Genomic DNA, 116,117 nt, shown 5'->3' on the forward strand with positions numbered 1-116,117 from the left:
GTAAGCAGATCCTAAAAATGTCGCAACTGCCGTGTTGATCATATAAAAGATTGAAAACGTTAAAGAAAGTTTACTGCTACATGTACAGTTTTCAATTTTTTTATATTTTGTAAACCTTTTTACTTCTTCATTGGATATCGTCCGAAATGAATGTACATATGATGAAAGCCATTTTACTGTAAAGAAACTGTTGATAACGAATCTTTCCTTCTGATACACTTATACATATTCCTACAACTTCAAATGGTTTTCTTTTAAAAGGAATACAAAAATAAACTATGTTACTTGAGATCACCCAAGTTTTTGGATGGGTTCGTGTTGCTTAGTCTTTAAGTTTTCTATGTTGAGTCTTTTGTACAATTACTTGTCTGTTTGTCTTTTATTTTTAGCAATGGCGTTGTCAGTTTATTTTCAATCTATGAGTTTGAATGTCCCTCTCGTATCTTTCGTCCCTCTTTCCTTTACTAAGAATTGAAATGAACACTAGATGGTAATCTCCATGGACTACAAAACAACCATTTGAATGGCTGTATATTGTTTTCATACAAATAAAAAAATAGAAACAGAGAGAAAAAAATCACAGTAACTGTAATGATTTGTGCGATCTGGACATGGTTTCCAACGCGTTCAGCTACTCTTCTATGTCTTACTTTTCTTGATAGAACGGATGTTTTTGTATTGATCGATGCTTCTTACCCGGACTTAGTAATTTTAATAATGATCTCTCTAAACCTGTATATCATATACCTGAAAATAATGAATAGCACTTGTAGTTGTATGATTAATATTTAACTAATTATATCTTCTTATTTGATCGTATAGGTCGAGGTCACTTTATAATCGATCGTGTTCACGCAACATATCTAATCGAGTTCAATTTCTTCTCGCTTGGATTAGATTTAGGCACTTGTCGAGTTAACTTCAAATTCGGTTGTATTCAGACTCGGTCTAAATCCTTACATATTCAGTTGTGAACTGTTAAACATTGATTTGCGTCCTTTCTCGTCATAGTTGTACATCGTCCGATTACATCGGATTTTTTCACTTTATCTTAAATTTAAAATAGAGGTACGAAACTGAAAATCGGTAAACTCCTATTGCCTCGTATTGACTTGACCGAGATCACTTCATATTCAATCCTGTATGATTCAGTCTCGATCGAGATGACATGATACTCAATATTTTGCGATAAGACTTGGTCGAGTAGGCCTCATATGGCGCCGAAAAGAGTTTACGTAAATAGGAGAATATCTACGACTTTTTCTGAAGACCAGAGTAAAATGAAAATAGTTAAGGTTATTTACAAAATAATCCTTTTTGACTCTCCCATAATGGTACATGTAAATTCATTAAAAAAAAGTAAAATCACTAAAACAACTTAAGTCTGAGGAAAGTTTAAATAGAAAGTCCCTTATCAAATGGCAAAATCAAAAGCTCAAACACTTCAAACGAACGGAAAACAACTGTCATATTCCTGACTTGGTACAGGCAGTTTCCTATGAAAAAAAGGGTTGATTAAACCTAATTTTAAAACGCTAAAACTCTCACTTGTATGACAGTCGCATAAAATTCAATTATATTGAAAAACGATGTGTGAACAAAACCGTATGGTTTGAAACATTGAAAAAACCTATACGTATATTCGTATATAAAAGGCTCCGACATGACAAATATGAAACAATTCAAAAGGTACAGCGCAAATAAAAACAAAACAATTTATGAAAACATGGTTAAACATTTTTAAAGGCTCTAACCCTCCCTTAACCTGGGACAGTTGTTTAACAGTGCAATATAAGAACAAACTATAAAAATCTGCTGAAAAGTCCTTTATTTATCAGAGCGATACAAAGCAGGAAAACATATGAAAACATAGATATGACGTAGCAGGGTATTTATATATTCCTAAAAACCAAACAAAAGCTCAAAAGACAGATCTTAGAGTACTTGTTGTTACTGAACGCTAGTTCAAAGCCAATAACACAACTAATAAGAATTTTAAATATATCGCAGATTAAAATATCAATCAGTACACATATCCAACATTTATGAATTTAGTTTTAGACGTCATTAACAGCTAGTAAAACAATATGACCTTGTGTAATGCCAAAACAGGTTGCATAATCTTGATTCAGATATTTTTTTAAATCAGTTAAAGAAGTTTGAAGAAATTAGGAAGAATACTATTGAGTTATTATCTGGCATGTTTACATGTGTATAAAAACTGTGTTTATGTAAAATGTAGACATCCAGGAGTCTAAATGTATTCAAAATAATATTTTAAAAGCCAATCAATAGAATTTTCTTGAATTATACTAGAACACACTGCTGATATTGATGATCCGTGACTGAATTGAATAAGGGTGTCTACTCATCCAGAACTTTTATTATTCAAAATGCTTTATTTTGAATAGTTATCAAAGGTACCAGGATTATAATTAAATACGCCAAACGCGTGTTTCGTCTGCATAAGACTCATCAGTGACGCTCATATAAAAAAAAATTGAAAAGTCAAACAAGTACAAAGTTGAAGAGCATTTAGGTCCCAAAATTCCAAAAAAAAGTTGTGCAAAATACAGCTAAGGTAATCTACTCCTGGGAAAAGAAAATCCTTAGTTTTTCGAAAAATTCAAAGTTTTGTAAACAGGAAATTTATAAATGACCACTTTATTGATATTCATGTCAACACCAGAGTGCTGACTACTGGGCTGGTGATACCCTCGGGGACGAAACGTCCACCAGCAATGGCATCGACCCAGTGGTGTAAAATAGTTATCAAAGGTACCAGGATTATAATTGAATACACCAGACGCGCGTTTTGTCTACATAAGACTCATCAGTGACGCTCATATCAAAACAATTGAAAAGCCAAACAAGTACAAAGTTGAAGAGCATTGAGGTCCCAAAATTCCAAACAAAGTTGTGTCAAATACAGCTAAGGTAATCTACTCCTGGGAAAAGAAGATCCTTAGTTTTTCGAAAAATTTAAATTTTTGTAAACAGGAAATTTATAAATGACCACTTTATTGATATTCATGTCAACACCGGGGTGCTGACCACTGGGCTGGTGATACCCTCGGGGACGAAACGTCCACCAGCAATGGCATCGACCCAGTGGTGTAAAATAGTTATCAAAGGTACCAGGATTATAATTTAATACGTCAGACGTGCGTTTCCATTAATATATCCACCAGAACTAGAAATTAAAGAGACAACAGACACGGCTTCCTCCGCCTCATTTTTAGACTTATACCTCGAATTTGACATACACAGTAATCTTAGTACCAGAATCTATGACAAACGAGACGATTTTGATTTTGAAATTATCAATTTCTCCCACCTTAGTAGCAATATACCAACTTCACCTGCATATGGAATATACATTTCCCAACTTATTCGGTATTCTAGAGCTTGCAGCTCCTACTCAGACTTTGTAAAACGTCACCAGTGTCTGAGCAGAAAGTTGATGAACCAGGGGTATGTCAAAGAACGTCTCGTCCTTTTTCTAAAAAAGTTCATCGGAAGGTACCCAGAACTTGTTGATAAATATTCCGTATCAACTTCACAAATAATACACGATGGTCTTGAAGTATAGATTTTGCGTACTGACGTTGTTTATCATCTTAATAACGTGTTATATTATTCTTTTATTTGTCTTTATTAATATAACTTTTACTGTTAAGTCTGTTTTTTTAGATATCCTTTTGACGTAACTCTGTGCTGATGTATCCCATCATACTTTGAACGACAAAATTATTTGATGATGTGACTCTGTACCTATGTATCTTGTCATACCTTGAATGACAAAATTATTTTATTTATTAATATTACTTTTACTGTTAACCCACTGTTTTTGTGATATACATTTGACGTGCCTCTGTACTTATGTATCCCGTCATACTTTGAACCGCACTATTATTTTATTTATTATTATTACTTTAACTGTTAAGCCAGTTTTTGTTATATCTATTTTGCGTGACTGTATTTATGCATCCCGTCATACTTTGAACGACAAAATTATTTCATGTCTACCTGTGCGAATTTCAAACGCGCAATTTTCACCAGTACTCAAAACCCTCCTTCCTTGATGGGTGCATTTTACATAGACAAATAAAATCGTATAATATAATCAAAATGAGGATGTCAATTTGATGTATGCCTTTTTGTGCTTCTTCGTTACATTTGTTGTTTTTATAGTGATTAAGATGATAACACAATGTTGACTGCTGTACCCCTATTTTTGACATTTTTACCTATTGTGTCTGTTTGTTTTGTTCACGTATCGGTTACAATATAATGGAATTTGATGCGACTGTCATACAAGTGAGAGGTTTAGCTAGCTATAAAACCAGGTTCAATCCACCATTTTCTACATTTGAAAATGCCTGTACCAAGTCAGGAATATGACAGTTCTTGTCCATTCATTTTTGATGCGTTTTGTTATTTGATTTTGCCATGTGATTATGGACTTTCCGAATTGATTTTCCTCTGAGTTCAGTATTTTTGTGATTTTACTTTTTTCGTCTACATAAGACTCATCGGTGACGCTCATATCAAAACAATTGAAAAGCCAAACAAGTACAAAGTTGAAGAGCATTGAGGTCCCGAAATTCCAAAAAAGTTGTGCCAAATACAGCTAAGGTAATCTACTCCTGGGAAAAGAAAATCCTTAGTTTTTCGAAAAATTCAAAGTTTTGTAAACAAGAAATTTATAAATGACCATTTTATTGATATCCATGTCAACACTGGAGTGCTGACTACTGGGCTGGTGATTATCCTCGGGACGAAACGTCTACCGGCAATGGCATCGACCGAATGGTGTAAAATAGTTATCAAAGGTACCAGGATTATAATTTAATACGTCAGACGCGCGTTTCGTCTACATAAGACACTTCAGTGACGCTCATATCAAAACAATTGAAAAGCCAAATAAGTACTAAATGACCATTTTATTGATATTCATGTCAACACCGGAGTGCTGACTACTGGGCTGGTGATACCCTCGGGGACGAAACGTCTACCAGCAGTGGCATCGACCCAGTGGTGTAAAATAGTTATCAAAGGTACCAGGATTATAATTTAACACGCCAGACGCGCGTTTCGTCTACATAAGACTCATCAGTGACGCTCATATCAAAACAATTGAAAAGCCAAACAAGTACAAAGTTGAAGAGCATTGAGGTCCCAAAATTCAAAAGAAGTTGTGCCAAATACAGCTAAGGTAATCTACTCCTGGTAAAAGAAAATCTTTAGCTTTTCGAAAAAAGTTTTGTAAACAGGAAATTTATAAATGACCATTTTATTGATATTCATGTCAACACCGGAGTGCCGACTACAGGGCTGGTAACGCAGTGCCTAAAATGGACACTTTTCTGCCATAGTTTTTGTCCAAATCCGTCTTGTCTTCTTATGCCGTTTCTTACTATATATTGTACTTTTCAGGGAGCAGTAAAACAGGTGTCAAAGATGACTAGTGATTTGATTTTGCCTCTAATGTTTTAGAGTGTGCGTTTGTCGCTTAGGCTGTTTCTAAGTTTTTAAAGAAAGAGCTAATATAATATCATGGGTATGTATCTTCATAATGAATAATTCCCAGTTCATTTTTTTGCTGATTCAGCAATAGCGCGGTTATATTTCAAATCATTGAGCCTGAGTTTATATAGAGATAGGTCGAAGCAAATATTTATTTCTAAATATAGGTTTGGCGTCAACTTAAAAACAACTAACATATTTCTTTGATTTTATCACATATGTGGTTACAAAGAGGATATCGAGGGGACCAAAATGTTTTGGTTGAATGTCGGTAGAATTCACGAAATATCGGACGAATTTTGAAATCTCGATTCAATTCATGACAAATATTGATTACAATTTTACAAATATCAAATTTCTCAGAAAATCTAATTTCTCCCTACCTAGTAATTCAATAAAGGTAGTCTTAAGTAGATTTCAGCCCTATCTACAACAATTTGCTTTTACATGTAATAGTTGTTAGTTTTGCTGCATCCTGTGTCAATCCTACATTACATTAATATCCTACATGCTTATTTGATTTTCATGACAATTATTGCATCTTTCCCTCTTCTTACGATCATTTGATAGTGCATAAATCTTGAAATGTGTCTTATATGCCATTATATGGATGATTACAATGATGCTTACATCAATCTCATTTACGATAGTCCTCCTACACATTGATCTGATTTGTGTCTCTTACTCTGCTAGTGATACTTTACATGTACATGGAAGTGGATATGATTTAACAATTGTAGATGGTTTGCTTTTGGTTGCTAAAGTTATCAAGATATTTGGACAGTACATTACTTGTACAATTTCCATAGACAAGACCAAACTTAAATTTCTAGAAACTCATTTGTTGGAAAGTTATCATTCATTACCGAACTTTATATTAATTTTTTGACTGATGTTTTATTGACATCTAATGATATCCCGTGGAAAATGTCTCTAGCATATTCAGAAAGACATCAGGTTTATTAGAAATCCAATGTGTTTAGACCTCAAAAACAAGTCAACTGACATAAATCCAGGAGTACTAGTATTTAAACTGCCACGGGTAAAGACATGTTAGATAAAGGCAAACATTTGGAAGACAAAGTGCTACATGTGTGTTTCCTCAATTAATTCCTTCATTTCGTTTTGTTTTCTCCTTATTTTTTTTCTTTAAAATGTTTTAAGTCTATCTTCTCAACGATGGAAGACATTCAATGTCTTATTCTAGCTTCGATTTGTTTAGTGTTGATTGAGCAAACGCTACCAAATTTGATGTATTTAGTTCTGGCCGCAATTCCATTATGGATTTGATCCCATAAGACTGTCAATGGGGCTTTGACCACGATATTTATATGTAGCTCTTATTTTTATTTATTTTGTTTTTTTTTAAATAAAACATTGAATTGGCAACAGAAGTACACGACAATATGATACAAACAAACATATCAAAATTCATTAAAAAAAATATATAGATCTACATGTATGCGCGTGACAATTTTGCAAGATAACAATGTATAAGCAAAGTTTTTGGGTTTTATCCCTTTGACCAAATTGCTCTCAAATAAGTTTTTTTTCAATACTCCATTCTAGTAAATGTTATACTCCAAAATATTCAACTTTTTCAACATATGTTGTCAAATACCTTCTACATGTATCTATCACTGGTGGTAAGCGGATGTTAAGTTACGACCATCCGAAAATGGGAGACAACTCTAGGGATAAATTTTTCATTTCCGATTTTCGTGTAGTTAAAGATTTATTTGAGCCAAACCGTTTGTCTCAAACATACTTATCGTCAGTGCATTGATATTGAAACAAAATTTGATACGTAAAAACATTCCAATTATCGTAAAATAGTTATTCAATAATTCGAACATGGTGGTCGTAACTAAAACAACGAAAGTTTTCAGGATGGTCGTAACGTAAAATTGTGATGGTCGTAACTCTTCATTAAATATGACCGAATAAGACAAGTCAAGAGTTTTAAACGTGTCTGTAATAATATTATTATATAAAATTATCTGATATATTTGTGTAGTTGATTTCACTCAATAATAAAAATTAAAAAGGGATGAAGAGAGGGATACCTGTAAAGTGCGAAACGGAAGAAAATTGGAAAGAATCGAAAAAAAAAAAAGCAATACAAAATGAAATGACCAGTCACTGTTACTTAAAATATAATGTATAAAATTAACCAAGCGGCAAATAGTTATAAGCGGTTTAATTCAATAACAATATAATTTTCTGAAAAGTGGAGAATTCATTTTAAAACCAGAAACACAGCCCTGGTTATGATTATTCTTAGATACTAATAAAGAAAGGAGTTTTTAACAAATTTGACATCACATGAAAAAATAGTATCCTGATTTTTTTCTTTAGATTTTGCATCTATTGAAAAGTCAAACTTTTTAAAAAGTATTATTTACCTACTAAGTGGGATTTAAAAGAAAAATCTACTATTTAATTCTGAATACGCCTATTAGTACCATGCTATCCGCTATACACCTTTGTCTTTCTTATGGAAAATACCATGAACCCTGGACCACAGGTTATTTATTCCCAATTCATAAAGGGAACGATGCATCCGATCTTCATAACTATCGAGGAACTACAATTAATGATTCATTGGGGAAGCTTTTTAATAAGATACGTGATACACGTCTTTGTAAATTCTTAAATAACTATCATATCATTGGTGATAACATCTAACCATATGTGCATTCTAAAAACTATTATTGATAAGTATTGTAATAAAAAAAAGAAGGTAAAGTGTTTGCCTGCTTTGTTGATTTCCAGACGCTTTTGATACTGTCTTTCACCCAGGGATAAAACTTAAGCTATTGGATATAGTTAAAGAATAGGGTAACGGATCTCTTTAGAACTAGAGTTGGAAACAGGGAGACAATTTGAGTCCAAATTTGATCAAAATATTCATAAATGAACTTCCTGATTGACTCAAAAGTTCCCCTGATCCAGTTGTTGTTAAATCACGACCAGTCCATTATTTACTATGTATGCTGATGATATTGTTATTTTTTTCAACTTCAGCAAAAGGACTTCAGAGTAAACTTGATGGATTAAGTCCTTGCAAAGATTGGCGTTTGAAAATTAATCCTATTAAAACCAAGGTTCTTGTATTAATCAAGGCAGGCAGACATATCAAACATGATTTTTTTTAATAACATACTTATTGATATACCATAAGCTACGCAAAGACTTCTTTCACTGAATCCAAGTTTAAAGAACAGCCTTCATGTATTTCAGCATACAATTAAACCTATTTTCTTATATAGTACTAAAATTTGGGGATATTTCAACCCTTTCAAAAAAAAAATTTAAATCTATGACTACAAATGTAGATCAGGCTTATCCTAAGCTTTTTTTCAGAACGACTACACATTAAATTTTGTAAATATTTACTTGGTGTTACCAAAAGAGCAACACATTTTGCTACTCTTTCTGAACTCGGTAGATTCCCTCTGCATTTTGACATTGCAAAGTCTATGATAAGGTACTGGCACAGGCTTGAAAATTTGGGATAATCTTTTAACTACTAGAGGAGACATATTTAGAGTCAAAACTACTACACGAGTCAAAAATTCTTTCATGGTATGGACCCTTAAACTTCTTTCTGAAGAATATTAAAGGGGTTAGCAATTTACATTGTTTACTGTATGCTGATGATAATGTATTTTTTTTTTTGACTTCAGCAAAGGAACTTCAGTAAACAATATTCATACTAGCTTACAGCCAGGATAATATTTAAAAGATAGAACTTTATGCTTCAACTCAGCGTGCTGATCTTTTAAATCTGAATACATTCATACAATATAAACATACAACATAAACATTATTTTTAAACTGCATATGTATGTGATAGTTGCCGCAATACATTTAGTTCTACCTTGTAATATTATCCTGTCTACAAGCATGGCTACAAGCTACAAATAGTTTATCTTCCTCTTAAATTCAACGCGTGTAGCAGTGTAAAATATATATCAATGATATTCATACTTTCTAGGTTAACACAATGTGCATTGCGGCACCATAGATTAAGTTTTTATTCCGTACCAATTTTTAGAACAAATATCATTGATATAATTATTATACCACAAAACCGTCATGCAATCGATAAGAAATAAAGACAACACGTTAAAAATACCAGGACTCCGAAGCGCATTTGTGGGTTTTGATTTTAAAGCATGGACGACCAAAAGCCGAATATTTGAAAGCCAATGGTTTATTAAACCTGCAATAGCTGGTTAAAAATTTTAAAAAAGGATTGTTCAAAATTGTATGTTCAATAATTTCATCTGCCGACAAGATTGCAGGTAATAAAAAGTCGTAAATAAAAAAAAAATCTAAAAGCAAATCTGAGGAATACACGTGTATTCAACAATGTGATGTCGTAACATACAGTAAATGATATATTATATGAATACTCAACCCTAACATACTAATTTGCTTATTGCGAGTTGATTAGTTTTCACTGTTACTCCTAAATGATGGTCGTTTGGAATATATCAAAAATGTATGTTTGATAATTCTTTAACTTAATTTCTGCATACAATTATCAGAGTTACAAATTTAATAATATTGTTTGTTGTAAACTTTATAAAAGCTTGTGTCGGTTACGACCATCATCAAAAATACTATAGTTGAAGTCACGACCATCATAATTTAAAGTTACGACCATCATGCTCGAATTTTTGAATGACTATTTTGAGAAAATTGGAATGATTTTATGTGTCAAATTTAGTTTCCATAACAACGCACTCACAATAAGTGTATATGAGACAAGCGGTTTGATGCAAATGAACCTTTTACTGCACGAAAATCGGAAAAGAAACACTTATCGCTAGAGTTGTCTCCCGTATTCAGATGGTCAGTTACTTTTAGTTACGACCATCTGCTTACCACCAGTGATCTATTGGTATTCATATTTATTAGTTCACGAGATGTATACATTTTCTATATGTGTACAAATGTAATCTTGCATTTTCTTTGCTGAAACTCTTCAGCCCCCCAAAATATACCTCCAACTCGCTGTTTAAAACAAACGTTGTCTCTGTCATTAGTGTGTAACAAATATACATCTTGAGACGTAAATGAGGGTTTGGATGGGGTTAAATGATTAAAGAATAATGCCCTTAAAATGAAGATTAGAGAATAACGGTAAAAAAAAATGAAGATTAGAGAAAAAAGGGGTTAATTTTTTGAAGATTAGAGAAAAAAAGGGTTAATTTTTTAAAGATTAGAGAAAAAAGGGGTGAACATTAAATGTTTACAGAATAACAGACCCCCCCATCCAGTCTCTCGTAAATGGGATATTGTAATAAGACTCATTTGTCTCTGCAATAGCATCACACTCTACGCTTAGTGTGCAGCATTTCAATACACGACTAGCTTCGCTTTTATTGATGATGTTTTGTAATGCCCGCGTCACACTGTCCCGATTTTTACGCCGATGGCAACACGATAATGGAAATTTTTAAAATCGGGACAGATCGTATCTAGATTGGTCTATTCGTAGTGCCATCTTTAACCATCGTAGAACCATCGGCCACTTTTTCTAGCCTTCGGGGACAACTTCGGGAAGGGTTCTAAATTTTTTAACATGTTAAAAAATCCCCGAAGGTGCGTCCGATGTTGAGGGTTCGTATTGAGTTCGTATCACCATCCTCACCATCGTAATGTCACCGGGAATGCATCTTTGCACATCGTATTGCATTCGTGTTTCCATCGTTTCCATCGGGCAGTTTTGACATTACGATGTCTACACGAATGAATCACGAAGATACCCGAAGGTCTTACGATGGCAACACGACTTCGTGAAGACCTCGTAATCCCGTCGTGTTGCCATCGAATAAAAGTACGAAGGCGACAAGATGGAACTACGACGGCAATAAATCCAGCTAAATGTAAGTTAATTTTCGCGCTAAAATACATTTAAAGTGCCATGCGCGATATGCACTGGTCAGTCTAATACGACAGTTAAGAAAGACGTTCACAAAACATGGAGCTCATATCATATGATTCTATGAGAACAAGAAAGGCGACATCGTTGTTTCTATTAATTCAAATGGAACAAGAAGAGCAGCTATTACAGGCTCGGGATTTACTTTTACAAGTAAAATATTATTTTTTGTCAATTTTTCATATCAAGTAACATAATGAAAATCATAAACGCGCCTCGAACACCAACACTGCAGGTACACGTATATAGGGAAACCAACTTTTTCCTCATTATTCTGATTTTTTATGTATCGTCTGAGTTGTTGTCACACGAATGTTTACTCCATAACCATTTTGTTTTCTATATGTCATATTTTGCCACATTTGTTGCTTTCCCCACATCCTTCCTTTTGTCTATATTATTATGATATTCTCCTGGAAAGAGCTCTTTTTGAATAAAAGGAAAATAAATCAACGAACCCATTACCTTACCTTTAAGATAGATCAGTAAACATGGGCATAATTATGGGTGATTATTCAGACTAGTGCACACATTTTACAGTTCAAACAAGGCAATGCCGAGCGTGGCATCCCCTCGTATGTAACATATTGGGGACAAATATGGACACAATATTTGTATATGACACATGTAGAAAATGGTAAATTGAATATGCATATTTGATACATAAACTATTTTTTTAGAAATCAACCAAAACATTCAGTAACTGGAAATACCTTTAATATTGTCTTTAGAACCAGCAGGTAAACAAATGAGCAACCAATTTCCTGTGTATTATGCTATTTCAAGGAGAAAAAACAAGTCCATGTGCATGACCTTGACCTTTGGCCTTAAACGTAAACAATGTCAGATCATTACAAGGAGGAACAATATACCAAATGTGGTTAAAATCTTTTGAAGCATATTGGTTTTAGATAGTCCACAAGGGTGATATTGCCTTGTATTACAACTGTCACTGTGACCTTGACCTTTGAACTTTAAAGTCAATAGCGCTTAAGATATTCTTAACGAGTAACACCATACATGTACCAAGTTTTGAGCATTTTGGTTCTAGAGTGTCCATAACAATTTTATCTACACGCAACTTACATGTAGTAGGCGAGGGGATAATAAACTAAGTTTTATAAGAATTAGGCAAAAAAATCGATTTCCCGCCATGCATGGCAGACTTGTACAGAAACGATATGTTATCGAAATTCTGTTCGTATCTTTTAGACATCGTAAGATATTCTTATCGCGCCATCATCGTAATCCATCGTGTAGCCTTCGTAATCCATCGTGTAGCTTTCGTGATCCCTCGTGTAGGCTTCGGCTGAGATATGAAGCTTAAATACCCGTCTTCGGTTAACCTTCGTATGTCCATCTTTTGCTATCGTATATAATTTCGGCACCATCGTATAAACTTCGTTATTCATCGTACTTGCTTCGGTCACTTATTGGTATTTTAACGAGATCGGGACCAACTTCGTACGAACTTACAATTTTCGCATTCGGGTGTCCATCGTATATAAAAATCGGGACAGTGTGACGCGGGCATTAAGAAATTGATTTAACGCTACTAAAATACTTCATTTTCTTGAAAATCCAAAGTTCCCCATAAACAAATAAGATTCGTTTTTTTTCTGGCATCAGCTTTTTATTATCGCTTTTAGTAATTACGGAACAAAGTCTAGTGTGTTTAGGTTACTTTTTCATTGAACTAAATTTATTTAGAAGAAAAATATACTGATCACGAACACGCTACACACAATTAAACGGAAGTCCAGGTAACACAATTAAAATGAAATGTGGGGCAGATTTCAATGAGTTAGTCATCGAATGAAAACTTAAATCAAAAGACAATGACAATATATCAGGCTATATATCCCCGTCTAAGAATGGTGAGAATCAATTCAAGAGAGATAATCAAAGACTTCCTTTAAAAAAAATATCAAAAAAAATATCAAAGCAGTTCACTTTTAAATAGAACGCCTGTAAGCAAAACCTAATGAAATTATCCTAGGGAGAGTTGGGCGGCGAGAGCTTTTGTGATTTTACTGAAGTTTAAAAAAAAAAAGGAACGTACATGAAAGGGCGTAACCATTTAACTTCAAAAGGGGGAGGGGTTATCCTTATGGTTTTGTTTCTTTATCATATTTTTTCGCTCAAAGCGAGAAAAATTTATTTATTTCTTTCAACTGATCAATCAGATTATTTTTTTTCAATATTTAACACTAAGTTATGAGGGAATTTTGTCATCTGCTTGACCAGAATATTGTTTTCATCAAATTTAGGATTAGAACATTTTTCTAGAAAAATAAAACCTATAAGTTAAATGGTCGTTCTCGAAGACTTTTGTTTACTTTTGCATTGAAATATATTTGTAACGTAGGCATTTTGAAAGTATAATATGTAATTGAACATATTAATGAGAAGACGAGTAGTTTTTAAAAAATGGTTACTGTGCTGTCACATCACTTGTCAAATGAGAGGTAGCATAAGAAACTAGTTAAATCTGCCGCATTCTACATGTATACATTTGTGCTGAAAGCCATTAGCCTCTGATCCAGTTGTTGTTGGTGGTTGCATGGAACTGTTATACTCCTAACTTTATATAAGCTTATCATGTACATGAAACGCATGATCTTCACCTTTAACTGTACGCATAACAAGCTGTGCATATACTGCTATAGAAAGAACATGGCAGACCATATTAAAATATTCGCTCAAAAAAATGCTTTTGAAATGACAATTATAGTTCTACAGTATATTCAAAGACCAGGAATATTTTATTTACTATTTATATTTTTTTAGCAATAATATAGAAGATAATGTGTTGTTACCAAAAATGACATATTTTTCGAATTCTGAATCTTTAACTGTTTGTTGTGATTTGAGTGTGAATTAGAACTTTATTAAATTTTGCAATTTTAAATTTGACATGTAATTTTAAATGACCTATATAATATTTTACACTTTTGACACGATAAAATTCTGTGGGGCATTCGATATGAAGAAAAACAACGTGACGTTGGAAATATAATTTAATAACTTTTGAAATACCAGATATGTCAGTTATATTATAATGGCACTGTAATATTATTTGTTATAATTGCACCAAGTTCATCAGTGTCAACCAACCTGAAAGTACACCAAATGAAGACAGAAAAATTTAATTATCCGGATCTTTTAAGTTTGATTTACATTTCTTGAAAGAAAAAGTAATATGATAACTAAATATTTAAAGCACGCTCATTTCTTAAAGAGATTTAAAATTGAATTTTAAATGAATTTTCTCTGAATGTCATCCTTATTGTCTCAGTATTGCATGCTAATTTCGTGTAAAAGGGTTATGAAATTATGTGCAACAACCAAGAAAGTTCGTGTTGAACAACATTGGTTCATCTAAATAGTACACAAAATATTTATTTCATATAATTTTCAAGGTTCAAATAAAAGAAAAAACTATAAGAAACATATTAAACACAACCAAACACACAGGAGCCTATAAAGAATGAATGCTCTGCAATTGTGATGAAGTCATTGATCCATTGAAAAATACCTAACTAGGAGACAAAGTTGACCGCATCTAATCCATTTAACTTGAAATAAAGGTTAACAGAGACACAGTTAAGTTTGATTAATGTCTTGATTTACATTTAGACATTACTTAAAAGGGTAGATTGAGAACAAGAATAAAAAAACAAATAGGAATGAATTAATGTTGCGATATTTAACTTTCAATTTCTCTGTAGCAACATTTCAGCAACCACTGCATATTGAAATGATGCCTATCAGTTGATACGATATTACATGACTTGTATTTCCTGTTGGTTGAATTAAAATCATCCCGTTGTATGTTTACGGACGCCATCACCAGTTGGTTGACAGTAGTGAAATATCCGTGTCACAGACAATAGCGGATATGTTCCCAATGTCGTAACTACAATCCCGTCCCCATTTCCAGACCTTCATACATCAGCAACCCGATGGTATGCATTATGTTTATGTTTTGTGTTGAAATAAAATGTGTTAGTGTTAATCCAAGAAGGGGTATTCTTGTAGTATTATGAACTGCATTTTGTGGCCCTTTATAGTACGCTTTTCCGTGTGAGCCAAGGCTCCGTGTTGAAGGCCATACTTTTTGACCTATAATGATATTTTCTTTACATATTGTGACTTGGATGGAGAGTTGGCGCGCAAACCACAACGTCTTATTTATATATACAATTCCATAACTCAGTCTGGATTTCAAAATGATAGATAATCAGGAATCTGTTTTTATGACAGTGCTGTTTTTGAAACATCGATTAAAACTACTGTAATGCATGCAATCGTTATTGATTAGACATTAGTGTTGTATCCTAACAAATTTTATTCTAAAAATATGAGATGTCAGTAAATTGATTGTCTGCCACTCCTGCTCTCCCCCACAAAAGTTATATTCATACTGTTAATGCATTTGTTTTTCTTACACTATTTCATTAACATCAGTAGGTGTGTTTTTACTTAAGGGCTCTTTGCAGACAGGAATTATTAGTAATAAGTGCTATTATAACAATATCAGGTCTGATTTTATAAGTGTTATGTAATGAAAATTTTCTCAGAAATGAGTAAAATCAAAAGAGTGTCCCCAGGTTCCAATATAGGGAACGTATTTTTATTGCCATATGTGGGCATGATTTTATTAATACAATTTTGACCTCCAGTGTAATTCATGAATTGTTTGTTTGATTTACGTCTCGTGCTTAAAAGTTATGTTTGATTTATTAAACTGGGATGGATAGATGGATGGATGAATGGATATTTGAAAATAACCTTAAATCTCGGGGGGTGACCCCCTTCCTATATATACAAGGTGATAGGACCTGCTGCTGGAATTAATCACATTTTCGAGCTTGAAAATATGCAAATAGGTAGGGAAACTATCAGAAATATATGATAAGGTCAATAATGTGACCACTGTCATTATTTTTCCCATCCGAAAGTCTTGCCTTAAGTAAACATTGCATTAGGAATCCTAGCCTCCAATATTCCACTTTTCAACAAACTACAGGAAAAAAGTACATTTTTACCTACGCAATATATAAAAAGGGTTGGGTAGCAGAACCCCAGCGAAACCCACAACCAAATAAGTATGTAAATAAATTCAAAAAATAAGATCGATTGTATGACATTTCGGAAGGTTATTCGGAGCTAGTAGTAGATCTAGGATAAATCAGAGCAAATTCAGCTAAATACCTAAATTTGTAAATCCGTCTATTCAAACACTATCTAGAAAGCACCACTATAGACGATATTATTGATTACAGAAATCCAACAAGATACTTGTATACACTTAAAAGTAAATAATTCATTAAAAGGTTATACTACAACTACTTGAAAATTTATTTAAATTAAGAAGATGTAAAACATCAAACTAATTAATTGTTTTAATAAGCACCACTCAAAATTAAATACTTAGAAAGATGGAGGAAAAGAAGAAAGGAAAATCATAATTTTATTAACATTTCCATATTGAATTCTGAACTTATTTTTTTCAATTAAAGTTGATACAACTTTTAGCCGGAAACTGTAACTTATCACGTGATGAATAGAAAGACCTAAGAAATAGTACCCAAATAGAGTCGGTTATAATCGGATTAATATTTACTGGTAAAAATATTGTAGTTTTCATGTCTTTTAAGACGAGGCAGTTAATGTTATGAAATTCAAGGCTAAACATAAGATTGCATCATCAATGCACAGATAAACAGGAAATATATTTCCGCACATAAATGTACTAAAAAGTCTCTTTTTTTAATGTTTAACCGAATAAAAATTTAAACAAACATAAAATTTTAATCAAAATTCTGAAAAGCATACTAGTTTTAGTTGAAATTAATTACTTTGCAATGTCATACTTGTTTCAACTGTCAAATAAAGGAAAGTGCATTAATAGTACAAAATAGTACTTTAAAATTGAATTTTGCAGTTTTATTTTGACAAAACGTTATTATAAATGCTAGATTTTAATAAAACTTCTTAATAAACCTGGCACGTATATCTTGTATATAAAACGTTCTTTGTTTGCAACTTGTTTGTCAAATTCATAGGAAAAGATAGTCATTTTGTACTGAAAAAGGTAATAACATAACAGAGCAACTTATATCCTAGCTCTGAAATAAATGGGATAAACAAAACTATCATTAATAATATGTTACACGTAAAAATGGCTATCCGAGTATACGACAATCGTATCATCATGTACATGTATTTTATTACTTACTGCAATGAAGCAACATAGAATAGAATAGTTCCTGTGTTTTCTTTTCACTTTTAGTTCATTTATATGTTTTGGAGTTTTTAGTCCATTTTCACTCAATAAGAAAATTATTGTTTAGGGGCAGACTGGGCAGCGCGCCCGGGTACGGGATTCTCTTGCTGTATTGAAGAGCCATTGGTAGCCATATAAATAAACACAATACATTACATATCCAATAGAAATGTGAAGCTTTTATATACGTACTACATGTACTATGTATTACATAAGACATTAAATATTTCACAGTATTAATGTCACCTAAACAGTTTAATTTTGATTTGTTTTCATAATGTTCAGTAAAATTCACTTGAAGTTTAGATCCCTTCGACGGCCGTCCGTTATACGGAGGGGTTTAATAAGTCTCAAAATGTTAAATAATGGTGTCATTGACCTTTCTTACCCAGTTTTAAGTGTTTTTATGTTATATATTTTCATAGCGTGATATTTTTTAATCTCAATTTCACTGGCACTTGTCTGTGGAAAAATGGTTTAACGGTATTGTATGAGTATTTTGTTTTTTTAGTCCATGTTCATTTTTTTTTTTTTTTTTCTTCTTCAGAATTGTCAGTCGAACCTCGTTGTGTCGAAGTCGAAGGTACCAGACGAAAGTATTCGACTCATCCGAGGTTCGACTAATCCGAGGTAGAGTGTGACGTCATATATTTGAAATGTATGAAATACCAATATGTGATTTCTGTAAACTAGATGCATGTTTATTGATCATTGTGCTTTTTTCGATATGATAATATATGATTGTGTATTTATGTTCCGTATTTTTAAGATTCAACACACAACATTCACAAATAAAATCAATACACAAATATTTACAAAGGTCAGTCACTATTAATTATGGAATCACTGGAGAAAATATTTTCATAATTAATCTTTAAAGAATGTGAACAGTTTATGTTCATAGATTAAAAAGACCGACTCATAATAATTAATAAAATATTCTAATCCTTTTAATTATTGTTCTTATTCTAATGGTTAATTTTAATCTCAGCTTGGGTCATTAAAATTCGTTTCGTTTTTATACCAAGTGAAATATATTTTTCAGCGTTTCGCAGTATAGCGGAAAAATACTGTCTTAAAGTTTCTATAATATTTTGTATTGGTCAATGATGTATGATTCGATAGGTCAGGTGACCTAATGTTTTGTTATGTTAATTTGTTTTTCGCGGGTTCTTGAAAAAATTGACTAGGCGGTCATTCTAGCCGTAGACATCGTACAGTTAAAACTTCCTTTTTTGCATAAATAAAAATGTTGGTTTTTTTTTTTATATAATCATGATCATGATGAAGTACGGCATCATTACCCAGAAACGGTTCTTGCATTGCTCCGTGCGCAGGTTTCCAAACTTTATAAGTTGGTTTTTCCTGGGCGGCGAGTGTCTGTTTATGACGGGTATTCATAATATGATATTTATCATTTGGAATGTTCTTGGAAGTAAATAGATATTTGTTACTATTGTTGCCGGAAATATATATTTTGGTTCACAAACTTGTGTGTTAAATTACTTAGTATAGATACTATTACTGTGTTATATATGATGTATGCATATGTATATATGAGATTATTGTATTGTACTGAATTAAAAATTTGATTAAATGATGGCTCCAGTCTGTCTGCACGGCAAAATGCATATTTTAGTTGAGTATAATTTAGTGGCCAAAATTATTGTGTAGTTAGGACATACGGTGCATTATGTTTGCGCGCATTATCATTACATTTGCGCGCAAAAATCATTACGTTTGCGCGCATTATTTTTGACAGGTAAACTCAGGTAAAATACAGGTAATAATACTAATTCATTTATTAATTTGAGCAATTATTTACAAGTATCGGTACCCCTTCCCTCAGTGTAAGTCTGCTAAGGCACCTATTTTGAAAGAATTCAATCAGTAATATTTTAGGGAAAACACGGTTAATAATAATTATTTATTCATTTATTTGTTTAATCGTTAACAGTATCAGTATCCATTCCGTTAGTCTAAGTCTCCTAAGGCACGGAAAAAAGAAGATAAAAACCGCATATTTTTTGATTTTCGGATACAATTCAATAAGTCAAAGGTGTATGCAAAATTTTAAGAAATCTGTGACATAGCCCATTTATTATAGCTTGACCTTAAGCTACAACAGGGTTTAAAATTGGTTTTAGAATTCAATATGAACAATATCTAATTTGAATTAACAAAGTATTTTCAAAACTAATAATTGATAGTCATATAAAAAAGAAGATGTGGTATGATTGCCAATGAGACAACTGTCCACAAGAGACCAAAATGACACAGACATTAACAACTATAGGTCACCGTACGGCTTCAACAATGAGCAAAGCCCATACCGCATAGGCCCCGATATGATAATGTAAAACAAAGCAAACGAGAAAACTAACAGCCTTATTTATATAAAAGAATGAACGAAAAACAAATATGTCACACAAACGACAACCACTGAATTACAGGCTTCTGACTTGGGACAGGCACATACATAAATAATGTGGCAGGTTTGTGGCGGGGTTTAATAATAATATCTGTTATGAAAATATCAAAAAATATAGACACTTATAATTTAATATATTTTTATTTATATTTTTACCTGAGATTACCTGTAAAATGAATGCGCCCAAATGTAATCAAAAGCTGCGCGCAAACGTAAAACATTTTAATCCCCAAATGCGCGCAAACGTAGTGCGCCCAGGACATAGGTTCAGCACATTCAAGTTCCGCTTGGACGATCAACAAGGTGTTGATTAGCGGTCATCATAAACATGTCATTTTAACTGTTTTACAAACAAGTATGTTTACACAGCTTTAATCACTTATGGAATTTGGAGATGACTTCTGGGTAGTGGAAGATGGCGGACGTACACTTTTAGCTCACAGATTTTACAACGTTTTAAGTGTTTTAATTCACCACAACATATCACCTGTAGATACTGTAGTACTGAAGCACCATTTTATCGTTTTACATCCATATTGACTATTTTATTAACTTTTATTCACCAATTTATCACCTGACAAAGGCCACAAACAAGAGACGCCATCTTGAAAATAAATTGAAAATTAACATTTTCGTGACCCTGGCTGTGCAAAAGAGACTTTTAACTTAGCTCACACACTAGATAATCCACACCCATTTTGAGCTCACGTTCGGAAGAACTTTTATGGAACTTTTAATGCATTTTTAAACATTATTCCAAGAGCATCATTGTCCAAGTCTTCATAAAATACTGAGTGGCCCAGTAACCTGTATATATAAACATTTTTATTTATCATTTGTGTTTTTATTGACTATATAAAATATCCGCATAATTTTAATAGATGTTTTAACCGCTATTGACCTCTGGAGATCACATAATCCTCAGTCACTCATATTGAACATGACAAAGGAAATAAAAGCAAGAAATAGTGGTTGTAATGAATTAAGTTGTGAACGAACAATTAGCACAAGGTATACAACACGAAAGAGAAACAGCTTATCAACAAATGATCAAAGTGTGCCATCCAAACAATCAGGAACAATACAAAAACCTGTGCCATACACAACCAACCTTTTAAAAGCTGCATCACGCAAAATCGATGCATCAAATAGAGCATTAGATGTAGAAACGGAGGTTAAGTTTAACAACATTATTCTAACATTTACTGCAGGGGCTTATGAACAATTTAAATCTGCTCTGAATGGCAGCCTCATTGTTGCAAAACTGAACACAACAACAACCACCAAACAAGACCGACAAGGTCTCATCGTTGAAGAGTCAATCTCAATTCGATCCCACAGAAAACAAGCATACAGAATAAACTGTTATCACACTACCTCATGTGTTATGATAAATGGGCAACAAACTGAACTATTTGTGACTGATTTAGCACCTGAAATTACCAAAATTATGAGTAAGAATAAAGAACTTAAATCTCTGAATGACAAAATTAGGTCGGCCTGTGAACAATTCATGAACTTAAAGGAAAATCGGAATGATTCTAATGAGAGCAAAAGTGGCAAAGTAGATAAACAAGTTGTACACCTAGACAAATGTATATCACAAAACAATAACAAACAAGTGCTATATGCCCGATCTGCTTTACGTATTGTGACGAAAGAGCTGTTGAATGTGCAAGCTGTCTAAATTGGTATCACTATGTCTGCCTAAAATTAACAGACTCTGAAATTATACAATTTGAAACTAGCTCGACTGAACTCTTTACATGCAATAGCTGCGCACAATTACAAGATTTTGTGGACCTTGAACCAGGTAGAGGTGGAGATAATATCATCTCTGATGATGATGAAGTCACGAAATTGAAAACCTTGTATGTAAGTCCAGGAAAGCATAACACTTCCAATATGTTTCAAGATATCCAAACCACAAATCATTCTGAAAAGCAAGGCTGCCAAATTGGTAATCAAATCAGTGAAAAAGTAAGCCAGAACACAGCATTGACTTCCGAAAATCGTCAAAATGTAGAAAAAAGGGGCACTATACATGTATCACAAAAACATATAGACCAGCCTATGAATACTTCACACACAGGTATATGTTCTTACTTGGAAAAACAAACACCTCAGCCTAGAAGGAACACTCTAGATAACTTAGGACAGCTAACATTTTTAACACAGTACCATCAAGAGACACAAACTTGTCCTTCTCTACTTCCACATTTGGGTCATGAACATTGTAAAAGAGATATTGATAAGAAAACGAAAGAAACTCGAGAACATGCTACAAAATTAAGAAAAGTGGAAACTGAACTAGCACAATATAAAAGTCAGCTATCTACCACAAAATCGTACATTGCTAGTTTAGAATTAAAATTAAAAGAAATGGAAGACTCTAATAGAAAACTCAAAACAAAGATTCTTTTGATGCAGGATAACAATCCAAAAATAACCTCGGATCAACAAACATCTCAACATATAGATAGCTCAAATGACATTAAATTACTGCTCCATGAACAGCGTATAAGACAACTTGAGCATGAAAACTTAAAAGTCAGTATTCGTATGGAGAAACTAGAAACATTGAGTTCAATGAACCAGGCACATACAAAGAAACCTAACAATAAGAAGGCTAAATCTCACAACATAAAGAAGTCAAAAGAACCCGCTTCACACACTGCTTCTCCGAGTTGTCAAGTCACTAACTGTCTATCCGATACAGTAATAGATCAAAACTGTAACTTGAATGCATCGTTAACTCAAACTCCAATCATGCAATCATCAGAAATTCATCCAACGCAAAGTACATTCAGCTCGGCAACTTACGCCCAAGCCACTAACATACCGCAGTGCTCAAATCAGTCAACCATGGCATACCCAAACAATAATCATCATTTTTTAGTGACAGGAATGACTCAAATGAAACCACCTTGGATACCACCAACAACCACTCAGAGAGTTCCCATATCGATGCCAATAATGCACCAACCGACCCTGCAAATGAGATCATATGCGACACAAATGCCGATTGTACGCTCAGCATTATATCATACAACATTGAATGCTTCCCCAGCAGTAAACCGTATTTAGATAAACTGTCAAATATGGGGGACATCATAATACTTCAGGAACATTGGCTCTACAATTTTGAAAAATTTGAAATACAGGATTTTCTGCCAGGTTACAGCTGTTTCGTTAAGTGTGTTGATGATGCAGATCCTCTGCCTCCATCGCAACGTCCTAGAGGGAAAGGGGGTACAGCTATTTGCTATAAGAACAATATTGCTCATGCTATAGAGGAACAACAAGATGGTAGCAGTCGAGTCACAGTAGTTAAACTAAACTGTAGGACTAAACCTCTCATAATTATTGGTGTATATATGCCGTGTAGCGGTTCGAAAAATGCAGATGATGAGTTCAAAGCTGTTTTAGAGGAAATAGGGGAAATAATATATAAATTCAAGCCTACCTGTGATATAATAATAGCTGGTGATGTAAATGCCTCAATAATGAAGGAAAATTTGAGTCGGAGAGACAAGTTGTTTTTAGATTTTATCCATGAATTTGAACTTCATATACCAGAAAGTAATGAATGTGACACTTATTTTCACCATAGTGGGAAATGCTCGTCAAGAATTGACTATATATTACAAAGTAACCACCATATCATTAATCAGTTTGTGAACCTGGAAAGAGACTATATGAACACTTCACAACACGATCCTGTCATGGCTCTTGTCAAAGTTAGTATTACGGCAAAACAGATCGAAGAAAACAACCATATTAATTCTAAAAAGATTAACTGGGAAAAAGTAAATCGAACAAAGTATCAATCAATGTTATATGAAAAACTCCAATTAATTGACATCGACAATCTTGATATTAATATTAGCAATGTAAATATCTTCACAGAAATGCTATGTAACATTATAGACACTTCAGCTAAGGAATGTGCAAAACCAAATAAGCAAAAATCTCGCCCTCGAAAGAGATACTGGCCTGATGAAATCAAAAAGGCATGTTGTGAAAATAAACACCATTTTTGGAAGTGGAAGATGGCTGGTCGTCCAAGAGACCAGGAGAACATTCATTTTAGAAACATGAAGAATGGAAAACGCAAACTTAGGTCAACTCAGAGGCAACTAGAAGCGGTAGCCAGAAAACAAAAGTTTGAAAATATAATGACAGCTAGGGAAGGTGACCAAAAACTATTCTTTAAGTTAGTAAATGATCAACGAAGAACTGGTATGGAAAAAACAACACAACTGAAATTTAAGAATGGTATCTATGACAACCCTGACTCAATAAGGAAAGGGTGGGCTGAGTACTTTTAGGAACTAGCAACACCTTCAAGCTCTAACTACGAAGATGCTCTATATAACAACCAAGTAGAGTTAGACTGTCTCTTGTTTGAAGATACATATATTTCAAATCTCGAAAATAGTGAAAAAATTTCTGTAACTGAAGAGCAGGTTGAAAAGGTGATTAACACTTTAAAGAGCGGTAAAGCAGCCGATTGTGCAAACTTGACAAGTGAACATTTAAAGAACGGAGGCCAAATAGTAATATCAGCAGTAACAAAACTAATCAATATGATATTTCATGTATGCTCAATTCCAGATCTACTCAAACTAGGTATAGCAACGCCAGTTTTTAAGCGAAAAGGGAAACCACTAGATGACCCCAACTCTTACAGGAAAATAACTGTAACCAGTATTCTAAACAAAATACTAGAAAAATTATATTTAGAAAAGAAAGATGAAACACTCAAAAATGCACAGAGCCCACTACAACGGGGTTTCACTAAGGGTATATCTGGACTAAACGCAGCTCTGATACTTAATGAACTAATTGCGGAGGCGCAGGACATGCACAGGCCATTATATGTTGCCTTTCTTGACGCCCAGAAGGCTTTCGACCTAGTTTGGCACAGCTCATTACTACGAAAGCTACATCAAAGTGGTATTGAAAGTGACTCATGGCTGATGTTCAAAGAATGGTATAAAGATTTAACATCTCAAATTAAATGGGAAGGTGAACTATCAAAGGTATTCTCTGAGCATCAAGGGGTACGTCAAGGTGGTGTTACCTCCCCTGCAGCATATAAACTTTTTATTAACCCAATGTTGGACCATATAGAGACTCAGAATCTAGGAAGTTATGTTGGACCAAATTATTGTGGCACACCAACAGTAGCAAATGATGTGTGTCTGGTGTCAAACAACCCGGAGGATCTGCAAGCAATGCTTGACATACAAGGGGATTATGCAAACAAAGAACATTATTGTATAAGTAAAACAAAATCATCTGTGGTTCAATTTAATGACAAACAACCTAGGAAATTCACCATGAACTCAGAAGAGATTCCAACATCACAATCTGCTGTGCATCTGGGTATAGAAAGAGATAATTCATCAAAGTTTGGCACAAAGAATGTTAGCAACGCAAGGATCAGTGCTGCTAGAAAGGCAACATATGCGCTAATGGGAGCTGGCCTCCACGGTCTGAACGGTTTAAACCCCACTGTATCCATCCATATCATCCGTATATTTATAATTCCAAGACTTATACATGGACTTGAAGTAGTTAGATTAATGATTAGTGATATAAAAGCTCTGTCATCTTACTTCAAACAACTATTAAAACGTATTCAGCATCTACCAGAAAGAACAGCTGACTCAGCAACTTATCTTTTGTCTGGCCAGATGCCAATAGAAGCAGAAATTGATAAAAGAACATTAACTTTATTCGGAAATATTATAAGAAATCCAAATACAGTGGAGTTTAAACTAGCACAGAGACAGTTAGCTATCAAGGACAGAAACTCAAAAAGCTGGTTCACTTATGTGCAACAGTTATTGGAGAAATACAATCTTCCCTGTTCGTCAGTACTTCTACAAGAACCACCAGGAAAATTCTCATGGAAAAACTTAGTATATAAGGCTGTAAAAACATATTGGACTAACAAAATACATTCGGATACCCGTGAAAAATCATCTCTACAATATATAAATTTTGAACAATTAACCTTTGATAATCCACATCTTGTGTGGAAAAGTGCAAAATTTGAATATTTCTCAATCCAGAGGGCAGGTATCAAATGCAGACTTATGTTAGACACTTATTTACTTCAAATCCATAAACAAAAATTTAATAAGTATGAAGTAGACTCAACCTGTTTATTATGTCAAAATGGTGCTGAGGATAGGAAACATTTTCTAATTCAATGTGTTGCTCTTGACAGTATAAGAAGTCCATTTTTGAAAACACTACATGAAAAAACCACTGAGGTAGTAAAAGATGTGAAACTCACTGATGCAATTTTTGAACAGTCAGGTAAGTTGTTGACTGTACAGGATATCAAGTAATTCCTCCATCTCGACAAGAAGAATTTGAGGCCGTGAGCAGAGGCCTGTGCTTTGCATTACACATTGCGAGAAGTGATAGGATTAAGTCATTACAATAACTGTGGTCATAGCAGTGGTGCAATATAGTGTCACAGGGTGACAGGAGCATTGATTATTTAACTGCAACATATATAGTGAAAGCAGAATGCAATTTAGTGTCACGGGGTGACAGGAACATTTATGTTTAATTGTATAGTGAGAGTATACATATGATAACCGTGAGAGTGACGGAGGATTAATGATCTCATTAGAGGAATTAAAATAATAATAATTTTAATTCTAGGATCTATATCTTATTTTAATAATAAGTAGCTCCCCAGACGATTAGGTGGTGTTTCAGTCCAAAATTGAAGAACAGTAGTGGACTTATTACGTTGTATAAACAACGGTTCTCCAAAATAGTGGAGGAATACTACAAAAACAGAACAGAACAGCTTTACTCACTTTTGGAAATGAATAGGTTAAACAAGAAAAACATCCGTTAAGAATTTTATTTTTAAAGTTTTTATTTCTTTCGATTTTTTTTTTTTTTAATTTTGAACTTCGAGACATCGGGGTCAATTTACATCAATTTTACATCGACTGGACTTAAGAATTACCTCGACTTAACCGAGAATTCGAATCATCCGAGTTCAACTCATTAGAGGTTAAAATGCATTGATCAAATAGAAATTATGTCGGGACCGAGAAATTACTTCGACACATCCGAGTTTTCGACACAACCGAGTTCGACACAACGAGGATCGACTGTAATTAAATGAGATCAAAAAGTCATGAAACTGAGGGTTTTCAACAAAATTGTGACTTGAATGGAGAGTTGTCTCATTGGCAATCATACCACATCTTTCTATATCTATATGTTCTCACTTAAATCACAAAAATGATCAGCAAAGCAAATTCTATTAATAATACTAATATTGATGAAATAGCTAGTAGATTGACACTCTTTATACATGTACGAGTCCATAAATGAGGATGTTTACCCCCTTTTGCGTTTTGAGTATGAACTAAATAAGATAGAAAGAATCAAAACCGAAAAAATGATCAGCCATTGAAGATTTTTTTTTTTAGATTTTTGTCATTAATTCTATTCTCGTATATTATGTTGGAGAGTGTCCTTTATCAAATATGTACACAGCTAAAGGTGAGTGACACAGGCTCTTCATAAACCTGGGAAACTGACCTCAACAAGGCGTATGATTTTGGGTTTTTTATTTCTTTCTATAAACACATATTTGTTATATTTGTTGCATTCCTACTGGAACCAATTGATCTCTTTTCATCGTGATTTCCTTAAATAGAGACAAGAACTAGAAAAAATATGTTATGCCTGGAGGATTTCAGAAAAGGTATCTATCAGAATTCATACTGAGGTACTGGACAATTTTATAAAGCCCTTTCCCTTTTTTCCAAAGTCTGTTTTTTTTTTTCTGTTTAATTCCCTTATTTTCACGTTTCTGTATACTATGAACATACATATACTATGAATAAAGAGTAGTTGTTATTAACTATCAATTCCAACTTTCTTCTCCAACGCGATCACTTCTATATTATATTATCATTTAGAGCTTGGTTTTAAAGTATTTAAACTGTTGTAGGGAGAATTTTTTAAAAGATTTTATGTCAGGAGATTTTCAGAAAAGGTATCAAAATTCGTAGGTACTTGGAGAATTTTTTGAGCCCTCTCCCTTTTTTCAAAAGTCCTTTTTTTATTTTTCTATTATATTCCATTATTTAGGCGTTTCTGTATTATACTAAAGTGTATTTGCTAATGACTATCAATTTTAAGTTTCTTCTCCAAGGCGATCACTGTTATATCATATTTCTCTATTAACGCGAACATTATTGTCCTGTCCCCGAGTAGTCGGCCTACTTCGATTTGTCCGACTCGGATTGACTCGAGATAAAAGATCGGTGTTTATGCGCATGTGCGCAACCTTTCCGAATCGAAGTCATAAAGGAAGATCTACTGAGCATTGAAATTTTAAAAAAAATCATGTTTCAGAGAGAAAAGTTTGTTAGTAAAAAAAAATCGTTCTGAGAAAAGAAAATCTGTTTTATTTATAAACATCACCGACAATTGATACACACATCAACACTATATGTTTATTAAAAAAAAAAACAGTCAAAACTAAAATTCTCCTTGTCAGTCTTTTTCTTCGGCTGTATTTTGTCAAAAAACATTTATTTTGTATCAATGTTTTTTGTTTCCATGATTAATTTATTGTGGAAGGAAGAGAAGCTACACACAAAATGAGGTCTTCTCGTTTAATAGTATAGATGTTTCCATGAATTGAATATATGTGCAAGTTTAAAACCGGAAGTCTTGTATGACTTATAAGTTGGTCTGATGACGGAATCAATATCCGGACGCCTTTTTTTCATTTTTCTCCCAAAATATACCAAATTGAATAGTCATATGAATAGATGACAAATGCGACTATGCATGGTACCTATGGAACACAGAGGCATGATGATTAATTTATTGTGGAAGGAAGAGAAGCGACACACAAAATGAGGTCTTCTCGTTTAATAGTATAGGTTACAAGAGCGCAATTATTCGTAATGCATTTTCCATAGGGTACCACTGGTGTTCCGTATTTTTTTCTCGAAGACTTAGTCTACACACACTAGGGAAAAACGGGTAGCAGTTCCTGTTACTAGAAATGCCAGTCTTGCATTACAACCAAAAAATATATAGTGTCATGCGGCTCAAATTGACTTAAAATGCAGTTGAAAAAGATCGTCCATTTTTTTTCGCTTAATGAAAAAGGCATATTTTTTATGGCTCCGACGTGCAGAAATGGAAGATATTTTCTATACTTCGTAAAATGTGAATATGATTTTCGACAACTTTTAAACCTAATTAGATAAGCTTTCGATTAAATGTAATTCCAATCCTGTATCATCCAATCAGTAGCCGTATAGGATTCTATTCTGAGTACCATCTTGTAACCTATAGATGTTTCCAAATGCGACTATGCATGGTATCTATAGAACAAAGAGGCATGATGATTAATTTATTGTGGAAGGAAGAGAAGCTACACACAAAATGAGGTCTTCTCGTTTAATAGTATAGATGTTTCCATGAATTGAATATATGTGCAAGTTTAAAACCGGAAGTCTTGTATGACTTATAAGTTGGTCTTATGACGGAATCAATATCCGGACGCCTTTTTTTTTTTTTTTTTTTGCATTTAAAGAAGTTAGTGGGGTATAAAAGCACACCCATAAACATGTGAACACAGGAAATATGTGTTTGCTGTAATAGCGGACAAGAATAAAATAGCTTATGTTCTTTGTGTTGATTTCACCAAATTGTTTCTGATTTTTTTTCATGGAATGATGTCTAAGACTTATTAGGTGTATCCCACATTTCTGTTTGTTAATACTGTAGAGTCAAATATGCCTTAAAATATATCATCTCGAATTTATAAAACTATTTTTAATATTTATATATAGATTAATTTTGTCTTGCAAAGATAGATATTACATCTCAAATTGTCTGATTCGTCTGAAAATGTTCTATATTTAGCCATGTAACTAGATGCCTGAATGATGAATGTAGCCAAGTTTTGTTTTAAAAAAAATGGTCCAGTAGTTTCAGAGGAGAAGATTTTTGTAAAAGTTAACGACGACGGACGACGAAAGACGATGACGACGACGACAACCACGGACGCCAAGTGATGAGAAAAGATTAATTGGCCCCTCGGGCCAGATGAGCTAAAACAGAATCATTGATAAACAGTACAAGCATCAATAGACAACCATTCAACCAGTTTACACAATGAAATAAATCACACACAAAAATATATCTTTAAATACAACAAATAATGTAATCAAGCATACATTTGCACAGGGAAATGCATTAATGGGCGAAGGAAGGATGAAGGTTTCTTGGTCAGCGTAGTCCTGGACGACAAGATCACCTCGAAAAAAAGCGTTCCTTCAGTGTTGATAGTTGACCTACTTGGATCCAATTGGCTTCTGTGTTAGCTTGTGTCTTCTTAAGGATTGCAATCAGGATGCAGATCTTTGGGTGCGCATGCATGGTTGGCGTGCTTCTTGAAATTGCTGTGCCATCCCTCTTAGTGGTTGTTGGTGCGTGGTCCTTCGTTGCTGAAATGTTCCAATGTTGACGGTTGTTTCTTTCTACCCAGTACTCTGTGACATAATCGGCAAAAGCGGTTGTGTCGATGGCAATCTCTTCGACATCTTCTAGTGCTATAAACAATACATCTTCAACAAGCTCTGGTGGAGCAATGGGTAACACTGCTGCACGTCTTAGGTCTTCGTTGTCTTTGTAACTGGTGGCGATATTTGTATATTAACAGTATACACAATAAGCAATCGCACATGCATATCTTATGTTTCAGATACTGAAATGACTGTACAAAAATACAGCATACAGAAATCAATATCACAAAATACAACACAGAAAAACTGACATAAAAACATCATATACTACAGTTAAAAAGACAAGAACTTATGTGCGGTAACCAATTCCTATGTCACAGGTGCAAACAAGCGTTTTATTCATGAAAAATACAAATCGGTAACACATACTTACATTTATTACTGATCCAAATACAGTCTTAAGGTGTATGGTTTGCCCATATTGAATCTAAGACATTTTGATTTGGTTTTACTCACACTTTTAAAATATACTGTAACAGTTTATATTTCAATTCATTACAGTCACCGTAAATCGTTGATTCGAATTAGGTTTTCAATGTCTTAATTTATATATAAATTCCTCCCACATTTTCTACATGATTCTATCAAGACTTCTTTGTATTATTTCTTTTATGAATCTAACATCTTTAAATCGATTACTTTCATGACAGCTTTATGTAGGGTGAAGTGTTGTATACCATGTCCCATGTTTGAAACTTGTCTTTTAATAGTTTTCTACTCAGTCGTGTTTTCCTTTATGAATATTCTATGTAATCAGATAAGACATTTTAATATAATCTTCTATGAAAAGGTATTAAAAGAATTAAACACAATGAAAACAGACGTTTACCGTTGTTTAAATCTGATAAATTGATTAAGAAGACAAATGTATTCCGATTTTTTTCTCGTATATTGAAAACATCAAACAATGAATTTCGCCTAAATATATATATTGTACCAATTGAAAGCTTGGTTTTACGTCTTCACGTTCAATGTACCGAACAAAACTTAAGGGAACCACATAAACTTTAACGTCTCCTGCTGTTATGGTCTGACCATTAAGGTTAACCGACGATTGGACTCAAGGAGAAAAGACTATCAGGTGCTGATACTTTAATTAAGAACAAATCTGACATATGGTAAAAAGCTTAAATACAAATAAATACAATTTTACAATGTGTTGAATTAATGTTATAATGTATGAATAAATAAACTCATCATAGATATCAGGATTAAATTTTGTAATTACACCAGAGGCGCGTTCGTCTACAAAGGACTCATCAGTGACGCTCGGTTCCAAAAAAGTTTTAAAAGTCGAATAAAGTACGAAGTTGAAGAGCATTGAGGACCAAAATTCCTAAAAGTTTTGCCAAATACAGCTAAGGTGATCTATTTCTGGTGTAGAAAAGCCTTAAAGCCAAAAAATCAAAAGATTTGTAAACAGTTAATTTATAAATATGACCATATCAATGATAATCAGCACAGAAGTACTTACTACTGGGCTGGTGATACCCTCGGGGAATTAAAATTCCACCAGCAGTGGCATCGACCCAGTGGTTGTAACAATGTCAAAAATAATTGATTGTACAGTCTGATCAATCCGAGAAAATGTTTTACTTTCAAGAGCAGTTAAATTTCCAGTGTTTCACGGAGAAAATGTTTAAATAAGTGCAATGCAGTTTGAAGGCTTCAAATACGATGTTATAGAGTTAACTCACTCTGTGGTAAGCCACGAATCGTGTCCTAGATGATGTTTGTACTTCTCCAGTTCTGGAATGACCTTGCAATTCGAGATACGTGTAAGAAAGGGAAAGGTAATAATGATACGATGTTTTAACGTTCTTACAAATTCTTATAAGGCTTAAAGATGAATAATCCTCCTAGACTTGAGCATATAAGCAGATCAAAAGAACTATATAATTGAGGAACGGCGTAACAGAATAACTGCTATGCAAGGATCACCGTCATATTAATCAAAACTAATTGAAGATGACACAATTGGGAATAAGAGTTACATATTAGACGACAATTCTACTACCTTAAGATCTGAGACTGCAAAACCATGTCAGAAAACAGGCTAACAGACACATTGTATCAGTCAACCAATTCGTGCAGGCGACCGTAAAACTTCTGTGTGTCTATGAGTATTTGTTCCGTTCGTCCTCATGACTATTTTCGAGTACCTTAGATCACTCCATGTTCTTTGATGAAGTTTGTGTTGCTTATTCTTTAGTTATATATTTTGCGTTTTGAAGACATTTGTTTTTCATTCGTCAATTTTCGTGTTTACCATGTCTTTGGTGGCTTCTTTTCGACGTATGATTTTGAATATCGTTTGGTATTTGCCTTCTCTCTTTTTTATGACTACTGCACAGCTAAGCAAACAAGATATTGATATGCAGAACAACTAGTGTACCATTCTTAGCATTTATATTAAATGATCTTATTGTATTCATTAACGAGTTTAAAGGTGACTAGTTTGAATACTTATCTAGGTCATCAGGAATACCCATCTTTTCATTTGATTGTTATACTTTAATTCAATAACGCAATATAATAATCAAATCAAATCTTTTTAATGTAGATAAGTTTGAGACTGAAAGGAAGTTTTGATCTTACTGATCTTTTCAAGAAGACGTATTACCATATCTTTTATTCAGTCGTGTGTCAATTTAAAACAATTTAGACTTAGGTGGATTCAAAATCAGTAAATTAAATGTTGTTTTGGCACATATTAAGTCTTTTTAAACGTTGCAGATTTGTTAAATATAGATTCTACCTCTGTATCAAGTGGGTTACGATATATCTCAACTTGAGACATTTAAATTTTCATTTTAAACGCGATGCTCGCAAAGCTTTGAAATATTGAAATTTTACCTTTCGAAAGTGGAGAAATACATATATTACATTGCACAAAATTCGGTCTCTGATCATTTTTAGACGATAGGTAGTCAAATGTTTTCACTGATCTGCAAAAGATGTATACTTGAAATGGGTTTCTTTTTTTCATCAGGTATGGTGGGTTTTTTTCCTGACGTCACAAATTCAGAGGAAAGCAAATGCAACGTGAAAAGGATAACCAAGCTTTCAACTGGTACAATATATATATTTGGGCGAAATTCATTGTTTGCTGTTTTCAATATACGAGAAAATAATCGGAATACAGTAATCTTCTCCCAAAATTGCTCAGAAAGTATGTTTGGTTAACCATATGTATTCTAAAAAAACTATAAAACATTCTATATTGGTTTAAATTTCGATCATTTTTATGCCCAACCTACGATAGTAGAGGGGAATTATGTTTTCTGTTCTGTGCCTCCGTTCGTCCGTCCGTCCGTCCGTCCGTCTGTGCCTCCGTTCGTCCGTCCGGTTAAAGTTTTTGGTCGAGGTAGTTTTTGATGAAGCTGAAGTCCAATCAACTTGAAACTTAATACACATGTTCCCCATGATATGATCTTTCTAATTTTAATGCCAAATTATAGTTATGACCCCAATTTCATGGTCCACTGAACATAGAAAATGATAGTGCAAAGTTCAGGTTAGAGTTTTTGGTCAAGGTAGTTTTTGATGAAGTTAAAGTTACATCAACTTGAAACTTAGTACACATGTTCCCTATGATATGATCTTTCTTATTTTAATTCCAAATTAAAGTTTTGACCCCAATTTCACGGTCCACTGAACATAGAAAATGATAGTGGGAGTGGGGCATCCGTGTACTATGGACACATTCTTGTTTCTGAATTAGTTTTTATCAAAACATTTGAGTGCTCAACACTGTATACCATCATTCCTTACGTGAAATTGAAAAATCGTCTAAAAGAAGTAAACCACAATGGTTTTCAACATAATAATAATACCATACGCTATAAATATTTTACCTTCGGATACCATACGGTATATTTTGTTTATAGTACATAGATTACCTTAGCCGTATTTGGCACCACTTTTTGGGTTTTGGGTCCTAAATGCTCTTTATCTTTGTACTTGTTTGGCTTTATAACTATTTTGATATGAGAGTCACTGATGATTCTTGTGTAGATGAAACGCGTGTCTGGCGTATTAAATCATAAGCCTGGTAGCTTTGATAACTATTAACACCACTGGGTCGATGACACTGCTGGTGGACATTTCGTCTCCGAGAGTATCACCAGCCCAGTGGTCAGTACTTCGGTGTTGACATGAATATCAATTATATGATCCTTGTTATAGATTTTCTGTTTACAAAAGTATGAATTTTTCGAAATACTATGGATTTTCTTATCCCAGGCATAGATTACCTTAGCCGGCGTATTTGGCACAACTTTTGGGAATTTTGGGTCCCAAATGCTCTCCACATTTGTACTTGTTTGGCTTGATAACTATTTTGATCTGAGCGTCACTGATGAGTCTTGTGTAGACGAAACGTGTGTCTGGCGTATTCAATCATAAGCCTTTGAAACAAGTGGTCAGTATACTGGAGTTTCTTTTTGACAACTTATTTGTTGAATTTGGCGGTAAAAAAACTTCAAGTTGTCTGCATTCCTATCGGAAAGTACTGTACGGCTCTCTCCTTGACGACCTATTCTTATTTTCACACGAGTCGATTTCCCCCACCTGATTAGCAATATACCAACTTCACCGATATATGAAATATACATTTCGATATTCAACAGCTTGCTGCCGCTTCTTAAAATTTGTTAAACGTCACAAGTATCTGAGCAGTAAGTTTATGAACCACAGTTATGTCAAAGAACGTCTCGTCCTCTCATCTAAAAGAATTCATCGGAAGAATCCAGACACTTGTTGATAAATATTCCGTATCAACTTCACAAATTATACACTTAAAGTTCTTGAAGTATAGATTATATGTACTGACGTTGTAAGTCATTATAATTACGTACCATGGAGTTCTTTTATTTGTCTTTGCTAATTGTTACTTTAACTGGTTAGTCTAGTTTTGGTATAATCTATTTGACGTTTCTCGGCACTTATACATCTCGTCTTTGCTATGGTAATTATTTGTATTCTTGTCTTTCAATTTTGCTAATCTAAGACAACAGAAATTTACCGCTTTTCAAAAGTCATAAATCGATTGAGAGAAAACGAATCCGGTTAAAAGTTACTTTTAAAACCGAGGGAAACACATCAACTATTAAAAACAAACCATAGGAACAACAGGAACACTGAAGTGCAACAACGACAAATGCCAACAAACTTTAAAAACTAAAACTGACTTGGTACAGGACATTTTAATAAACAAATGGTGGGTTGGACCTGGATTGATGACTAACCAAACCTCCCGCTTTTATGGCAATGTTTAATATAACATTAAAATGACAACATTACATAAAGACAACAGTAGTATACCGCTGTTCAAAACTCATAAATCTATGGACAAAAAACAAAATCGGGGTAACAAACTAAAACTGAGGGAAACGCATTAAATATTAGAGGGGAACAACGACACAACATTAAAATGTAGCACTCACAGCAACGGACTAAGCATTAGACAAAATCCGATGAAAATAACCAATATAACATCAAAACAAAATACATGAAATTGGGATAGAAAAGTACCGTAACACGTCTTATAGTACACTAAATATAGGAGAAAACAAACGACACAACGGAAACACAACGTAAAAATGTTACACACACAGAAACGAACTATGATATAACAATGGCCATTTTCCTGACTTGGTACAGGACATTTTTAAAGAAAAAAATGGTGGGTTGAGCCTGGTTTTGTGGCATGCCAAACCTCGCACTTTGATTGCATTGTTAAATATAACATCAAAATGACAACATAATAATACAGGACCACAATACACAATACACATGACAGGATTTCAATACAAATAAATGGGAGAACATATAGGACTGAGAAACACACGCATAATATCTATCAAAAGGTACCAGGTTTTAATTTATCTATTTGTGACATTTTCATCAATTATGCCTGTTTGTTTTGTTCACACATTGTTGTCAAAATAATGGATTGTTTGGCGACTGTCATATAAGCATAAGGTTAAGCTAGCTATGAAACCACATCAACAAAATAACATGATAATTTACTGGTTTATAAATTCATGATTTGATACAATACTTTTACAATAATACAGTTAGTTCTCATGTATAATGTTATGTATACCCGAAATAAATATAAAGAAATCATGGAGATTGTTTTCACATTCAATGAAATTCTAAAATACAGGTGCTGCTCCATTAATATTCGGCCATAGCATTTGATATTTCACAAATGTAAATAGATAATACACCTCTGAACTGTAATTATAACCAATATAAGTTGTATCTTTTTTAAATGAAAAGTCATTTTATGATAAAAATAACAATTTCACAAATAATAACATCGTGTCGATAGACAGTTAAATTCACAACCGGTTTCGATTGTCAAAGCTGTGCTCAAAGATAAAAGGAAAGCTCCAACTCAATACAATAAACTTTGAAATGAAGACATCCAAAGACTCAAATATACTTTGTCAGACTTTGACAACTTCTGTAAATTCAGGAGGTCGCATAACAATTTCAGTCTCCGCTTTCTCTGCTTGTGAAACATTTGTTTCAGGTTCGTTTTTGTTTCCCATGACTGAATTGCTCGGCGATTTAGACGACGCAAAGCCAGTATTGTTCGTTTCTGAGTTTTCTTCTGTATAACTGTCGGTGGCATTTAAACTATCTGCCTTCAACGCTTGAATACATTTCTGTAGATAATAAGATATGGTACAACATTTTAAGTTAAAATAAAACATATGCTAAATTTAAGGTTGTGATGCATGTATATATATATTTAATATCGTCTCAAACGTCACAAATACGTGTATCTTTTGTTGAAAAATCTGTGCTCTTTAACAAATTATATGTGTTTCCTTCAGCATTTATCAAAACGTCATTCAGAAAATATTTGTGTCTCAAAACTGCAATACTACTTTTATATTCTAATATCAAATCGATATCAGTTAAGGATTTTGAACACTTGACATTCGTTTAACATTGTACATCGAGGCTAACAATTTATCGCAATAGAAAAAAAATGTTTCAAAATTAAACTAATTAGTTTAGTCAGTTTTCAACCGTATTATTAATGTTTTGTTTTTTTTTTTAAATACAGTAGTGAAAACAGTTAGAATCTTAAAACTTCTTCTCTCAAAATACCCACATTAGTCGTTAGCTCTTTTTGGGTTCGTCAACGGTATCAAACAGTAAAATATATTTCGAAACACTCAGATCGTTACTTTGGTTTTCTTTCTATTTGTCTAATTAGCTTCTTTGAATTTTGTGTGCTTTGGTTTGATCTATGAGCAAAGTCATTTCAACTTATTTTTACAGTTTGTACATATTTTGTGCTGTTAATGAACGATATACTACTAATGCCTCTACTTGTATTCCGTCCTTTGGTTAATTAGAGATTCTTTGTGATTTTATCGTACAAGGATCTACAACTCTGACTTTATCGAAGTTTCATTGTAAACACATTGATAGAGTTCCGAGTGTTGTTTAGTGAGATTCTGATTAACATCGAAATACTGCAATTATGTTGATAAGTCATAATTTTTGGAAAAATAATGATAGAAAGAATAAAACACAAAACCAAACAACAACACCTTCTTAATTTGATAGTCAGTGTGGTTTTAAATCTAGAACAATTTATATTAAGCCATTTGATTGGAAAAAACTGTCGATGTACAAATTTATTAAACTGATGAGTACTATTGTGTAATTTAGGTAAATTTATATTTAGATCTTTTAAGCTTAGATCCGAAATGTTAAAATAATGTTTGTTTATTATTACAACACCTTCTGCTGTCACATAGTCTGTGTTTATGTATGTATTATATGTATTATTGATGTTGATATAATTGTATACCTATAGTTTATATAGACGTTGGTAATAAAGATATATAATCCAGATTAACGTATACACATGCCTTTAATCATTATTTTAGATAATTATAGTATTATGATGCATTTTCTGATGTAATTAGTCAATGATGTACAAATCGGACAGACATGATAATACATTGATATTGACACGGGAACATATGTTAATAAAAAGGAAGAATTTTGTCTACTAGTTAAATTCAAAGTTGGTCCTCTGAATGGGAACCGTTTACCTTAGATGATTAATAGACTTTTTGTTTTATTATTGTTCAAAGATCTATTTAGATTCTCTTTTAATTGTATATATACTTCTTGTAGTATTGAGCTTTTACTAAAAGTTTTGTCTCTGATTATTTGCTAGCGTTGATACATTAGTATTGATAACTACCTGCTTGAAATTTCCTTTCCCTTTATAAATGGCATGGACTGCTCCAAGGATCATACAACAGGAAATTGGAGAGATTGAAATGATCCATCCAATCTTCTCTGCCCATTGCTCATCATATCCAAATATAGAGTACGGGTACACATTTAGAGCAAAGTAGTAGATAAGCATTCCCTGTGTAAAAATTATACATGCAAATCGGATAAAGTATGACTAATTGCGATGCCAATTTGAAATACATGCGATATTTTAAGGACAATTTGGGAACAGTCTTGGTTTGTCTGATCGTTCCGCTGGTTGATAACGTTTGGGTTTTTTTAATTCCACTCTTTCAATTTACCTTTTTGACATTCGTTTAAGTAAATGATTATATAGAATATACCATACTAGTTTACGGTCTTTTTATTTTCTTCTTCTCCGTGAGATCACATTGCACCATTTAAGATAATTTTAATTAATATTTGCATTCCAAAACTGTTTACAATTTTAATTTCTTATTTCAAATGAAATGAAAAAAAAAGACCAATTATTCTCGTTGATATTGCTTTGGCTATATCTATGATCAAATATGGTTAGATTTTTAAAATAAAGCATCATATATTTTTTCTTTAATTTAAAAAACGAAACGACAAATTGAAACTTTTTCATTTACAAAGGTGATGTAAAATATAAAAATGTTAAATATACAGATCAGAAATTAAAGGAAAAATTTATTCATTCAATGTACCATCGCTTTTGAACACAGGGTATGTTTAATTTGAAAAATGTCACTTTCTTAACAAATAATGAATACATTGACTGCGGTATCGATGAATGTGAAGAAGATCGTTTGATTTAACCTATCTCAATATAGCAAGAAGTCGTTGAACTTCTTTTTCAAATATCAAAGTTCTTCAACATTTACATCTGTATAAGAAGAAGTTAACCACAACTGGGCTTGTCTTTAAGCCTCATGTCATGTGTCTACACTAGCCTTCTGCTACTTATAATTCACACAATGATTCAAAGGTCTATCCGTATGTGTTGAATACAATGGCATGAAAGCTTATTACATCAGCTATTTTAAGGTGCGTTTTAATACTTGTAACGACAGATGTCATGTAGGATTTTTTGTCAACGTGCACTAGTTATGACTTGCAAAATAATGTTGGTTTAGTCTACTCAGTATTGTAAATCTGTATTTGAAAAGGTTATTACTGAAAATGTTGAAAATGACATTCTTATATATTTGTATGTACATTTAACTATTCGAATTCAACTCTATGAAGCAAAACGTTTGACAATATCTTTATATAACATGTGTCAGAACCAGTGTAACGGTTTGCTATGAAGCCTTAAATCTGTATAATTGATGAGTCATTTACTTAAGGCAAAGATGAATGATTTGACACCAACAATTTAAGGGATATACATTTTGTAACTTTATTAATAATAATTATATTTATGCAAGTAAAATTTTTACTTACAGCAGGAATCAAAGACGCAAGCCCATACCAGGCACTCATAAAAACACGTTCAACCGGTAGATAGAGGGATTCTTGCTTCACTGAAACATACAATTGTATTTTGATAAATAACCATTTGTTTCCCCGCTGGTCAAACCATAGTATTATAGCAGTATAGTTTAAGGAATGACTGTGATATTTTCTCTGTCTATGAAGAAATAACATCAAAAATGTGGTGCACACTAAATAACGCGCGTAGCGGCTTATTCTAAAGTGTGCACAATATTTGTTCTAGGTTATTTTGAATAGACGGGAAAAAATATTACAGTTATTTCTTATGATTTAACTAAACCATGAAAAACTTTGATGACGTTACAGTCGCATGACAAAATTATGTCTATGAGCTAATAAACATGTCAGCCAATCAGAAGACGCACTACAACCAAAATTAAATTATATTCCATTATATTTATTTTTTTTGTTATTGCCACATAGCAATTTTCCATTGCTGAATTAATGGAAAATTTTTAAGCATATTCTTTATTGTCAAACTCAACAGGGAGTAAAGGCAACATTACGTGACTACACACTTTGTTCAATTTTAAGAAGAAGATAGATATATATTCGACCGGTCTGTACCAATAACGTAATGTCACTATTTGTACCATGTAATTTAATACAAAGTGATATTTTAATCTTAGATACAGTCTCTTTTTGTTAGATGTTATTGGTGTGGAACTAGCTAGGATTACTCTCAGATCTGTAAACGAACTCAAATGAAAATTAAAAAAACGGACTCTCTCAACAAATGGCAAAAATGAAAATCTCAAACGCATCAAACAAAAGGAAAACAACTGTCACATTCCTGACTTGGAACATGTTTTTTCTTATGTAGAAACAATCCCTTTTTAACATATTTTTTATAATAATTTATAATATATTATAATTTATGTTGGGTTGTGAAACCACTATCTAAGGTTAGGTGATGGTCGGTCGCCGACAGTATGTCAATAGCCGCTATATTATGTACATATACTAAATTTTTGTAACAAAAACTAAGAGTAATATTAATAATTTTAAAAAAGTAATTAAAACCCCACAATTCTCTATAGCACTAATTTTTAGTCGGAATTGTCTCTCTTTATATAGTGTTATGTAAGGTTTGTGCTGCAAAAATCAAAAACACACATTATTTAAGATATATTTTCTGATTCATCACTTTGACATTGAACAGAATCCACAGATTTGGATAACACATTATTCTGTTACTATATACATTAATTTTTTCGATAGAGTAGTAAAATCATAAACATTCTAAACTCCGAGGAAAATTCCAAACAGAAAGTCCTTGAGCAAATGGCAAAATCAAAAGCTCAAACACATTAAACATATTAAACGAATGGATAACGACTTTCTGATTTGGTACAGGCATTTTCTTGTGAGGAAAATGGTGGATTAAACCTGGTTTTATAGCTAGCTAAAACTTTTACTTATACGAGAGCTGTGCTGTTATAATAATTTTGTTTTCATACCATATTTCAAATTCGAATAAAAAACATATCTATTTATACGCTATCAAACTTTTACTAGAATAGTATCATATAATAATTCCTTGAAGTTTGATTAAACAGAAATTAATGTTACCAAACTCTGGGTCACCTAAACCCACATCCGCTGTCAAACTTTAGAATTAGCCATTTGTTATCAGATATCATGTCAACTTTTCAATTGACAAAGATCAAGCTTATAATACGCATTGTCATCCCGACAATAATGAGGTACAAAAGATTTATATCATTCATAGGGTTTCGTTAACTTAAAGGATCATAGGGCGATAAGATATTGAATTGTCTCTTTTTTCGAGGAAAAAGTTGCATTCAATTTTGTAGAATATATTTGTGAACCAACTTGAATTTGAAGAATCCAATATTCACGATATAAATACATTTATATACAGAATTACAGAATTCATAGTTTTTTTTGTAAGGCACGAAAAAAAACTAAAAATATATAGATTATCATATTTAAAACGGCATATATGTAAAGCTATGTTACCGATTTCAGTGGCTACGTCATATGTATTAAGATAAGGAAAAACAACATTTTATTATTAAAATAATCTTATGGATTACATACGGGTTACGTAAGAAGTCAATTAATTTATGCAATAAGACTTAAAAAAAAAACATCATTCCGGTAACAGATGAAATGTAATCAAAGGTTATGATAATGATCAACAAAAAATATAAAATGATACTAATTTAATACGTGTCACTTTCTCATCTTATCACAAATATAGTCTGCTTTCTAAATGTGAACAGTAATGTATTACAGTGTACTTATTATAAATTAATTGAATTAAAATGTACGTGCAATATAAATGGGCTTGGATATTTCCGATGTCAAAGGTTCGCTCGCAATACTGTTAAGAAAAAGGTTGACACACATATGCATTTGTTCTTTTTTGGTATTGTTATCGTTCAGCTGTTATAAATTGTACTTATTATAATTTATTTTCTGTCATAAATTAAAAAAAAAACGATATAAGGTAGTGTACAACTGTGATTACACTGTCAATTAATTCATCTCTTTTTGTCTTTTCTAAATACTATATTCATTTTGATCATGTTAAAATGCCATTTAATATCGAACTAATGATGTATGTTGTCAGCGGTGCGATTAAAGTTGACAAAGTAATACGTGATAATCGTCAGGTTTATGATATAGGTAATTTTTATTTGTATGATACTGCAAAATATATTTTTCAATGCGAAGTTTTCTACTTTTCATATGGTTTAGTATATACAAATTATAATTACTGTCATTGATTTGTACTTTTTTGTTATTTAATAAAAAACAATTCATTTATTGCTGGTATAAGCATTTGGTAAATCAATCTCATACAGAGAAGAGAAAACAACAAAGAAAAAAGTATTCAAGGTTTACTTCTACGAATGTATAAATACAATTAACTAATGATATGCAGTACTTATTGTCTAATGTGTCATATGCTTTTCCTTCGCTTTATTCAATGTTATCTCTGTTCCGTCCTTGGTCAAACTAGTCCATATGTTCATTTAGTCCGCCATACATGTGTGTCGCACACTGTCTATTTTATATCTTCTGCCCTATATTGTGTCTTCCTTGCTACCATATCCCATCTAGAAATGAAGCTTCATTAAGCTGATGATCAACCCTTATAAAAGGGATCTTTCAATTTTCATCCACCACAAGCACTTCTACACAAATTTCGGATTCGTTTGTGACAAAAACAACAATTTTCAATATCATCGCCATAAAAATCACCACAGGTTGAACATATTCTTGCGTATTCAAAAATTTTGATCATCGGTACTTCCATTAGGTCACATGGCGTACATGCATGGTTTGATAGCACATAACAAAACCTCATGCAAAGAATTATGATGCACATTTTTAACCCAAAAAGTTTCTGAAAAGAAATTAAAAGAAATATGAGGATTATTAGAAAAAAGTAGATTTTTTTTTTAAATAAAGATTTAAATTTTGCTATGAAATTTATATCTATGATATAATAAAAATATATGAAAACTTCAAGAAAATCAAATGATGTTATTTAAAGGTTTCATAAGAAAATGTTATAAGTCGTGGATAAACTAACCATTTCTGCAGCGTCAGTATAAAGTAATACAGACATGTAAAGAACTGGTGCTATATATATACTATTCTACACCTATGATCACCTCGTGAAGGTCATATAGTACACATTTCCGGTTTTTATTCAACCATCAAAGGCATATATTACCTGAACAGCTGTCACGATCATATATCAAAGACATGTCTATACCCCCAACACTTATGTAAAAGTACATTAATTCGATTTTAATCCTTTTGTCACTTGAGTTAAAGAAACGCAATACAGTATTTTCCAGCTGTATTTAAGTTGATAAATGCATTTACTACGACATAAATGTTGTGACGCGTTCATGTCATTGCGTAAATGTACAATTTCACGATTGATTTTGTAATGTACTTTGCCCATATAATGTATGTACACTAATATTTAAACAGCGAATAAAAACACGTAAAAAACTATATAATTGTAAACAACAGGGGGAAAACTATTTCACCCAATAACATTTTTTACGCAATTTTCAATGAATGATTCTCTTATGTAGAAAAAATGAACAATAGGTATCTTGATGACCACAATGATTTCTACCAAAAGCTTTTGTAATAGTTTACCAATCTTTACACGCCAAATTACTCCCCAAAGAAGATATTTGATGACAAATTACACATATGAAACTTTTAACAATGGACACTGTTGATAATAGTAATGTGTATATAAATACACTGTTTGTATTCTTTTTGTAGTATGTAAAGGGTTCGGTTATTGTGATGATTAAATATTGCTAAATTGGGATGGATCGTAGGGAAAGTCGATTTTATTGATTTAATTCTCTTTTAAAACGTATACATCGGTGCACATGACAGGTAAATGACACGTTTCGTTTCTTGAATGATCTCTAGCACTGAATGCATATTATTTTTTTTAATAGGACACGATGAAAACATTAAACCATGCAAAGGCCTTTACCTCAACTCTTATAATGTGTCAAATAAGGGTCTCACATAATTGTTACAATATGTCATCAGAAAAAAGAAAAATATAAGATGATAATATACTATTCCAAAAGATTTACAATTTTGGTATTAATAGATTCGTTATTCATTATAAAACTCAATTAAAAGTCATGTTGCTGTTTGTGATGAATAACTGTATATTGTTACTTACATTTTATGTGAAGATACATCTGGTATATTTCTTCTACTTCTCTGTGATGGAGGAGTCAGTTGTTCTTGTGATTGGAGATTTACTCGATAACGAAGTTGGAGTCTGGGGCGAATCGTGAACCAGCAGTGGTGTCAAGCAAGTAGTTGCAATAAGAAAGATATGTATGATAGACAAAACACGCGTTACATTCGCATCGGTGGCGAGTGTTACTTCCGAAAAACTATTATCAAATCCAAGTTAAAGCGCCTTTGTCAGGAAATTTTGCTCATTTACTTTATTTTTAACACCATATTTCTTTTTACTATACAACAGGTACGAGTTATATAAGAATTCATAATCCTTTGACCAAATACTGATGTTCTAAAAGATTTTCCACGAAAGTAGTCCATATATATAAACAATTCATAAATGTTGTTATGTTTCTGTGAAATATACATTTTTTCCCGATTTTTGTGTTCTTCATAATTCAGGTTGTTTGGATTTGTTGTTTAATTTTCCATATATTTTCATGTCGACTCCCTGTTATAGCTCACTCTATGATATGAATTTTACTTATATATGAAGCGGTGATCTATAATAGCTTTAACTTTCGTCATGTTGTCTCTAGTTAATAGTTGTCTGATAGGCATTTACCATATTCTTTTTTCATATTGTAAATTTTGAAACAATATGTAAATATTAGATTAGTTTCAACGATATGTCCTCTCTTTTTCGTTAAATTGTCTAATTATATTGCTCTCTCCTTCATTTAATCTCAAATTTGTAATGTACCTCCCCTACGTCACACAACAATTGATGATAACATAAAACATTATTTCAAGAAACTGTTTTTTTTTAAATATATTTGATATTGATTATTCTTTTGCTTCTAAAAACTTGTATTCTGCATGTTTTTCTATATCCTTTCCAGTCGATTAACTAAAATCATGCTCCCACCTTAATATACATATTATAATATTAAAGACAAATAAAAGCAGCAGTAGTATACCGCTGTTCAATAGTTGTTTAACGGTAACAATTTCATATACATTTTGAGTAGTTATTTCAAGGATCACTAAATGAACAATAATCTTACTGATTTTTATCGTGTAAATATAAAATAAGCCGATTCATTTTAATGAAATTTTGTCTGCGTGCATATAGGTAAATGTATAACAAGAATATGCGAATACTAACTTATGTGTAAAAAATCAAGATTTTGTTATAAGTCTTCAAACACAATAATATAACTTATGCGGATATTTGTAGTACATATCTCTTTCTTATCACCCAGTTCAGAGACTGTTTATGGATAGTGATAGCGAAATGATACTTGATATGTATTGACAATTTGGAAATACTTCCATAGAAAGTTAAATAAATAACTTAATTTTACATCCTGAGCTGATACTGCTCAATTATCATATACTACTTGTAGATTTTTAATATGTAATGTTGCTCTTTACTTAATCAAAAATTGAACAAATCCATGTCCTAGTTGTTGTGCCATTCGTATTCAGCAAATTATTTCAACTTTCGATATAGAAATAAAAATGTTTTAATGACACTATGGACACATGAAACTTGTAAATTGTTTTTTTTTCAGTAAGCATTAATTTGATCAGATTTTTGTCTGATAATTATTGAGATCGATATAAACTGATTAAGCGATGTATATAAACTGTCATTTGGTCTGTTGTGTCATCCATGGTTATATACAATATTGGGTTGTCTCTGTTTTTATCCTTTTTTCTTTGGATTGTATCTCGTTTTCCAATGGTTGTCTTTCTTACAACACAGACAAGGGCATAGACAAGGAGGTTGATAACAGTAACCCGTATTTGTCGCGTATATGGCCATTTCCAAGAGGACATTTTTTTTTAAATAAAACTGACTGTTCTTTTTATTTGTTTTATGTTATAACGTTTCTAGTCTTTGTTTTTTTTTTTTATATATATTCATTTTTGGTATATTCTTATTTAGAAAAAAAAGACAATTTGCTTGTGCAACCTATTTGCCATATTCTAAGATCTAAAGACGTGTTATTGTGATGCCTAATCAAAGTACTTTTCAACATGAGTAGCAAGGCGGGCACACAAGTGAAGAAGAAAGTGCTGACTTTTGGGGGCACATAAGTCCTTTTTCTAATATAAGAAATGAAAACGATCTTGTTGTAATCTTTGTACTTACAATATCCTGTAATAATTGGCACTGTACTAACGATAATCAGGGTAAACACCAGTCTATCTACGTAACTGTTAACAAGCATGTAAACAAACAGTCCACCCTGAAAGTGTAAGTAAATATTTGTCTCAATATGTTTAATTGATGGTATTACATATCCAAAATTCTCAATTTTATCATAATAGTGTTGCTATGGTCTTAATAATGAGTCTTGCACTGCTCTATTTTCACGTCAAGTCAAGAATTGCATGACATTCTTTGATTAAGTGTTTGTGAGATCAACAACAATTTTCAATAGTTAAAAAAAACTTTAACACAATAGAATAGTTATCAAAGGTAGAAAGTGTTTTATTGCTTTAACTTCAATGCTATTAACAGATAATATATCATTTTTAATTAAGGATGGTACCTATGAACATGTTTTCTTAATTTGACCATTCACCATTTCATGAAATTTATTTTACTGTGATACCCGCGAACTTATAGTTCAATAGTATTTGTACCGACCCAGTGGTACTAAATAAAGAATCTGTTTGGTGGTGGTTTTAAGAGTTTAATTATTTATGGGGTTAACCTGCACTTCTTGTCTAAGGATAGATCACAGATAACAGTTCAAAGAAAATAACTTACTTGCGTTATAAAGAGAATACTAAGCAGAAACGATGAGAAACACGCAATGCCAATAAGGTACTCTCGTCTTCTGATCCTCTTCATGATCATCTTGGGTAGAGATGGAAGCAATGACTCCCAGATAACACACAGATGAATAACCTATAAGATACATTTATCATTGTATAACTGTAAACATTTATTATCTTCGTTACTTTTTTTAGTCCAGATCACAAATAGTGTAAAAATTAATAACTCTGGAATGTTTCAGGATCTATGAGATATTTTAAAATTTCAAATATTTATATCATTCTTACAGTAACATTGAAGGATCTGCACATGTTAGGAGTAGACGCATGCATCACATAGCTAGTAACCCATTTAAATGAAGGAAAACGAAAACCGTTTTGATTTTTTAACTATGAACAGAAATTCAAATATTCATTAATCCTTTCAACGTTATGTTTATGAGGATGATCGATAATATCAGGACAACTGAATATGAACAGTAATAACAAAAAAAATCTTTAGTTAAATTATTATTTATTTTCGATTTTGAACTGATTGTCTCTTCCTTTTTTTCATGTTTTGGGGTTTTTTTTTACGATTTTGTCTGCTTTTTATCACTTTATGATTTTAATTGTCCCTTCGGTATCATGTTTTAGTAAAGTCAATTAAGCTGTGGTGTAAATATAATGTCGTCAAAATGTAGGATTTGACATATTTACTATTTTGGCAAAATCAAATATAAGCAACATCTTTAACCAAAAAAAAGTTTTGACCCAGATATAAATCTTTCCATTAAATATAATGTAGCAAAATAAGCTTAAGTAGTTGCTCATCTTATCTTAATTATCAGTAATTTTTGCAGCAGTTTGTACTTAAATACAAGAAGTGAAAGCAATATATGATCGCAGCTAAAAGTGTTTCTCTCTTTACGTCCGATAGCATATATCAAGGACAAAGAAAACAAAAAAAACAATGGTAGTTCTGCAAAATTACTCGACTTAATTGAGCCAGAAATTACATCGGTAAAACGGAAGTATGTTGTAAATATATAGATGCAACAACTTTGCCATGCAACAGGCCACCTACAAACCCCTCAATTGATTGTATAAGGCCTAGGGTTGTCTATCGTAAAGAGACCATGGAAACCTTTGACAAATTTTACGTCCCTTTTTTAATCGATTTAATTGGACGTGGCTACATATTATGTATTCTGCTCAGTTGAAAAGAGCGATTGTCCATAAGATATAAAATATGCAAAACTGACAGTTTCTTCAATAATATATATAAACGCAACCACTGTAATTAGATGAATAGATTCTATTCGAGTATAACACAATACAAAATGTAGATCGCCGAACTGGGTCATCGATAAACCGAATCCCCCCCCCCCCCCCCAAAAAAATAGTCCAATACGAAGAATACAGTTCAATCCTTTCCTTAATTGATTAATTACCTGGTGGATCATCCCGAACAGAAAACAAAACATAAACAAACATAATGCTATAACTGGATGATGTCGAACAGTAGAAAATACTCCAAGAAACAGGTATGATAACCCTTCAAAACAAAAAATGTATTTTGTTATGGTTGAAATCTTTGTAATTACTAGTATACTTGTTATAAAAGATGTTCTCATGTGTATTATTAGAGCAAAATGCATTGAGTGTTAGTAAAGGCAGTATATTTGGTTACATTGCTTGCTAATAGAACCGCAAAGTCATTATTTAGGCACACTACCCTCCTTTCCAAGTACGTTCTTCCTACAGACATATAGATTGGTGATATGTTGGACTAATCTTCTCTTAACGATGGGTAGAATACCTAACTTAACGACTTCACAGTTCAGCTAGTAAGTATGCTAAGTAAAGATATTACCTTTACCTACACACTAAAGACATTTTGCTGTACATTCTTACATATTTCACATTTTCACAATTCACTGCGATACCTTTTATCTGGGTGACATAAAATGGAAAGTTGACCGGTAAATTGTAATCTATGGTTTGAGCTGGTTTGTAGTTACAATATCATTTTTGAAAGTGTTGCAGTTACGTCATACATACATGTATATATTATTAGAATATATATACTAATAAAGCTTGTTTGTAATTGATGTTAATGATGGAGTCACGTCCAAGAAATTTGACCCTATATACAGTAAAATAATTGTCACGCAGGTGTTTGTATTATATTTAAACCGCATATCAATTCATCTGGTCTATAAATGTACTTTTGCGGTATTGTAGATCATAGAGAATATGTTAAAACAAAAAACCAAACATATCCTGTCTCTCAAAATAAAACATAATTGTTTAAAATAATATTATTAAGATAAATCCGGTAATATAAATGTATTTGTTATATCAACCATGGGAGTCCACTTTGGGATAATGCGGTCCTTTTCCCATTCCATAGCATGTAAACATTTTACCAAGATTTCAGTTTGACCTTCAGGATTATTAAGCGTTTCTGATATAATAAACCTAAATCTAGAAACATGCATCGGACTGTATAAAGTGTTCATTTTCTAGCATTGACTCGACACTTCTGATATTTAACTGTTAGTGCCAGCGGATAACATCAGCTCAACAGTTCGTCAGTAAGCAATTACACATTCCTTTTAAAAGCTCACCGTTTAATAATAAAGAAGTAAATAAGTAAGGTGTAAACTCCCTCATGAAAAATTGAACGTTAATTAAGTAGATCATATAGTTGCTATAACGTTACTTATAGTTCAGACATCACTGGTTTTCAGTTTTCATGTTTAGGTCTGAGTTTTCCTGATAAAGGTCTATCGAGCGCTTCGGACGCACGAAAATTATGAAGCGTTATTTCCATTCATTTCATTCTGGTTTGTGTAAAAAAATATAAAGAAACTCAGATGCATCTCTCTAGACCAACTTAACTTCAATGAATGAGATATTTTATTTTTTATTATATTTATTATATAGGTGCGGTCAATCATTAATGGCGCTTTGAACGCACTAAATTAATCAAGTACTGTTTTAAAACTTCCTGTACTCCTGTCATGTAATGTTGTCATTATAATGTTATATTAAACATTACCATAACAGCAGGAGGTTTGGCATGCTACACAATCAGGTTCAACCAACCATTTTTTTCTAAAAATGTCCTGTACCACATCAGGAAAATGGCCATTGCTATATTATAGTTCGTTTCTGTGTGTGTTACATTTAAATGGTGTGTTTCTGTTGTGTCGTGGTCTCCTCTCATGTTTGATGTGTTTCCCTAAGTTTTGGTTTGTAACCCGGATTTGTTTTTTTTTCTCAATTTTTAAACCAATGTGACCTTATGTGTATTCGTCTTTTCGTGTATTCAAAATGCATATAATCCGCCTTCATAAATACAATGAAACTCAATAAATGTAACCCCCCTTCTCCCCTTTTTTTGTTGGATGTCTTTCAAACAAATTTGTTTAAAGAAATGGTTAAACTAAGTGCCACAATTTGGTTGGAGGTTACAGAGAAATGCTGTTAATTAAAGGACATTTAGGGCTAAACTATTGATTAAAGAAGAACCCTACAACATAGTTGTCCATCTTCAACAATGAGTGAATAAGCGACTGGTACACGCTTCATATCGACCCGAGTGTGAAATAACGCGAGAAGATTAGTATCATTTTTTGTTACCTACCTGGTTTGATACCTCTCTGTAAAGCTATAAATCCTTCATCCCAACTCATATCGTAATATGGTTCCAGTGCAATATATGTTACCACTGGGAATATACTGTAGGCAATGATAAGTAAAGCAACGGCCCTATAAAAAGAATAAAAAAAAAACTTTCCCTTCAACATAGAACACGACAGTATACAAAAACAATCTAAAAAGGCATGAGTTTCTAAGGCTGAATAAAGTTTCGATAATCAAAAACGTATGCAAAAATTAATTAAATGGAAGGAAAGCAGTAAAATGTCACACCACCTTCGGCAAAATAAATAAAGGTCATAGTAGGTTACAGGAATAGATTACCTTAGATGTATTTGGCACAACTTTTAAGAATTCGTGGTCTTCAACTAATGCTCCTCAATTTTGTACTTGTTTGGCTTTATAACTATTTTGATCTGAGCGTCACTGTTGAGTCTTATGTAGACGAAACGCGCGTCTGGCGTATTAAATTATAATTCTGGTACCTTTGATAACTATTAACAGAAATTCATCCTGTGTAAAGGGTAAAAAGGATCATATCAAAGAAACAAAAAGACAACTTCATGTAATTGCTTAATCTCTTAAAAGAAGCGAGATTGGTAGCTTTCACATGGTAAGATATGCGTGCCTCACCTGTAATATGAACTTTATATGACAAATTATTACAATCAAGATTACTTTGACACAAGCAGTTGAATTTCACATTTGACGATTTAACTGGTACCTACAGCTAAACGTGTTTATCTTGTTAACACAAAGGTAATCGTCCTAGATACAGAGTTTTAAATGTGTAGAATGACAGTTTTACGTTCATTACCAACCTACCCATACGCATGGTTGTTCGACCATCAATAAATCATAATGGGTTATAATCGTGAATAGTCTGGTCACTACAGGACAAGAGATTAATGAAATATTTATTAGTTCCTTGTTAATTTCCACTCCATAAATGTCAGTCCTAGTTTTGACAGTTAAATAATTATCTATTATTATTATAACCTCATGTTGAATCATTGTAATGAACCTTTGATCAAATTACGATGCCTTATTTTCTATCTGTCTAGAACTATGAATAAGGTTATGTACTATACAATAGGCTTTGTAATTTTAATACCAATAGATGAAACGTTCATTGTAAGGACGACACTTTATGTTATAATGTGGTATAGAATATTTCTTTTCCCCTCAAGATAGCTTGGTGTGTTCAGTAGAAGAGAGAGTACCTCAGAAAAAAAGGGTTTTATTTTCCAGTCTCATGAAGGAAAGAGACAACCTTGTCTTATCGGGGCCTTTTATAGCTCACTATGCGGTACGGGCTTTGCTCATTGGTGAAGGCCGTACGGTGACCTATAGTTGTTAATGTCTGTGTTATTTTGGTCTTTTGTGGATAGTTGTCTCATTGGCAATCATACCACATCTTCTTTTTTTATATATCATGAAGGAAAGAGACGAGTAATCATGTAGAACTTGAAAATATGACAAGCTACAAAAAGGCCAGTTTTTTTTTATGAGTTCTGTTTTGAAAAAGACCAGATTTTATGTAATGTATACAGGAGTACACAAGACAATATGGCGCCAGTTTTCTAGTAGTCTCCTGAGATGAAGATTAAGTACAACGAGACCAATTATCTAGAAGTGTTTTAAGAGAAGATATGAAACAAGGAAGTCACGTTTTTCCAGTCCTTCGTACGAGATGACTTGTTTCAATGAGGCATATTTTAGACTGAGTTCAACGAAGCCAGATTTCAAATAGTGAAAACAAGAGTACACTGTGGCCAATTGCTTATGTGTCTTTGAATCGAGGGCCATGTACAACGCACTCACTGATCTAGTAGTCTAGTTACGAGATTGCAAGTTACAACGAGGTCAGTTTTACAGTAGTGTGCAAAAGAGGAAAATGCAGTGGAAGCCAGATTTCGAGTAGCTCTGTTAAACATGTTAAAGAGGGAACCTAATTTCAACAATGCTAGATTTATAGTAGTCTTTTCAAGAGGGATCGGGAACAATGGACCGTGTGCCAGGTAGTGTCTTTCAAAACTAGTATAACTTGGCCATCTTTCCAAATAACATTAAAGGATGTTATTATGTATTAAACAATAGCCAATTAAATGTACTAAACAGCAAAGTATGTTCGTTATATAATAACATTTAAATAGCAAGAACATACAGTAGGGCGGTGTATAAACAAAATAGAAAAATTACCAATGATCGATATAAAAAAATCATTAATTATGACAAATATTTAACGCTCTATCGCGATAAATATAACTAAGCAGTCAATGTTGCAATCCTTTTCTTTTAACGCTGTACAATGTAACGGCCTTTGGCAATAATAGATGAACATTAAATGGTCAGTATATCAACGGAAATCAATGTTGACAGGTCCATCTTATACTGAATTCAAATGAATATCAATTAGTTTGGATCTTTCATGTATTGTCATATAAAACAACATCACGCCAATGTCACATTTATCTTCGGAATTTCTTTTTTGAAATAGTTATTTGTTTTTATAGTGTAACACATGTACATGTCACTGTTGATGGCTGTACCCCATCATTAGACAAGTTTACCTTTTATGTCTGATTGTTGTAGTCACACATTGTTGTCAATATTATGGAATACTATGAAACTATCACACAAGTAATAGGATTTGTTATCTATAAACCAAGGTCAAAAATGAAAAGGCTGTACCAAGTCAGAAACATTCGTTTGATGTGTTAAAGCATTTGATTATCGATTTTCCCTTTTGGTGTTTCTTAGAGTTCTTTAAAAAATATATATATTACTTTGTATTTAATCAAAAATCTTAAGAAATAAAAAGGCAGAGATCACCGTGACCAACTATACAGAAAGCTAAACAAAATTCCGCACATTCTGCATATACATATATTGTATGCTCTATCAAACTATTCGGTCAAGAAACGTAACTTTGTGTTTGCATTTTCGTTTAGAATATTTAAATTTTGAGATTATTGAAGAAAACAGACAAAAATGGGATTAACTGATAAATGATATTGCCGCATTCAATGGGGTCGTCATCAACTATTATGCAATCTTTTGTTCCCGCCTCTTATAAAATTATAAACAATAATTCCATGACCAATATGTTTAGAAAGTGTTTCTCCAAACCATTTTGAAGCCTTTTAATCGTTTTTGTTTCGAACTTCACTAATGAGCATTCTGCAGACAAAACGCCCGTCTGACACAAATACAAAATTTCAATCCTGGTATCTATGATGAATTTATTTATACAGGACTTTCCGTTTTTAATTTTCCTTGTAGTTCATTTTTGTGCTGTTTTATTTTTTAAATAGGTGCATGTGTAACTGACGAAATATTCTCAAGAAGCTGTTCGAACTAATTATCTACAGAGAAGCAAGTTTCTCTAGAGACATATATTATTATAACAAGTTACAAGGAATCTATACTGTAACAAAAAAAAAACATCGACCTGGTCACTACCGGATATGTCAGAGAATACCGACTGGATACCAGGTTTTTGTATATGTTAAGGCAGTCCAAACTATTGATATGCAATGTAATTGACGAAAGTTTCTTTAAAAGAAGTACATGTTAAACACACGACATTGCATGAACATTATGATAATATAGTATGTAATTCAACCAATTATAGTCAAAATCAGCATAGATGCCAGGATCGAAGCCAGACGCGCGTTTCGTCTAATAAAAAACCATCAGTTTAACGTTAAATTTTTACTTTGAATATTGTTGTTATAATATGCTGCTTGCTGAAAAGAAAAAAGTTACTGCGAGCAACTGAACCTATACCTAAAGTTTTGTTTTACTTATCATACCAAGGACTTTAGTAAAGAATGTTTTAAATTCGGACGAGCATGGCGAGGGAAAATTTAATAAAGGGGTTATCAAAAACCATAAAGTTAACAATGGAAAACATCGAAGAAAACCAAACACTGCATACACCACTGACGATTAAGCAACATGAGCCTTACTCGAGAGCACATGAACTGATGAGGAGTAAGCATTTCACGTTCTTAAACACATTTTACGTGTCACGGTACTTTTCTATCCCAAATTCATGTATTTGGTTTTGATGTTATATTGGTTATTCTCATCGGATTTTGTCTAATGCTTAGTCCGTTGCTGTGTGTGTTACATTTTAATGTTGTGTCGTTGTTCCCCTCTAATATTTAATGCGTTTCCCTCAGTTTTAGTTTGTTACCCCGATTTTGTTTTTTGTCCATAGATTTATGAGTTTTGAACAGCGGTATACTACTGTTGCCTTTGTTTATATCTATTCAAACTAACATGAAGGTATACTATACCACATGTAATTTTCATATACTTACGAATTGACAACCACTTTCTTGTTATAAATTCTGGTTCCTAAAAGTGGTAGGACACCGGACCACAAGCCAATACTATTCATGTGCAGCAGAAGTGCATCAACCCATAACTAAAACAAGAGTAATGAATGTCATTGTGAGTATATTCATAATACACGAATAAAAGTAATTTGTATCTGTTTTGTTTCTTTCTATCGAATAACAATTTAATTTTGGATGTAACGGGTCTTCTGATTGGCTGACGTTATTTTGTTATGAGCCTATAGACATAATTTAGTCATGTGATCGTGATGTCATCAACGTTTTTCATGGTTTTCTACGGTTTAAAATGGAATTTAGAATAAAATTATAAGAAATGACTGTAATATTTTTTCTGTCTATTCGAAATAACATAAAAAATGTGGTGCACACTGTTAAATAACCCGCTACGCGCGTTATTCAGTGTGCACCAATTTTTTTATGTTATTTCTTCATAGAACACTATAATACTGTTGCCTTTATTGATATTATATGGTTTAATGTAAAACTTTATCTTGTCCTCTATACAGCTTCGCTCGCTCTCGTCCCATATGGAATGTACTGACCCCGTATATATTGCATTAGGTCACTAGCAAACTCCGTAACTAAGAACGCTGTTTGTTTGGATATTGACATTTACCTTGGTCTTTTGAGAATCATTGTCTCTTTTGCAGTAATATCACATCTTATTATTTTGTAATGAATGATATAATATACAATATGAAAAAAAAAGGATTCTGTCAAATGAAGGCTGTTTTCAATTTGTCTTCTGTCTATTCATGTTTACACATCAGATATTTTCTTGAATGATTGCAGATATCCTTAGGAATATACGATATATACTAAGAGTACCTGTAAGGCACAGCAAAGATAAAATAAAAATGTTATATCACGGCAGATAATTACTTTTAGAAATCAGAAGAATGTCATAGATAAATTATGAAATCTTGTAAACTAATATTGAACAATATGTTACTACTCTATGTATTCATATATAGCAAAAAAGAGTAATCTTTTCTTGCAAAATTATGATTAAACATTAGCTTGGAAATTATGTCTCTTAAAGTCGTGAGCTACAAATCATATATGTAACAAGGATTTGTGAGACTTACTGAAGTGACAGCATTGTGGTGTGTGGGTATTTGTTTTGTGTTTATGTGTGTTTCTTACTTCCGGTGATCCCAGATGAACAACTGATACTGTCCTGACGTCTTGGATTTCAGTTATTTCATTTTCTCCAGTCACAACATAATGGCGGGAATAACTGATCAAGTTGTCTTTCAATCTTCCATATACCAGAACTACCAGCAACAAAATAAAGGCTGTTGTTGTCAGACCGTATACAGACTGAAAAAGTATTATTATAAAACAATTTTTGACAATGTTGTAGTTTCAAAATTTGTTTGACACCATAAATCCGAAGTAAGACATTTTAAATTTGACTTTAGGATTCGTATATAGTTATCAAAGGTGCCAAGATTACGCCAGACGCGCGTTTCGTCCACATAAGACTCATCAGTAACGCTCATATCAAAAACGTTATTAAGCCAAGATTACGCCAGACGCGCGTTTCGTCCACATAAGACTCATCAGTAACGCTCATATCAAAAACGTTATTAAGCCAAACAAGTACAAAGTTGAAGAGTATTGAAGATCCAAAATTTCAAAAACTTGTGCCAAAAACGGCTAAGACAATCTATGCCTGGGATCAGATAATCCTTCGTTTTTTGAAAAATTCAAAGTTTTGTAAACAGGAAATTTATAAAAATGACTACATAATTGGTATTCATGTCAACACATAAGTGCTGACTACTAGGCTGGTGATACCTTTGGGGACAAAAAGTCCACCAGCAGTGGCATCGACCCGTGTTTTAATATACAGCCAAAAGTTTATGTGACTTAACTCGTCGTCACTCCGTCCATTCGAAGCTTGAGCTTATTTCTTTTGACCTTAATTGATTGATGTGAGAAATCATACATCAAGCTCGATATTAGGTGCTCCCAATGATTTAACTTTCTGACAACAGAAATCAACCGACCGCATCTTGTAAGGGAACCGTTTATATAAAAAAAATGTCATTTCAAATCTAGAAAAGAAAAAAACGCAAATATACATGTCTTATTATCGCAAATAATTTTATTATATGATATATAGGAACTTTCTCTAAAATGTATTTCTTTTTTTTTTACTTTCATATTTTAACCAAAAAAAATATGTAAAAAGATTTATTAGGGGATGTAGGTCAAATAATTTAAGTTAATAAATAATAGTACAGATTTTATTTTTCATTTAGTTATTTAAAAATGTTCGGGGACAACAATTTATAATACTGAAAAAAGGCCCTTGAATTACTGATGGTAAATATTTCGTACTTCTTTTCTGTTTAGAGGTAGAATGCTTTTAAAGTCTTCATATTTAAGGAAACATTAAGTAACATCTCAACTGTTGATTTTTCTGAAAACATCATTAATCTCGATTATATATTAACAGGTACTAAACTTTTGTGTTTGAAAGATCGGGTAACTTTTCCTTCCTTGTTTCAGTACAATAAAATCTAACTTTAAATGTATAACCTTGGCAAATATAGCTGTTCCTTTAAATGTCAGCAAATATATCACTATCCACGTGGCTAACAGACAGAGCAGAAGATACCATATCATGTGACCAGGCTCGGCAATACCATCTGATCTCTGCAAAAACTTCTCGCTGAAACAAGTTATTTATTTGATTAAAATATTAAATGCTGAATCGCAGTCACTAAAAAGTTATAGGTTGTCCTACGACAAATCAATATGTTTCCGAGTTTTACGTCATATAAACATTATTATACGTATTTTGTGAGATATAAGAAGAGATGGTTTCTCAGTGTTACGTCATAACACACTCGTTAACATTTTGGGAGATTTTGAGCTAAGATTGATTTTATCGAATAATAGCTGATTAAACTGTTCTCGTGTGCACTTTAAGTTTGGTATCGCTGATGAACTCCCATTACAATTTCACAATACTTTTTGTTTCGATTTTTCACATCTTAAGTTATATATTCTTTTAAACTATGTTAGATACAGTTTGGTGAATAAGAACTCAATAGTCCGTAAGCCGTCCTTTAAATGCACAATGTCTCGCCTACAATAAAAAAAAAATCTGTAAGTTTGATTCGGGTATAGCGAAAGGTCATTTTCAGCGAACTAGGTACTTTTGGCTTGCATCTAACTGCAAGCGTTCAATTTGTCTAATACGGTTTAACATTGTTTATTAGTTTGCGTTTTAATCTAACACGCCAATCATGAAAAATCAAGTGCGTTTCCTATATTGATTTTGTTCATGCTAAATAAGAAGATGTAGTAGGATTGCCAACTATAAAGTACAAACCAAACAACGATGAGGGGAAACAACTTTCAGGGAACTGTTTGCTCTTTTAAATATGATAGTTAGGTGATGAGATTTTTAAAAAAGAATGGGTTTAACTATTCAAAATGTAGATTAACCCTGTAATATAGAAAAGTCATAAACTTCTTCCAAGGCAGGAACTTTGTGAATGGATGTCATATGTGATATCCGAATGTTCTGTTATAAGATATCTGATGGGTTTTGCTAAATCTATTGTCAATTTTTATGAAATTAATTAGAACTGGAAATACTGTATAGGCCCTGTGGATTGTTTTCAACAATAACAGTTTGCTCTTTATATGTTGCATTTGGTATTTTCCTTATGTTGTTGCTATCTCGTTGGCACATCTTTATTTATTTAATAAAAAGTTTAACAAAACTACAAAATTCACTAGTCGATATAATGTTTGCTTTTAAATAAAGCTTAACACAACTGTGATGAATTGGTGTACAAGTGAAAAGTAAAATCACAAAAATACTGAATTCAGAGATAAATTCAAAACGGAAAGTTCCTAATTAAATGGCACAATCAAAAGCACAAACACATCAAACGATAGTAAAATATGGTTACAGCAGTCAAAACTGTGTTACAATCTCAAACAAACAAACATTTACAAAAACATCATTCTATCAAATTAAAAAAAAACACATTGACGGGATGTATAAGTACCGAGCCCCGATTTTTATGTTCGGTTGATAAGAAAAAAACACTGTTTCTCTTCTTGCATAATCTTAAATCATTTAAAATCAGCGTGTGTTGTTCCGTTAAGTGATAATTGTATTATTCTCATCTTCGATATTCTTCTGTGATTTTTTTTACAGTAAGTGTCACGAATAATTCTGATGATCCAAATGATGCATATCAGTTCATGTATATTTTAGTATTCAAGTGGTAGTGTTACGTAAGTCTAATACGAGTATTCCAGTAATTGCATTAGTATTGATGTTATTGTCTCCTACAGTAAAACGGTGGAGAGTGTCTGGTAATGACTGTTACACAGATATGATCTGAATAATAAAAGTCCCATATACAGCTTGTTTTAACACGTTAGCTATTCTTCAAGCTGCAGAATCTATAGAATTTTTTATATATCTTTATTCATTTGCATTTATGTAGTATAAAAAAATATCATTGTCGTTGAAGTGACAATTTAATATGACCCTTATACAAAGAATGGTTTGAGATATAAAAAGGAGATGTGTTATGATTGCCGATGAGACCATTTATATGCGGTATGCGGAATGCGGAATGAATTTGAAAGAATCAGATTCAAAAATAATAATTTTATAATCGGGATGTTCTATTGTATCTATCAAGTAATGTTTTCATAATTACTTGAACTCTGTTATGTACATATATAATCAAAATAAGTGAATCATTTACCACATAAATATGATTTGTTCAACAAAGTATATAAAATACGAAACCCTAAACCAGAAATAAGGTTTCTGAGCCCCATTCAACAATGAGCAAAAGTCCATAAAACCACATATCTACCTTATCTGCAGATAACAATGGAATAATATCAAAACATTTCGCAGCTTTGGCTTTTGTGCGATTTCAATCAAAAATTGTAGACATTATGCGGTTTGTCAATTTACGAAAAAAATGCAGATGTCATTTTATAATTCATAAAAAACAAGCATCCTACAAATGAAGGTAGATATAACGTCTGAATTATGTGCTGGATAAACAGTTATGAGATCTATGATATAAACTGCCTATACTTACTGGAAATATCTGTTAACATCTCCATATTCTGTTGGTCTGTAAAATAAAATATAGATGTATGAATTGTGACATTGTCAAGAGGAGAAAATAAAATAACGACAGTCAACACTTTGGTGACTTGCTGTTACTATTCTACTCGTTCAATAAGCTTATAACATTTCAAACATGAGCGTGCAATATTTTTTGGTATTTCACCAGTGGAAATATCCCATGAATTGATATCATGTAGCGTTAAATAGTTTTCAATTAGGATATGTATTTTCAATTTGTCAAAATTGTCCAAAAAAGTAACAAATGAATTAAACAGAAACTTCCCTTAAATAAGATAAATAAAAACATCAAGATATAAAGAAATAGGAGAACCACTGCATGGCAAGGTTTTTGACTTGATGCATATAGATTTATGACGGAGTTTGATTTATTTTTATTTCCATCCGATAACAAGCTTGTTCAAAGTGTCTACTCGGGACAATATTCTTAAGCTTTAACCTTAATCGAATAACCCAATCAGCTCGGAAAACAAAGAGACATATTTAAAGTTCATGAAACTCGAAATAGCAAAAAGAAAAATTGTTTTACAGAATATGACATAAAGGAAACCTTGAATGATTACCGATATGTCAATGTTCCAACCAAGGACCAAGAAGATGATAATGGAAATATCTACAAGTCGCTATAAACCAAACAACGGTATAAAAAAAACAAAAATACCGTATTTGAAAAAAGGGAGCGAAAACAAAATCATCAAACTAGAATTGATAATATCATAAAACATTAGGTTAGAGAAAGTTCTTCAATTTGGAAAGAATTGTGTGGCTGGACTGCCATAACATTTCCATTTGTATATTATAGGTGTTATTTATGTCGGTTGGTCAATTGGGAAAGAATTGTGTGGCTGGACTGCCATAACATTTCCATTTGTATATTATAGGTGTTATTTATGTCGGTTGTTCAATTGGGAAAGAAATTGTGTGGCTGGACTGCCATAACATTTCCATTCCTATATTATAGGTGTTATTTATGTCGGTTGGTTAATTTGGAAAGAATTATGTGGCTGGACTGCCATAACATTTCCATTCCTATATTATAGGTGTTATTTATGTCGGTTGGTCAGTTGGGAAAGAATTGTGTGGCTGGACTGCCATAACATTTCCATTTGTATATTATAGGTGTTATTTATGTCGGTTGGTCAGTTGGGAAAGAATTGTGTGGCTGGACTGCCATAACATTTCCATTTGTATATTATAGGTGTTATTTATGTCGGTTGGTCAGTTGGGAAAGAATTGTGTGGCTGGACTGCCATAACATTTCCATTTCTATATTATAGGTGTTATTTATGTCGGTTGGTCAGTTGGGAAAGAATTGTGTGGCTGGACTGCCATAACATTTCCATTTCTATATTATAGGTGTTATTTATGTCGGTTGGTCAATTGGGAAAGAATTGTGTGGCTGGACTGCCATAACATTTCCATTTCTATATTATAGGTGTTATTTATGTCGGTTGGTCAATTGGGTAAGAATTGTGTGGCTGGACTGCCATAACATTTCCATTTGTATATTATAGGTGTTATTTATGTCGGTTGGTCAATTGGGTAAGAATTGTGTGGCTGGACTGCCATAACATTTCCATTTGTATATTATAGGTGTTATTTATGTCGGTTGGTCAATTGGGAAAGAATTGTGTGGCTGGACTGCCATAACATTTCCATTTGTATATTATAGGTGTTATTTATGTCGGTTGGTCAATTGGGAAAGAATTGTGTGGCTGGACTGCCATAACATTTCCATTTGTATATTATAGGTGTTATTTATGTCGGTTGTTCAATTGGGAAAGAAATTGTGTGGCTGGACTGCCATAACATTTCCATTCCTATATTATAGGTGTTATTTATGTCGGTTGGTTAATTTGGAAAGAATTGTGTGGCTGGACTGCCATAACATTTCCATTCCTATATTATAGGTGTTATTTATGTCGGTTGGTCAGTTGGGAAAGAATTGTGTGGCTGGACTGCCATAACATTTCCATTTGTATATTATAGGTGTTATTTATGTCGGTTGGTCAGTTGGGAAAGAATTGTGTGGCTGGACTGCCATAACATTTCCATTTGTATATTATAGGTGTTATTTATGTCGGTTGGTCAGTTGGGAAAGAATTGTGTGGCTGGACTGCCATAACATTTCCATTTCTATATTATAGGTGTTATTTATGTCGGTTGGTCAGTTGGGAAAGAATTGTGTGGCTGGACTGCCATAACATTTCCATTTCTATATTATAGGTGTTATTTATGTCGGTTGGTCAATTGGGAAAGAATTGTGTGGCTGGACTGCCATAACATTTCCATTTCTATATTATAGGTGTTATTTATGTCGGTTGGTCAATTGGGTAAGAATTGTGTGGCTGGACTGCCATAACATTTCCATTTGTATATTATAGGTGTTATTTATGTCGGTTGGTCAATTGGGTAAGAATTGTGTGGCTGGACTGCCATAACATTTCCATTTGTATATTATAGGTGTTATTTATGTCGGTTGGTCAATTGGGAAAGAATTGTGTGGCTGGACTGCCATAACATTTCCATTTGTATATTATAGGTGTTATTTATGTCGGTTGTTCAATTGGGAAAGAAATTGTGTGGCTGGACTGCCATAACATTTCCATTCCTATATTATAGGTGTTATTTATGTCGGTTGGTTAATTTGGAAAGAATTGTGTGGCTGGACTGCCATAACATTTCCATTCCTATATTATAGGTGTTATTTATGTCGGTTGGTCAGTTGGGAAAGAATTGTGTGGCTGGACTGCCATAACATTTCCATTTGTATATTATAGGTGTTATTTATGTCGGTTGGTCAGTTGGGAAAGAATTGTGTGGCTGGACTGCCATAACATTTCCATTTGTATATTATAGGTGTTATTTATGTCGGTTGGTCAGTTGGGAAAGAATTGTGTGGCTGGACTGCCATAACATTTCCATTTCTATATTATAGGTGTTATTTATGTCGGTTGGTCAGTTGGGAAAGAATTGTGTGGCTGGACTGCCATAACATTTCCATTTCTATATTATAGGTGTTATTTATGTCGGTTGGTCAATTGGGAAAGAATTGTGTGGCTGGACTGCCATAACATTTCCATTTCTATATTATAGGTGTTATTTATGTCGGTTGGTCAATTGGGTAAGAATTGTGTGGCTGGACTGCCATAACATTTCCATTTGTATATTATAGGTGTTATTTATGTCGGTTGGTCAATTGGGTAAGAATTGTGTGGCTGGACTGCCATAACATTTCCATTTGTATATTATAGGTGTTATTTATGTCGGTTGGTCAATTGGGAAAGAATTGTGTGGCTGGACTGCCATAACATTTCCATTTGTATATTATAGGTGTTATTTATGTCGGTTGGTCAATTGGGAAAGAATTGTGTGGCTGGACTGCCATAACATTTCCATTCCTATATTATAGGTGTTATTTATGTCGGTTGGTTAATTTGGAAAGAATTGTGTGGCTGGACTGCCATAACATTTCCATTCCTATATTATAGGTGTTATTTATGTCGGTTGGTCAGTTGGGAAAGAATTGTGTGGCTGGACTGCCATAACATTTCCATTTGTATATTATAGGTGTTATTTATGTCGGTTGGTCAGTTGGGAAAGAATTGTGTGGCTGGACTGCCATAACATTTCCATTTGTATATTATAGGTGTTATTTATGTCGGTTGGTCAGTTGGGAAAGAATTGTGTGGCTGGACTGCCATAACATTTCCATTTCTATATTATAGGTGTTATTTATGTCGGTTGGTCAGTTGGGAAAGAATTGTGTGGCTGGACTGCCATAACATTTCCATTTCTATATTATAGGTGTTATTTATGTCGGTTGGTCAATTGGGAAAGAATTGTGTGGCTGGACTGCCATAACATTTCCATTTCTATATTATAGGTGTTATTTATGTCGGTTGGTCAATTGGGTAAGAATTGTGTGGCTGGACTGCCATAACATTTCCATTTGTATATTATAGGTGTTATTTATGTCGGTTGGTCAATTGGGTAAGAATTGTGTGGCTGGACTGCCATAACATTTCCATTTGTATATTATAGGTGTTATTTATGTCGGTTGGTCAATTGGGAAAGAATTGTGTGGCTGGACTGCCATAACATTTCCATTTGTATATTATAGGTGTTATTTATGTCGGTTGGTCAATTGGGAAAGAATTGTGTGGCTGGACTGCCATAACATTTCCATTTGTATATTATAGGTGTTATTTATGTCGGTTGGTCAATTGGGAAAGAATTGTGTGGCTGGACTGCCATAACATTTCCATTTGTATATTATAGGTGTTATTTATGTCGGTTGGTCAATTGGGAAAGAATTGTGTGGCTGGACTGCCATAACATTTCCATGTCTATATTATAGGTGTTATTTATGTCGGTTGGTTGTTATCTCGTTGACGTTTATCCAACAGCTTCTTTAATAGTTATCTATAACGTGGCTTTTTTATAAAATTTCATGTTGATTTTCGATGTTACTCGATTATCTTTATTATTGTATATCAATATAATATTTCCCACAGAAAGTAACCAAAAGTTAGCGTGCAATAAATTCTAATATTGCACTAGTGCAATAAATCTTCAAAATTGATGACGTCATCAACGACAAAATCTTAGTTTAAACCAATTTTTACTTTTAAATATTATATTGCTATACAATAAAAGGGTTATTGCATGAATATTGGGGAATATTGTCCCTCGTAGAACATATATTGCACTCGCAAACTCGTGCAATATAAAATTCTACTCGGAACAATATTCCCCAATATTCATGCAATAACCCTATAATATTAAATCATTAGTACAAAATAAGAACATTTTAAAATGAAATTATATAACTTCACTTATGAATTGATGTACCGTAAAACGAAGACGTCAGATAGATATAAATTGTAAATACTTAAAATAAATGCTTGAGGGTTTGATGCAACTGTTTTAGATGTAATAACAACACAAAATGCATCAAATACAAGTAAAAAGTAAAGTAGGATCTAATTTAGAATCGGGGAATTTTAACTTATTCATAAGACCATGAACAGTTTACACGAAATTACACCAAATATAGCACTATAACGGCTAGACAAATATAATCTTTGGTCTGAAATAACTTTGTCTTTTTATGATAACATTAAGTTAGACGAGATGGTTATTTTTGTCATATGAAAATGAGTGAACTAATTAGTATGTGACCATTAGCGGTGTAAGTTAGTAATTTATTGGCTTATCTATACTTGCACGGATATTTACATGAAAATACTGATGTACTTATCATTGTCGTTTCAAAGCAAAACATGTGAAAGATAAAACTGTTCCTATTGAACCTAAAGATTTCAAATGCAGATACAGAACTGGGGCATCGTTATTTGGGTAAGCACGCATCAATAAGGATATAAGTATGAATACAAGTACTGTTTTGCTGAACACATTTGATTGCTCCTAGTTAAGTTTTCTAGTACGTTTTTGTATTTTGGGGGTTTTTTTTTTGCCAATGTCAGGTACGGTTTTCTTCGGATTACATAGCAGTGGCGATAACTTGTCACATGTTCAATATTTTGCCGAATAATGCATATCCTTACCTAACAACACTGGTGTTGCCGCTTCTAAAACTGTCGAAGGATACAAAGGAAAAGTAAAGGCTGTAACTCAGTTCCAATCCTGATGTTAAACATCGTATAAATGTCATTACAAGAAGAGCTACAGCGCCTCCTGTAAAATAAATTAGTTTATTTTTGATTTCATAAGTATAATTTTGATTGGTAAAAACATTTTATTATATTTAGCTTGTTATCAATTAAAGCATATACTAGTTTTGTTACTTTATTTTTTACAACAACCTTCAGGTATTAACAATTACATGTACTTTCTTTATCATTTAGTCTCTGGTGGAGAAATGTCTCGTTCCTAATAATACCACATCTTCTTATTTCTATACGTGTTATTTAATCAGTTTCAAAAGAGGGACGATAGTTATCAAAGGTATCAGGATTATAATTTAGTACGCCAGACGCGCGTTTCGTCTACATAAGACTCATCAGTGACGTTCAAATCGAAATATTTATAAAGCCAAACTAGTACAAAGTTGAAGAGCATTGAGGATGCAAAATTCAAAAAAGTTGTGCCAAATACGGCTAAGGTAATCTGTATCTGGGATAAGAACATCCTTAGTTTTTCGAAAAATCATATTTATAAACATTTATAAAAATTTATAAAAATGACCACATTATTGATATTCATGTCAACACAGAAGTGTAAACTACTGGGAAGGTGATACCCTCGGGGACGAAACGTCCACCATCAGTGACATCGACCTAGTGGTGTAAATAGTTACCAAAGGTACCAGAGGGACAGTCAAACTCATAAATCTAAAATAAACTGACAACGCCATGGCTAAAAATGAAAAAGACAAACAGAAAAACAATAGTACACATGGCACAACATAGAAAACTAAAGAATAAACAACACGAACCCCACCAAAAACTAGGGGTGATCTCGGGTGTTCCGGAAGGGTAAGCAGGTCCTGCTCCACATGTGGCACCCATCGTGTTGCTTATGTGATAACAAATCCGGTAAATAGTCTAATTCGGTAGGTCACATTCATGAAAGGGAAGGTGATTGCAGTTACGACGTAAGGAACATATCCGATATTATTTGTGAAACGGTTATTCCATAACGGTCAACCAATCCGTGATGGCGTCCGTAAAATTTAAGAAGGGATTATTTCAACTTCACCATTTGAACTCTTGGTTTAATAGCTTCCTTGTGAGCAGCAACCCTCTATCAAGAAAATCATAATAGGAAATGCAAGCAAGGAAATATCGTATCAATTGGGAGATATATACCCAGTATGCAGGTGCTGCTGGCATGTTGCTACTTAGAAATGGAAAGTTCACAATTGGAAAGCTGTAATCATCTCTTTTGTCATAAAGTTTTGTTTTCAACCGACCCTCTTTGTCAATTTCTAGATGTAAGTCAAGATATGAGGCCGACTTAACTGTATCTGTAGTATCCCTTATATCTAATTCGATGGAATAGATGCGTTCCACATAGTCACCAAATTTTGAATTATTTAGTGAAAGAACATCATCTATATAGCGGAAGGTAGAGTTAAAGGATATTGCTAACTTCTTGTCTTTCTTTCTAAGAAGTTCCTGCATGAAGTGAAAATTGACGAGACTGACTAAAAAATATAAAGCCGAACTTCTGCTGTCGTAGACTATATAAGCAAAAAAATTACCTTTTAAAAATGGGATCAAATTGCTGAAGATACCAACTATTCCGTGTCTGTAGATAGCTCCTAGCTTTATTTGAAGGTAACATATCGGAATGCATATCAGGATCAGCAATACATAATACGCCACTAAGAAAAGAACTGAAAGAAAAAAACACATTAGTATAGTATTTCATAACATGTGTAAATAAGTTGATTGTTGTGTGTGCAGTTTATGCATATCCAGGACGTGAAGACATTTTCAAAATAAATCAGACAAGTAGGCTCTGTTAGTGTGTTGACGGTGATGAAGTGCGGGAAATGAAGGATTCAGTTTTTCCACGCTCTATAAAATACAGTAAATGTTTTATTTCATTTAAGGTAGTTCAATTACATTACGTTCTTGTATGCCGGAAGTATACTTATTTATGTTTATTTTAAAATGATATTCGATTAAAAAAAGAAGGTTTTCAGAGTATATTAATGAAAAATGTCTATTTCCAAGCAGTTTTATCAAATCAAGGAAGTTAAATTTGTTTTAATCAAATAAACAAACATAAAATAGGAGATGTGATTTGTTAATTAATTTCTCAATTTCCCATCAAAGACCAAATTACAAAGATGTAAACAAATTTATATTAGTATATATAGGATAACACTTCTGTTTCCGACAGGCACTGTATATGTGTATACTTTTTGAGTACATTTTGTAAGTTTGTTTGGTATTTCACATTTATACATTGCATTAACTATTTTTTCGTATTGATATTTCTTAACCTGATTACATACAAAGAATATTTTAGAGTTGACCTGTTTCTGATATTTTCTGCCATGTGCAAGAAATGACCTAGTGTCTTAAAATTTTCGAAAATTGTAAGCGCCCAAATACATTAATATACTGAATTATACTTTTATAAAAGAAAGAAGATTGAAATTAATTTAGCCTATAAGAATTAACCGTTGAAGGAAACAATTTATTTAAAAAATGAATATTGTATCACAAATGTCTTTTTATTTAGTGTCATGGAGAGATGTTTTATTTACATTTATTCAAGACCTGAATGGTTCTAGATATAGTATAAAATTGAGAATGGAAATGGGGAATGTGTCAAAGAGACAACAACCCGACCAAATAAAAAACAACAACAGAGGGTCACCAACAGGTCTTCAATGTAGCGAGAGCTTTATTTTGGGAATTAAATCGTTAACAAAACCACATTTTGTATGTTTCCGCTTTTTATTCTAAAATAAGAACACAGTCAACGCTTGTATTTCCCATACAACTATAAAACGATGCATTCAATACAGATAAATACATTGTTTTATACTGCAACCATGAAATTTCAATTTTCTTTTCCAATGTATTGCCATGTCATTGTTATGTGAAGCACGTACTGTCTGAACTGTTTTATTCTATTAGGAAAATAAAACTATTGAATGCCTCTTCATTGTCGTCACCCAAAAGTACGGACTCTTATGAAATATACACGGACATGGGGATATATTAAGCTATTATATGGCTATAAACTTCTTAACCAATCAAAATTGTCAAAATTTGACATACGTGATGTTGTTTTCATTTCAAAATAGGATATGATGAATAAATTAATGAATTAATGAATACTGTCATGTTTAAACTGTAAATATAGATGACGTTAGCCCATGGTAAAATGAACGAATCAGCTTCACATGACCGTTAGTTAATTTGATTTATTTTTAGTGTAAAAGTAAGAAAATGTGCTAGGATTGCCAATGAGACAACTGTCTTACATAGTCTCAAAGAAGTGAATGAAACCAATTAATAGTCAGAGTAAGCCCTTTAACCATGAGAGATAAAAACATACCGTTCGGCTACAAAAGGCCCCGAAATAAAATATATTCAACCCTATCTTGAAGTTTTGAACCTTAATACGTTCAAGGAAATTGCCAAATAATTATCTTTCTTTAAAACTATTTAGTCCAAATGAAATCCTTTTAGTTTTTAACATTGAATATTGCGTGAAATGTCTCATTACGGACAGTAAATACAATACAGCTATTGCTGTGATTCCGTGCTATAAGAATGTTAAGTAATTTGTTATGCAAATATAAATCTCCTCGCGTATTGGATTTATTGAATTTATAGCCTTAAGTAAATTATGTGTTCATCATATTAGTAACAAATCACAAAAGTAATAATATACTATTTGTAATTCGAAAAATTGACTCGCAGATAAAGTACTTTTCTTGTATACACATAGCCTTTATTGTATCATTCAGTAATTCATCCTCATTTGGTGATGAACTTTTGGTTCTGTTTTCTGACGAAGCTATTATATGTAGTTAAAAGAAAAAAGATACAAAAAATAAGCAACAATCTTCAGTCATGAAAGGACAGAGATCATTTTGGCCAAAAGAAACAAAAAGACAAACTACAGTGCTTTCAATACTACCGTACACAGAAAATAAAGATTGAACACTATGAAATGCTTTCAAAACATTCTGCATATATTATTTCATAGATTGTATGATCTATCAAACTATAATTCATTTGAAAAACAGTAATATGTGTTTGCATTTCCATTAAAAGTAATGCGATTTTGAAATGATTGAAGAAAACAGACAAAATTAGGAATGATTGACAAATGGTTTGTCGCATTCTATGTCATTATTGAATCGTCTGAGTCGTCATCAACTATTTAACAATCTTTTGTTTCCGTCAGTTGTAAAATAATAACCAATCATTTCGTGAACAGTTACACCAAAAAGTTTGTATCTCCAAGCTAAGATTAATATTATCTGCTATTTGAGGCGGCTGAAAAACGACACTGAAAATGTTAAATTCTTTACAAGTCTTAAATGAAGACAGTAGTAGTATACCACTGTTTTAAATTCATAAACTGATAAGGAGAAAACAAAAGCAGGTAGCAAACTAAATCCAAGGAAAAGTCATCAAGTTAAACTCAAGTAGTAACAGTAAACTATTTAACATTCAAAATTTAAACTTTTGTTGCATTGGTATTATAAGGTCTCAAAACAAAAGAACGAAAATTAAGAATCTTCTAAAATTATGGTAATTAACCTTTCATGAGCTATTTAGTCTTGTATGAAAAAATAAATGGGTGTTATGGGGCAAAATATTTTACATTGTATTGTATGGAAAAACAGCAAGTAGTCCGAACATTTGACACAAAATCCAAAACCTCACCTAAGTACATCCTTAATTGTATTTGCCAAAACCTTTCACAAATACGGATCCTCAATGCCCTTAAACTTGGTACCTTATATAACTTCAACATTTATATCCGAACGGCACTGTGAGTCTTTCGTAAACGAAACAATCGTCTGGTGTGCACAATTATGAGCTCGGTATCTTTGATATGTTTATATTATTCTAAGATAATTTTAGATGAAAGCATAGACGAAACTTAATAAAGACAAACGCGTTCCTTTAAATGAACTTTTTCCATCAAAATTCAAATATAATTGAATAATGTTCTTTGTTCGTCTTTTCTACAGACGTCTTTGTGAAGGAATGAATGGCAAGAATAAGTATTTCATGTTCTTTGTTTCGGAATCCCAAAGGCAACATTTTATCAATTCGATGATGATTTTGTGATCATAAGACTTATATATGAATCTACCAAGAACGATAAAGAAGCTCAAATTAGATCATAAGATACAGATGGATCCTAGAGCGTAGCATAAATAATATAGTTTGCCTTGATTTACACCATTATATATGCCAATAGGAATAGTACAGAAATATGTAAAGTGACTGTAGTTTTTGATTAAGAATGATAATTTTGCAGAAATGATTGACATTACAGCATAACTAGCTGATGACTCGATATTAAATCAATTGTATGTCACATTCAGCTGTGCATTTTCTGTAAGAAATAGGGTTAATTCAAAATTCAATACTTCCAAAAAATTTGTCCAAAATATATATGGAAAGAACAATAGTTCAATAATGTCCTTACCAATACCACTCATTTGATTACGAATGGTTTAAACAACGCATTTGTAATTTATCGCTGACCTTCATCAGTTATGTTCCTGATTTCGTTAAATCCCGTATAAATAAATAAATTTCACGTATGTGACATATCGAATAAGACTTTTTACCGGATGTGTACTAACATGAGCAACACGGCGGTGCCAAATTTGAAGACATTGTACCCTTCTGTAGCACCTGTGATCACCCCCCATTTTTTCAGGAGGGTTTGTAATTCTAAAGTCTTCATTTTTCTAGGTTGTATTTTGTGAACTGTTGTTTGGTTTTTTTTTTTCTATTTTAAGTCATGACGTTGTCAGTTTATTTTCGATTTATTAGTTTAAATGTTAAAGCCACTGAAGCCCGCCTCTGGGTGCAGAATATTTTCAATGTGTTGAAGAACAAGTGGCGGCCTTAGACTATTTTCTGCTCCTTGGTCGGGTTGCTGTCTCTATGACACAATCCCTGTTTTTAATCTCAATTTAATAAATTCAAAAGATGAAAATATGTAAAAGAATTTTGGTCCATTTCAGTCCATTTTTATATTTTGATATAAAGCAAAAACAACTCGGAAAGATGACCGTTTTTAGCAAAAGTAACTCATCAAAATATATATTCTCAATTCAATTTTTTCTCCTCTTGTGATTAACAAAAAATGCATATAGCCAAACGGTTTTTTTATGTTATCATTAAATTCCTATAAACCGTACAAAACCATAAAGAACTTTATTTAAAACGTACAGAATGTGTAGAACAAACCATTTACTAATGACTATTTCTGATAAAGGTATTTGTGAACATTTATGATTGTAAAGATGTAACAGCACTAATGAATCCAAATTTCAAAAAAATAATTCACCTCATGGGTCCAAGCATTAAACGCAAAAGGAGCCTCGTGTGCACTGACTAACACAAATGTCTTAATTAACCGATTTTGTTTAAGAATAACCCTTTTAAATCATTTAGTTAATATAATTGCAACTTGCAACTTTATTTTTGTGTAGTTTGTCTGGATTTTTTAAAACACTTCTTTAAATGCAGTTTTATTTAACTCTTGAAACGAAAATATTTTTTTTTCAAAAAAAGATTCGTGAGGGGCGGAAAGAGTTTAAACATAACGTCGGGATAGGGTTTTCATTTTTTGCGTGAATACCGGATAGATCCTTATTTTCGCAGGAATTCGGAATATACACCAATTGTGACTCGGGAATTTAAAATTTTTCGTGATTCGAAAAGAATGTTTATTATTTCCGTAATTTGATTGATTGATTGTTGGTTGCTTAACGTCCAGTGGCAAATATTTCATGCATATTCAGGACGAGAACAAGTTCACAATATATACAATAGGTAGGTTGTTGTAATAGAGGCCATCTAGGATGATGGTCGGGGAAATTTCAACTGCCACTGGAAAATAAGGGTATTTTGGATAGGGACCGAAATTTTGCCTTGCAACAAGCCACCTACGGACCCCTCAAAGAGTTGTTGCAAGGGTTCTTAACGTGCAAACAGCGTGGCACTCTCTATTTCTATACCCCAGTCACCCTTGAGGATTTTCCGTAATTTGAGATGACACCCTATCATACCGCCCCTCAATTGTGAGCTATACAATTATGGGATGTGTCAAATTTTTTAATCGACTTTTACATGTGGGTAATAAATTAAGTAGATATATATTTACTTAACATTGCTATAGTAGTTTACTACATATACTACATTATATAGTAGTTTTTTTCAACATAACAAAAATAATACACGTTAACAAACATACCACGAATTTTTTGAAACTGTTCTATATTTTACAGGGTATAACGTCATGTAAAAACAAAATATACATATAAAGAAGCAAATTAATATAATATGTACAGTGTTTTATTTTATAAAGTAACTTTAAGTTTACTAAATAATTTAATGAATGCTAATATAAACTTAGTTAATTAAAAAACGAAAATGTGTGTATTGTTATTTGTGTTAAAATGTCTGTAAATTTAAAGCAAAGGAAGATTGTGATTTGATAACCAATTTGTCAACTGTCCACCAAAGACCTAATGACAAGGATGTCATATAATTTCTTCATTCTTACAGAAACTTCTCTAATGATAAATCATGATAATGTTAAATATTCATAATTCCATTGCACAAGTAATTGTTTCTTAAATTTCCTTAAATTAATAATTTGTCGTGAGTACAAGTATAAAAACTAAGAAACAAGCAATCAAGAGCTAGAGACATATCGCAGATCTTTAATAAGAAGTTTAGAAGTGATAGTCCGCGCATATTTTTTTTCTTAGAACCATCACCATCAACGATGTTCCGCTTGATGGACCAATCGCTTACATCTATGAAATGCTCTCTATTATAACAATTAGAGTTTGCATATCGGTACGTCTTTAACTAATCATTTGGAATTTTATAGATAACCTACGATTTTTCCTTTTATAGCTGTAGAAGACATTGACCCTAGGTAGTACTTATATTGTAAAGAAGTTTTCTTCAACAAGATTATTTTTTTGTCCAATTCATTTATTTTGGCGTATTGATTTATTTCAACGTGATAATTACATACAAAGAATATTTTCAGGCTGATCCTATTTTGCTTGGAGCTAGTAATAAATTATATGACACAATATTGAAAACTGTATAATCCAGTCTTTAAAAAAAAAACATATTCTAAGAGACCAAATACATTGTTACTGAATTACACTTTATAATAGCATTAACGGTACCAATTTTCCTGCACCAGATTATAAAGATATACCATTTGAACTAATTTAGCTGTAAGAAACAACTATTTTAATAAAACATTTATTATTATTGCATCATTGCTGTGAAAAAAATGTCTACTTAATTAGTGTCGTCATAGAGAGCTGCGTTATTTACATTTTAATGTACTTTAATCAACAAATGAAAGCTTCTAGATATAGCTATATTAGGGAATACAAGCGTTGACCAAATCATATTTTGTATTCTTCCACGCCTGAAACTAAAAATTAGAGCACACAATTAACGTTTTTGAAAGTTACAAGAATTCTTTTAAACGAACTTTATCATGACACAACCATGAAAGTTTATTTGATATCAAATTTGTAGTTTTGCTTTCCTGTGTGTTGATGTGGCATTGTCAGCACGTGCTGTATGGACTATTTTATTGGGAAATACCATCTAATTCTGGAATGCCTCTCGATTGTCGTCACTCATAAGTACGGATTCTTATGAAATATAAAATTGAGAATGAAAATGGGGAATGTGTCAAAGAGACAACAACCCGACCATAGAACAGATAAAAGCATAAGGTCACAAACAGGTCTTCAATGCAGCGAGAAGTTCCCGCACCCGGATTCGTCCTTCGGCGGGCCCCCTGAACAAATATAAAAAACTAGTCAGTGAAAATGAACGCAATACTTAACTACAAATTGTACACAAGAAACTGAAATTAAAAATTTAATTAAACAAAGACATGTAATGTTATTATTTGAATATAAACTATCTCGCTCTTCAAATTGTCCGAAACTCATTGAAATATAATGTTTTATATGAATTGGATATAATAAAAAAAAATAATGAATACGATTACAGATTTAAACATGTTAATAACACAGGTAATTTTAGTTGACCTAGCGTGACCCTACTATATCGGCTTATTTTTTATTTCACGTCTTGGATTTATTAAAGCTATAGCCTTAAACAAATTATGTGTTCATCCTGGTTTTTCCCAATCATCTAAGTAATACTATATGATGTTAAAAAATTTGATTCGAAGATACAGTGATTTTCCTGAATGTGCCAAGTGTTATTATATTTTCACCGTTTCATTCTATTGCTTATGTCCCTTTGATTTTTTCTAATGACTTTTTGTTCGTGATTTAGAAAAAAGATAATGACATGCCAAAGACTAATACAACATCTAAAGTTGTAAAAAAGTAAAGAACACAAAGGCCAAACGAAAAAAGACAAACTAACGTAATTAAACTTCACAGACAATTAATGATTGTACACTATAAAACTTTCCAAAAATTCTGCATATATTATAGATGGTATGATCTATCACACTATAATACATTTGAAAACGTTAATATTTGCATTTCCGTTAAAATTAATTCAATTTTGAAATGATTGAAGAAAACAGACAAAATTTATTGTATTAATCTCAACCTCATGGACGAGCTATAGGTACGTGTTTCTAATCTCTTAAAGTCCATAGCGTATGCAGGACATGAAAGAAATTATCACTACTTCAGAGCTTTTAGTAATAATGTTATAAATGATTTGATGTCGTTTTCCTGTTCTGCATTAATTGTGTCATTAATAATTGATTTGTATAGCACTTGGTGTCATATTTATTTATAAGTAAAGTAGCATCAGTTTATTTTCATCGAAATTAATAAATCTAATAATTTGTTGAACTGGTGAAAATACTAATAGCGAAGTGTAAGAAGCGGGAGGGACGTTCAAACTCAGAAGTCGAAAATAACTGATAAGAAACTTCTACCCTAGGAATGGATTGCATTTACATATGTACTGTATTTACCAAAACCTTTCTAAAATCCGGATCCTGAATGCCCTCAAACTTCGTACCTTAGTTGGCCTTCATATTTGTATTCGAGTGTGTAGACTCCTATGTAGACAAAACGAGCTTCTGGCGTACATAATTATGAGTTCGGTATATTTAATCTAATAGAATATGCTTTATTCTTTTAGATATGAACTCTGATAGAAAATGTTCATTTGAAAAACACTTTTGTCTTTACAAAGTATCGTTCGTGCTTTCATCTAGAATTAAATCAGAATAAGATAAATAGAACAATATTCTTTTATGTACATAAAGGCATGGATGATACTTTACAAAAGCGTTCTTTCAAATGAACTTTTTTCTATCAGAGTTGAAATACAATAGAATATTGTTCTGTGTTTGTTCTACAATACGTTTTTTGCGAATGAATCAATGGTAAGTATAAGTTTTTCGTGTTCTTTGTTTCGGAATCCCAAAAGCAAACATTCTAATAATTCGATGCTGATTTTGTGATAATAAGGAAATATGTTACTATCTTCCAAACCAATAAAGAAGCTTAAATGGCAATATATCCTAGAGCGAAGCATGTATAATATGGTGAATCTTGATTTACAATAAAATTGAAAATGGAGAAAGGGAATGTGTCAAAGAGACAACAACCCGACCAAAGAGCAGAAAACAGTCGAAGGACACTTAATACATGATTAGAGGATTATCAAAAAAAAAATGTGTAGATTGACTAGTTTATTATGAAGGATAACTTTTAAGAAATTTTTGACAATACAGCATCACTTGCTGACGATTTAATGTTAAAATAATTGTATGTTGCATTCAGCTATGCATTTTCTTGTCAGAAATCGGGTTTATTCAATAATTCAAAACAATATGTTTCAAATCAATCATATGGTAGGAACAATGTTTCAAATATATCATTATCATTTCTTCGATTATAAACGGTTTCAAACTACATTTAAATTTAAACTACTTTTAAATTTATCACTGACGTCTAAAAATTATCTTCCTGATGTCGTAACTAGAATTTCGTTTCCTTGTTTTTGTGACGACCTACTGAATTATACTTGTTACTGGGTGTGTACTAACATGAGCAACACGACGGATGCCATATGTAGAGCAGGATTTGCTTACTAATCCGGAGCATATGAGATCACCACAGGTTGTGATTCATGTTGCTTGGTCTTCATTTTTCTACGTTGGTTTTTTTTTAAGCCATGACGTTATCAGTTTATTTTTTCTTTATGAGTTTCAATCTCCTTCTGGTATCTTTCGTTCCTCTTTTACTAAAGATCTGTAATATACTTTTATTTTATTTTTTTGTATGAAGCCAACTGAAACTCGCCTCCGGATGCGGAATCTTTCTCGATGTGTTGAAAATCAGCGGTGTCCTTAATCTATTTTCTGCTCTTTACTCGGGTTACTAAATCTTTGACAAATTCTCTGTTTCTATTCTCAATCTTATAAATTCAGATAATGTAGTTTTGTAAGATTATTGGTCAATTTCAAGACATTCGTATATTTTGATATGAAGCAAAAACATCGGAAAGATGACCGTATTGTTTCAAAATCTATATTGTCATTTTAATTTTTCTCCTCTTGGGATTAACAAAAATACATATGGCCAAGCCAAACTGATTCATTATGAACTTTGTTTAATCTTTAAATCCCTATTAAACGTTCAAAACCATAAAGATTTGTTTAAACGTACATAAAGTGTAGCATGAAACATTTACTAATGACTATTTCTGATAAAGGTACTTGTGAACATTTATTATCATAAAATAGTATCAGCACTAATGAATCCAAATTTCAAAAATATAATTCCCCTTATGGGTCCAAGCATTAAATGTCAATGCAATGACCATCGTGTGCACTGACTAAGTCAAATGCCTCAATTAACAGATTTTTTAAAAACTTCTTATTTTAAATTGCATTTAGTCAATATATTGCTACTTTCGCCTTTAATTTTATGTAGTTTTTCTGGAAATTTTTTAAACAATTCTTCAAATGCTTTATATTACTCTTGAAATGAAAACATCAATTTGACAAATGAATTAGTGAGGAGCGGAATGACCTTTTACGTTACGTCGCGATTGGGTCTCTATTTTTGTTTGCGAGAATACCGGTTAGATCATTTATTTTTGGCGGAATTCGGAAAATACACCAATCTGGGTTCGAGAAATTATTATTTTTAGTGTTAAGAGAAAGAATACTTTATTTTATTTCGCGATACACCCACGTACTGCCCTTCGTTGGTTTAAAAAACAATCATAGAAGTGCTTCTAGTTATTTTCTAGTGGATCTTTTTATCGGAATACCAAATAAAATAGCCATACATTTACTAACCATTGCTGTTTATATAGTAGTTATTTCAACATAAAAGATAAATCATACACGTTAACAAACATTCCGAGAATATTTTTTTTTTTTTATTTTTTCTATTTTTACAGGGTACAACGATATTTTTATATTAAGTAGCAAATTAATATAACAGTGTCTTCTTGTATGAATTAACTTTAAGTATACTTCCTATTGAATATTTCACTTATATTAACTTAGTTAATAATTAAAAAAAAGTTTGTTTTGTTATTTATGAAAAGATGAGTGTATTTTAGTAGTTTTCAATTAAAGTAAGGATGTTTTGTTTAAATCATATACACCAAACATAAGAGATGTGATTTGATTATTAATTTGTCATATGCACATCCAACACCTAATAACCAGGATGGCTTTAACTTATTCACATGATAACGTTCTTGACACTTAGCTAATGATATAACTCACAGCTTGTAAAAAATTTGTACTTCCATTGCATAAGTGGTTGTACTCATTTTTTCAAAATAATAATCAGTTGTGAATACAATTATTAAAACTAAGCGACAGACAATCAACAGTTTGATTTATCGAGAATCTTTTAATTAGAAGTTAAGAGGTTAGATTCCTAGCAAATTTTCTTCTTAGAACCATCACCATCAACGATGTTCCGCATGATGGACCAATCGCTTTTATCTATGGAATTCTCTATGTTTAACACTGAAGACTTTGCATATTGGTAAGTCTTTATCAAATCAATCGAAATTTTAAAGATAATCTATATTTTTCTCTTTGAAGTAACTTTTTAGAAGACATTAAATTTAAGCAGTATTAATATTATCCTAAAGGACTTTCTGAACAACATTATTTTTTTTAATGCATTTACTTTTTCGTATTGATTTTTTCAACCTGATTACATATAAAGAATATGTATGTTTCGGCCGATCTTTTTTTACCAGGAGAAAGTAATCAGCTATATCACAAACAGTTTACAACAGTTTAATCCAGTCTTTGAAAATAAACATGCTGCATAGGGACCAAATGTTGTCACCGAATAATACTTTTCAACTTGTTAAGCTTAGTAGAGATAACAGTTCTAAGAAAACATTTATTGATATTGTATCATTCATGTGAGAAAAAACAATGTCTACTTATAACGTGGTGTCATGGAGATCTGGGTTATTAACAATTTAAAGGTAGTTTATTCAACAATTGAATGCTTATTAACATAACTAAATAAGGGAATTAAAGTGTTGACCAAATACCATTTTGTATTCTTCACCGCTTCATGCTAAAAATTAGCGCATAAAACAAACAATGTTGAAAATCCTATAAAGATTATCTCCTCAACTCAAAATTGAATACCTTTTAACGAGAAAGCAAACACATATTAACGTTTGTCGACATTTATTCATATTGTATCATTGCTTCGAAAAAAATGTCTACTAATTAAGTGTGGTCATAGAGATCTGGGTTATTTACATTGTTTAGGTACATTATTCAACAATTGAATGCTTCTTAATAAAGCTATATAAAAAATTAAAGCGTTGACCAAATCACATTTTGTACTCTTTCACGCTTCATACTAAAACTAAGGGCACAAAACAAATCCTATAAAGTAACCAGAAGCATCTAGTTCTTATATATGAACTTTATCATGATACAACCATGAAAGTTCATTTGATATCAAATTTGTAGTTTTGCTTTCCTGTGCATTGATGTGGCATTGTCATCACGTGTTGTTTTAACTATTGCATTTTATTGGAAAATAGAACCTAATTTTGTAATGCCTCTCGATTGTTGTCACTCAAAAGTACGAATTCTTATGAAATATACAAAGACATGCAATGTTATTATTTGAATATAAACTTCGTCGCTCGTCAAATTGTCTGAAATTCATTGAGTTGTGCTGTTTTTATATGAAATCGGATATAATAGATAAAAAATGAATACTATCAGATTGAAACTGTTTATATATCAGACGTTAGTCCAATGGTAAAATGTTCACATAACCGTTTGTTCATTGCCCCAGAGTTTAAAGATTTGGTAAATGAGTTCAAATGAAGTGGATTTAAACAATTATCAGGCAAGGTATGGCCCTCAATCAATAGAAATACCAATAACGTATTGTAGGCTATAAAAGGCACGTACATGAAAATATCCAAGCCTTTTTGAAATTATGAACCTTAATACGGAAGAGGAAATTGCAAAATAATTATCTTTCTAAACTTTTAAGTTCTAATGAAGTTCTAGCAATCCCTTTAGTGTTTGACCTTGAATATTGCGTGAAGTATATCATTACAGACACTTAATACAATACAGAATATGTTGGTTTCCGTGCTGTAAGAATTTTAAGTAATTTGTTATGCAAATTCCTTCACGTATGTATTGGATTTATTAAATCTATAGCCTTAAACAAATTATGTGTTCATCATGGTTTTACCCAATCATAAAGTAAAAAAATTGATTAAAGTAATTTTCCTGAATGCACCAAGTGTTATTGTATAACTCAACATTTCATTCATTTGTTTATGTCCCTTAGATTTTCTTTAATTACATTTTGAATTTGAAGAAAAATAAGGACATGTCAATGGTTAATAAATCATCTTAAGTTGTCAAAAAGAAAGAACATCAAGGCCAAAAGAAAAAAAAAGACAAACTTTAGCGTAATTAAACTTAAAGAAAGTTAATGATTGTACACTATAAATAGTTCTCAAAGGTACCAGGATTATAATTTAGTACGCCAGACGCACGTTACGTCTACATAAGACTCATCAGTGACGCTCACATCAAAATATTTATAAAAAGCTTTCCAAACATTCTTCATATATTATAACATAGATTGTATGATATATCTAACTATAATTCATCTAAAAACATGAATATATATTTGCATTTCCGTTAAAAGTAATTTAAATTTGAGATGATTGAAGAAAACAGACAAAATTAATTTTCATTTTAACCAAACCTCATGGACGAGATATGTGTTCGTGTTTCTATTCTTTAAGTCAATAGCGTATGCAGGACTGAAAAGAAATTGTCACTACCTCAGAGCTTTTGGTAATTTTATAAATGATTTAATGTCGTTTTTCTGTACTGCATGATTTTTTTCATTAATAATTTGTTTGTATAGCACTCGGTGTCATTTTTATTCATTAAGCTTCGGTCACACCTTACCGGATATCTCGAACGGACGCCTAACGGATAACTTTTTCCAAACTGTTCATGTCCGTTGGACAACCGTTCTTATCCGTTAGACGCCTGTTCATGTCCGTTTAGCGTACGTTTTATCCATCGACGTCCGTTCTGTCCGTTAGAAAATTTTGAGTATGTTCCAAACATTAAACGGACGCCCAACGGATAAAATGTCCGTTGAATGTCCGTTAGGCGTGCGTTATAGGTCCGTTAGATGTCCGTTTTGTCTGGTAGACAAATTCATCAACGGACGTCTACCAGACGTTTAACGGATATAACGGATGTCGAACGAATGTGAAACGGACTTCTACCGGACGTATAACGGATAAAACGGATGATGAATATCTAAAACGGATAAATGCCAATTACAAATTTGCGTCAGAAATTACAAATATTGCATTGGTATGTCAGGTTTCTTGAGTGTCATGAATTCTTATTTTTCATAATCGATCTTAAAGTAAGTGCATGTCTTCACTTTCAAGCAGCTCTCATTCAGGCCAGACTCTACCCTTTGGTGGCATTATTAAGAACAAACCGAAACCAGTTACACTTTTTGAATATCTTTGCGATTTACATGTATTATTATTGTCGTCTTTAAATTTTCAATCTTGTTCATCCGTTTTATCCGGAACGCTTTCATTAGGTGTCCGTTTTATGCGGTACTCGTAGGTTGGATGTACGTTCGACATCCGTTCTATTCAGTACGTTTCCGTTTCTCGTACGTTGCATATCGTGTGTGTCCGTTATGCATTCGTTACTCGTCCGTTTTATTCGGTCAGTACATCCACGGACTCCTAACAGATAACAATGTTAGCAAGGGACAACGTTTATGTTTATTCTTTAGTCGTCCGTTCGTGCTATCCGGTAAGGTATGACCGAGGCTTTAAGGTTCATAAATTCCTATTATTCATAATCGATCTTAGAGTAAAGGCACGTCATCGAAACCAAGCAGCTCTTATTCAGGCCAGACACTGCCCTTTGGCGGTATTTTGAAGAACAAACCAAAACCAGTTACACAGAAACATTTTGAATATTAATGCGATTTACATCTATAATACTAAAATTACGAGGTCCAATTTGTCAGCCGTCATCACGTAAAAACGACGAATCAAAGAATTCAACTTTATATACAACTAATATAGTACAAAGGTGTAGATTAAAAATTACACCACTCCAGGCCCTTTTGTTTTCCACGTAATTAATATCGCCAATAAGTAGGAAGTTCGGGCGGGTCGAGTCCGATACCGATACCAATAGTATAATCACCTGTTACCTATTACCTTATCTGTACGTTCCGCATCTGACAGGCGCAACACCCAAACGGTGTATTCAGGATTAATATGCTATATAAACGGGTCATAATCACAGGGTTGACACTACTAAATTGTCAAATTGTTACCTATTGTAGTATTTTAATCCGTAAGACTTTCTAAGATAACAATACGAATACTAAAAATCTGGACTAAAAATAAGTTTCAATTTGTTAGCGGGCATGACGTAAAACAGCGAATCAAAGAATTCAACTTTATTTATAACTAATATAGGACAATGCTGTTGATTAAAAAATACTCCATTCCAGGAGCTTTTGTTTTCCAAATATTTAATATTACCAATAATTGATCAGTTCCAGTTCGACGGGTTCAAACAGAAAGATTTGAAAGCAGAGAAAATTGTGTATCTTATAATCGGCATGACTTTATCAGATGACAGTACTAATACTAAGATAAGGCTTGCGCATAGTTATATACTTTAATTCAGTCACGGACCCGCGATATCACGGGTGTGTTCTAGTGTATTATTATTATTGTTGCCTTTAATTTTTCCGTATATCTTGTTCATCCGTTTTATCCGGTACGCATTTGGTGTCCGTTTTATGCGGTATTTGTCCGTTGGATGTACGTTAGACATCCGTTCTGTCCGGTACGTTTCCGTTTCTCGGACGTTGCATATCAGGTGTGTGTCAGTTATGCATTCATTACACGTCCGTTTTATTCGGTCAGTACATCAACGGACTCCCAACAGATAGCAATCTTGTCAACGGACAACGTTTATTTTCATCCGTTAGTCGTCCGTTCGTGCTTTCCGGTAAGGTGTGACCATAGCTTAATTAAAGTAGCTACTTTTAATTTCATCGAAATTTATTATTCTAATAATTTTTTGAACTGGTCAAAATACTAAAAGCGAAGTGTAAGATACCGGTGGGACGTTCAAATTCAAAAGTCGAAAATAAACTGATAAGGAAATTTTACCTAGGAATAGATTGCATTAACTGTATTTACCAAAACCTTTCTAAAATTCGGATCCTCAATGCCCTCAAACTTCGTTCCTTATTTGGCCTGGACATTTGTATTCAAGCGTTACTGCGAGTCTTTTGTAGACGATATAAAAAAAGAAGATGTTATATGATTGCCAATGAGACAACTGTCCACAAGATACCAAAATGACACAAACATTAACAACTATAGGTCACCGTACGGCCTTCAACAATGAGCAAAGCCCATACCGCATAGTCAGCTTTAAAAGGCGAGCTTCTGACGTACACAATTATAAGCTCGGTATATTTGAACTAATAAAGTATACAAAATTCTTTTATATTTGAACTGTGATAGAAAAAGTTCATTTGAAAGTACAGTTTTGTCTTTATAAATTATCGTCCATGCTTTCGTCTAGAATTAATTATAATACGATAAATAGAACAATATTCTCTTATGTACATAAAAGCATAGATGATTCTTTATAAAGACAAAGCGTTTTTTGAAATGAACTTTTTTCTATCAGAGTTGAAATACAATAGAATATTGTTCATTGTTTGTCTTTTCTACAATACGTTTTTTGTGAATAAATGGCAAGTATAAGTATTTCGTGTTCTTTTGTTTCGGAATCCCAAAGGCAAACATTCTAATATTTCAATGCTGACTTTGTGATAATAAGGAAATATGTTACAATCTACCAAGAACAATACAAGACGCTCAAATTTGATCATAAGTTACCAATAAATCCTATAGCATAGCATAAATAATATGGTGAACTTTGGTTTTCAATGATATTAACAATGGAAAAAGAGAATGTGTGAAAGACACAACAACCCGAGCAAAGAGCAGAAAACAGTCGAAGGACACTTTATATGTGGTTAGAATATTATTAAAGAAACGTGTGGAGTGACTAGTTCATTTAGAAGGAAAATGTTGAAGAAATTTTTGACATTACAGCATATCTTGCTGACGATTCGATGTTAAATTAATTGTATGTCACATTCAGCTATGCATTGTCTTGTCAGAAATCGGGTTTATTCAATAATTCAAAATAATATGGTATCATATGGTAGAAACCATGTTTAAATATGTAAAAACCGTTTCTTCGATTATGAATAGTTAAAACAACGCTTTCGAAATTTATCACTGACGCCTATCAAATATGTTCCTAACGTCGTAACTACAATTCTGTTCCATTTCCACGAAAGTGACCTACTGAATTATACTTGTTACTGGGTATGTACTAACATGTGCAACACGACGGATGCCATAAGTAGAGCAGGAGTTGCTTTCCAATCCGGATCACATGAGTTCATCCCAAGTATTTATTGAGTTGGTGTTGCTTATTCTTCATTTTTCGACGTTGTGTTTTGTGAACTAATGTTTGTGTTTTTTATAGAATTTATAGAAATATTTCAGCATATTTGTATATTTTGATATAAAGCAAAAACATCGGTACGATGACCCGGTTTTTTTTCAAAATCTATATTGTCATTTTAATTTTTCTTCCAATGTGATTAACATAAAATGCATATGACCAAATTAATTCATTATGAATTTTGTTGAATCCTAAAATTCCTATTTACTTATGACTTTTTTGATAAAGGTATTTGTGAACATTTATACTCATAAAATAGTATCAGCATTAATGAATCAAAATTTCAAAAATATATAATTCACCTCATGGGTCCAAGCATTAAACGCCAAATGAGCATCGTGTGCACTGACTAAGTCAAATGTCTCAATTAACCGATTTTGTTTTAAACAAAAACTTCTTATTTTAAATTGCATTTAGTCAATAGATTGCTACTTACGCCTTTATTTTTATGTAGTTTGTCTGGATATTTTTTAAACAATTCTATGAGTGCAGTTTTATATTTCTCTTGAAATGAAAAGATCAATTTTTCAAATAGATACGTGAGGAGCGGAATGACCTTTTACATTACGTCGGGATTGGGTCTTACTTTTTAATTTTTTGCGGCATTCGGAATATACACGAATCTTAATTTGGGAATTTATTATTTGTAGTTATCAGACAAAGGTTACTTTATTTCATCTCGGGAATTTGGGAAGACAAACCCGCGTACTGCCCTTCATTGGTTTAAAAAAACAGTTATGGGAGTGCTTCTAGTTATTCTAGTAGACCTTTTTATCGGGGTACCAAATACAATAGCTATACATTTACTACACATTGCTGTTTATCTAGTAGTTATTTCAACATAAAATAAATCATACACGTTAACAAACGTTCCGAGAATTTGTTTTATTTTTACAGATTACAACGCTATATACATGTAAAGAAGCAAATTAATACAACATTGTCTGCTTGTATAAATTAACTTTAATAGATATAGGAAGATGTGGTGTGAGTGCCAATGAGACAACTCTCCATCCAAGTCACAATTTATAAAAGTAAACCATTATAGGCCAATGTACGGTCTTCAACACGGAGCCTTGGCTCACACCAAACAACAAGCTATAAAGGGCCCCAAAATTCAAGTATACTTGATCTTGAATATTTATCTTATATTAACTTAGATAATAATAAAAAATGAAAAAGTGTGTTTTTTTTTTTTATTTATGAAAAGATGTCTGTATTTTAGTAGTTTGCAATTAAACCAATGAAGTTTTGTTCAAATCCAATAATAAGAAATGTGATTTTATAACCAATTTGTCAACTACACACCAAACCTCAAATAACCAGGGTGTCATTAAATTTATTCACATAATAACGGTCTTGTTCCTTACAGACACTTTACTTATGATTAAACTCATAGCTTGTTAAATATTTGTACTTATATTGCATAAGCTTAAAGTTATTTGTCAAATTAATAATCAGTCGTTAACAAAACTAAGCGGCTGACAATCAACAGATTGATATATCGAAAATGTTAAGAGGTTATAGTCCGCGTAAATTATCTTCTTAGAACCATCACCATCACCGATGTTCTGCATGATGGACCAATCGTTTAAATCCATGGAATGTCCTCTAATTTTACACTTATTCTTTGAATATTGACAAGTCTTTATCAAATATTTTTTGAATTATAAAGATTATCTATGTTTTTCCCATTTTAAGTTACTTTGTAGAGGACATTAACTTTAAGTAGTATTAATAGTATCCTAAAAACGTTTTCTAAACAGCATTATTCTTTTTTAAATTCAATAATTTTCCGTATTGATTTTTGTCAACCTGATTACATATTTTGGGTTGATTTTCTCAGCCAGGAGCAAATAATGAACTTTATCACAAAAAAATATAACTATTTAATCAAGTCTTTAAAAGACACACTATAAGTGACCAAATAAATTCGGAGATAACTGTTGCAAAACTTGTTTCCCAATCCACTATAAAATAAATATGTTTAGATTAAAGAAAACATATTATATTGTATCATTGCTGTGAAAAAAAGTATACTTATTTATTTTCGTCATAGACTGATATGATATTTACATTTTTAAGATACTCTATTCAACAATTAGATGCTTCTAAATATAGCTATATCAGGGAATAAAAGCATTGACCAAATCACATTTTGTATTGTCATGCTTCAAACAAGTCTTTTGAAGTTATGAACTTTAAAACGTTAGAGGATATTGTAAAATAACTCTGTCTAAACTATTTAGTCCAAAAGAAATGATGAAAATCCTTGAAGTGTTTGAGTTGAACATTGCGTGCAGTCTTTCATTACAGACAATAACAATACAGAAAATGGTGAGATTCCGTGCTGTAAGAATGTTAAGTAATTTGTTATGCAAATTCCTTCCCGTATGTTTTGGATTTATTAAATCTATAGCCTTAAACAAATTATGTATTCATCATGGTTTTACCCAATCATTATAATATACTATATAAAATTAGAAAAATTGATTCGAAGATAAAGTAATTTTCCTGAATGCACCAAGTGTTATTGTATAATTCAGCGTTTTAATTCATTTGCTTGTGTCCCTTAGATTTTTTTTTTTTTTTAAATGACTTTTTGTATTTAGAAAAAAAATAAGGACAAGTCATAGACTAATTAAACATCTACAGTTGTACAAAAGTAAAGAACATCAAGGCCAAAATAAAACAGACAAAGTTGCGGGAATTACTCGCTGCATTGAAGACCTGTTGGTGACCTTCTGTTGTTGTCTGTTCTATGGTATGGTTGTTGTCTTTTTGACACATTCCCCATTTCCATTCTCAATTTTAAACTTTAGCGTGATTAAACGTCACAGAAATGCAGTGATTACACTCTATAAAAAGCTTTACAAACATTCTGCATATATTATAACATAGATTGTATGATCTATCAAACTATATTTCATTTGCGAAACGGTAATATGTGTTTGCATTTCCATTAAAAGTAATTTTTGACAAATTGTGAGACGATTGAAGAAAACAGAGAAAAGTAGGAATGATTGACAAATGGTATTGTCGCATTCTATGTCATTATTTGGTCGTCATCAACTACTATGCAATGTAAGTTATATCAAATTATTTCAGGAACAATTTTACCAGAAAGGTTGTATCTCCAAGCTAAGATAAATATTATCCGATATTTGAGGCGGCTGAAAGGCGACATCGCAAATGATTAATTCTATACAAATTACCGCAATCGCTATACATTTTAGATAAGAATTACAAGTCTTAAAATCAACTTCACGTAATCAGCAGTAATTTTAAACCTTCATTGATATATGAATATTATTTTCAAAAGGTAGAATAAGTTATGTAACACTATTAATATCTCAAACTTTTGGTCTTGAGCGTAACTCGTGAGGATCATATTTAAAAAACTATTCCACATTAGTCAGTTCCATAGGTTGAATGTTAAACAACAGAAAATACATTTGGTATTGCATTAAGTGTTTAAGCTTAACATATTTTATAAAGGAAATTACAAAATATTTAATTTTCGTGGATAAAGAAGCCTATAATTCAGAGTGTTATTTGTGGCATGTCATCGTTCATTTATTTTCTATAAAGATGAATCATGTCGTAAGTTATTTCTTGTTTGAATTGAATTAAACATAGAGAGTCGTTTTTAGCTTACTATGCACTTTTGATTTTTTACTGTTGAATCCCGTACGGTTACCTGTAGTAGCTTACTTCTGTGTCATTTGGTCTCTGATAAAAGATGTATGGCATGCAATCACACCACGTCTTTTTATTATTATTAATCTCAGCCTAATAGGCAATATTTTTTTCGTAGTTCTCTTTTTAAGTCGATCGGAAACAAGTTGTCATAGATCGAGTTAATCAATTAAACCAAGATAATCTACCCATAGATCGATGATATGGAACGAACCGTGTTTTAACTATATTGTAGCCATTTATTCGTTTATGAAGACAACACTTTCAAAAATTATCATTAACCTTTGCTAGAACTCTGCAAAATATCATATAAAGGAAACGTCATACGGAAGACCGAAAGTTTTTCATCATTTTCGATTGCAAATGACAGCAATTGGTCCACATTTTAAAGGAAATTAGCAATGCAGAATTGCAATTTATTTGTGAGATCTGTTTTACCATATATGCACGCTGTAAATGATTCTATTGTATCAACTTGTTTTAAAAATACACAAAAACTAATTTTAAATGTTATGAAGATTCATAAAAAAACAGTGGTAAAATTCATTAAATTCGTCTATTTTGATATTTAGGTAAAATGATCTTTTTGTGGGGGAATTCAAGATGTACATGTTTTTTCCCAGTTTTTATTTCCGCCAGCGACAAAAGTCACGTATTGTGAACATAGAGATGCATATCCGACAGCGGTGGCAACCTTGATAAGCTTCATTTTTTTTAAGGAAGAAGCCCTTTATATTATTTATATTTTGTATACAGATGTCTTATGTCAGAGATTTTTTTTTACCATATTTAAATGTCTCTCACTTTCTTTTAATGGTTCGGAGACTGTTAAAAACATATTTTGCGGGAATTTATGTCGTAGTATAATTAATAAGATGACTTCCATGGTTGTTTAAAGGTCCGCTAGGCAGAGAGGGTTAATCTCACTTTGACATCATTTTATGGATTCGTGATCTCATATACTATATTAGATTATAGGTCAACTTAATCGGGTATAATATTGAATCATTGTAAAATGTACATGTCCGTCAGCCTCCAGGGTTTATCCGACCTTTACCCCATTTTTATACTTCATTGGTCAGTGTCAACTGTATGTTTCTCATATACCATAATACATAGTTTTTTCAAATGTATCGAATGATGGAACGGTAAGGAGTACATGTTCGCCTGGTATCTGACATTGGCCTTCTGTAAATGAATAATCGGTAATGTTACGTTTATTTCATATTCTTAATAAAATCTGATCTTAATTTTTAAACATGTCTATCCTTTAAGCCAGGTTCAACACACTATTTTTCTTATATTGCCCTGTACCAAGCCAGAAATATTACAACTGTTATTGAATAGTTTGTTTTTATGTATGCAAGTGTTGTTGTAGCACTTCAGTATTCCTGTTGTTCCTTTATTTTCCTCTAATAGTTGGTGTGTTACCCTCGATTTTAGTTTGTAACCCGGATTTTTTCAATCGGTTTTCGACTTTTGAACTCTTGTATACTACTGTTACCTTTATGTATCATCAATTTAGCAGATGAGCCATTTCAGTTTTTTCAAAATGCTATCCTTTTTTTTGGGCTTTTCCTATTCAAATAATAGTTCTTTTCTTGAAATAAACGATTTTGCCTCACGTAGCTAAAAATCAGGAAATACAAACTTTATGAGTAGATAAAAAAATGTTAGTGTTTAATTTTCAGATTAAAACACTCTAACTCTTAACTAAGATAGAAACATTAATGATAAGGACATAATTTGGCATTGTAGAATTATAATTCAACAGATTGTTATCATCATTGTTAAGCCTCGTTTCAGCTACTTATAAAAGCTGAAGATACTTGATAGAAATTGAATATAAACATTGCAACGAAATTGTATGGTATCGTGCAGTAAAAACTCTAATGAATAAGACTTTGACCATATGTAATTATATGTAATTATAGAATGTACTGGAGGTATAGAAAAACGAGCTCGATGAATTTCTATATTATACAACAAAAACACACAGGTAAGATTTAGTTATCGTCATCCAAATAATACATACAAGAATCAATGTAGTGAGAGGGAAACACTTTGTGAATTGTGAAAACACTTTGAACGTAGAAACTAAATGATGTCATTGACTCTTATAAACTCATTTTCAAATTTGGGCGATGGAAGCTACACATTATAGTCTTCTGATGAAATGAATGCATATGATCAAAGTTAAACATTGTGTAATAATGAAATTCAAAATATACGTTCAAACCCAAAACGTTTTAAAACGTACAGAATGTGAAGGAGGAAAAAAATGGTAATTAATTGTCTGATAAAAGTTATTTGTGAAAATATTAATGATTATAAAGATGTAAAACCGTTATAAATCCAAATCTCCAAATTTAATGCCACCCAAGGCGTCAAATATAAAACATTAATGATCCTCGAGCTCACTGACTATCTCGAATACTGCATTTAACCGATTGTTTGCGTTTGACTTTTTAATTGCATTCAGTAAATAAAAATTCCTACTTACGCCTTCATTTGTTTGTAGTATCTCATGCGTTTTTTTTTTCTCATGAAATGTAAAGACTAATTTTTTTTTTTAAATGTACTATGTGCAATACATTTGTGTGAATGCATCCAGTTATTCTAGTCAGTCATTTGAATCAGGGTTCAAATTAACATCTTACGTGGAACATAACCATCAAATAACAAGAAATACATATTACTGGTAAAATAAGAAATATATCTTGATCATTGACTCACACAATAAAAGAAAACACTGAAAACAACAAAGGTAGCAACCTCTTCCTCAAGGTGATTTGTACAGTAATTAGACTCTTAGGAGATCTACTTATATGTAATAAAACTATTTAGTAATTCTGACTGCTTTGCTCTATGATATTCTTGCTAAACAAATGAAATTTATGCTGAAATCAATAAAACATAGATGTTTTGTGTTGTTGTTTCCAGGAGGTGTAGTTATAGCACAAAATTCACAACATTTTGCACCTTCTGCGTTGATGCTCTTCACCAAAAATCAATTTGCAATCAATATCATCCTTTGGTAATATCAGGTTATTATTACACAAACAAACAAAATGTGAAATTAATAAATGATTCTTTGTATCGGCTGTTTGATTATTTACTGCTGAACTGTCAAAACAAATGATTACTGCCGGATTTTGTTTTCAATTTCATTCAATTTCAGGCAATTTAAATTTAATTGAAGATAACAGGAATGCTTGGAATATTTCATCGTTTAATCTAGTTTAAATCAATTCTCCTTTACTTAAATAGCAGACTGCAATTTCATTAGCTGGTATTTGCTTTACTCACACGAAATCAATTGCAGGATTTTTTCTTTCTCTGAATTTAAAATTAAAATACTTATATTAGAAAGCCGACAAAGATAAAACTCATCATGACACTGACGACAAACATCGATTAAAAAGATAACGTATTGTTAGTGCACATAATAAACAATATAGCAATAAACCAACACATATTTTTTTATTGGTTTCGATAATATTGGGGCCTGATATCCGTACATGATTTGTTGGAGATTTTAATAAGTATAATGTAGGGTTCTTGAGAGTTGTCAACATGCTAAGGTTGAAATTAATATACAAATTAAATAATAAAGGTATAATATTGTGGCAAATGGTATAAATATCCACCAGACACCGAATGATGCAGCTCTTAGCATTTTTAGGTCACCATACGTTGTTCAAAAACGATCAAAGCTCATACCACATAGCGAGTGATAAAAGTCATCGACCCGATAATATGTAGAATGAATTCAACCGAGTAACCAACAGCCTAGTTTATACATAAAACAGTAAACGAAAATAAATAAGATGAACAGCATCATATAAATAACATTTTTTTTACTTGGAACATAAATATGAAGAATATCGTGTATTTAAATTGTTTGCAGAAATATTTTTTTTATATATAAATTTGTTGATCTTGGTAAGGTTTAATTGTTTGATAATTGAAACAATATTAAGCCGAAATTTCAATTTAATTAGGAATATAATAACCATTGCACTTTGTCTAGGTGCAAATTAAGTTAGTACGTACTTTTGGAAATGTACTAGTTCAAAACTTTTTTTCTTACATGTGTATTATGTTGCACAACAGGACAAGAAGATTTCATAGAATGGTTATTTGAAATATGTTTTAGAAAAAAATACAAATCATCAATTAGAAATGATACTGTCGAATAAAAAAAAACTATTATTGAAGAGGCGTCTATTGGTGAAGTTGCCTTCCTAGAAACAGCAAATCTTACAAAGCCTAAAAAACAGGCAATCTCTACATACTTGTCATGATCGAATTCGATACGTTGTTTATTGGTGAAATATATCACTTTATCATTTCTTAAAAAATAGTGAATCAGAGCCAGTGGTATGAACCTGACTCATTGTAAGATAGGAAAACTCTACAAAAGCGTTTTAGGCTTACTCCTGTTACACTGTTCTTTTCCCTACGGATGACTAATTCAATTTTCCATTCATATTAACAGCATTGTCTGTCAAAAACCAGATTAATACGTTTTATTTAAAAGATAACAATTGTATGAAGATTTATAATAGAACCGATGTTCAACCATAATAGACATCTGAGATCATGATTTATACATCTAGAGTTCAGGAGAACATTAATAGAGAGAAATATGATATAAGCCATATGGTACACTTTATTCAAAATCAATGTAAAACAAGTGCCTGTGACTAGTTAAGTTATTTCCTCTAGGAAGTTCCTTAGTATTATTTCCCAATGTAGATGTCATTTATTATGTGTGTCGCTGGATTGCTGTTTAATTGACACTTACTTTTAAGTTGATTTCTTCATGTATTCATATTTGAATTAAATAATTTCCCTATTGGAGATTTTGGTTACCTCACCGGTCGATGAGTCTATGATACTGTAAATTCAGAAATTATTGTGTGCATTTATTATTACGATTTTGTCATTTTAGACTTAAATGCGATTTTTTTATTTTTAGGATTTTGGGGAAAATCCTTGTTAGTTCATATAAAATATTTTGAAATGCGAGTTTAAATTATTGCGTTTACAACTCTGTCGCAATTTTCGCAATAATAAAAACCTCACAATAATTTCTGAATTTACAGTATGGAAATTGGCCGAAAGACTAAAATGACTGTTTTATTTCTGTTCAGTCTTTTATGAGTAGTTCGGCTCAAATGACCGTATAGATCAAAATCAGTTTCTAGTAGCAAAGGAAGTATATATGCCATATTGTCAATTTAACACTGAGGAGATCATAATTATGGTCACATTATTTATCCGTTATTCAAATTCTTAAGACATGTATTTATGAATACTTTTTATAAATCATTAGAAATATATATAATAACATTAATGGTATCAATTTTCCTGCACCAGATGCGCATTTCGACAATACATGTCTCTTCAGCACAGGCACTTGTTTCAGAAAACAAATTTCCTATATACCTTAATCATGTTAATATAACACAAGGTACTTAACTAAATTTTTTGAAAAATGACACCCAGTCCCGAGTTCCCGTTATTTTTCGATTTCTCGGTTGTCAAACCTACTTAAACTTAATATGCCGTAAATCTAAATTGATTTATCTACACAATGGTTTATGACACGACTATCATTGTTGTCGGGATCATTAGTAGCAGGTCTCAGAAGTCGGTCAACGGGATTTTTTTGGCATTCGTCTCTAGCTTTGGCAACACCCAGCCCGCAGTGATTGAATTATTATAAAAATTATTAAAATAAAAACTGTCAGCTTCCCTCTGACTATAAATTATTATCTTTATCGTAAATTCTTTACAGATTATGTGAAACAAACCCAAATAAGTGTTTGTTGAGGTCTGTCGAATGTGTCAGGAGTTTCTAATTTTAGAACTCAGATTTTCCCATTTTATTGACATCATTCAGACTATCTCTGGACTTTACATAAGATATTGAGATAACTCCAAAAGGTTTGAAAAGCGAGAAATTTTGAAGTATCATGGAACTGAATGAAAAGATGTATTTAGCTAATAATGCTATTTGTTCATGGTATGTATATTTCTAATAACATTTTGATATCATTTTGAGTAGGGAAAACAAAACAAAAACATATGTCAATCCTTATTTGAATGGTAAATTGACATTTTTAAAATCCTAAACTTGCAGAACCCCTTGTATTTTTGAAAATATTCATCAATAGTCAATTTTTGTAATAGTTTGTCATTTGAAAAATGACCATCTGCTATACCGGAGCAGGAATGGACAGTAATCCCACCTATATTCAAGGAAGCCACTCCCGTTGTTCCTGTGACTGCGACCGTTTCCCCCCCTTTTTTTAGTTCTTGTTCTATAGTACAGACCAAATGGCTCTTCCCCGTTCCACTTTGCCCCAGAAGCAAAAGGTTATGACCATTTTTTACCCCATTCAATGCTATAAGCTGTTTGACATTCATTTTGTTATGAAACACACGTGTACACAATGACACTAATGTAGGGTTATAAATTGACCAAAATTTCCCACATTTATTTTTAGCCAGACGATTGACCAATGAGAAACCAGTATAAAATTACATGCGGACTGGGTGTTGCCAAAGCTTGAGACGAATGCAAAAAAAATCCCGTTGACCGACTTCTGAGACCTGCTACTAATGATCCCGACAACAATGATAGTCGTGTCATATACCATTGTGTAGATAAATCAATTTAGATTTACGGCATATAAGTTTAAGTAGGTTTGACAACCGAGAAATCGAAAAATAACGGGAATTCGGGACTGGGTGTTATTTTTCAAAAAATTTAGTTTACCTTGTGTTATATTAAGGTATATAGGAAATTTTTTTTCTGAAACCAGTGCCTGTGCTCTTCAGTGATGTCCGTGGCCAAAATAAACTATAAGGTTTGAAAGAGTTACTAAGCTTACATAATTGAAAAAAATGTTGAAAAAAAAGAAAAAGAACCGAGTGAAAAGATATTTGTCAAACAAAACGATGAGTTTTTTTTATATATTTCTAAACAGATTTTAAAAAGCAATATTTACATTATACGAAAGTAATATATTTCGAGAAAGTGACACAATATTTGCGTCAACATTACAATCAACAATTGAGTGAATGGAATCAAGTACGATCTGTCCGACATTATTATACTGAGGGCAAATAAAAAAGAAATGCTGGTTATCCTCAACAGAATAATTGCAATTTGGACAAATAGTGTTCTCTGATAATAAATTATTAAACAAATGAGATTTCAGTTTGGATTCATTATTTCTAAGCTATCAATGATTGTTATTATATCTTCTATCCCATACTTTAAAGGTTAAGTTATTTCATGTAAAATTTGTCTAGTCTACTTTTAAATAACATAAGTTTTGAGATTTTATTAAACTTAGAGGAAGATTAATCCATAGCCTTTTAGATAAAGGAATGAAACTGTTAAAGTAAGAACTAGTTTAACTACAGATACAGTTAAGTCGGCCTCATATCTTGACTTACATCTAGAAATTGTCAATGAGGGTCGGTTGAAAACAAAACTTTACGACAAAAGAGATGATTTCAGCTTTCCAATTGTGACCTTTCCATTTCTAAGTAGCAACATTCCAGCAGCACCTGCATACGGGGTATATATCTCCCAATTGAAACGATATTCCCGTGCTTGTATTTCCTATCATGATTTTCTTGATAGAGGGTTGCTGCTCACAAGGAAGCTATTAAACCAAGAGTTCCAAATGGTGAAGTTGAAATCATCCCTTCGTAAATTTTACGGACGCCATCACGAGTTGGTTGACCGTTATGGAATAACTGTTTCACAAATGATATCGGATATGTTCCTTACGTCGTAACTACAATCCCCTTCCCTTTCATGAATGTGACCTACCGAATTAGACTATTTACCGGATTTGTTATCACATAAGCAACACGACGGGTGCCACATGTGGAGCAGGATCTGCTTACCCTTCGGAGCACCTAAGATCACCCCTAGTTTTTTGTCGGGGTTCGTGTTGTTTATTCTTTAGTTTTCTATGTTGTGTCATGTGTGTTGTTGTTTGTTTGTCTTTTTCATTTTTAGCCATGGCGTTGTCAGTTTGTTTTAGATTTATGAGGTTGACTGTCCCTTTGGTATCTTTCGTCCATCCTTTAAGCAAATGGGATTGAAATGAATTATTTTTCATTCCATACAGTATAAGGCTTTGTCTGGGGAAAAAATGGCTGGACTAACTCTTATACGTATGCATGTGCCATCCCATTTGATATTATTAAACAGTAAAACTTATGTTTATTTCGTCTATTTTCAAGAGTCTTTAATCCTTCGTCATTATACAGTTTTTTCTCTAAGAATCACGCCGAATTCTAATAATAGATTATATTTGAAGATTTCCAAGAAGTTCGGACTCATTTTGTGAGCAGTTGTCCCAAATCACACAACCTTACTTTAATATTGGTTTATTAAAGCATATTAAATACGTACAAGTTATTTCCTGTCTAATGAACATTTACCTTGTCCACGTACAGAAAAAAAATAGCATGGTTTTTTATTAAAAAGAAGCAGTAAAATAGCAAAACTACCGAACTGAAAGGAAAATCCAAAATGGAAATTTCTTTATCAAATGTCAAAATCAAAAGCTCCATTAGCTCAAACGGATGAAAGCAACTGTCATATTCCTGATATGGTGCAAACATTTCCTTGTGTAGACAAATGTTGATAAAACCTGGTTTTATAGCTAGCGAAACCACTCATTTTTGCATAAATAATCGATCAAACTGATGAATTCAATAAAATTTGTGAGTCTATTTTTAAATTGTTTGGGATAATATCTAAGGTATAAGTCAAAGAAGACGTTTCATAAGCATGATCATCGTCTACTACTTTAAAATTAAGAAAAGAATGTCATTTACCAGAGGTCTAATGTCATTTTCAAATGTTCGTTAAGGCTGGTTTTACACCTAAGCGTGAATGAAGGTATCCTTGTTTTGGGGAAATTTCAGTATCAAAAGGTCGATAGAAATGTATACGGAAAACAACAGGGAGGCAAGATTGATGCAAAATGTGTGTTATAATCCCTATAGTTCTAGTTATAATTTAGTTGAATTCAACAAACGTATCAAATGATTGATATAAACAAGGATTACACGTCATGTTCTGACGTAGTTGTTGTTTCAAATGAGAAAATTACATACCAGGGGGATTTTGAAACGCACATTAAAATTATATTAAACATTTTCTTCTTATACGTAACAACAGGTTTTCATGTGTATCAATTAATGGATTATTTCTAAAATAAATTTGAGTGTCAGTTTTGTTATAAAGAAATAGTTCAATGATTTAAATGTCAGTTTTCGTTTCTGTTTTGCCAGTTTATATTTACATTAGTTGACTAAATGTGTATGAATATCCCTTAGGTATATGTCGTCTCTCTTTTTGTGAGTTTGTTGATAGTTTTATTCTGTTCAATTTAAAATAAACAATACCAAACCTACAAAATGGTATTTTTTTTTTTTTTTTTTTTACTAATACTGACGCTACAATTCCTGTTAGGAAGGTGTATACCTCTTCATTTATTTATTGATCAACGCGGCGAAAAGGGTAGGATTTACTCTTGTGGTTATGTTCTCATATTTGTCTATAACCCGCATCTCACATCAAAACAATGGAGTTCTATTTATAAATTATTCAATCAAAATACATTCTTTTTCTTGGTCATTTATATTGTTGATCTCTGATGACATTTTCGAATCATCGAAAAAAAATAACAACTTATTCAAAAATATTGACGAAATCAGGCAATACGAAAAAAATAAAATCAAAAAGTAAAATCACAAAAATACTGAACTCAGAGGAAAATCAATTCGGAAAGTCCATAATCACATGGCAAAATCAAATAACAAAACGCATCAAAACGAATGGACAAGAACTGTCATATTCCTGACTTGGTACAGGCATTTTCAAATTGCACTGTTCAATCTAACTTGATTAATTGTGTATAAAGCGAAGTAAAATATAGGTACAATGGGTCATTATGGTCATAAAAGCGTTATATAAAACATAATAATTCAGGCGTTTGAGCATGCAGGAATTGGTATTGAATCAATAAAAGCAAATTAATAGTATTTAATTCAATGTGTCTTTTACAACTTGATTCTTAAAAAATAGCTTTTTGATCGCTGACATCTCACCTTCTCAATATGAAAATTTACGGGAGGTAAATCGAAAAAGTGCAACTCCTCTTTATGAGATCATTCTATAGGTTTCTGAAACATTACATCGCCTGTATGTATAACATCATTACATATTAACTTCCTAATATAACTGGCGAGGAAAACACGTTTTGCTAAAAATGCAATTACGTTTGCAATATTTTGAAGTTTTCTCTAAATGTCAAGTGTCATACTTAAATGATACATTGCCATACAGGTGATTGATTCCGCTGATTATAAATTACCTCTCATAATACTTAAATGTCAGGAGAAAAGAGCTGATAGGTGTTTAACTCCTTTTTTCATGTGTCTAGGGTATTCAAGGGAAGGTAGTTATATAATTTTACAATTGACTTCATCGACGATGTAGTTGATAGCTGTTGTAAATAAGGAATCAATCACAAGGCAAAGTGTTCACCGGGAATTTAGTAAGCAAATAGTTGTTTTAAACATGATTGGAAATAACGACCATTTGAGAAATCAGTTTAAAGTACAGAACTATAATAACATTTGCTGTCTCAAGTGTGAATTACCAAGACAAACGAGTAAGGAAGGGAAAGAAAAGATTTAAACGTGGCAATCAAAAACAATAACGTTATACAAAAACAATACTAGACAAAACCATTACCAATAGAATATGCAATTCCCAAATCGGTGAATCTTGATTCAATTACAGATGAGTATTACTGTCTTTTCACTGAGTACATGTCAAAATGATAGTTATCAACCTTATGCAAGTGGACGTAAATATGTACATGTATAAGACTATGATTGATTTTTTGAACTTTAATTTACGAAATACAAGGAAATAAAAGATGAAGTTCTGGTCCGTTTTGTAGCATTCGATGAACAATTCAACTTGCAAACAGTCCCATATTTTTCGTTTTTTTTTTAAACCTAAATATGTTAACAGATGTATTGATGTTGATGTGCATACGATAGATTTCTATCCGACGCAGCTCAATTGTTTTGTACGGGTACATCCAAGTATGCTTATATCATTCTGTTCGTTTTCAAATAGGCGCCTATGCTCAATTGATAACATAAGTGTCCAATCTATGACGTCACATGAACATCTAATCAAGTACCTAAAAGTACAGTTTAGACTAAAATCTTTGGTATAATTGTATTTTCCTACATCAGTTTGTTGCCCAATTATATAAAATATGTATAATTTCATACTTCTTCAATCCATCCGTAAGACCAAGGCTCATGTTGGAAGGCAAACTCAAACACGCAGCTGAAGAGCATAAAATACAAAAAATCCGAAAAGATATCATAGAATGAAATTCAAAACAGTGTGGCTGTGGCCATTGATTGACACATTAAATTCATCCATTGACTGGGACAATTTACGTTAACGTTTGTCTGTAACGACCACTGTTCACGACGTACCTACGATAGACATTTAAACCGTGGGGTCACCAAAGGTTTCTTAACGCCTTTAATTATAAAATAATTCGACAAATTAATCAGGAATAACCTTTATGTTTTGATTTATATAATTGATATAAATCAAAACATCGTGTTATTTCTGAATATTTTTCGAATTACTTTATTAAGGTGTTGAGAACCTTTGGTGACCCCATAGTTTAAGTGTCTTTAAAAAGCACATAGTGAGCAGTGGTCGTTACATACAAATGTTCACCTAAATTGTCCCAGTCAATGGATGAATTTAATGTGTCAATCAATGGCCACAGCCACACTGTTTTGAATTTCATTCTATAAGAATAAAGAACCTTTGTAAATACACAGACCACATTCCTCCACATTTGTCACTGGACAAAATAAAATCTCATCCAATAACTTCTGAAACCTAGGAAATGAATCATAATTTCCGACTGATTTGTAAATTGACATAGAAATTATGTCCTGATTTTCTACAGTTTTATGAAATTCTAATATCGTCTTTTCCCATAAACAAGTGTCTAGCTCTGGGTGGATCTAAACATATTGATAATAAATCGAACAGAGGCTATCAAAGATTTGCTATCAATACCAAATTATAACATGAAGTTTTTATAGCTTAGCTAAGTAATAATAAATTTCGCCTCAATATCCACAGTTATTGTTGAAAAGGAAAACATTTTATTTCATATTAGTTTTTGCAATTATATACCATAAATTGATGAGTAAGGACACATGAAAAACTGCAATGAGAAGGGAAACGCTAGTTCTTATTGAAATGCAATCACTTGACAGTATTCTTTATATCCTAACACGAACATAAATATAATCAAGAAATGGAAGAAAATAAGTTAAATCGATCCTGTGTATATCTAAATAATGTTGTTTCATTTCGAAACGTAGTTTTTAAACCATTGCAATCCAAAACGTTACAATCATATCATGTCATTTGATTAAAAAATGAAAGTATATATGTTTGAATATTTCTCTATTTCGTAGTACTGTATACGGAGTAGACAAATCATAACTGTCAACGGAGAAAAACTATAACATAGGATTTCAAAATCTAGCACACTTAAAACTATCTATAATTATAAGTTACCATCATTTAAGGAAAGGATTAAGAGCACTAGTCAGCTGTAAAAAAAGGGGGGGAAGACAGTGTGTCTATAGGACTGGTATAAAACTACTGGATGCAAATATAAAACAAAATTATAAGATTTCTTGTGTAATATAAGGAATCCAATTCAAAGTTGAAACCGTGTAAAAAGTAAAATCACAAAAATATTGAACTCAGAGGAAAATCAATTCGGAAAGTCCATAATCACATGGCAAAATCAAATAACAGATCGCATCAAAAACGAATGGACAAGAACTGTCATATTCCTGACTTGGTACAGTTCACCAGAAGCTTTCAGTGCAGTTGAAGCAGTTCATGAAATTTGTTCTTCTGCGATCTTTCCTTTCGTAGAATTGGAAGGTATGAACGTACTACAAATTGTAATCTCTGTGTCTTTGTATAGCAAGTGCATCAAATAACGAAAACATCGTATGATTAATTTGCTCTGTTGGCTAGTACATCACAATATGTATTCCAAAAGTAATTTATTTGTAGTAATTGATTTGCAGTTTTGAATCAGATTTCATAATAATACAACGATTTTGAATACAAACTTTGTTTTTTAGGAAGTTGAATAGACCAATAAACGACTCAAGGGTGTAAAAACAATTATAGCCTGCCTAGCTTAAATTTGATTGTCTTCCATTTTCGAAGATGTGGTATGATTACCAAATAAGACAACACATGAGTGTGTTTATTTATTAGTATTTTCTGTCCTTTCGGGAAATTGATGCTGATGGAAGACATTTAGTAATATCTTACTGTTTTATTTATTCCTTGTCTAGACATGAAGCGATTAAAACAATATAGTATTATACAATGTACCTCTAGGTGTTCTCTTCGTGTTCATTTGATGTTGGGTAGCTGTTTTATCGACTAATTTCCCATATGTCTTTTTATAGATATATTGATTGTATCTTTATGATATTGCATTTCCTTTAAATAAAGGCGTTCATTTTGAAATATCCATCTCTTTTTAAATGAAAAGATTAATGTGTTCTGAAATTCATGAAAACAACACAATTTGTTCAATATAAAATTATCACCCAAAGAACTATTTAGAATTGTATGCACTTGAAATGTATTCAAAATGTAAATTTGTGCAAAAATGCATTACTAATATTTTCAAGTTTAGTACCAAGAAGGTTTATTTGTAATCCGACCAAGCAAAAACTATTTATCGTTTCATTTTATTTGTAAATGGTTAAATTTAATTGTTTTATTATTTTACATTGGAAACTAATTGAGGGTCAAGGGAATAAATGTTATTGAAAACAGAAATATGAAGCGAAGATCTAATTAATTTTTCCAGGAAATCTTATCTTTCAAAATAATTGTTACAGATTATTTGAAGATGTTTATATTCCTCCCTTAGGAACACAACTAGTGTTCTTGTGCAGCAGTGAATAAATGTTATAAATTGCTGAAATATTGATGAAGCGATATTACACTTTATACGTCTCGATCGATGCGTGACTCATACCAAGATTCCAATGCACGCGCGGTTCATATCTGCGGCTAATTGTTAATCAATATATAAACAATAAGGTTCACTTCCTTATAAAAAAATTACTATACACCAATAAAAGATTTACCAGATTTCTCCATATTAATAATATTTTTGAATTGAATTAAACAGGTAAGTTCTGAAGATGATTCATCCAACAGTAACACTTACCAGATACATATATAGTACCATAATTGGAAAAGTAGGAGCTGATAAATTCAATATGGAAATTTCATTAATAATGAAGATTTTTTCTAATATGAATTATGTGGTAAAACATCAGGTATTCTTTTTCCCTTGAATAAAAGGAATTAAGATCTATGAATGATAAATGTTTTACCTGTGTATTTCTGAATGTAGAACGGGAGAGATGTAGTACCATGGAGACCAACTGTGTACGTTGCCAAAAAGAAGAACTGGACTAAATCCCACTTGGCACTATACTCCTGTTGTTCTAATCCTAGATCGTTCATATTTACACAATAACTACTGGACTATAAAACCGTGGTAATGTAAGAATATAATGGAACGAACAATACGCATGCTCCAGTATCAGATAAACGACTGGAAGGCTTGAGTTAAAACTCAGCTAATTCCATTCTTTCACTTAAAGGATCTGTAGATGAATAAATAGTTAAGCTGTGAATGTCAACGAATGATGCTTTGATTAAATTTTTTATTTCACTGCTTTCTAATTAGATATATAATGATTTTCTCTACATGAATATAAAACAAAAATCCATCGATTTCACACTGATAAGTACAAAACTTCTATTTTGTCTATAATAGATTTTTGAAGATTAGCAGTGCTTGCTAGAATATTGAACCGTTTAAGGATAAATTTATATGTTTAAACTTTTTCCGGTCAGAACAAATCGAAATTTCGAAGCAATCAGCTGGTTTTATCGGCTGGAAATTCAGGACAGAAAAGTTCTAATTGTTAATAGCTTCGATGGGGAAGTAATAAACGTAAAATAATTCTTCGATTCTTAATGATTTATAGGAAACGATAGTAAAAATATTTCATTGCAGTTTCTACTGATAAATTTCGTCCTGACAGAAAAAATAGTAGTTACAATGTAAGCCAACGAAGATATCTTAGTCTTAGATGCATGCTTTTTGTTATTGGCTTTGGACTAGATGTCAGTAACTAGTGCTAAATCTGTACTTAGTGTCTATTTGTGAGCAGTAATATTTCGTGTTTTATCGTATTATAACGTAGTAAGTCGTATAAGAATCCTAGCTGATCCCTAGATATCTGTATAAAGTTTACGTTACGCACGCTGTTCCTACAACCCCTAGGATTTAAAACAGAATCTTTGAAATTTCCTCCGAAAAAACAAAATAAAAATGATAGCAAACACGAACCATCATTAAAACAAATTCAATACATGTTTTTAAAAAAAATATGTTTTTATAGCTCTTGATCATATACTATTAAAGTAATATCTAGTATATTTGAGAATTAAAATAACAAAGCTATGTGAAAAAACGGATGTCCAACGTTACATTTATGAAAAACTACGTACGGTTATAGCAACGTAATGCAATCGTGCCATTCCGTGACAGATTCATAAAAATCGTAGTGTATCCTTACAAATACGTGGTGTAACCGTACGTAGTTACCTGGAACAAATCGTAGAAATCCTTTGGACCTACGAATAAGTACCAATTAATACGGTTTGAATATGGACTAGAACGGATCAGTATGTTCAAGTAAGGTTTATTAATGATATACTACAATTGTTTGGTCCCTGGTCTTATTGTGCGCATGTTCAAAAATTGTGCCGGGTATACAAGTACTACTACATGTACGTATGAATACAACTAAAAAAACGGAAATCTACAGACCAATACAGATTGCCACGAAATATGCCATATCGTATCCGTAGCTAATCCGGCGTCAAATCGATAAAAACTTCTGTTTGTTGTTTGTCTACTCATTCATTATGTGTGAAATAGAAAATCCCAACAAACAGTTCGCTGACAACACTGAAATGCAGGATTTAAGAAAAAGTAAATGTACAAACGAAAAGAAACTTATTTTAGTCCTTAATGATAAAAAAAAATAAGGCTATGTCGTATGATTGCTTATTGGACAACTTTCACCATAGTCCGAATGGCGTGCTTTTCAGCATCTATTTGTCACTTAATAGCTTTCAAAAATTATCAAAACTAGCACCTTGTATAGTCTGCTATTTATATAAATGACCCAACATGACAAAATGTGGAACAGAACTAATGGCTTAGAATGTAACACAAAACAATAAAACGAAATAAATATGACATACAGGCTTTTATATTAAAAAGCATTGAATTACAAAAGCGTACTTGACGTATATACTATTACAACGTATTGTGTTTGTGCAAACCGAGAAGCATATCACTATTTTTGTTTTCGATACGGTTTAAGTATACAAATAGTTTAGCAAGGAAAACAACTTAAGTCAAGGTAAAAGTGTTTATATGGAATATTAGATTGTTTATTAATTGATTAAACAAATATTTTTAGTAATATGCCTAAACATTTGTTAACTCTATGTTATTGTTCTCTTAAATCCCGTTTTTAATTGTACCATTGGTATTCAGTGACGTTTTAATCAAGGACATTTAAGTCATGTTTTTTTTTCAGCTCAATTTAACTTTACATTTACAATTTATTTTTGTAATAGGTTCGTGTACAAATAAACTTTCACATTACGAATCGTGTAAACATCAGTGTAAACAAAAACATCAATGTTTATGTGAATCAAATATATGTATACATTGAGAGACCAAAGTACTACTGATTTCTGATACCACACCTAAAAGATTGAATAATTGCAGAGACCAATGAAATGTTTTTCACGCTTTATTTGGCTTCTTACAATCGATGCTTGATAATCAAAATGAAATATGTCGACCACAATCACTGCATGCCACTTTTTTTTTTTTTTTTTTAATGTTTTGACGAAATTTATTCATATTCATTTATGACTGGTATTATACCCTACAGATGGACGACCATGCAGACAGACTAAGCCTTTTCTGTGATAGGTGCAAGGAAGAAGGATTTTCCCACGATTCTATGGCATGGTGCGTCGATTGCAGAAAACATTTTTGTTCTAAATGTCTTCTAGAAAATAAAATTAAACGAAAAAAACATTCATTTTTAAGTACAATGAAATACAGAGAATTTTTGATAAACAGTTACTTTGGAAGGTTTGAAAATTGTTACGTACATAGCGACGTAGAATCTAATTACTATTGCTTAAAACATCAGACAACAGCTTGTGAACGTTGTAAGCGGCTGGTACATTTATCTTGCGATGAAGTCATTAGAACTGACGAGGTTGCAATGAATATTCGACTTGGTGTTGATTTCCCAGATTTAGCTGAACGATTGAAAGATTCTATTTTATCCTTTGAATCTCTAATTAACGAACATTTCGAAAACCGCAAAAAATTAGATATCATGAAAGATAAAGTGGTTAACGACTTGTTAAAAATCCGGGAAGATATTGACATCCAGTTAGAACGTATTCATTCGGAGGTCCTCAAGCAATTAGAAAAATCCTATGATCAATTACAAGGAATGTTAGATAATATTGTATCATACATGGAAGAAATTAAAGAAGAAGTAAATCAGCTAAAAATGGATACAGAAATAGTAGCAAACAATCTTCCTGATATTGAATTATTCTTTTTCGTTAAGGCTGCAGAAAAACACCAGATCGTAACCGAAAAGGCAATCCATGAATTAAGAAAAACTAAAATTGATATAAAATTCAGACACGATATTGAATTCGGTTTGCGTGATTTGAAGCAAATCCATAAACAGTTAACCAAGCTGCACGTGATGGGTGACAATATTTCTAATGTTAAATTAGAAGAGCGAAAAGCTGAGAAAGAGAAACATATGTTAAAAACCAGTAGTAATGAAGAATTATCTTTACCCCTTGGCCTGGGAAGAGACACACCTAGTACGGTTACTCAGTATTCGCCTAGAGATAATGCAAGTACTGGTCGGTATACCTTCAGAAGTGCATCAAGGGTGACATCCTCAGCTATGAATGATGTTACAGCTTCCCGGAATGACAATACAAGTGTCAGTCAGATGTCTTTCAGAAGCACATCAAGGGCATCTGTACCGACATACAGATCCACGGGTGATTATGGTAGGTTAAGTGGTGTGTCCCTTAAGAATCAAAGATCTCCGCGCGAATATGAACATTATCTTGATAAAGTCAGGTCTGGTCGACTAGGTCAAATAAAAGAATCAGAAAAATACACCGAAGAGGAAGACTCGGGGATCAAAACAAATATCAGAAATGAGTCATTTTCACTTCAAACTAAATTCCCATTACCAAAACGAAACAAGGCTGCTTTTGTGACAGATTTAGCGTGTCTATCAAGAGGTCGATTCGTTGCAGCAGATTATAACAATAAATGTTTAATGCTTTACGACTTACATGGCACTCTATCTAAAGAAGCCATTTTAAATGAGCATCCACAATGCATTGCAGTGATGTCGGGAAGTGAAATAGCAGTAACCACCACCGGTTCAAAGAGTATCATGATTGTTGATACTACATCTTTACAAACTATCCGTCACGTGACTGCCCCTTTTGAGTGTGAAGGAATAACTTTTACCGAAAATCGACTTGTTGTCAATTGCATCCATGAAGGGATATTCGTTTTGAGTAAAACTGGGAAAGTTCTTTCAAAATTTCCGAAGCTAACAGGCGCTATGTATCTTTGCATGAGTATGGATCATAGACTGGTGTGTTCCATGGGAGTGTCTGGTGTTTTGCTTGAAATGTCATTCGATGGACGAGAACATTTTCGATTGAAGCACGAAACGCTTAAGCGACCCAGTGGGGTCACGTGGGATCAATTTGGAAACATATACGTGGCAACGTGGTCAAACAACAGCATAATACAACTTAGTGACAACGGAAAGTCTCATAAAGTTCTTTTAGAATCTGCAGATAAAGTGGCATCCCCATGGGGTATTGACTATGACAAAGCATTCGATGTACTAGTTGTTAGCAGCGATAATGGGGAATCTATTACAATATATAAAAGGAATGCTCATAGATGATTATGATTATCTATACGTGTGATATGAAAAATAAATAATAAAACTGAAAGAATGGTTCGTTTAAAAAATCATTGTATTTTTCAACTAAATAAAACCCCTTAAAGACCTACTAATATACAAATTACAAATTGAAATGGAATACTTCGTACTTATATTTTTCTCAGAACATTGCAGACAAAATTGCATCACTATGGAGTATTGACTATTACAAGGCATTCGATGACAAAATATGAACAATTAGAAATAATAAAATGATTTAATACCAAATTATCTGCCACTCCACTTATTTTGTGGCATGATACTTGTCAACTTGATTTCCCTGCGCATGGCGATTGTTTTAGCTGGGATACATTTCCTAATAGGTATGGAAACAAATATTTTTTGAGACAAATCATTTTTTGCGTTTAGAGCATCAAAACAGAGTTGACTATACGACAAACTTTGATAGCGGGGGTTACGAGTAGCAGTGTGTTCTTTGCATTTGATCTTGTCACATGTGCGTAGGAATTCAGTGTCATAAAATACATCATATTCCATATTTTGCATGACGTTTAATTGCAGCTTCATGGTTTGATGTCTTTCGGTAAAATTTTTTAAAAAATTCGTAAGGGTTCCACGGAACCCGGTGTCTCGCCTACTTTTTCTGTTAATCGCAGACTCAACAAAAATGAGGAAAAACATCAATAAAAATTTCCCTCACGATACTGTCTTTTGATTGAAAGAAGCTTCCAAGTTTGGTAAAAAAATCCAGGATAGTTTATGAATCTAATAAATGTTTTATAAACTTTAACTGCAGACTGTATGTAATGTTAACTGGAAGAAAAACTAAGTCCATTTATAAGTAAAATACGGAAAAAGTGAATTTTTTTTTTATAAAATTTACTTCTGAATAATATCTTATGATCAGAAATAAGCTTTTGTCTAAGTTTGGTAGAAATCCAGGATAGTTTAAGAACATTATAAAAATTTTAAAAACTTATACCACAGAGTGAATGTTTTGTTTCTGGCAAAAAAACTAAGTCCATTTATAAGTAAAATACGGAAAAGTGGAAATTTATTTTTACAAAATTTTCTTCTTGATACTATCTTATGATCATAAACAAGCTTCTGTCCAAGTTTGGTACAAATCAAGAATAGTTTATGAAAGTTATTAAAATTTTAAAAACTTTAACCACAGAGTGAATGTAATGTTTCCTCGCAGAAAAACTAAGTCCATTTATAAGTAAAATACGGAAAAGTGGAAATTTATTTTTACAACATTTTCTTCTTGATACTATCTTATGATCATAAACAAGCTTCTGTCCTAGTTTGGTACATATCAAGGATAGTTTATGAAAGTTATTAAAATTTTAAAAACTTTAACCACAGAGTGAATGTAATGTTTCCTCGCAGAAAAACTAAGTCCATTTATAAGTAAAATACGGAAAAAATGGAATTTTATTTTTACAAAATTTACTTCTGGATACTTTCTTATGATCATAAACAAGCTTCTGTCCAAGTTTGGTAGAAATTCAGTATAGTTTAAGAAAGTTATTAAAATTTCAAAAACTTTAACCACAGAGTGAATATTTGTGGACGCCGCCGACGACGACGACGCCGACGACGACGGAATGTAGGATCGCTTAGTCTCGCTTTTTCGACTAAAGTCGAAGGCTCGACAAAAATCAACAATTAGAATACACGATTCAAATTATGCCAGTATAATCATGAAAATAATTGTTGTTTTTCTAATGTTCAGTGGCAAATATTTCACGCATGCTCTTAAACACATTGTCAATCGGACATTTAAGGGCATACATGTACCTGCAATAAAGATATCAGACGGGCTCATCCATATTGTCTTAATTGTAGATCTTGTCGTGTTGAACATTTTTGCAAAAAAAAACTCATAAAAAATATCAAGTTAAAAGTGCAATTCAAATATACATACTCTTAAAGTAAACAGGAAGAAGCAAGCATTTCTTTTATTTGTCGCCCTTTTATTCGTTGTACCGTGCACTGTCGCCTTATTTAATACCACTGACATATTAATGCAAATTCAATTTTCTAGTCAAATACGCACTTTCTTTTAAATCGGTCTCAACGCCAAACGACATTTCACACCACACAATTAGTAAATGGGAAATATAATGGGTTCTGTAAAAGTTTATTCATGTAAAATATTTCAAACTAGCAATGAAGACTGGCTTATCCTTAATGCAGTATCTGTAAAAGTTGAACAATCTCCATTAATGTTTCTCATAATGATACACTCTAATACTTTTGAGACATTTAAGGTGACATCTAATGTTAAAACGACTTTAACTGGATTGCTATACTAGGACACTTTCACATTAGTTGATATTAAACATTTAATGGATGTTTCTAGATACAAGTAAAATACTGGATATGTCTTTTTTTTTTTTTTTTCTTGGCAATATGTTTCACTGTTGATTCAGAATTGTTTATTAACTGGTTTAATTCACCAATTTTAAAGAAAACGATATGTTAGTACATGTTTATGTCAATGATGCAGTTGTTCAACGACACATTAACCATACGACTTCTATAGTATGTGATTTAGTGGTATTCCATAGTCGCTAAATTTCACACTTAGTCAGAACCTATAAAATCGCCCTGGTCAAAAGAGTTAGGGGCACATAATTTAAAAAGAGACTCGACGATCTGTCATCAATGCAGAGTTTTAAATAGAATAAATAATGAACTTCGTCGAGAATTCTTACAAAAAAAAACGTACTTAAACAAATGAAAAAATCATGAGTTCAAACACATCAAACGAATGGAAAAGAACTGACATATTCCTGACTAGGTGCAGGCATTTTCTTGTGTCGAAAATGGTGGATGAAACCTGTTTTATATATAGCTAGCTAAACCTCTCATAAAACATTCCCTAATTTTACTTTCTTGACGTTACGAAAAAATATGTTATCAAATTCTAATGGCGAATCTCGGTGGTGAAATGCCTCAAACTAAGTTATTTAACTATTCCAATTGACGAAGCAATCTTCTTATAACGTTTGAGTGAGATTCTACTGGGATTGTTCAATTTCAAGTACAAAGATGCCAAAATACTAATATCAAAACTAATTAAATGTTCTTAATTCAGTTCAAAATCATTTTCTTCTATCTCAAGAATTGTTGAAGTTTAGAAGACAGCCCTTAGATCTAGGTGGCAAAAAATAAGGAAAATCGTGCAATTGGAAGAACTAAAATGTTAGAAAACTAATTATTTGTTGATAATATTTGTGCACAGTGATGTAAGGCGTTAAAATACATTTACGTACAGATTGATACATTTTGTGTAAGAAACCAAATAAAATGTCTATTTTTCCCAAATTGGCTTTGCTCTGCTACTAAGTTCTAGAAAATAAAAAATTCGCCGGAAATTACTACCACAATGACCCTTAAATTTCTAAGTAAGAGAATAAAATAGAAATACACATATAAAATAAAATAAGGAAATGTGGTATGATTGCCGATAAGACAAATTTTAAGAAAAGACCAAAGGACAAGAACGTAAACACTACAGATTATTGTATAGCCTTTAACAATGACAAAAACCTATACCATCCAATATAGGACGCAATAGACAAGCCAAGAATGAAACAATCTGATGTGCGATGAAAGACAAATGAAAAAAAGCTATGGCATAAAACAATCAACTATATTAACAAATTTTATGTTGGGGCAGTCACTTACAGAAGACGGAGATAGGTATGTTTGTTGGTGCTTAAACCTAACATAACCTGTGATAGTTGTGTAACATGAAAACAAACGAACAAACTATATAAATCAGTAGATAAGGGCTTCAGTCATACGGCCGATACAAAGCAGTAAAACAAGTAACAAAAAGACAACAGACACAAAGCACCAATCTAAGAGAATTCGAGGTTACTGAAGTTTGCTGATCTATGATACATTTATACTAAATTATCGCCCGTATGGCATACTTAATATCTATGTGTTACTGTCCCGTCATGAAAAAGAGTGCTCCTAAAATTTTTAAGGTTCTCACATAACCAGTCCATCTGTAGTTTTTAGTTATATCGCAACCATGTTTCCCCGAATCAAACTTTAATTCCGAGTTGATCGCTATTTACTTACAACAGATCTAGATATGAATCTGATCCCACATCTGCATATGCTTGTTTGCAAAGTGTGTATTATTAGTTACATAGTGTGCTAGTGACATAATACAGTATATACGGAATTTACTGACCCCATATATACCATATTACGTCACTAGCACACTATGTAACGAATTTATCTTACCGACTATCTTAACGTGTAAAATTTAGACTTGTGATCTATCAAAATGAGCACGCCAGTCTTCAATACTGTAAGCATTTAGAAACTACTTCCATTGCAATGGCGGATCCAGCCATTTTAAAAAGGGGGGTTCCCAACACAAAGTAAAGGAGGGGGGGTTCCAACTATATGCTCCCATTCAAATGCATTGATCGGCCAAAAAAAAGGGGGGTCCCAACCCCCGGAACCCCCCCCCCCTTTTGGATCTGCCACTGCATTGATCCTACAAGAATAACTAACAATAACAACTTGTTAGGTTTAAATGTGTTGAAAGAATTTATTTCAGCCTTAATCATCAATTTCTTCGCATATATGGCAAAATCAAAGGTACTTTTTTCAAATTTGTCACTTTTGATCAAATTACTTCCCTTAGCTTAAGATTGAAAATATAATTTAGTCCTTTTCCGTCATGTATCTAAAACATAAATATATATTTAAAACTTCCTTTGGCGGATATTTACAAAAATGCTGTGTAATTCTAAGGGATAATGCTTAAAATTTGACTTTTTACAAAATGGGAATGTTGATATCATCATGTTTTAAAAGAATTTGGCCGAAAGCTTAAGAAAGCAGGTAAGTAAAAATTTATTTATTAATAACTTTAAAATTCAACCTACAAGGTGTTTCCCTATATGCGAACAAATCATAAACAATATCTTCTTGCATGTGTATTTCTGAATTTTGAATCTTGCTATTCTACGATTTTACGTCGTTTTATTTGATCTTATATAGCAATTACACAATGGTTACGCTTCCGATTTTTAAACTAAAACGGACGAAAGATTTCAGAGTAGACAATGTCCATTTGTACACGGACAGAAGCCTACAACCATGTTCAATTCACCTATCTGCGAACAAATTCTTCATTTGACAAAGGTATTTGCATATTGGCATTTTTATTAAAAGGGCTATATAATCCTATTGTAAGGGCTGCCGTCATGATAAGGCAAAATGGCCGCTATGCAAATTAGCAGATTATCCCAAATTTTGCCATATGGTCTGTTGAAACCTTTAAATTTTTTCTCACGGTTCCGTTTTGTTTTCAAAAAGGGCGTTACACCACTACTAACCGTATGAAATAAGCCCCGCCTCCCTACTACCTAATATGCAATATAAAGGGACGTAACTCCACTACTAACCGTGTATGAAGTAAGCCCCGTCTCCATACTAACTAGGGTCACCTAATATCAAATATACATGGTCTTCACGCGGACGCTTTTAACAAATCACATTCCTAGAAATGTATAGGAGGTAAGATAAACATATATGTTCTTAGATAATATTCTCGGTGACATTTCAATTGTTTGGTTGTTGGTGGTCTTTTTGTTTTATTGATTGTTTTGTTGTTGTATGAATAACATTTCATCTGTAAACAGTTTACTAAAATGTCTAAAAAGTAAAATCACAAAAATACTGAACTCCGAGGAAATGATATCCGATAGTGTTGAGTAAGTATATTTCAAGTTTTGATATGAAACTGTCACAGTATTGACTGTTTATCATTTATTTTGCTAATGTCCTTCGATGACCTGTAGATAGATCTATTTATGGCTGTTTGATAAATCTCATTCATACAACGTTTATTGTAGGTTAAAATGCATACAGTAATTTCAGAGAAGACAACGATGTTATTTCCCCGAGGATTCATTGAAAACCGACATAACAATTTTGCAATCATGAATGCACGAAATAAGAAGACTTTGTAATATACCAGAAAAGTCATTCAAATAGAAAAAATATTTGGAAACTGAATTATAAAGATCCTACCTTCACTTGGGTGAAAAAAAAGTATATCAACGATTGAAAAAAGAGTAAAGTATCATTTCGTTTTATTTAGCGTGTAGGCCTAAAAAATAAGATTTTTCACACGATTCAACAGGGCCCAAAGTGTCAAAGTCAATTAGAAGCAAATTACGGATCTTTGTTGACAGCCCTTTATCACTATTACGGATGTTTGTTGACAGCCCTTTATCGCTATTACGGATGTTTGCTGACAGCCCTTTATCACTACAGATCTTTGTTGACAGCCCTTTATCACTATTATTTTTATTTGTATTTGTATTGAGAAATTTTTGAAAGCAACCAGTTGGAACTGCCCATGGCTGCCATATTTTTCTTCTTAATGGGGCGAAATGAGGATATTTTTTAAACGACCATCAATTCATTACTGATGTCAATTCTTTTCAGTAATTTCTCTGGAGAAAGTTCGAAATGACGATCACAGAGATACTTCGTGATGGCCATATGTATCAGTAAGATTTGATGATTGTGAAATACTTCACTATTGCATAATACTGTAACGTCTAATTGAACAAATCATAGAAAAAACCAAGATGGGCTGTGAGCTATTGCTGGCTTAAGTTATATTTCACATGGCCATAAAAGAGCGAGGTTTGGCATGCCACAAAACCAGGTTCAACCCACCATTTTTTCCTTTAAAAATGTTCTGTAACGGGTCAGGAATATGGCCATTGTTATATTATAGTTCGTTTCTGTGTGTGTTACATTTTAACGTTGTGTTTCGGTTGTGTCGTTTGTTTTCTCTTATTTTTGAGTGTGAATTCACATCACTATAAGACGTGTCACAGTACTTATCTATTGAAAATTCATGTATTTGGTTTTGATGTTATATTTGTTATTCTCATAGGATTTTGTCTAATGCTTAGTCCGTTTCTGTGTGTGTGTGTGTGTGTGTGTATGTGTGTATGTGTGTGTGTGTTACATTTTAGTGTTGTGTCG

The 116,117-nt window shown here is 32.3% G+C and overlaps 2 protein-coding genes across 2 annotated transcripts; one reads left to right on the plus strand and one right to left on the minus strand.

The window, feature by feature from the left end:
- Positions 1–25,190: 25,190 nt before the first annotated feature.
- On the plus strand, positions 25,191–30,026 carry LOC143073784 (uncharacterized). The gene is made up of 2 exons (XM_076249541.1): positions 25,191–25,707; positions 30,010–30,026. The coding sequence occupies exons 1-2, from the start codon at positions 25,191–25,193 to the stop codon at positions 30,024–30,026; spliced, it is 534 nt and encodes a 177-aa protein (XP_076105656.1).
- A 6,795-nt stretch (positions 30,027–36,821) lies between these two features.
- LOC143073380 (sodium- and chloride-dependent GABA transporter 2-like) lies at positions 36,822–104,753 on the minus strand. The gene is made up of 14 exons (XM_076248871.1): positions 104,328–104,753; positions 68,470–68,604; positions 66,812–66,941; positions 61,192–61,227; positions 58,643–58,775; positions 57,239–57,415; positions 56,054–56,160; positions 51,709–51,833; positions 49,508–49,611; positions 48,067–48,207; positions 47,443–47,539; positions 40,518–40,597; positions 39,055–39,225; positions 36,822–37,489 (listed from the first exon to the last, which is right to left on the minus strand). The coding sequence occupies exons 1-14, from the start codon at positions 104,458–104,460 to the stop codon at positions 37,268–37,270; spliced, it is 1,791 nt and encodes a 596-aa protein (XP_076104986.1). The 5' UTR covers positions 104,461–104,753; the 3' UTR covers positions 36,822–37,267.
- Between the last annotated feature and the right edge of the window lie 11,364 nt (positions 104,754–116,117).

The sequence above is a fragment of the Mytilus galloprovincialis genome, chromosome 4 (genome assembly GCF_965363235.1).
Source record: "Mytilus galloprovincialis chromosome 4, xbMytGall1.hap1.1, whole genome shotgun sequence".
Classification (NCBI taxonomy): Eukaryota; Metazoa; Mollusca; class Bivalvia; order Mytilida; family Mytilidae; genus Mytilus; species Mytilus galloprovincialis.

Coding starts and splice junctions, on each gene's coding strand:
- LOC143073784 (XM_076249541.1), top strand. CDS start 25,191: ATGTTCAAAGAATGGTATAAAGATTTAACATCTCAAATTAAATGGGAA.
- LOC143073380 (XM_076248871.1), bottom strand. CDS start 104,460: ATGAACGATCTAGGATTAGAACAACAGGAGTATAGTGCCAAGTGGGAT. Junction 57,416..58,642: donor GAACAGCTATATTTGCCAAG/GTTATACATTTA, acceptor ATACTTTTTCAG/TCTGTATACGGTCTGACAAC. Junction 39,226..40,517: donor TTGCGTCTTTGATTCCTGCT/GTAAGTAAAAAT, acceptor ATTTTTACACAG/GGAATGCTTATCTACTACTT.